General features: G+C 42.1%; 2 protein-coding genes across 14 annotated transcripts; one reads left to right on the forward strand and one right to left on the reverse strand.

Moving 5' to 3' along the window:
• Positions 1-23,419: 23,419 nt before the first annotated feature.
• Positions 23,420-26,767, forward strand: LOC147607373 (protein PHR1-LIKE 3-like). Of its 3 annotated transcripts, none has more exons than XM_086790451.1 (7): positions 23,420-23,654; positions 24,684-24,912; positions 25,311-25,387; positions 25,476-25,536; positions 25,624-25,672; positions 25,771-25,840; positions 25,959-26,767. In XM_086790451.1, the coding sequence occupies exons 2-7, from the start codon at positions 24,684-24,686 to the stop codon at positions 26,523-26,525; spliced, it is 1,053 nt and encodes a 350-aa protein (XP_086646577.1). In that variant the 5' UTR covers positions 23,420-23,654; the 3' UTR covers positions 26,526-26,767. The 3 variants fall into 3 exon arrangements, with proteins under 3 accessions (XP_086646577.1, XP_086646576.1, XP_086646575.1); XM_086790450.1 differs by having other exon boundaries at positions 23,421-23,628; XM_086790449.1 differs by lacking the exon at positions 23,420-23,654 and adding an exon at positions 23,682-23,834.
• Positions 26,768-34,733: 7,966 nt separating this feature from the next.
• On the reverse strand, positions 34,734-96,375 carry LOC147607374 (uncharacterized). 11 transcript variants are annotated; one of them, XM_086790283.1, is made up of 4 exons: positions 96,244-96,368; positions 96,018-96,076; positions 89,569-90,256; positions 34,734-36,836 (listed from the first exon to the last, which is right to left on the reverse strand). In XM_086790283.1, exons 3-4 carry the CDS (start codon positions 89,711-89,713, stop codon positions 35,071-35,073), a joined length of 1,911 nt encoding a protein of 636 aa, XP_086646409.1. In that variant the 5' UTR covers positions 89,714-90,256; positions 96,018-96,076; positions 96,244-96,368; the 3' UTR covers positions 34,734-35,070. The 11 variants fall into 11 exon arrangements, with proteins under 11 accessions (XP_086646409.1, XP_086646408.1, XP_086646418.1 ...); XM_086790282.1 differs by having other exon boundaries at positions 96,186-96,358; XM_086790292.1 differs by lacking the exon at positions 89,569-90,256 and having other exon boundaries at positions 34,734-36,830; positions 96,244-96,375.
• Positions 96,376-144,179: the final 47,804 nt, after the last annotated feature.

The raw sequence follows: 144,179 nt of genomic DNA on the forward strand, positions 1-144,179 counted from the left end.
ATTTCCATTTGATCCCTTGTTTCACAAAAAGAGTACCACTCTAGACTCTCCGTTGGGACCAGCTGGTCAGCAACGAGATCCAATAACAGATTACAATAATCATTTCGTCAACATTCATATATATATCTTCCAAAACATACGCATGGGTGTCCTAAGCACCGCGAGCCCGTGCATCGCCTAGTCAGAACCCTCCAGGATCCTCCTTAGGTGTCCTGGTACTTCACTCAGGGACCGCTTCGTCGGCCCTCGCCCATCGTACCGGAAGCACACCATTTTTCACCATACCCAAGCTGGTCAAGACCTAGGCAAGTTTTTGCCGCATGAGCTATCCCTTGAACACTCTCTGCCAGCTGTTGCAAACCAAACTTCCCTTAGATAAACACATATGCCAAATGCTCCCTCCACCAGCATTTTAGCGTAAGACAATCCTTTAAGAAAACAGGGTTTCTATGCAAGTTTTCAGTTTTGATTTTGTTTTTGAATACAATGGTTATATCTTAATTCCGTATCCCAATACTTCTAGATCACAGGTCTGGATTCCCAAGCAGAATTCCTCGAATTCTGTAATCTTAATCCTCATATCAAAATCAAAGGTCTCAACTTAGTTTCAGATTTGGTGGGTGATTTGACTGCCTTTTCCTAAACTGGGCACGTTATTGATCGAAACTGATGAAGGAATTAGGTCTTGGTCATCAAAAGTCTGAATCAGAGTTTGAGTCTAGAAAGGTTCTTCCTAAACTATCTTTCTCGAAAGGTAATATTTCAATTTCTCTTTTTCTAAATTTTGTTTATTGAATATTTGCTTACAGATTTCTAAACTAAACATGAATTCCTAGAAGGAATAAAATAATCATTTATCTCAATCTCTGACTTCGATAATTTATTTGAATTTTCTCATTCCCATCTTAATGAATATGAAACGGTAGAATTTTCTCTCACATATTATCTACTTATTCATTTTTCCAATTTTTATGGAAATTAACAGAGGATTAAAGAGAACCCTTATTTATATGCATCTAATTATGCATAAAATCCAATTCTGATGAAAGTCACACTTTTATCAACATAAAAATCATTTATGATGAAAATCACTCTTTTAACATAAAAGAATTTCTTTTATGCAACCATTTATGCATAAAAATCATTTATGATGAAAATCACACTTTTAATTAAAAAAATCTTTTATGCATACAAATCATTTATGATGAAAATCACTCTTTTAATATAAAAGAATTTCTTTTATGCATCCCTTTATGCATAAAAATCATTTATGATGAAATCACACTTTTAATATAAAAAAATCTTTTATGCATATATTTATGCATACAAAACATTTATGATGAAAATCACTCTTTTAATATAAAAGAATTTCTTTTATGCATCCATTTATGCATACAAATCATTTATGATGAAAATCACTCTTTTAATATAAAAGAATTTCTTTTATGCATCCCTTTATGCATAAAAATCATTTATGATGAAATCACACTTTTAATATAAAAAAATCTTTTATGCATACAAATCATTTATGATGAAAATCACTCTTTTAATATAAAAGAATTTCTTTTATGCATCCATTTATGCATAAAAATCATTTATGATGAAAATCACACTTTTAATATAAAAAAGATCTTTTATGCATATATTTATGCATACAAATCATTTATGATGAAAATCACTCTTTTAATATAAAAGAATTTCTTTTATGCGTCCATTTATGCATAAAAATCATTTATGATGAAAATCACACTTTTAATATAAAAAAAATCTTTTATGCATACAAATCATTTATGATGAAAATCACTCTTTTAATATAAAAAATTTTCTTTTATGCATCCCTTTATGATTAAAAATCATTTATGATGAAATCACACTTTTAATATAAAAAAATCTTTTATGCAAATCATTTATGATGAAAATCACTCTTTTAATATGAAAGAATTTCTTTTATGCATAAAAATCATTTATGATGAAAATAACACTTTTATAATCAAAATAAAAATTTTCAATATGCTTCCTTCTATGCATAGAATTTAATTCTAAGAAAGTAACACTTTTTTTAATAAAATATTTTTAGTATGCATTTTTCTATACCTAGGATGAAAAATAACACTTTAAGAGTACATATACGATGGAAATTACTCTTTTTGAATTTTTTTAAAAAAAGTAAATCTTATTTTACACAATTTTAGAAAATTTTTCCATAACCTCCTTTGTATGGCTGATCATTTTTCAATTTTTAACTCTCTAAAATTAATTAGAATTTCACCAAGAGTATTTAAATCATTCTAATGTAAACATTTTCTATTTATTTAAGAGAAATATTATGAAAAAAAACTTGATTTTATCCATTAATCATTCATCTAGGATAAAGAATGGTTGGATTTACTAAAGAAGAGAGGGGAATGCCTTTTTTCAATGAGGCAGAACATCATATTCATATTAGAGAAGACAAAAATCATAAAAAACCATAAAATGAAATAGAAAAGAGAAGAATCTCCATTTTACAACAAGGAGAATTTGAGAGCTTTCCTTTGGCTTGATGGTTTGAGGGATCTACTCTTGTTTGAACAAGAGTGGCCACCAATCATTAGAAGAGGGAAGGTCAAAAACTAATGAATTATGAGTAAAATTCATATTTTTTGGCTCTTGGGAGAAGTAGGGTAACAATGCAAAAACACTATTGAGCTTCAACAAAGGGGAAGGCTTCTATTTATAGGAAAAAGTGAGCTTCTAACCAAGCCAGCTGATTCTAGATATTTCCAGATCAGTTTGGTCAATTTTTGACCATTTTTGGGTCAATTAGTCCACTTTTTGGATCTAGTTGAAACATGAGAGAGGAGAGATAAAAATATCTTATTATTTGGGAGTTTAAAACTCTCCCACACATGTGAAATAGGCGCCTCTTTCATAAGGGGAATTCCCCCATACTGAGGTGTCAAAAATGCATCATTTCTTCTAAATATCTCTCTTTTTTAACTATTAACCTTGTCCTTAGTCACCTCTTCATCTTATGTGAGTATTTACTCATTTTTGGGAGATTTTCCTTTTATTCTTCCATTTATCTCCTCCCTTCATTTATTGGTCCATAGGAACCTTAATTTAAAATTTCAAAAAAATCTTGACCCTTAGGATAAGGCCTCGTGAACAGACTATACTTGATTTCTAATGCACCTTATGAAAATCTTTTGGAACTTCTGTTTCGGGGGAACTTATTTTAATAAGAAGAGATATTTTTCCATCCAAAAATATTTAAAAACTGAATTACCACTTTCTAGAAGATTTTCTCTCTCTAAGCCAAAACTGGTAGAAACAAGATCTTTTATATTTCTAAAGAGGGATTTGATTACAGGGGAAGATGCTGGACATCTTGAGAGGCTAGGGAGGAATCTTACATTTTGGAGAGAGTGGTTACTACTGAAGAAGCTTCTTGGATAGATTTTTTGGCTACAATCAAGTGTCAATAGCACCAGAAGACCAGCATAAGATAGCTTTCAATACTATGTGTGGGACATTTTCATACAAAGTCATTCCCTTCAGTCTCACCAATTCCCCCCAGCAACATTCCAATGATTGATGTGTGCACAGCCTTCAAAGACTACTTGCAGAAGTGATTGGAGGTATTCATTTTTTATGATCTGTGTGCACACACTCGATGGTGGGCGGACCATCTAGCTAGCTTAAGGAAGGTGTTTGAACGATGTTGATTATATCATATATCCCTAAACCCTTTAAAGTGACAATTTTGGGTCAAACATGGCGTTATATTAGGACACATTGTCTCAAAGAATGGTATATCCATGGATGATAGCAAGGTCAAGTTGATATTGGAGCTACCACCGCCAAATAATTACAAGGGTGTGCAAAGATTTATGGGCCACGTTGGGTATTATTTTCACTTTATAATTTTCTATGCAAAATTTTCAGGCCATTATATAAGCTACTCATTGTCTTTGAATGGACTAAGGAATGCCAGACAGCATATGATCGACTGAAGTAGGCATTGACTAGCGCGCCAATTCTAGGACCCCCCCAATTGGAATCTCATATTTCATGTGCATATTGATGCATCAAACTTTTCTATTGGATGTGTACTAGCCTAGCCCGGTGAGTTCAAATTATTGGACTATCCAGTCTACTCGCCAGCGCCAGTTGAATGATGCGGAGGTGAATTACACCACCACAAAGCGAGAAGGATTGGCCATGATTTACGCTATCAAGAAGTATCGACATTACCTATTGGCCAACAAATTCATATTCTTCATGGACCATCAAGCCTTATTATACTTGGTGAATAAACCTTGCACCATAGGAAGAATCACCGCTGGTTGCTATTACTATTGAAATTCAACTTTACAGTTTACGGTAAGGAAAGGGACATAGCATATGTTAGCCGATCATATGTCAAGAATTCCAAATAGGAAACTAGCAATGGGTGTTAACGAATGACCTCCTGGATGTTTGTTTTTGTTCAAAAACTGGACATGGTACCCGAATGGAGCGAGGAGATATCTAATTATCTAGCTTATGGTTTTCCACAGGAAACACCCTTGAACAAAGATAAAATGTGGCAGCTTATCAAGCTTGTTGCACCTTATCAATTGATTGTGGGAGAACTATATAAGCAAGGTAAAAATGTACTAAGAAGATGTGTGAGAGAAGATGAAGCTCATTTAGGGATAACAGGCGGGCACGTCATGATATTGAATGAAGCTCATTTAGGGATAATAGGAGGGCATTTTGCTAGAGAGATCATGGCTTGCAAGGTACTTCAAGAAGTAGGGTTATAGTGGCCTACGTTGTTCAGAGATGCTATAGAATTTGTCAAAAGTGTTAAAACCCTAAGATCTCTCTAGATAATTGTTATGCATAAACATGCATAAATCAGGCATAAACTCATCCACCCAACCACCCCCCGAGCCCAAGGGATGCACACATGAATTATAAATGAAATACATCATACCTCTACCGAATTATAAATGAAAATCATACCTCTACCTTGATGTCCCATACCATCAAGAGGTATAACTTCAATCCAATAGCATAAAGCTATAGTGTGAAATGGTAAGTGAGTAGATATGATCCTCTACACAAGAGAGCATAACGTAGCCTTGGCCTCACAAGCCCAAGCCTCCAAGCCTCCCTTGAGTGTGCCCCATGCCCCTATTATATAGGAGGGCCCTTAAGTGACTCTTGACTCTCCATTTCCCATGTATGACCCTTGGATGCCTGACCCTAACCTTACCCTTAAGGTTAGTCCTAACCCATGCTCCACTAGAGCTTATTCCCATGCTCCCATGCTCACAAGCCTAATGTGGGTTAGCCCCCTAGTATATGCACACATAATGTGCATATAACATAGCACACATAATGTACATATAACATACTTTCCCTCTCTCAAAACATTGCACTCTTGCAATGAAAAGAAGAAGAACTGCACTGAACAATATCAACCGACTCCCAAGTCAAATCCTCTATTTCCCTATCTTTTCACCTAAATTTAACCTCAGATCAACTACAAAGTTTCCTTTCCCTAAATTCAAGAACCTTATCAGGTTCATGTGGAACATAAGATAAATAATCGACTTCAACGAGTTCTTGAGGAGTAACTATGTTATCCTCCCTCCCAGTTTTTCCTTTCAATCTATTGATATGAAAGACTGGATGAACTCTAATACGTGGAGGTAGTTTTAAGTTCAAACGCAACCGTGCCAATCCGATGTATAACTCAAAAATGGACCACAATATCTAGGAGATAAATTCAAGCATTTTCCTATTGAGGACAAAGTCTAAGAATCTTTAGGAACATTAAAATAAACCAACGCTCCTGGTTCAAAAGACTGAGATGAGCATCCCCTATCAGCATAAAACCGTGGCCTATCTTGAGCACTCCTGATAGAATTCCGAGCTCGGCGGTCAGTATTTCCTACATATCACGCAAGAAATCCCTTGATGCATCAAGCTCGATGTCCTTAAGACTGATATCAATAGGTGCCCTGGGTTAATACCCATACATAAGTATGCATGGACTAAAAACAATAGCCGTATATTTTAAACTGTTATAGGCAAATTCCATCATTGGAAGATATTTTTCCCAATTTGATGCTTTTCCAGAGACATGCAGGAAGCATATCCTCTACAATCTGATTCATACACTCAATTTGCCCATCAGACTACGGATGATCAGAGAAATTCACATTCAAAGTAACTTCCTCGTTTTGTAAATCATTTGGAATAAAGTAGAAAAACATGGCATTATAACAGTAGAAACCAGGGATTCATCGGTGCCCCGACATACCCACATCTGCATATGGAATAATCGACATTTCGAGTTACCCATATCAACATAGAGAGTCATCAGCGTCTCAATGAGTCACATATGTTCATCCGTAAACAATTAGGTTGACTATATAAATCACCTAAAGTATGGAACTAGAGAAAGAAATGGCAACAAAGGAAGAATCCAAATTCCCTTATCCAAACACAACAAGATAAACTTGTTTGAACTCTAAAGAAAGAGATTTCAACAAGTAAAAATGCCAACAAGATTACCCTCATAAAACATGCAGGCTATAGATAAAAGAAGTTTATCTAGAGAATGCCCACACTATAACTTCTAGTGAATTTAGAAAATGAGATTGTCTTTGAACCTTCAGGTTAACATGCTAAGTGATGTAAGCAAAGCAACAATCTTGAGCCCAAATTATCCCATAAGATAATATATGTGAGGGATCACTAGCGTCCCATACCACTATGATACCACCTATACATATCTTAATAATTTGAAACTCCCTAGTATGCCATCTAGGAAATTATGGATAAAATCCTGTATAAAAGGAATAAGATGGCCTTAACCCAGACTTTCACATAATAAAACTTGTCTCGATATACCTGAGACTACATCAAGGAATAACCCTTATCGAGTACATCATTAGAAAAGAATTTTGAATTATTGGCACCTTTCTAATGATAACTACCCAAAACACAATAACATTAGGGTTAAAAAAATAACTCACCTAGATATATAAGAAACTAGGTATCTGAGTTGGAATATGTACAAAAGTACAAGCAATATACTCCAAAATTAAGTGCAAAAAACGAAGGCAAATGCTACCTTCAAAGCATATGAAATTATCCAAAAGATCAAAAGATCCTTATGAAACCATGGATAAAAGCATAGAAGCTTCTCAAATCCATGAAAACCATAGTTAATCATAAAAAAACAATGCATACCATCTAATGGATATTAATCATGCCAAAAGAAGCATTAAAATTGGTGGCCAACTCATCAATCCGGAGTATATGAACATTGTGTTGTTCAAATAAAACTCCAAAGTAAGAAAGTGAAACACATATGTGTAACACTCAATAAAAAACCCCTAGACACAAGTGATCTAGGTAAAACCTGATGAGTCCATATAAAACTTGAAAAACATCCAATAAAATCCACCAAAACAAATCGATCAACTGACCCATGATAGAATTTGTCTTAGGCTTTAAAAATCAAGCATAGACCACACTTAAATAAGTACAAAATAAATTATCATGTACAAGTGTCAAAGGTGAGACACACTTTGAACTCAAATTCTAGCCATCATTGAAGAAATTAAGGAACATGTCCAAAAAGAATGGCTAAATAAAGGTAAAAAATCATGAAAATATCATTTAGAATTAATCCAAACAAAAATATCCATTAATACGAGATATAATTGTATTAATAATATGCAAATAACCCGCATCTATCTAATGTCAGCACACGTGAAAACGTACTTCAACATTAAATAACCCTCGAAAATATTAAAGTCTCGAGAAAAAAAATTATCATGATTTTTTCCTAATTTTTTGGGGCCTCAAAGTATGATAATTTTGAATTCCACCAAATCTATCTTATGGCATTTCAAGCCTATATTTTTCCAAAAAAAAATAGCAATTTAATTTGCCAAAATACCATTGATATTTTAAAAATACCAATTTTTAAGATTTTTAAAAATAATTTCTAGAATATTTCTTATTTTTTCGGAGAATCCCATCATTCACGAAATTTCCAATTCCGCCCGACAATTCTCAAATCCAATGAAATTTATAATTTTAATGGATTTTTCTAATTTCTTGGATCAAAAAATATATTTTAAAAGAATTTGAATGGTCACAGTGCGCGAACGGACACACCACATGCCAAACACCAACCCCACATTTTCTCAAAATTTAAAAATAACCTGTCTAATTTTTCACTAATTTTTTAGGAATTTTTTAAAATTTTTAAATTACCCCGAATGCATTTAGAATACGAACGATCAAAAAATTTCGGAATTCCAACGGTTTTCCCAAAATACGGAAAGCCAAAAGTTTTGGGAAAATGAAAAGATTAAAAAAAATCAGAATGTGAAAGGTCAAAAGTTTCCGGAATACGGAAGGTCAAAAGATTTTCCAGAATTCGGAAAGCCAAAAGGTTTCACAACTGTATACAAGTGTAAATGCTATGCTGCATAACACTAGCATCATGTCACATAAGCTTTACATTCTATATCTCAACATGCATGCCGGATCTCTTGATAGGTGAGGTGTTGCTATAATAGTAAATGGATAGATTGGGAATTAACTCCAAAGTGTTGGAGCACGCCCATACGCTGAGGTAGTAGGGACAGCTATTACCGTGTGGACAAATGGTTTGCATGCTCTTGAAGCCCTCAAGTGATAGATAGTTTGAGAGAGATTTGTGCAGCTTTGTGGGTACATACACGCTGCATGTCCTACCCCATCTTATACTTATTTCGTTACTCACTTAGCTAAGGAGCATGTAACTCTAAATCTTGTTCTCTACCTTTGTCTAGGTGCATGTTTGACACACTTGATGATAAATTCCTATCACGCTATGACTTATCAAGTGAAAATAGGTAGGTTGGCATTTTTCAAGAGTGGAACTTTGTGTTCATCTTCAAACTTTTGATTCAAGTGAGTCTACCAGCTGAATCTTGATGTATCGACATAGGGATATCGAGATTCATGGGGTGGATAGAAGTGTGCTACTTGAAACCCTTGTGAATGCACTCCCATCCGGTACTGTTTGTTATGGCTCTCAAGTGAAGAAGATACACAATGTGGATGGAGGTTACACTTGAGTTGAGCTCACAAGTGGCTCTTCTATACAAACAAAGGCCTTTCTTTATCTCTCTCAAAACTCTCTCTCTCTCACACACACACACACACACACACACACACACACACACACAATGTATTGTAATGGCACATGCATGCATTGACATGTAATTGGATAATAAAGAGAGCAAGTGATGTCATACAAACACAAAATACAAATGTAGAAAATAAACTCACATGCAATGCTATGCAAATGCATGTGAAGATGAGGGGGAGAGAGAGAAAGAGAGATAGGGGGAAAAGGGAGGGAAGAAGAGATTATGCATAGGGAGGGTGGGACAAGCAGAGAGAGAGGGAAGAGGGTGGGAGAGGAGAGGGAGGGAGGGAGGGTGAGAGAGTGAAAAGAAAGGAGAGAGAGGAGAGAGAGGGAGGTCGGGAGAACGAGAGAGAGGGAGGGCGGGAGAGTGAAAGGGAGGGAAGGAGAGGGAAATGAAGGAGGGAGAGAGAGGGGGAGGATAGAGAGAGCTACCAAAGCGAGCGAAGGAGAAAGAGAGTTAGGAAAGAGAAGAATAGAGAGAGTGATACAGGGAGGATATAGAAAGTGAGAAAAGAGAAGGATAGAGAGAGTGATAGGGGGAGGATAGAGAGAGTTAGCAAAGACAGACAAGGATATAGAGAGTGAGAGAGGGAGGGTGGGAGAGTGAAAGGGAGGGAAGAGAGAGAGGGGGAGGGAAGAGGGTGGGAGAAGGAGAGAGAGGGTGGTGTGGGCTAGGCTGGTGGGCTGGGTGTGGGTGTGGGTGTGGGCTGGGCTAGGCTAGGGCTAGGGCTAGGTGTGTAGGTTGGGCTGTGGGCTGTGGGCAGTGGTGTGGGCTGGGCTAGGCTAGGCTGTGTGGGCTGGGCGGGCGGTGGTGGGCAGAGATGGTGGTGGCAATAGTTAGAGAGAGAGAGAGAGAGAGGGCAACCAAGAAAGAGAGATGGTGGTGGCAATCGTTAGAGAGAGAGAGGGCAACCAAGAAAGAGAGATGGTGGTGGCAATAGTTAGAGAGAGAGAGATTGTTCAAGTAGAGAGAGAGAGAGAGAGAGAGAGAGAGAGAGAGAGGGCAACCAAGAAAATCTCCCTCCACCAAACTCCCTCAAAAATCACACTCATCATCAAGTGGGTTCGACTTTCTTCCGCAGGGTGGACCGCGCCCACTAGGTTACCAGGTGTTAACCTATAATTTTATCCTTAATCATTTAATACTTATTCGCCAAATAGCTATGAGAGTCTAATTGACATACTAAATGTATGTGACACTTTGTACCACACCTATTAGCATCTTAAGGCACAAAGCGCATTGCTTATGTATTTAATCATTTAGTCATTTGGAGCAGTGATAATATATGCAGTCATTGATGGTCTATCAATTACCTGTTCTTTATTTACTTATTTGTAGTATTATCTTTTTTAATGTACTATATCTACTGTATGTTAACATGAGTAATTGTATACGTTGTCTTTCCACCAACACCCGTGACTAAATATAGGAGTTTTATAAGGGTCATAACAATAAGCCTTTTCCCACTAGGTCACTCGAGAGTAAGTGATGCAAGGAACCCATGAGTAAATATAGGACTTTTACAAGTTTTTAACCTTTCTAGGCGAATTTCGCATGTGTTATAACCATGATGTACATGACTTGGGAGAGGGCTTACAATGTCAATTGATAAGAGCTACAATATATGTTCATTATAAAAAGGTGTGTTCAGGTTATTATAGTGAAGACCAATGTTAACTAGAAGTGGTTAACACTGCCCCCTATGCTTAAAGGATGGTGAAGTCCAATGTTAACTAGAAGTGGTTAGCGCGGTGAAGACCGATGTTAACTAGAAGTGGTTAACACTATCCCCCATGCTTAAAGGAGTTGTTGGTGGTGAAGACCAATGTTAACTAGAAGTGGTTAACTCTAGCCCCATGCTTAAAGGAGTTGTTGGCGGTGAAGAAAAATGTTAACTAGATGTCGTTAACTCTAGCCCCATGGTAAAAGGAGTTGTCAATGGTGGAACTAATTTTAACAAGAAGACATCAAACGAAGACCAATGTTAACAAGAAGGCGTCAATGAAGACCAACATTAACTAGTCATTTAATAACATTGGCGGTGAAGACCAATGTTAACTAGAAGTGGTTGCTAAAATGAGTTGTCAATAGTGAAGACCAATGTCAACTAGAAGTGGTCAACTCTAGCCCCATGCTAAAAAGAGATGTCAATGGTGGAACCAATGTTAACTAGAAGGCATCCAACCAATGTTAACTAGTAGATTCTTAAAGGAGATCAAGAAGGATTTTGTATGCTACCTATTTCAAGCCTAATTGCAATAAAGTTATCAAGTGTAGCCATTTGGATTGTGTGTATTTTTTATACCTTTATGCAAGTGTATATGTGTGTGCGTTCACATGCATATGCATACTGCACCTGTGTGTATGCGTGCATGCGTGCATGAGTGCATGTATGTATGTGTACATGTGTGTGCGTGCGTGCGTGCGTGTGTGTGTGTGTGTGTGTGTGTGTGTGTGTGAGAGAGAGAGAGAGAGAGAGAGAGAGAGAGAGTAGTCAAGGAAGAGATAGCAACCCAACGAGAACCTTGTAGTGCTAAGGTAGGAGAGTTCATAGAGTAATAAGGTTCATACAAGAGGGCATAATAACTCATAGAGTAATGTGGTTCATACAAGGGGGCATAATTGACAAGGTTCACTCAAGCAATGTGGCTCATACATGAGAGAATAATCACTCAAATGTGGCTCATACTGAGGGCATAATTGGCTGGGATCACTCAAACAATGTGGCTTATACATGAGTGCATAATTACTCCAGTAACATTTTTTAAATCTTAAATCATTCTAGATGTACAAGCATCAAGTACTTCCTTATCAAGTTCAAGTAGTTCCTTTCCATATTCAATTTTCTTGAGGCACCAAGTTGTTGGTTTCCTTTTTGTAGTGCAACAGTAAGCTCCTCATCTTTAGCATCCTCCATTAAAGGATGTTCATCTCGCATCCCCACCTAGAGAGAAAGGTGGAGCTAACCATCCATTTGTGATGGGATTTGCAAGTAGATCCTCACCATTGGGGTCATTCATTATGGTTGGCCCATTCTAAGAGTGACAAGATCTATGAAACCAAAGACTTCCAAATTGGTAATGAGTTTGTCCTTCTAAAGCTAGTAATTTATATGAAGAGAATGAGAAAAATGTGGATCAAAATGGCTTTTATTTAGAAGCTAGAGTTTGTGTTTCCTTTTGATAATGGTCATATGCTAGAAAGAGCAGTAGATTATACTATGATGAGTGATATTGTGTAGAAAGAAAATAAATTTACCATTTTTATAGATACCTAAAGCCGAGTTTGTTTTGGAAACCACAAAAACTTAAACAATGGGTGACTACTAAGAGCCTAAAGCCTAGTTTGTTTTGGAAACCACAAAAAACCAAAACAATGAGTGATGGCTCTTTTCACACATCGATGGGGCCCAAGCTAAAAATGTAAAATGTGGTGAGGTTTTGCTATATTGAGCATAATTATGGTCTCATGTATTAACAACATGAGGTATACACCCATCTAACTTGGACATTCAAGCTTTAAAAAATGTAAAATGTGGTGAGGTTTTGATATATTGAGTATAATTATGGTCTCATATATTAACAACATGAGGTATACACCCATCGAAGTTGGACATTCAAGTTCAAAATACATATTTACATCTTTCTTTAGAGATTTTTTATACACCTAATTTTTTTATTGAAGAATTTAAAGTACATATTTAACTCTTTATTTAGACATCTCTACTAAGCCCAAATTTTTTATTAAAGAATTTTAAAGATCTTCATTGTTGTTTGGGCCCAAGTCTTGCTAGAGTTCCTCTCCCCCATTAATTTCCCTCCCTTGTACAACCTATTGAGCCTCTCTCTCTCTCTCTCTCTCTCTCTCTCTCTCTCTCTCTCTCTCTCAACTTGCAATCTATCTGTTCATGGTAAATTATACACAAGAAGCTATGTTTAATAAGGGGACTTTAAGTAGATTTTTAGACTTAATGCTCTCTCTCTCTCTCTCTCTCTCTCTCTCTCTCTCTCTCTCTCTCTCTCTCTCTCTCTCTCTCAACTTGCAATCTATCTGTTCATGGTAAATTATACACAAGAAGGTGCTATGTTTATAAAGGGGAATTTATTTAGATTGTTAGACTTAATGCATGTAAAGAAGTTATGTACTATTGGAAAGCTCATTGAGCATGTAAGAAGTTTTATATTATTAATAAGTTGGTTAGAAGATTTTATGTAAAGAATTCTTATATTCTTAATAAGTTGGTTAGAAGATTTTATGTAAAGAATTTTTATACATGTATCTATTGTTTGTTGTGCTAACAAGAAGTTATGAGCACCTTAGCCAAAGGAGGGTGCTCAATACTAAATATTATTGTGAATTTGTGGATTTTAGCCATTTTCTTGCAAAGGTGGTGAGATTGAATTAGGTCTTTAGTAGAGAGAAGAGATTGTATCCATTGTTGAGATATCGAGCTCATCTCGTGAGGCGGTGGACACTGATGACCCGCCTGGGGGATAGGCCCCACACTTACACCACTAGCATGGTTGGTGAGATCATGGGTGATATGCAGCCAGTGGGATGACAAGCTGTGTGACAGCCATTCGAGCTGGCATAGTTATAGTGCCAGCTCATTTAGTTGGGTTCCCATTATAGAGAACCCTAGTATGTATTTGGTTGAGTACCCTTTTATATTGTGTGTACTCTTATCTTTGTATATGGTGTACTCTTATCTTTGTATATGGTGTACTCGTATCTTTGTATATGGTGTGTTGAGTGTTGTGAAGAAGAAGATGAAGATTTTCAGCCTCTCACCTTGTGTGTTCTCTTTTAGGATTTTGTGAGTGTGTGTGTGCTGCTGCTTTGCAAGAGGTCAAGCTCTCTTCTCCCCTGTATCTTTTCATGGTATCAGAGCCTGGTTCATGCTAAGGGCTGAGCTGCAAGCAAGAGAAGCACAGGATGCGGTACGAGGGTAAGAGCTTCATCTACTCTTCCCTATTTGTATTGGCGACTACACCCTTGTCAGGAGCTCTACGGGAGGCATCGGCAAACGATCTCTGATTGAGGAGCTTTCTTCGCGGGAGTAAAGCTACAGGGCAACTATATTGTCCTATCGGACCCAGTTATTCAAGCTGAAAACGCGTTTTGGGCAGGTTAGGACCTCTATTTTTCATAAAGCAAGCGATTTCGAGCACTGTGGGTAAGTCATCGATTCTATGCACAACTCTGTTTTAAGAACTGCAGGAAGACAGATTGGTTGTGCAGATATTGTGTGTGCTGCAAGGAGGTCAACAGTTGCCATTGGGTGTATGTATGCACATTGAGGTCATTGGTTGTGACATTTGAGTGTAGTACAGTACCACTGCAGAAAATACAGCAGTTTGTGCAGGACAAACCAGAGTGCTATTTCTGGTAAATTTGTGTCTGGCAAGATGTCAAATGATGGCATAAACCAGATTGTTACTGAGAAGCTTGACAAGAATAACTTCCATGCTTGGAGGTTCAGGTTGATAAATTTCCTGATGGGAAAGGATTACTGCTGGGACTACATAGAAAGTGAGCGTATGAAGAGGCACCGGAGATACCGGAGATCAATCTAACTACTGCACATGTGAAAGGAGTTCAAGGATTGGAACCAAGGAGCCAAAAAAGTTATGTATTGGCACTCGATCAGTATACACACAGGACACCATGATTGGGCACATACAAGATGCCAAGTCCCCCAAGGAGGCATGGGACACCTTGGTAAAACTTTATGAAACGAATACCAAGGCACGAAAGATACAGTTGAAGAATGAACTTCATAATGTGGAGAAAAGGAGTATGTATGTGTGAATGATTGCATTGAAGATCAAGGGTATTGTGCAATCCCTTGCATCTATTGGCATTTTAGTAAATGATGATGATAAGGTGGAAGTCTGTCTACGTGGTCTCGGGCCACAATACAAGGCGTTCAAGACATCTATTCAGACTCGGGAAAACATTTCCAATTTCATAGATTTGGTGTCTATGTTGATTATAGAAGAAAAGAGCTTGGGTGAAGACTGTTGGTCTTCACAAAACAAAAACAGTTCAGAGCAACATGCCTTCTACACAAGTTCAGGAAGAGGACGAGGTAGAGGAGGCCGTGGACGTGGCCAAGGAGGTGGCCGTACAGGTAATCTGAATTATGGCCAGCAACAACAACAACAACAGTCCCAGAATTCACAACAACAACAACACACAGGTGGAAGAGGCCAATTTAGAGGTAGGGGGAGTCAAAGAGGTCGTGAAAATTGGCAAAGGCAATATAATGATACACGTGGATGCTTTTATTGTGGTAAGCCTCCTGGACATGTGCAGGGGCAGATTGTTATAAGAAGCAAGCTGACATGCAAAATGGGAAATTGCAGCAAAACAACTATGCAACAATGAGGATAATGAAAGGTTGTTTGCAGCATGTCGTTAATGCCATGTCTGAAAATGTTGAAGTAGCACATAAAGATTATGTATGGTACGTTGATTCAGATGCTTTGAACCACATGACAAATCATGGGGAGTGGTTCAAGGAGATGAAAAACCTTGAAAGACAAGGTTTTGTGGAAACAGGGGGGATGACAGTGCTCATCCAATTGCCCATGTTAGAGATGTGCCATTGTCTATGCAGGATGGCAAAGTGAAGTACCTTACAGATATACTTCATGTTTCGAACATAACAAAGAATCTGGTTTCAGTTGACCAGATGTTTGAGCAGGGTTTGCAGGTTTGGTTTAACCCTAATGGTTGTTATGTTGAAGACTTTAAAGACAAGTGCAGGTTGGTTGCAAAAGGCAACAAAGTGGGTAGAATGTTTACATTGAATGTAAACATGCCTGAAGTGAGTGCTGTGATGTTTGCAAATGGTTCAGGAATTGTTGCAAACATAGACATTTGGCATAAAAGAATTGGACATGTGAATGTGCAGAGAATGAAGTCTATGCAGACTAAAGGAATTGTGACAGGGCTGCCAAAGTTTAAAGTTGAAGGTATGCAGAAAATATGTAAAGCAAGCCAATTTGGAAAGCAAACAAAGCATGTATTTCCACGTGACAGAAATGTGAGCAGAAATGCACTAGATGTTGTGCATTCAGATGTATGGGGTCCTACAAAGACCATGTCTATGGGAGGCTGCAGGTATTATGTGACATTTATTGATGACCACACAAGGAAAGTGTGGGTATACTTCATGAAGAAGAAAAGTGAGGTGTTCACTCATTTTCAAAATTTTAGAGTTATGGTTGAAAAGCAAATAGGGAAACATGTAAAGTGCCTAAGGTCAGATGGAGGGGGAGAGTACGTTTCCAATGAGTTCTCTGAATTTTTGAAAGAAGAATGGTATTCAGAGACAGTTTACATGCAGATACACTCCAAAGCAAAATGGAGTTGCTGATGAGCGAAAAAACAGGTACATTGCTGAGATTGCGCAAGCATTGATGGGAGAGAAGAGTATGCCGCATAGCTATTGGGCTGAGGCTATTTTTACAACAGTTTACATCATGAACAGGACTCCAACTGCAGCCATACATGATGTAACTCCAGAGGAGAGGTTTACTCGCGCAGAAAACCTGATTTGTCTCATCTGAAAGTCTTTGGATACATTGCATATGTGCATGTGCCAGATGAGCTGAGAACTAAGCTAGATCCAAAAGCTAAAAAATGTGTGTTTATTGGATATTCCCTTGAGCAAAAGGGATACAGGTGTTATAACCTTGCTACACGGGGTAAGTAGGGATGTTGTTTTTGATGAGATGAGCAGCTGGTATGCTGCTAAAAAAGAAGCTGTTGGGGCTGATGTGAGTGGAAATGTGGTTGCACAGAATGCAAGTCAACAATCACAGTCTTTGAGTGGACCAGGAGAGTCCTCATCTAGTGGTTCAGTTGATAGACCATGGAGTGGCAGGCTACGTCATATTACCAGTCCTACAAATGTGATTAGTACATCACATAAAGGCAAAGAGAAAGTGGTTGAGCCCCTTATTAGTATGCCTGACATTTTCGACAGGGCATTCTCATGTTGATGGAGAGTCTAGTGACTCAGAGATGAGCCTTGATGAGGATCTTGGGATACCAGCTATGAGAACACGTGGTGTAAAGAAGGCTAAGCTGCGATCGAAGATCTGGGAGAGTGAAGAATCCTGTGCAGACGTTTACCTATGATGGTTATGTGGCACATCACTTTGCATACATGGCAAAAGTTGTACAGGTTGTAGAGCCCACATGCATTGATGAGGCTGTTGGAAATGTGTGTTGGGAGAAAGCTATGGATGAGGAGATGGATGCACTATATGGAAATGAGACTTGGGATTTAGTGCAATTGCCTGAAGGCAAGAAAGCCATTGGATGCAAGTGGGTGTACAAAGTAACAGTGATAGAAGCATAAGCAGGTACAAGGCTAGATTGGTAGCCAAAGGATATGCACAGACATATGGCATTGATTATGAGGAAACTTTCAGCCCAGTTGCCAAGATGGCAACAGTGAGAGTTGTGATAGCAGTGGCTGCGTCAAAGCAATGGTCTTTACATCAGATGGATGTAAAGAATGCATTCTTGCATGGGGATTTGCAGGAAGAGGTGTATATGTTACAGCCACCTAGTTATGAGGATGTGAGTCACCTCGAGCATGTTTGCAGGTTGAAGAAAGCCTTGTATGGCTTAAAATAAGCACCAAGAGCATGATCTGATAAGATTTTTGAATATCTTGTCACTATTGGCTTTCATGTAGCCAATGCAGATTTCTCACTGTATGTGAGACACAATGATAGAGGGGTTGTGCTTGTTGTCATCTATGTAGATGACCTGCTCATTAAAACGGGGGACCATGATGCAGAGATCTTTGATGTAAAGATCTTTCTTAGATAGAAGTTTGAGATGAAGGATCTGGGGAAGCTCGTATATTTCTTGGGCATTGAGGTGATTAGGTCACCACATGGTATTGGATTACTGCAGAGAGACAGTATGGCTTGGACATGTTGTCCAAGTATGGTATGACAGGTTGTAAGCCTATCTCAGTGCCATTGGATTAGAATGGCAAGTTGAGTGTAGATTCAAAGGAGAGATTTTGGAGGATCCTACTATGTATGGGCGCATAGTAGGAAGCTTAATCTACATGACGATCACCAGGCCAAATTTGAGCTATGCTGTTGGGTTGGTGAGTCAGTTTATGCAGGTTCCTTGGAAGCTGCATTTGGATGCATTGAGACACATACTGAGGTACGTAAGGTCTACTTTGCATTGTGGACTATGTTATGAAACTAGGATAGAGATATGTATACATGGGTACACATATGCTGATTTGGCTGGTAGTAGCTCAGATCGAAGATCTACTAGTGGCTTCATGTTTTCTTTGGGGAGTGCTGTTGTAACTTGGAGCAGCAAGAAGTAGCCTACGATTACTCTATCTAGTACGAGGCCGAGTACAGAGGTGCTATTATGGTGGCAGCATGTGAGGTAGCTTGGTTGAGAAAGCTACTTGCAGATTTGGGTCTATCAGTGGATAGACAAGTTGTCATTTCCTGTGACAACATTAGCAGTATACACTTGGCCAGGAACCCAGTTTTTCATGCTCGCACGAAGCATATAGAGGTCCACTACCATTTTGTTAGAGAGAAGGTTTTGGCAGGAGACATTGACCTTGTTTATGTCAGCATTGATGGGAGACAAGTAAACAAGGTATAGTGTGCATGGGTTAAAAGGAGTCTTGTATTAAAAAAGGAAAGAGATCACAAAAAGATGGATAGGTTTTTAACACTATTATGTACAAGGCACAAAGTTACATGTGAACCACCATACATGAGTCATCTTGCACAATGTGGGCATGCTAGGTGGGGAAGAATAGTATGCTAGCTTGGCATTGGCTTGCATAAGCACAAGAAGTAGGTGATGTGTAAGTGGAGGTTACATTCCCAAAGTAACAATGGATAGCTAAGCACACCTAACTCCAAAGGGAAAAGGGACTAAGGGATTATGACATTGTTTTTTAATGGCATGGCTTGCAACACAGCTTGAGGTTTAGCTTGGAGAATAAAATAAAGCCCTTGGGAAGAATTTCAAAAGCTCAAAGATAACACACATATTTTATTAAATGGATTTGATTTTCAAGTGAAGATGATACATAGTAGTACATGTCTAATAATACACTCCAATTTTAAATGATACTAAGATTATTAGTTCCTTTGGATAGGATATTGTTCCATATATGATATGACTATATTGATTGCCACTTTAGTATTTTATTTCACAAACAGCATCAAATGAATTGTTTTAAGATCAATCAAGTGGGGTGATGAACTCAACCGAGTCCTCATTCCAATTTTTAATTTAAAGAGTCAACGACCTATAACTCTTCATGTATTTAAACTCATGAGTGTGTACATTGAGCAATTGTACATGGAGTGTTCACTCATCATACTAAAAAGTGAAAATGCAACACGTGCTTAGAATATGGTTGAAATTTGTTCAAAAAAATTGTACTTGACTATAATTATCGGCTTTTCCATGGGTCTCTAGACACTTGTACTTCATATCCATAATAATTCATCATCATGGTTGAAATTTATGTGTCCTTGGCTACAATTACCATGGGTCTCCATACTTATTATTATCATGGAAATAGAGATGGAAATAAAGAGAACCCATGTGATCTAACCTGTAGATTACGTAAGTTTCCATGTGGGTCACATGGATGGGTAAGTTGTCTAGTTGTGAGTGATTTGTGATGTACGGTGGTTAGAATCGAATTAAGGAGAAGGGAAAACCTTATTATAAAGGGAAAATATAGGATAGGAAAATTATACATTTTAGGTTATACAAGGTTAAGCTTCAATAAGGTAGCTTATAGTTTGTAGGACAGGGATAATATTCCAAAATAAAAGCTAAGATAGCAGGTAGTCATACCATTACAACTTGGGGTTTGATGTGTGTAAGGTAGTCATAAATATGGTATAAAATAGGTATATATATATATATATATATATTTGTAAGGTATGGATAAAAATCCAATGTAAGGTTTAGGTTAGGTAGATGGTTACCATGTTTGAATAAAGTAATGAGTAACATAGAGCATAATTAATAAAAGCTAAAGCACTACATAGTAAATATAGTAGCTAGATTATATTTAAATGCATCAAGAGGAGTAAGCTCCAATTTATTTATGGGGCATTTGTTACACTTGGGGTTTTAGGTTATGTAGGGTAGACATAAATAGGGTATCTTATATTTTTTTTAAAGGTAAAAATTCAATGTAAGGTTTAAGTTAGGTAGATAGTTACCATGTTTGAATAAAGTGTAATGAGTAATGACCATAACAAAACAAAGCATAATTAGCAGTGTATATAGAAATACAAAATAAATTTTATAAAATCAAGTTACCCATATTCAAAAAGTATTTAAAAATTAGCATAAATAAGGTGTATAAATTCATATCGATATTAATTTATAACTTAATTTCAAAGAAAAAATGTACATTTTTTATTTTTAAAACTAAATCAATAATATATATAATTCATAATAGTTCAAAATTTAACGGCTTTATAGATCATATAGTAAATGATATATATATATATATATATATATATATATATATATATATATATATATATATATATATTGTGTGTGTGTGTGTGCACGAGCGCACGCACACACACACACACACACACAATATATATGTATATATATATATATATATTGTGTGTGTGTGTGTGTGTGTGTGTTTTTGCATCACACACACAATATATATATATATATATATATATATATATATATATATATATTGTGTGTGTGTGTGTGTGTGTGTGTTTTTGCATGTGTGTACGTGTGTGTGTGTGTGTGTGTGTATATATATATATATTGTGTGTGTGTGTGTGTGTGTGTGTGTGTGTGTGTGTGTGTGTGTGTGTTTGCATGTGTGTACGTGTGTGTGTGTGTGTGTGTGTGCGCGCGCACGCGCACGTGCAAATAATTAGCACGTTATAGAGTAAATTAACATCTAGAAATAGTAATATGAAAAATTGTAGAAAATGAGTTGTAAGGTCTACACAACCTATACTTATAGTAAACTCTTTTTGCTCAAAATTTCTCTTAATAGAATTCTCCATGTGTATCAAAACCCGCTTTGTTTGTGTCATCGACAAGACTCTGAAAGAGACCGTTTTTTGTAAGTATGTATCTATGGGTGATGACATAGCTACTCCATTTTGCACATTTGACAGTATGGTGGAAATTGTTTGAGAAATCTTTGTTTTTTAAACTATGTATCTATATTTGAAATATTTTATTTGAGAAACATACCCTACATATAGATCTCTATGGCACTCCAAGAAAAAGATCTCTATAATATTTTATTAAGACTATATCTACTTTGAAAAGTTAGATAGCTAAACAAGAGCTTGCAAATATTGTTTTCAAAATCTTTTGATATGAACCAATAAAAAAGATCAGACCTACTTGGTTTTCTTATTCTAAACTCATTTCATATCCAAAATCAATTTAAGGGCTTAAATTATCGTGTGGCTTCAACATGACTTTAGTGAATGGCACCAATGAATGTGATAGTGACAATAGCTAGATTGTTGTCATACTTTCCATGCTAATGTTTTATCACATGCAAGTGGATCCCATATAAAGTGTCGTGAAATTTTGGTAAGCAAGAATTTAGGTTGGTAAACAAGAAGTTAGGTTGGGCTAGACATAAAAAGGCAAGAGTTGACATTGGTAATGGGAGCAAGCGGGAGGTACAACATGTAAAGAAAGATGAATGGACAAGGACATGTTATAGAATGTCAAGCTCGATGGGATTGTGTGTTCATATATTAGCAACTCTCTCTCTCTCTCTCTCTCTCTCTCACACACACACACACACACACATGTGTGTGTGTGTGTGCATGCGTGCGTGTGCAACACGTGTGTGTGTGTGCGTGCGTGCGTGCGTGCGTGTGTGTGTGTGTGTGTGTGCTCGTTCACGTATACATTATGGTAAGACAACAATATATGTGGAGTCCTTGGCAGTTTTGACACATTTTTTTCATACATCCTAACTATTTCTATCAAGAAGATATTTTCATTTTCATGATCAAAGTCCATGATTAGTTTCATTATGAAGGATTGGATTAAGTTTGCCTTGCTTCATATATACAATTTTCTTATCATAAATGTGTGTCCTTGGCAAGATGCCTCAATGTTCTCCTTTTCTTATCAAGTAGATATTCAAGCGCTTACTAAAGCTTGAATAATGCAACACTAAAGTGAGCGTGAAATTATTGTTCAGGCCCATAAGAGGAATGTGCATGAATATGGAGCTCTCTTGGTTCATGCACAAGTCCCCCTTCCTCTCCTTTGTGCTTGTAGTTACACTCCTTATCATGCTCCTTTTCATAATGGGGCTCGCCCCTTGCATGCATGATCACTTCACGATAATCTTCTTACTTATACTTCATATGTTCTCTTTATATTGCACCCATATAAAATAATTATCAATGGGTTGGATGCCCCTCTATACAATAGAGACAACCCCATGGAATGGTGTGGTAGTTTGTGCAAAGTTCTCCCCTTCTATCCTTGTATGGCGTGCATGTGAGCACATAGACATGCATGCGTACTCATGCATGTGCACATACACACACATGTGCAAACATGCATGCATGCAAGCATGCATACACACTTGTGTGTGAGCACACACGCACATAGATACTTATAATAAGATTGCCTTTGTGTAAGGTCTAAACTTTAAGTCATATTGTCATGAAACAGAAGGAGTGGCATGGTGGCTAATGCAGATATCTCTCCATTTGTTTACCTAGCTTTATGTCCATCCGTTCATGTATCAATCAAGGGGGCCAAGAAAATGATGTTACTCTAAAGGCCCGAGGGTCTCATCTCATCTCATATGAGAACTTTGTGGTGGCCTAAGGAAATGATGTTGCTCTGAAGGCCCGAGTGTCTCATCTCATTTCATATGAGAACTTTATGGTGTGCACGCGTGGTCTTGGACCTATGAGAGAATGCCACAAGGAGGCCATATACACACACAAGAATGGCACTTGTCCATCTATCTTTTTCTTACAAATTCTTTTGCTAGTAGTACTTTTTCACAAATATAAGGTGAAGACCTTAGGTACATATGTTGAACCTTCTAAGCAAATGAAAAGGGGAATTTTTATTTTTTTTTAAAGGGGCCTTTTGACTCTCTCATGAACCTTTTTGCAAAGCTATTTAATAATTGAATGTTTTTGCAATCAAGCAAGCAAACAAACCACCACCATAGAGTAGTAGTAGACTAGTAGAAGTAGTGCTCACCATCACAATCAATCCATTCTTTGTGCTTCCTAACACAGGGACATCTCTTGAGGTACACACAGTAGATATATGGGCTCTGCAAGCTTTCCTGTATTACTCAACAACCCGCAGGGCTCATTTCTCCCTGTCAACTGAGAACCCCTCTGACAAGGTTTGCTTTTAGCTTTCTTTCCCCTTGTAAGCTTCTTCTAATCTCCCTTTCAATCGCTAGCGCTTGTTAATCGATGTTGATTAAGCGCTAGAACGTTAATCTTACCTGTGTTATCTGTTCTGATTTCATAAGAACCCTTAGTTTGGTCATAATGGATGGCAATGTGATCTGTTCTGGTTTCATTGGAACTCATAATGGATGGCAATGTCAACATTTCCATTTCTTTCTTATCTTCCGCAAAACCCTAATTTTATGGAAATCATGGCAATCGGTCTTACTTAATATGTGTATTAATCAGTTGTAATTCCATCGAAACCCTAATTATGTGGTCATTATATAGCTAATGTATGTGTTAATCTGTTTGCGCTTCCGCAGAATCCTAATTTTACAGTCATGATGGCAATGGGTCCTAGCTAATATGTATGTTAATCTGTTTCTGCTTCGGCAAAACCCTAATTCTATGATCGTAATGGAATTGGGTCCTAGCTAATATACTTCTGCAAAACCCTAATCGTATTTAATTGGTTCTAACTTCTTTTAGAACTCTAATTTTATGGTCATAATGGCAATGAGATTTATGCTTTGTAGTGACTTTTTTCTGGCTTCATCTTGCCCCTTGTGATTTAGTGTAGCCTTTGCTAAACCCTAATTTTGACTCGTATGCTAATGCTTGTCTTTTCCTGCCCTTGCCAAATCTCCTGAACCCTAAATTTAATATGTTTGGTTCATGATTGCTCTTGCAGTTACTTGTTCTACATTCGATGCATGGTGTCATACTGTCCAGCTTTCGATAAACCCTAATTTTGATACATAGGGCTATCCGAAACCCTAATTGGTCTTTGTGGAGTTTATCGAAACCTTAATTTTCCTATGCGAATTTCTAAACCTCACTTTGAAACCCTAATATTTCATCATCTCGAAATCCTAATTTTTTGTGTAAACATCATTTTGCAACCCTAGTTTTTCTTCATCTGGAAGTCCTAATTTTCTACAGAAGTGTTGTATTGAAACCCTAGTTTATCTGTGTTTAAAACCCTAAATTTTGTTATGTGAAGATGTACCGGCCACAGTATGGAAACCCTAGCATGGCACTGCCATCAGATGGATCAAACTCTAATTCTCAGCAGCAGCAGCAGCAGCAGAAACAGTTATCTTTGTCTGGGACTAATCTTCCAGGAGACCTCAGTATAGTGGCCTCCACCGATCCAAAACCACGCCTTCGCTGGACTCCAGAGCTTCATGACCGCTTTGTTGACGCAGTAACACAGCTTGGCGGCGCAGACAGTAAGCCATGCGTTCTTGCTTCAATTTTAAGAAGTTTTCTTTTCAAGGTTTAACCTCAACAGTAAACCTTTGTTTTCTGATGCATTTATAGCATTTAACTCTACATGGCATTTGAAGACCATTAGTATAAGCATCTTAACTTGATCATTGAGTGTTTAATCTCAATGGAAAGTACACGGAACACACCTTTTAATCTAACCATTCAGGGCTTCATCAGATTAGTTTTTCAGAGTATAGCCTTTGTTGTACAGATAATGTCATATGACCTACTCTGGTAACTCCATGCTTTCTCAGCATATCATTTGGCGTTTCACCTGATAACTTAATAAGGTTTAGCATCAACCCTATCTGGAATGAAAGCCTTTCTTTGATGCAGTGCGGTGGCTTTCTTTTTGCAGAAGCAACTCCGAAGTCATTGATGAAGGTCATGAATGTGCAAGGGCTTACTTTGTACCATTTAAAAAGTCATCTGCAGGCAAGTATTTTCACCAAGCACTCTAGTCCTTTTTGAAAAGGGTTTTGTCGCATTTTGATGTGTTTTTAAGTTGATTATGCCTTTCCAGAAATACAGGCTTGGGAAACAACCCCAGCGGGATGCAAACACAGTCAATGGATGCAAAGAGCGTAAGTTCGCCATTTTTCTCCTGGCTTTTTATTTGGTATGTGTATACGGCAAATCCCATTGACATGGCATGGCTGCACTCTCTTCAGATGAACAGTCATCAACAGATGATATCGCAGCCTCAAAGAATCAAAAGGAGTGAGTATAGGTTTCTTACATACGTCAGGGCACTCTGCTCATGTGTGTTACCTTCAGACAGTGTTGGCATCATGAAAAGAGGTTGCCGTGATATGCAGGTCTATAGAGATTGCAGATGCTTTACGACAACAGATGGAGGTTGAGAAAAAGCTGCATGAACAGCTAGAGGTATATCCAGGTCTCTACATTATCGTGTGAAGGTGTCACAGCAATCATCTATAGTGTATACACTGCAGTTTGAACTAAGTCTTTGCTTTCTTCTGAAACAGCTGTTTGGGTGGCACAGGTACAAACACGCCTTCACATGCGCATGGAGGCACAGGAACGGTACCTTCAGTCCGCTCTGGAGAAAGCCCGAGAGCTTCTGGCTTCACAATCTCTTGGGTGGGTAGAAGCTACTGGAGATGAGCTTGCAGATCTGGCCTCAGATGCTAATGCACATTACATGAGCTCTCCACTCCATTCTCTGCCCATGCTTTCTCTCCCTCCTTGGGTGGGCGGCCACTCTGCCGCAGAGCTGCTCCAAACAACCAATGGTGACAAAGCAGCAGTAGCACGAGACCTGCAGTCAGTGTATCATCCTGTCTCAGAGAAACTCAGTCCAAGCTTCTCGCTCTCTCAAGATTTAGCCTGGGTCGGGGCAAGATCCAGACCAGACAGTACTGAAGGCGCCCATACAGAACCATGCCTACTAACTGATGGATTTTTTGTGAATGACGCTGCCACTACACATGGAAGCGGACTGATAGATGATGAAGTAAGGCACTCTTTTTGCACAAACTCAAAAGGCGAGATCAGTTGGGAGCACTTTCTGGCCAATACTTATGAGAGTATGCCATATTCAATGTGGTGACATGATCGTGTACGCTTTATTTGCAGCCTAGTGTCATTTTAGATGGAAAGTCATGTAGGTTGGGGATGGGCTCTTGTTGGGTGGGAACTCCACCAGCTTGATGACATTTGGAGCACAGCCTAGTGTAGCAAAGATTTTGAGGCTTTGTAATATATGTAGAGTGAGGGGCAAAACAGCTTACATTATTTCCTATTTCGTACAATTCATACATCAATTAAATAAACAATTTAAATTCTAGGGAAGCTTAATGGCAATGCTCGTAGCTATTAGATTTCTCAAAGAATCGCATATGACACTTGCGTTACAGGTCTTTGTTCCAGGAGTATTGACAGTGCATGTGTGCATAAAACTTTGAATGGTGCTTCACTTTCAATGGCTAGATGCTGATTTTAAAATATGTGGTAACACAGTAGGCACATGGGCTTGTTGCTTTGAACAATGCGAGCCGTTGAGTAGGCACGTAGGCCTCTTGCTTTGAACGACGACATCCAATGGCTTTGGATCAAAGTACACATCTAATGGCTATGGAGGTTTTTTACATGAAGACAAATGTAGAGCAGCTTTGTTTGCTTGCTTACATCTAAAACCTTTGTGCCCTGTCGCCCCTTTTTTTACGCAGATATTGTAGTACTTATATCACCCACATCTTAGAGACTTGCAGCATTCCACACTTCGGGGGCTTGTCTGGAGACATCTTAGGGACTTGCAGCATCAGGCAGACCCAAGGTTTCTGGAGCCATATTTCGAACCCGAGAGATCACAAAGAGTCTATACGACATAGAAATCAGATGGAGGGTTCATCATACATGCCCTATACAGATGAGATTCTCCTCTAGCTTTGTAACCCTTTTTCTTTGACACTGTGAGCGTTCAATCTTTGCAGAGGCATGTAACCCACTAGGAAATTACATTTTTTTTTCTAGCATCTGCTAAGCTACCAGTCAAACTTCCCTTGTCGTGGCAGAAGCAGATTCAGTACGCTTTTCTAAGTGGCAGCATATGAGCTCTGACATCAAAAGACTAGTCCTAAGAGTAGCAGCATGAAGCCAATCTTGATCATAATGCCAACTTCGCCCTAGTTGTCTCTATCTATTTATCTATCCGGCCTGCGTACATGAAAACATTGTCTATCTATCTATATGTAGCAGCCCTGCATACACAAAGTGGAGAGCCAAATTATATGTATTATGTAAATAGAATGGGGATGTACAAATATCACTTCCATAAACCCTAATTAGCTCTCACTCAACCATAGACAAGAACAGTAGAAGCCATTGTTTCGTTCCATTCTCCTTCACACTCTCCATCTTCAAAATCCACACACACACACAATGATAAGTTCACACCATACTAATATGTAACACCAAATGTCGACACACTTGGCCTTTGGGCACAGTCGATTATTGTCCACACACTCCTACCACTAATGCACACCACACGTGTTACATCGACACTATACGCATAAACTTGCGATCTCAACCCTCCCTGTCAAGTTCATCATATCCATTTCTAGTACTCCAAGTTCATTTCTGAAGTACTCATACTTCTCTGTTGTGAAGATGTCGACAAACGTGTTCTTCAGTCTTCAAATATGCTAGATCAATCTGTCCATCCAACACCTTCCTATAATGAAATAATAATGGACCTCTATATATTTGGTCCTTGCATGATATACCAGATTACTAGCCAATTGAATATTGATCATGTTGTCACAACGTATGACAGCCCGCATCAGCCCCCCCTTGTGTACATCAAATTTTTCCCTCTTCTATGCATCATGGTGGCTACTCCTGCAGAGGTGCTTGCCTCGATGTTGTTGGTTGCTCACTATTGCACTGGTTCATGCCTATGGGCTACTCCATATTGACCGGTTCTCACTGCTATCATGATGATGTCCCAAATCATGAAGTAGTTTTCACAGCCAAATCACTTCACATGCAGCCATAGCGACTCCTCTATACTCTGCCTCTATGCAGAATGCAATTGTGGGTTGCTTCTTGCTACTCCAACTCACAGCAACACCTCCCAAGCTAAGTGCAGACCCACTAGTAGAGTCTTCTATCTCATAAAAGCACTTCTTACCCAATCTGCATCCATATAACCATAAACCATCACATCCTTTTCATGCTCATCTTTGCACCAACAAGATGCCATGTGGTGTCCTCACCACCTCAATGCCAAGAAGAATCTCAACTCCCCCAAGTCTTTCATGTCAAACTGGCTATCCAATTATGCTTTCACTTTAGCAATATAATTCCCACAATCACATGTGACTATCAAGTCATCCACATAATCACAACCACCACCAAACCATTATTTGTCTTCTTCACACTAAATTTCCAACATGAAAGTCAATGCTTATGAGATACCTACTAATCCAAGCTCATGGTGCTTGCTTCAAACCATACAATGTCTTCTTCAATCCACATACATGCGTGGAAAACTCTGGATGTATATATCCTTGTGGCTACTCCATAAACACTTCTTCTTACAACTCTCCATTCAAGAATGTGTTCTTCACATCCATTTAGCATAACTCCCACAGACCTCATGGTAGCCATCTTAGCCACTAGACTAAATGTCTCATTATAATCAAGTCAATGAGTTTATGCATTACCCTTGGACCAACCTTGCCTTATGTCTTTCCACAGAACTTGTAAACCCATTTGCAAACTAATAACATTCTTGCCATTTGATAACTCAACCAAATCCCATGTATCATCACGTGCTAATGCAGCCATCTCTTCATCCATAGCTTTGTCCCAAACTTCTTTTCCAATGGCCTCATCAAAACAAGTAGACTCCACATGTTTGACCATAGATGTCATATGTATAATGCATAGCATATCCTCCGTATGTCAACCTCTGTACTAGATATCTCAGTCTTTGTAATCTCCTCAATGGATGTCAACTCCTTGAGATACTTCTCTTGCTTTAACACCAGAATTCCCAACTCATCAAGACTTTCTGAACTAAATGACTCAAATCTTGCATTTCCAATACCAACACCTTCAACTTTCTTCTTTCCTTTGTCCAATGCACTACTCTCAATGCTCACCATATCATGTCTTAATCTTCCGACCATGGACTCACATTGGCAATATTTGAAGTCTCATGTGGCCCAAGCTCTATAATTTGCTTCCGATTTCCACTCCGATGGTACTTCGCATTTTCAATGGTGACCTTCACAGCTTCAACCTCCAACCACTTGAAGTTTAGAGTTTCCACTCAATGAAAGAGCAACCTATGCTCTAATACCATGTAAATAGAATGGGGAGATACAAATAACACTTGCATAAACCCTAATTAGCTCTCATCCAATCATAGACAAGAATAGGAAAAGACGTTATTTTCTTTTCTTTTCTTTCACACACTCTCCATCTTCTAAATCCACACACACATAATGATAAGTTCACACCATACTAATGTAACACCAAATGTCCACACACGGCCATTGGGCACGGCCGATTATTGTCCACACTCCTACCGCTAATGTACACCACACGTCACACCGACACTATCTGGATGAACTTGCTATCGCAACAAATTCATGGTCTACATTACTGGTCCCATAAGCAATTTTTGCGTCCTCAACTTCAAAATTTATGTGGACCAGTGGACTCTAGCCCACATGGTAATGCCCTAAATCTATGAACATATAGGTCTTGGGTTTGAACCTCATCACTAATATAGTATAATAATTAAACTCAAAAAAATTTGTTGTGTGTGCATCTCTCTCTGAGCAGACCTAGCCATAACCTAGGGCTAGAGTCTACTTGAAATGTGCTCTATTTATCTATGCATAACTATTTATCATGTCCACCATTGCCACTCAAAGATTTATTAACCTAACAACACAATGGGTGAATGGTGCTTCAACCATACGAGTTTTTTAGTAAAGAGCCAATCTAGTTCATCACCCTCAACCTAAAAAAGTAAAGCCAAAAGTATGGTTATCTGTAGGAATTTGTCAGCATTATTCTTTTGCATTTGAACCATGGGGATTTCGGAGATTTGTATGAGTTGCCAAATTAATGGAATTTCCTGTCTATTTCATGGTCATTTGACAACATCCCTATATGATCAAGAATCAATGTGTTTAGTTTGTTAGATCTCTATTGTCATGATTAAATCTCAAAACATTTACAACAATGTTTTTATGATGATGCACTTTTTTTATCTTAATAATAGGAGCCATATCTGTAAATACATTAAACACATCTAAGCAAGTTTTGAACGCTGAATATGATGAGAAAAAGCTATGGTAATGTAACAATCATCTAAGAAGTCAAGTGGTGTAAGCATCTTTGCACATGTATAAGTAAATAATAAAAAGCCATTTATTGACACATACTGCAAGTTCCAAGTGGGCATCCCTTACAAGAGAGGAATGTAATGTACTCTCCTTTAAAAAACTAGGATGTATATATATATATATATATATATATATATATATATATATACATATATATGCATGTATGTATGTATAGAACTCAAATATTAAATGGTATGTTATATGCATGAGAGAGTCTCTCATGCATATAACATACCCTTTAATATATATATATATATATACATATATATATATATATATATATAGAACTCATATTATATATATAACATACCCTTTAATATATATATAATATGAGTTCTATATATATTAAATATATATATATATATATAGAACTCATATTATATATATATATATTAAAGGGTATGTTATATATAATATGAGTTCTATATATATATATATATATATATATATATATATATATATATAAAATGGTATGTTATATGCATGAGAGAAAAAATTAATTACACATATACAGATTTACTGCCTAAGCAAATTAATATTATGTTTATGTCGTGTATGTATGCTGATTAAGTTACTGGATCAGGCACAACATCATGAAGTGAACAAACATTTAGCATTTTGTAATCAAATTAAAGCATAACCAAAATCTTCATTCCAATATTATGAGGCCCAAATTGTTAATATGATTGTTTTATCTTATAGAAAAAATCATTAAACATGAGTAAGCGATAGAGGCATATTAAACGAACCACTAAAGCACAACATAATGCCATATGATTATAAATAATCCATAAAACCCTTAACCTATGGTCAAGAGAACTAATCATATGACGGCTCCAAATGATTAATAATAGAATTACCAAGTGATTAATTAGCAAAGCAAAATAACAGAATAATTCAACAGTGAATTGAAGGTGGCGTAAAATTAACGAAATTCATAACAGCCCACCACACACAAAGAAAAAAAAAAAGCTTAACAGCAGAAGCAAATGAGTATAATTGTGGTAATTAGAGGCGGCGAGAGCAAGAAGGGAGGCCATCACAGCAAGGAAAATACACAGAAAATCAATTCTTAATGAACAAAAAGAAGAGGGTAATGTGATATTTTATACTGTATCGATTCTGGAGATTATTGTGAACGCCATTGCCAAGCTCGCCACCCTTCCTGCAAATAATTAAAAGCGTAGCAGTAGCCCATTAAGTGAAGACGTGGTTGGTAGAAATATGCAAAGATAACCTCGCTATGATCAAGGTAGACAGACCTTAATGTGAAAATAAGGTGTAATAATGTCAAACACAATATTTTCCATTGTAAAATGAAGGGCTCCTTAGATAAGGTTCATACCATGAGATATCAGATTGCTGTATACCAAGGCAGGCATAAGCCACAGGGGTTTGGTTCAAAATTACCCACGCGTACAGTGAATGTGTGTGTGTCTGTGTGTGTGTGTGTGTGTGTGTGTGACAGAGAGAATTTGATCACTTATACCGCCACATAATCACTCTTGATCTCTCATCACCACATCCATCATGCACACATTCTTTGCTCCATAGCTAGAAAACCACCGGATTCACAACTTCAGAGCAGGTGGTATGATGATGAGTGCAAAGTCATGCAGGTTCATGACCTCCTTTGAAAAAAGATCCGGATCTCTGCATGTGAAATGCAACGAGCATACTCGGCAAAGGGTGAATTGGAATTATACCAACTCTTCTTCAGTGTGAAAGATCAGAGGCATGATGAGTTCACAATGGTAGAGCCAAGTTCCATGAGGACCACCACACATGGATCCTATACTTGCATGGACTTCCAACAGGACCATGTGTAAAGGTTTTTTCCCTTCTTGGACTACACAGACCGTAGTTATTCCTATTCATAAAGCAGAAGACTCTACAGATCCCAACAACTATCGAAACATACTTTGGCCAAGGTTTATGGGGCAATGTTGAAAGCAGAGATTTGCATTGGCAGAGGTGCAAGGATAGAAATTGCCTAGCCAGGTAGGCTTCAAAAGGAACTACTTGACATTGGGGAGACTCGAGCACACCACCCACAGATCTAAGATTGTTTTTTGTAGATTTTTAGAAATCCTATGACTTGGTCCCTAGAGCACAACTTCTTGGCCACCTACAAGAGCTCCGTTTCCCACCCGAGATGATATTTCAAGTGATCCCACTATATGAGTCAGTCACGAGAGAGGTCTGAGCACCAGGAGGGCTTTAAAGAGAGGTTACTAGAACCATTGAACAGGGATGCCCACTTTCTCTGACACTTTTTGGACTCTACATAGATGAGATATCATGATTTTTTGTTTTGAATACACCTTGGCAAATATACCAGGGCACTTGCAAGTGAAGGCAAATATACTAGGGTACTTGCAAATGAAGGCAAATTTCCTGCAAAGATTTTGCCGTATCAAGCTCATAGCTGTGATACCCATCCTCCTATATGCAGATTAATAGTCCTCATTTCAGACTCAATTGAGGGGTTACAACAACATATTGACACTGCAGGCATTTTGTCATGAGAGGGCCCTCGCAGAAAATCTTGGGAAACCAAGATGATGCTCTATGATACTTCTTACCAAGTGTTTCACAAGCGTTTCTTGACCCAATCTTTCTTATGACTCATGCCCACTATCTTGCCCAACCGACATACATTTTACTCATGGATCACTAATCTTCTGGTCTAGTATACTATTCGAGCCTTTTTTTTTAAGGAAATTCTGAAGTGCAATTGCATTTCAAAACAGGCACATACACACCACCTCATATATTTATGCTTTACAAGATATCTCGACACAATGCTGCCAACAGGGTTTGAACCTACAACTCCTTGCTAGATTACCAAACACCCTTACCAACTAGCACTTATTGGCGAGTCTACTGTATAAGTTACTACAACCTTTCTTTCTCTCTCTCTCGGATCTTGACCTTCCACCCACCAATTCCAAATTTAGGACATAAATAAGCTCCACAGGAAGGCCCACAAGAGAATACAGACATGGATGCTTTGTACTCATTCATGACGAGGGTGACAAGAGAAGAGTTCTGCCCATTTCATTGTTTATACAAGGCCCATGTAGCATGGGCCCTGTATCCTTTGGTAAATGGATTGATTCACCTTATTTGAACATCCATTTTACTCTTGGATTACATGTATCATTTTCTGGTCTCAAAGCCCCCTCAAAAGTCTACCGTAAACATTATTACAATCTCTGTTTCCCCCTCCTTACTATCACATTCTCCTTTGGTGAGTGGGTTGATTCACCTTATTTGGAGGTCTACTTTACTCGTGGATTACATGTATCGTTTTCTGGACTCATAGCCCCTCCAGGTCTCTCGTATAGACATACATTATTACAATCTCTCTTTCCCCCTCTCCTTAATACCACATTCTCCTTAATATAGTTTTTTTTTTTAAAATTGACAATTCATCACATCATTGTGTTAATAGATCGTCAATTTACACGAGTAAGCATTGAATTCAAATAGACACCTGTAATTTTAGAGCTCTCTTTTTTAAACCCAGCCAAAAACTCGCTTTCACCTTCATCTTGACGGCCTACTAAAGGTCAGCCAAAAACCATTACTGCAAGCAATTCTTAAAATTGAATGGAGCAAGGCTTCCGTACACCAAATGCATCTTCAGAAAGCTTGACATTTGTAGTTAAAGAGATCAACGCATGATGCCTTGCACACCCAAATTGAGTGCACAACACCCTCAGAATCGAGAAAATCTCCTGTGAGCATGATGATCGAGAAACAAAATCATGGAAAAGAATGGAGAAAATGCAACTCGTTCTTGATGATAACACCGTGTGCAAGCAAAAGAATGAAGCAGCTGAGATGAAGAGTAAGGGTGCAAGAGATGTACTATTGCAACCATGAGCTTAAAGGTGATTTATGCACCTTGACAATGAGCAAGTACTCTGCTACGTGTTAGGAAGCTTCCAAACAGCAAAGATGCTGGAATGGACCAGCCAAAATGGCCAACCTGCATTCATTCTTTGAACATAATGATTGAAAAGGTACCCCAAACTTCATCCAATTATTCAGAATAGTAATGCAAAGCCCAACGACAGAAGCAAAAAAAAAGGTGATGGTCTCATAATACACCTAAGCAGAACTACTCATGATTCCAACATGAGCTGTCTCATGAATATTTAAAGCAGAGCCAGAACGACCCTTTCAAGTGCTGCTGCGGCATTACTGAATAAATGATTTGGATTAGTGTGGCAAGCTGCTTCTCTTTTTCTTCATTTTTCTCTGTGCCGCGGGCTTTCTAGGTGTTCCCTTCCTCTGATTCACTGCAGAGATCCCTTCTGCAGAAAAAACCGGCCCAGGTGGCACCCCTTTCTTCAAAGCACTCCCCCTAGGAGTTGCTGAGGGGGGTACTCTCACATTCTCCGGAGGGAGTGGTGAGAACGGCTTCCAAACCACATTATTTTTCAGTGAAAACCTTACTCTCTTGACCTTCCTCCCCAGGCTGTGTCCACTGTTCAAACCACCAGTGACAGGAGTGCCAGCAGTCATATCCCTGCCATCGAGTTTCGGTGATACGCTGTTTCTTCTACTGACCCTTTCAGGACCCACAGCAGTCGTAATATTCATCACCCTTTTCCTTTTCTTCCTGCCAGTGTCTTCTGGAGAGGCGGCAACAGAGATTACCGCAGTACTAGGTGATTGATACAAGTCTTCTTCGAAAGACCCTTCAGCTGCAAGCGAGTCAAATTGCTCTTTTAGATTTGAAACCACGGGATCGCTCATGCTAAGGCCATTTACATCACTTGGCAATCCCACTTGGGTGCCTTCGGCAACAAAATTAAGCTCCTGTTTCACACCAGTACTTTTCCCCTCAATGAAAGCCATGTTTTTACCTTTCTCCATACTCTTTTTTTTTGCCTTTTTCATCTTTACTTCAGTGGCACCACCTGATGCATCTTGCTCTTTACTTTGAGAAACTGCCAGATTGCTTTGACCCCCCTCAGGTGCTCTTCTTTTGCTACCCTTGGCTTTCCCTTTCCCCAGCTTTTCTGAGAAATAGAAATCTTCTAGAAGCATAGATGGATGGCCCAAAGCTTTCTTCTTCTTCTTCTTTTTCCCCATACTATCCAAAGAGATTTTGACACCGGAGGTATTCAATAGCTTCTCCAACTTCTCAAACTCTTTATGCAGCTCATATAAACCCTTACGATTTGCCTGTGAAGTGCATGGCAAAGATGCAAGCTGGAAAGCTTCCAGACCTAATGGCAAGCTGAGAGCCATGGATCCAAGTGATTCAACAGTAGAATCCAGAGTCTTCCCTTCCTGTTTGGCTGATATAACTAAGTGTCCGTGATCAAGAAGGGGGCCAAAAACATTCTCCCTTATTCTTTGAAGCAAAGACTTGTCAGAAGCATGTGTAAAAACCACCAAAAACGGTTCCACCAAAAGCCTACATGTGTCGGCTCTCAACGGAAGGAGCTTCTCTAGCTCCGGGATAAATATATCAGCATAATGAAGGTTTATCCCCAGCGCAGCGTACTCATCCTTTGCCAAGAAGGCCCTCTCCAGAAGTATGCTCATAAACTCCTTGGTCACATTTGCGTCCCATCCAGAGCTTTCCAGAACTGCAAACATGTGAATCAGATACTTTCTCAGTAAAAGGTAGAACTTATCCAGCCGCAGCCTGTCTATGCCGGCCCATTCCCGCCTCATAGTTGACAGAAACACTCTAAAGAACTGCAATGAGAGTGCTATATCAAGCTTCTCAGCAAGAGACGCCAATCTTTCAATGAGATCTGCTTGCACTGGCAACTTATCAGAATGCCACACACAATAGAATAGCCCTTTCCAGATTTTCTTGAGCTCGTCCTCCTTGACCTGCTTTTGCGAGGTGAGCCACAAAACCAGAAGTGAAATCGCCTTCTCCCGTGTCCTCTTGTTTGAAGATGCCAGCTTCCTTGCAAATCTCATCTTGCTCTCTTCAAGTACTTCCATGTCGTGCCCTGTACCTGTCAATGTTTTCTCTTAGATCTAGGCTAAGCCAAACCAAAGCGAAGAAAAAAGTGAAATAGTGTTAAATAAAGAAAAAGAAAGTTGATGCACCTTTAAAATGCTCAGTTTGTCTAGAGGTGAAACATTAAACCAGTAAAAAGACAAGCATATTGAAGAAAAGAGTTTGGTACAGCTTAGCATCCGTGCTGCCCCCTCACCCCACCACCTCCCCCTGTGCCCTCCAGTAGAAATGTTATATTCACTACCACTCTTGAGCACCAGAAAAAGTTGCAGATAAAACTCAGGTGCACAAGTCATGTACATGGTCATGGTCTGGTGTGCATGTCCCGCACATGGAAGTAGTGCATGTCCTGCACACAGGGTCACCATCTGGAATGTTGTGCTTTAGAAGCCTGGCCTACAAGGTGGGCAGCCCTTGGAGGCTACCCTAGGGGCCATGGAGGCCCCCATGCCCAAGCAACCAGCCATAGGAGGGCTGGGCAGCTATTGGGGGCACACCAACTTGGCCAGCAGCAGGGCCTGTCGGCCAGCCCATGAGCCACACGTGTGAAAACGTGCCTGTTTTATTGGTGTTTGTTCAAGTCGTGGATCAGCAGAAACAGGCTGACTGCTATTGGAGCAAACTGACCAGCAGTTGTGTGTACTATATAAGAAATAGGCAGCCCAAGGCATTGTTATCTTATTCTTCTCCAGGCCAGGACACCCAAGGGTTTGCTCTTTGCACGGTAGTTGAAGTAGGTCATGGGGAGAGGTGACACTCATCGAAGATCATCTCATTTTAGAAGATCACTCCAGTCCGGGTATTTCCAGCCCAAGTCAGTTTTTCCTACACATTTAATAAAGCAAATACACCATCCTTAGTGGGGGCCCTTCAAAGGGTATTTGGGACCCAATCCTGTGTATTTGTCTCCTCTCTCTCTCTCTCTCTCTCTCTCTCTCTCTCTCTCTCTCTACATTGTGCTATCGTCAAGAACCAAGGGCTGAAAGTATTAATCAAAGTATAATGCTCGTGTGTAAGCTTCCACATGTTATATGGTATCAGAGCTTTGCCTTTTGGTGAAGAAATTCAGCCAAGAAAAAAAGAAAGAAAGAAAAGTCCGCTTGTGTGATTAGTTTATAGTTGTCGGTAGCACTCCCCATTCCAGTGTGACTCCTATCCCTCTAAGGACGGTTGGTTTATAGCCTCCAGAAGCAACTGGAAACCTCTCCCACACATAGTGGATGGTTCCTTTACGGTCAAGGAAAAACTTGGCCACTTCCACTATGGCAAACTCTGATGATGAGAGAGAACACCAGACCCCTGGAGAAACGGTTACTTCTACATCAACTCCATCAAGAAGCCAAGCTAATGCAAGCCATGTTCTGTGAATTTATGCATGTTATAACGCAACAGGGGGACAAATGCTCGAGTACAAGGCTATGATTCAGGCCTTGGAGAAGCGGCTACCTCATCAGGATACCTCATCACCCATTCCTCCCACCCTCCCCTCGCCAATTCTCACCGAGATCCCTTCCCAGATCTCTACCTCAACTAGCTCCATTGCAGAGGTAACACAACATTCCGTGCTTTACATGATCTACAGATACGGGACTTCGAGCTTCGGACGCAGGCGATAGCTTGGGCTGCCGCACAAGAGGAACAAAGATGACAGGTGAAGCACGAGTGTTTTCTTGTAGCTCTCAACACAAGGGCAATATCGGGTATTTCTTCGACTCACCTCCACGAGAAGGTGAATTTTAGTAAGTACAATGGTAAACTGGATCCCACATCTTTGTAGTCATGAATTCATCAGTTTGAGGCTCCTTTTGTTGTTGGTAGGAAGTCCAATGTGGAAAAAGTTGTGTTAGCTAGCTGCTACATAGAAGGGGAAGCTATATCTTGGTGGACACATTGGGCCCAAGCAAAGTTCCAATTTGGGGTTGCTTTTAGACACGCAAATCTAGTGGTATGTGTGCATTGTGTATGTTTGAACCACTTACCTTCAAACGCACACTAGCGCGCAAGTACCGAGATAAAGTACAACGAAGACTTCCCAGCCTACAGCACCCAAGGCAATTAACTCCTACCGGCAACAAGGCTAGAATCAAACGGGGTCTTCCTCAAGACAGAGTATGGGAGCCTCTGACTCCAAGAACTCAACTAATGCCTCAAAACTTACTCCCGACCAAAAAGCGCAAGCAAGCAAGACAGGTGATAAGTTCACCCAAGATGAGCAGAACCAATACAAGAAGAAGGGGCGATGCTTTATTGTCACACAAAAGGACATACTTCTAGGGCGTGCCCAAAGAAAACCCTTGCCCAAACCACACCACAAACCTCGATCACGCCCATGGTGAGCCATGCTCCCACATAGACCCCCCAAGATGCCTCAAAGTCCTTCAAATCCCACAGTTGGCACCATTGTCAATCGGAAGCTCGAAGATAAGCAAAAGGGTGCCCAAAACCGGGGGTATGAGTGCAATGAGTTGCTCAAGACATTTGGCCACATAGGTGGCCAGAGAGTCGTCTTGTTTAACAACAGCGGTAGCTCAGAGGATGTGATCACAAAACACGCCGCTCAGAGCGGGCCCACTTCCCACTAACTTCAGTAGACAAACACGTTGAGGGACTTAGCACAAAAATGACCACTAGCATCAAGCCTGAGGCTCATAGTGATAAGTTAGTCATCCAAGGCACAGTCTTTGTGTGAGATTGTATGGTTGTCCCTTTTATAGGAGTAGACATAATCTTAGGGATTCAGTGGTTTCACAAATTTCACCCTGATATTGACTGGGAACAACACACTTTTCAGCTTTTTCGTAACGCATCAAAGCCAGGTTCGTCATCAAGTGTGAACCACGCATTCCCCACTTTCTTCTCATCAGCCATATGCAGGCTAAACAAGAACTATGGAAAGGCACACATGGCACATTGATCTATGTTTAGACCGTCACTAGGGCTTCAAAGAAGTACCAAGCCCTCCATGACCAATTCCATAAGATTTTCCTTCATCCTTTTTGTCAAGAAAAAAATCTTCCAAAACAAGTTGACAGTTAAGAGCAAGCTCCCAATGTCTTGGATTGACCATTTCCTAGAGAGGCTAAATGGAGCCACGATGTTTTCAAAGCTTGACCTGGAAAGTGGACTATGCAGCTTCTATCAAGTTAAGCAAAAGGAGATGTCACATGCATCCCGCACTTGGATGCCACATGGCCATGTCTGTCTAGTAGATGCAAGACCAAGAGTGGTAATTGGCCCCTTGTGAGCCCTAGTATAGGACAAGTTAGCCAAGGATCTAGTTTAGAGTCCATGGTCAAGTGTAGAAGTCCTGTACATGGTCATGGTGTGGCGCTCAGGATCACCCTCTGAAATGTTGTAGAGGTGTAATGGGCTTTGCCTCGGACACCAAATCTAGGAGTCAAAGTCTTGTTGCATGTATGAGGGCATCTAGGCAAGAGGGGCAGCCCTATGGGCCACCCATAAGGCTTTAGAAGCTTGTCCTACAAGGTACCCTATGGGCCATGGAGGCCCCCATGCCCAAGCAACCAGCCCATAGGAGGGCTGGGCAGCAAGTCGGCAGCCTGTTGGGGGCACACACACCCAGTCGGCCGAGGCACACATGTGAAGATGCACCTGTTTTATTGGTGTTTATTCAAGTCATGGAGCAACAGAAACAGGCCAACAGCTATTGGAGCAAACCGACCCACAGTTGTGTGTGCTATATAAGCAATAGGCAGTCCAAGGCAGTGTTATCTTATTCTTCAACAAGTGCTAGAGTCTCCAGACCAGGACATCCAAGGGTTTCCTCTTTGCAAGGTGGTCGACGAGTAGCTTCAATCTTATTGGATAGACACACATGCAGCTATCATATGGCAATCCGGGTTTTGGCACCATATTTTCTGCACAACAGCCTGCAAAAAATAATGTTTATCCAAACGATGCTAAATTGCTCAAAGGACTCCAAAAGAAGCAAGGAATCTATGTAGTAAATCTTAACCGAGCAAGGAAGGTCTTGTACAGTACGAGTTGACTGTTAGCAATTTTTTATCCTTCCAAATTGAAAATGTCTAAGTTTGTAAGTGTTTAAAAAAACCGTATTTTATCGTAGGGTATCCCAAATTTTCATAGCGTACCAAAACTTCCCGTACGATACCGTACCGTACTTTATTGTATTTTCATACCATGAAAACTATGATGCAAATGTGTTCCCAGAGGAATTAACAAAGATGCCTCCAGTTTGTGAAGTAGATCATGAAATAGAATTGGTTCCTGCAGCCCAACCCGTAACAAAGCAAGCCTACAAAATTGAACTCAAGAAACAATTAAGACAATTAGCAGACCAAGGGTTTATTCAGCCCGATGTTTCACCGTAGGGAGCTCCTGTACTTTTTCAGAAGAAGAAGGATAGAACTCTTAGACTATGCATAGATTATCAAGGTTTAAACCAACTTACCATCAAGGACAAGTACCCAATCCCTAGGATAGATGAGCTTTTGGACTACTTGCATGTATTTACAAAAATTGATATAAGATCAGGATATTAACATATTAGAATCAAGGAGAAAGATGTACCTAAGACAGTCTTTAACACCCGATATATGGACATTATGAGTTCACCGTAATGCCCTTTGGGTTAACTAATGCCCCGGCAACCTTCAATTGAATAATGAAAGACATTTTTAGAGAACACCTGGATGACTTTGTCCGTATTCTTCGATGATAGTTTAGCCTACTCAAAGGATGTTGCTAGTCATGAAGAACATGTGCACGAGGCTTTAATGATACTTAGAAAGCATATGTCCTGTTTCCATGAGAGATCCACAGATACACCATTCAATCACGGTGCTAAAATCAAGTTGTTTTCCATCGCAATACCCTGCGCTTTTTCCATAACCCAGAGAGAGAAAGATAGAAGACATGTCTCAGAAAGAGAGCACTTCAAACCAGCCAAGTACACAGGAACTCAAGACAAAGAGAAAAAGTGCCGCGCTCACTAGCACGAACAAGACCACAGCCCGTCTCTTCCATGAGCCCATCCACATGTCCCCAAAGGCTCAGCCTCATGCCCACGTTCTTAGCCAAATAGCTCAGCTGTCACATGATGAAAACTTTCTGCAAAATACAATGCTTTCAACCTGTTTCCAAACTGTTCCATAAGCTAAGCAGCTCTCAGCCATCAACAAGAAGTTCACATGTCCTCTTTCTTGCTCAGCGGTTGCACCAAGAGCCATGCCTCACACAAGAGTCCCTATAGTTTCCACTATCTCTTGATCAGGCTGACATTCATACCGACGATGGAGAAGTTAGCACATAGAGCGAACTTGATAGCACATAGAGCGAACTTGAGCGCTGAATGTAACTGAGCCAGCGAAGAGCAAAAGTCATAAGTGTCGTCATGCCAAAGTGAAACCCTGTCAATGTGGTGGCGAAACTGAAGCCATGGACAGCCATGAGCTGCTTGTTGACCATGATGATGCCCACGGAAGTGCTTACGTTAAACATCCATGCCGCCACATCCAGAGCGGCCTTGCAGTCAGCTTTGCTGTTGCCCAAGGCCATCGCCACACACACGAAGAGAGACACAAATTTGGAAAAGCGCGGCCTCACGCGAGCCACATCTCGCCTCATCAATCACAGCTTTCGTGCCGTCCAGCTTGCCTCATGTCCTGTAGCCCAATAGTCTCCACAGAGAGAGAGAGAGAGAGAGAGAGAGAAAAGCACATGTTGCTGCCAGTCCAGCCCGCATACATCCAAGCGAGAGAGAGAGAGAGAGAGAGAGAGAGAGAGAGAGCCTGTGATCGCCATGGTGATGCGCCAAACCACACCACACCACGTCTCACGAATTCTACCACCCTTCGCCTTATATCAAAGATGCGATTCCAATCGCTTTTCTCCAAAAAGCCAAAAGTAAATAAAAAAAACGTATCCTTACAAAAATAATATTATTTTAAGCCTTCAAAGGTTACAAAACCTTATAAACTCAAAATCCTTTTGTCCCCTTCACACTTGGGCTAGCCACACATGGGTTCCCTTCTCAATTTCAGACAAATGCCATTCACATTGTCCATCTCGTGCCCGTGCCCACCTGCTTGTTGTCCAGAGAAAAACACAAGGTCGCAAAATACCCCCCTCTTGAAAAATAGCAAGCGTCCTCGATTGCACTCAATAACACACTAAGGCATCATATGAGCAAAGATTCCCCATATGACAAAAGCAATGCCCCTCCAGTGCATCTAGGTGATGAAACAATCATCCTGGACAATAAGGCCACACTGTCACGTCAAAGTGACAAACAACTCTTGCTTGTTCCTTCAGAGCATGCAACAAAAGTCTAAAACCAAGTGGAAACACGTAACCTGTGTTAGCCATAAACAAAACCATGCATCATTCTACATATGACACACATATTGTCACGACCCTGTGTTTTTCTCTGGACAGTATGCAGGTGTGCACGGGGACATGGTGGACAGTGTGAATGGCATCAGGTTGGAGTCAAAAAGGGAGCCCATGTGTGGACAACCCCAAGTGTGAAGGGGGGCCAAGTGATTAAAGTCTTCTCTCATAACCCATGGGGACAAAGGGTTTTGGAGGGGAACAAAGGTTTAAAAAGCCTTTAAAAATAAAAGAACCCTATGTTAGGGGAAATCGTGGCCTTTATGTTGATCTTAGAGGGAGTCGAGCTAGAGTTCTCAGCCGTGTGTGCTTTTTTCGCTGAGGAGGGGCTGTTCGGCAGGGTACGTTGTACTCTTTCTCTCTCCCAGGTGTCTGTGAAGGGCAGGGCAGGAGACAGAGGCATGCTGGCAGTTACAGGGCTGCGGGAGGCGGACAGTGCTGGTGCAGGCTGCAAGGTCCCTTTGTGCGTAGGCAGCTACAGGGCTGCTGGAGGTGGAAAGAGCTGGCGGCTGGACTGCATGCAGATCCTGGGGATCGTGGAAAAGCAGTGAGCTAGACGGGCCGCGACGCTGGCTGATTCTCTCTCTCCAAGCGCACAGTTGGGCAGCAACGCTGGCTGGTTCTCTCTCTGGGCACACAGTCGGGCTGCAGCACACAGCACACAAAGGCTTTTCCCTCTTTGCAACAGGCTGGCAGGTTGGTACGACAGCACGCACAGTCTCTCTCTTTCTCTCTCTCTCTCTTTCTTTTGGAAGGAGGTGGGCAGTAGGAGGCGCATAGTCGGGACTGTTTTGAGGACAGTTTATGGGCTGTTTTTGTTTGGCTGCAAATTCAGCTATGTGCTTGGGTTTTTGGCTGCAAGTACAAGGTCATTTGGTTATGTTTCTTGGCATGGGAGTGATGCAAGCTCGCATGGCTACGTGCTCATGGAGCAGATTGTTTTCTTCCTGCTAGAAAGGAACAGTGGGACCTACAGTTATGGGCATCTCTATGTTGCCAGATGTTTCATGAGGGACCAGGTAACTAGATGTATGGAAACAGGACAGAAGTTTCAAAGGGAAACAGGCCTAAGGGTTTCATGTGGAAACAGGTCGTAGGTTTCTCGAGGAAACATGTATTTGGGTTTCTCCAGGAGACTGGTCACATGCAGGCAGAAGGTACAAGAATGGACACATGTTTGGTACAGCCTTGCTATTGATTGGGCAGGGGACAGGGAATCCATGACAGAGATGGATATACCCTTGAAAGATAGAGAGGGTTGGTACAGGTGTCCCGACTGTATGGTATGCTGTGCTGTGATGCGAGTTCTCTTTTGAGAGACGGTTTGGGAGTTTGTGTTGTGATGCAGAAGCACTGGATGTGTCAGGGTGTGATGCTGTTCATAGTGTGAGAGGCTATGGATGGTTGTGGCAGCCTTGATCATGGGAGAAAGCTTCTGTATGCAGACTCAATGTGAGAGACTCTTTCGATGTGAACAATGGCTGGATTTGTTTGTGGATGCCGAGTGGACAAGAAGCCAGATGCAGGTTTCTTTGCAGGCTTCACAAGTTCTACTGTGTCGGCTGAGTTCCTAGCCTTATATTGTAATCAAAGCTCTTATAATCAATTAAAGAAATACCGCAAGGGGCGCCACTGTGATTTGGGGCCAATCGGTGTCCGTGTACTGTTTGCAGGAGCACTCTAGCTCCCCCTGTTTGTTTTCCTTTTCTAGGTCCTCAATGGCGTTGAAGTGTTTTATGTGCGAGTGTTTGTTTCACCGCCCGTCAGGCCGGTTTACAAGGTTCCGTTGCCGGGACATCGTCGACTTTTTCAAGTGGGCGAGCCCAGGGTTGCTTTGGTCGGGACAATCGCCAACTTTCCTAAGGGGGCGAGCTCGTGGTTGTCTCATGAGAGTCACATTAAAAGCTTCAACATGAGGAAAGTGAAAAGGAAGTGCAGGACACAGTACAGGATTTTGTCTTTGCCTATATGAGGTGAAGAGCAAGAGTTGAAGATGAAGCTCACGAGAAAAGACACCAAGGACAAGAAGTAGTCGGCCAGGAACAAGAAGCAGTTGAAGTGTTATGGTGCAGGAGATGCGTTGAAGGCTATGGCTTTCGACAGTTTGTCACCGGTGGTATCTTCACGGAGGCTTCATGGGTTCGGAAGACAGTTTCTTTCTATGTTAGTGGTGCTCTACTATGCTTCATCGAGGACTTGTGCTTATCACTTGGGTGGAGTGCAAGCAGGTTATGTGTGCCTGAGGATGTATCAGATGAGGCTCAGATGGAAGTGGAGGAACTTGACGAGGTTCTTATTCCTGAGCATACACTGGCACATAAGGAAAGAAAGGTACAGGGTAAGGTTTCCCGTCGCTATCCTTTGAAGTTCAAGAGCTGTTCATTGATGGATACGAAGTGGATGGAGGAGGTTCACTGATGTATGCGAAGTGGATGGAGGAGGGTGACTTAGCAGATTCACCTCAGGAGTTGCAGCTTTATCTTGATGCCTATGAGTTGGGGTCGACTCTTGTTACAGCTCATTCAGGTTCAGCACAGCATAGGTCTGGAGCATTGCCTGATGCTCAAGAGGGGGGTAGCACCTCAATTCCCTTGTTACAGACAGGCTCATTTGTTATCTAGGAGTCGCTTGGTGACATCTTTGTATTCACCCGAAGGTACTAAGGCTGACAGTATATCTGCTTATGGGACTTCTATGATCTTGTGTTCTAGACACATGAGATGGTAAAGTTGGGTATGGTTCACAGTCGGCCGCACCTTGAACTATAACTGCAACTATGGATAACTCTATGGAGGGCATAAGTCTTGCGAGCAGTCCTAGAGTTGGTTTGGTTCATGGATATATGGATCGAACTCTGTTTGTGCATGTATACATTTACTTTTTGAGGTAGAGGTATTTTTGTATTCTGGTGCCATTGGATCCTGGTACCATTGAGAATACATTGGGAAATACTTTGCATTGTGTCGTGTGCTGCATGTATGTTGGTATGATACATCAAGTGCTTTATTATGTTCATGGATGCACCACTGGGTGTGTGACTCCTGCGGGATGGCCATGAAACATATGTGGGAAAGTACTTAGTGGATGTAGTGTTTGGATGCATTGAGTGCTTTCATATGCTCATGTTGTACCTTCAGTCGTGGGTCTTGCAGGATGTCCATGGGCATAAGGCTTGCGAGCAGCCCTTAGACTGTTACTTTGGAGTAGGTAGAGCATTTTGAGGAGCATATTGTTTGCGAATGTATATATGTGTCATGCATATGTTTGTCATATGTAGAATGATGCATGGTTTTGTTTTTGGCTAACACAGTTAACGTGTTTCCATTTGGTTTTAGACTTTTGCTGTAGGTTCTGAAGGAACAAGCAAGAGGTGATTGTCACTTTGGTGTGACAGTATGGCTTATTGTGCAGGATGATTATATTATCACCCAGATGCATTGGAGGGCCATTGCTTTTGTCATATGGGGAGTCTTTGCTCAAAAGATGCCTTACTGTGCCATTGAGTGCAATCGAGAACGCTTGCCATTTTTCAAGAGGAGGGTATGTCACGACCCTGTGTTTTTCTCTGGGCAGTATGCAGGTGTGCACGGGGACATGGTGGACAGTGTGAATGGCATCAGGTTGGAGTCAAAAAGGGAGCCCATGTGTGGACAACCCCAAGTGTGAAGGGGGGCCAAGTGATTAAAGTCTTCTCTCATAACCCATGGGGACAAAGGGTTTTGGAGGGGAACAAAGGTTTAAAAAGCCTTTAAAAATAAAAGAACCCTATGTTAAGGGAAATCGTGGCCTTTATGCTGATCTTAGAGGGAGTCGAGCTAGAGTTCTCAGCCGTGTGTGCTTTTTCGCTGAGGAGGGGCTGTTCGGCAGGGTACACAAGAGAGCACGTTGTACTCTCTCTCTCCCAGGTGTTTGTGAAGGGCAGGGCAGGAGACAGAGGCATGCTGGCAGTTACAGGGCCGCGGGAGGCGGACAGTGCTGGTGCAGGCTGCAAGGTCCCTTTGTGCGCAGGCAGCTACAGGGCTGCTGGAGGTGGAAAGAGCTGGCGGCTGGACTGCATGCAGGTCCTGGGGATCGTGGAAAAGCAGTGAGCTGGACGGGCAGCGACGCTGGCTGATTCTCTCTCTCCAAGCGCACAGTTGGGCAGCAACGCTGGCTGGTTCTCTCTCTGGGCACACAGTCGGGCTGCAGCACACAGCACACAAAGGCTTTTCCCTCTTTGCAACAGGCTGGCAGGTTGGTACCGCAGCACGCACAGTCTCTCTCTTTCTCTCTCTCTCTCTTTCTTTTGGAAGGAGGTGGGCAGAAGGAGGCGCATAGTCGGGACTGTTTTGAGGACAGTTTATGGGCTGTTTTTGTTTGGCTGCAAATTCAGCTATGTGCTTGGGTTTTTGGCTGCAAGTACAAGGTCATTTGGTTATGTTTCTTGGCATGGGAGTGATGCAAGCTCGCAAGGCTGCGTGCTCATGGAGCATATTGTTTTCTTCCTGCTAGAAAGGAACAGTGGGACCTACAGTTAAGGGCATCTCTATGTTGCCAGATGTTTCATGAGGGAACAGGTAACTAGATGTATGGAAACAGGACAGAAGTTTCAAAGGGAAACAGGCCTAAGGGTTTCATGTGGAAACAGGTCGTAGGTTTCTCGAGGAAACATGTATTTGGGTTTCTCCAAGAGACTGGTCACATGCAGGCAGAAGGTACAGGAATGGACACATGTTTGGTACAGCCTTGCTATTGATTGGGCAGGGGACAGGGAATCCATGACAGAGATGGATATACCCTTGAAAGGTAGAGAGGGTTGGTACAGGTGTCCCGACTGTATGGTATGCTGTGCTGTAATGCGAGTTCTCTTTTGAGAGACAGTTTGGGAGTTTGTGTTGTGATGCAGAAGCACTGGATGTGTCAGGGTGTGATGCTGTTCATAGTGTGAGAGGCTATGGATGGTTGTGGCAGCCTTGATCATGGGAGAAAGCTTCTGTATGCAGACTCAATGTGAGAGACTCTTTCGATGTGAACAATGGCTGGATTTGTTTGTGGATGCCGAGTGGACAAGAAGCCAGATGCAAGTTCCTTTGCAGGCTTCACGAGTTCTACTGTGTCGGCTGAGTTTCCAGCCTTATATTGTAATCAAAGCTCTTATAATCAATTAAAGAAATACCGCAAGGGGCGCCACTGTGATTTGGGGCTAATCGGTATCCGTGTACTGTTTGCAGGAGCACTCTAGCTCCCCCTGTTTGTTTTCCTTTTCTAGGTCCTCAATGGCGTTGAAGTGTTTTATGTGCGAGTGTTTGTTTCACCGCCCGTCAGGCCGGTTTACACATATGCATGATACATATATGCATTCGCAAACAATATGCTCCTAAAGATGCTCTACCTACTCTAAAGTAACAGTCTAAGGGCTGCTCGCAAGCCTTACGCCCATGGCATCCCGCAGGACCCACGATTGATGGTACAACATGAGCATATGAAAGCACTCAATGCATCCAAACAATACATCCACTAAGTACTTCCCACATATGTCTCATGGCTATCCTGCAAGAGTCACACTCAGTGATGCATCCATGAACATAATAAAGTACTTGATGTATCATACCAATATACATGCATCACACGACACAATCCAGAGTATTACCCAATGTATTTTCAATGGTACCAGAGGATCCAATGGCACCAAAATACAATAATACCTCAAAAAGTGTATGCATACATGCACAAAAAAAGTTCGATCCATATATCCATAAACCAAACCAACTCTAGGACTGCTCGCAAGACTTATGTCCTTCATAGAGTCTCGAAGTGTTTAGCTTAGGTTGTTGCGGACTTTGAGCTCAACCAAACCATGCCATTCCAAAGGAGACTAACTCCACAAATAGCATCATCTCAATATCCAATTGACCGATCCTGCGGTCAAGAACAGCCAGAACCATATGACAAAGATCAATGTCCCAATCTTCCTCAATCATATCTTAGTTCCAAAGGCAAAAACCATCCATAGTTGCAATTATAGTTCATGGTGCGGTCGACTGTGAACCATACTCAACTTTACCGTCTCATGTGACTAGTACACAATATCATAGAAGTCCCATAAGCAAATGTACTGTGAGCCTCAGTACCTTTGGGTGAATACAAAGATGTCACCCACCAAGCGACTCCTAGATGAAAACTCAGCGTGTCTGTAACAAGGGAGTGGAGGTGCTACCCCCCTCTTGAGCATCGGGCAATGCTCCAAACCCCAGCTTTGCTGAACCTGAATGAGCCGTAGCAAGAGTCGGCTCCAACTCAAAGGCATCAAGATAAAGCTACAATACCTGAGGGGAATCTCCTAAGTCACCCTCCATCCACTTCGCATCCATCGGTGAATAGTTCTTGAACTTCACAAGATAGCGACAGGAAACGTTACCCTATACCTTTTTTTCCTTGTGTGCCAGTATCTGCTCGGGAATAAGAACCTCATCAAGTTCCTCCGCTTCCGACTGAGCCTCATCTGATACATCCACAGGCACTAAAACCTGCTTGCACTCCACCCAAGGGGTAAGCACAAGTCCCTAATGAAGCATAGTAGATCACCACTGCTAAACATAGAAAGAAGCTGCCTTCCGAACCCCATGAAACCTCTGTGAAGATACCACTGGTGACAAAGTGTCAAAAGCCATAGCCTTCAACCCATCTCTTGCATCATAACACTTCAATTGCTTCTTGTTCCTAGCTGACTACTTCCTGTCCTTGGTGTCTTTTCTCCTGAGCTTCATCTTTAGCTTTTGCTCTTCACCTCATATAGGCAAAGACATACAATCCTGCACTGTCTCTTGCACTTCCTTTTCACTTTCCTCATGTAGAAGCTTTTGATGTGACCACCACGGGCTCGCCTCCTTAAGAAAGTCAACGATATCCCGACGATGGAACCATGAAACCGGCCTTAAGAAATTTGACAAGCGGTGAAACAAACACTCGCACACAATACACTTCATCACCCATGGGGACCTGGAAAAGGAAAATAAGCAGGGGCAGCTAGAGTGCTCCTACAAACAATACACGGACACCGATTGGCCCCAAAACGCAGTGGCGCCTCTTGCGGTATTTCTTTACTTCATCAAATTTGAGTACAAAGTTCAACTTGTAGAATCCTCCACCAATAGGATCCCTTATAGTTTCACCCAAGACTTCCAAAAGAGAACTCTCGTTATTACAGCACAACATACCATAGAGAAGACACACCTGTACAACACCTCCCTACTAAAAGGTCTTCTCCATCTCTTCCATGGATCCCTCAAACCCTTTCCCAAACCGCAGTAGGGTTGTACCAAACCATATGTCCTTCCCTATAGTCACAGCTTGCATGTAACCTCGAGAAAACTACAACCTGTTCACATGAATCCAGAGACATGCTTTCCACATGAAACCAAAGACATGTATCCCATAAACCATAGGCCTGTTTCCTCGATACCAAAGTCCTGTTTCATGCTCACGTTCTTAGCCAAATAGCTCAGCTGTCACATGATGAAAACTTTCTGGAAAATACAATGCTTTCTTCCTGTTTCCAAACTGTTCCATAAGCTAAGCAGCTCTCAGCCATCAACAAGAAGTTCACATGTCCTCTTTCTTGCTCAGTGGTTGCACCAAGAGCCAGGCCTCAACCTCTCACACATAAGAGTCCCTATAGTTTCCACTATCTCTTGATCAGGCTGACATTCATACCGACGATGGAGAAATTAGCACATAAAGCGAACTTGAGCGCTGAACGTAACTGAGCCAGTGAAGAGCAAAAGTCATAAGTGTCGTCATGCCAAAGTGAAACCCTATCAATGTGGTGGCGAAACTGAAGCCATGGACAGCCATGAGCTGCTTGTTGAACATCATGATGCCCACGGAAGTGCTTACGTTAAACAACCATGCCGCCACATCCAGAGAGCGGCCTTGCGGTCGGCTTTGCTGTTGCCCGGGACCATCGCCACACACACGTAGAGAGACAGATTTGGAAAAGCGCGGCCTCATGCGAGCCACATCTCGCCTCCTCAATCACAGCTTTCATGCCGTACAGCTTGCCTCCTGTCCTGTAGCCCAACAGTCGCCAGACAAAGAGAGAGAGAAAAGCACATGTTGCTGCCAGTCCAGCCCGCATTCATCCAAGCAAAAGAGAGAGAGAGAGAGAGAGAGAGAGAGAGAGAGAGAGAGAGAGAGAGAGAGAGAGTCAGCCTGTGATCGCCATGGTGATGCGCCACACCACACGACACCACGTCTCACGAATTCTGCCACCCTTCGCCTTATATCAAAGATGTGATTCCAATCACTTTTCTCCAAAAAGCCAAAAGCAAATAACAAAAACGCATCCTTACAAAAATAATATTATTTTAAGCTTTCAAAGGTTATAAAACCTTATAAACTCAAAATCCTTTTGTCCCCTTCACACTTGGGCTAGCCACACATGGGTTCCCTTCTCAATTTCAGACCAATGCCATTCACACTGTCCATCCCGTGCCCGTGCCCGTGCCCGTGTCCACCTACTTGTTGTCCAGAGAAAAACGCAGGGTCGTAACACATACCAAGTAAGGCTCTCAGGAAAACGGTTCAAAAGGGGTTGGAACACAAATGCCAGAGTTGAAGTGGAGTCAGAGACATGGCAAGGTTTTCAGTGAGAAGATTGCCAGGAGGAAAGGATGATAGGTTTGGGAGTCCATGAAGAGACAAAGGGATGATGACAGTCATTCAAGGTCAAAGGTTGGAATCCCGTCATCAAGTTTCGCAAAAGGGGATGTCATGTGCACACATGGACATGGCTAAAGTATGTATGCTTGCTCAATAAGGAGCAATTGGTAACGTCAAGATATGGCAACGATAGAGGGATTCTGTGGATCCATATGAAAATTAAACCCAATGGTGGCTGAAATCTTTGAGCCATTGAGATCCATGCCCCAAATGCACCTCCCAATACCATTTGCTATGCCGACAACAAGCATGTCATCCTCCTATTACATCAATCCCTCCGGGATTTGGTCCCTTGCCTAGTATACTAAAAATACAGCTCTCTCTCTCTCTTCTCTCTGTCTTTGTTGGTGACTTGCATCAAGGTTCCTATTCAATCACTAAGAAGACACACAAAGCTTCCGCGCATGTGACAATCAAGTACTTGGCATCAACATACACTACATGTGGTGGTGACTCTGTGTTGTAAAAGCAAGTCCCAAATCTGAAGCTAGCAGGTGGAGAGTCTGGGTCTCCGAGAGGCGGGACATGTCTAGCTCCTCGGAGGACACGCGCTCTCTCGAAGGACTCCACAAGTGCATGGTAACAACATGTTGTGGGTTTTAAGTGTGCTCACTGAGTGGGTTGTCCCCACGGATCTCTTATGCGGTATCCCGTCTCTTAGGTTGTTGCTTCAGTAGTCTGTCTTTTGTTGGTCATGTCCACCCAGCCACTCCCATCTAGTTCAGGTGTGAACCGAGCTTACTTAAGGGCACTTTTTCCTTGTGGCTGGACACAGGTTTTTTCCCGTGTGAAAACACTCTTGTTTGTCGAGCACTTAGCCCTAGGCTTTTTACTACTCATTTGTACTTTCATTTCATTCATACAAGTATATCTTTCCAACTCCCTCAAGTTTCTTGGTGTGCTTGGGCTTGTGTGTGTGTGTGTGTGTGCAAGCTAGCTACCCTCCTACCCAACATTGGTATCAGTGCCAAGTTAAAGTTAGGGTTACACATCAGAGCTAGGGTTTGCCCTTCTTGCTCTAGCTTGAGCCTACTGCACTGAACACTGCCCGAACTGCTGTGCGCCGCCCCTTTGAAGCACGTCGATTGTACCTACTGCTGCCCTGCGCCGCCTGTTCCCGTCGAGTGTAAAAGGCTTACTAAAAAGCCTTTTAATAAGGCTTTCGTAAGGTTTTAAAAACCTTAAAATCGCTGACTTCGAAGCTGCCGCGAGCAATCCCGTTCCAACAGGAACAACATGATGTCTCCTGAGGCAACAATGGCTGCTCCCTCTCATGAGAATCAATCTGGGCCTAAACCTAGCCCATCGGATCCTCCCAAATCGCTTGAAAAGAAAAAGCGCTATAATTATTGCAGGAAAACACGGCACACCATAGAGGGAATGCAAGAAGCGTATTGAGAGTGAAAAAAAGAAGAAGCCAGCATCTTCTTCCACACGTGCAGATCAAGCCAATTCGGCTACACATGTATCAACCTTGACCATTACATCTTCATCACCTACAAAGATGTCTTTTGATGCCGTTGCTTTTGATGACTATGCTCTATAGTCAATACTTCTTGGTATGCATTGTCTAGCAGATGCATTTCACGGGGGTTTTACTTGCCCACATGTAGTTGTTGATGCCTCATGGTCACTTATGCTTGTTGACCCTTATGCTTGTCTATGCTAGACACTTTCTCTTATGTGATGTCTACTGGAGATGCCTTTTATGTTATTTTCCCTTGCAGCGGGATTGTTTCTAGAGTGTTGACATTGTCACTTTCTCACATGTGATGTTTACTTCTACACACTTGGCCAGTGTTGGCTTTCCCTCATGGTTTTGACATGTCACATGTATATCATTCATTGTGGGATTATGCATCTTTACACTTGCCATACATGCCATTGATCATGGCATCGCTAAGAGTTTACCCATCCTCTCATAGCATTGGCTGATGCTCGCCCCGAGCCACAACTTTTTCTCCCGATTTTCAGCTTTCCCCATTGCTGAATTTTTTCTTTTATGAGCCCTACCATTGATGATTTTTCCTCATCAGACCCTCCATTGATGAGTTTCTCTCTTGCAACTTACATTGCATGTCTCACAGGCATGACTTCTGGATCCTTTTCCCTTTACACATGCGTATATCTGCTACGTCTTTGTATGCTTATCATTGGTGTAGTTACAGAGCTATGCTTTGCTCTCTTGTTGTCATTGATGTGGATTACATGCAGTTCAGTTTGGCATTTGGATGTTTGCCTTCAGGGGGGTATTATGCAATGCCTCTTGATTTAATGCAGTTGATGTCCACATGATCTTTGACATGCATTTCAGGTGATGCGTTTATGTACTACTATGCTCTACCATTAGCAGTAAGACATTGGGGTTTCTCATTTTCCCCGTCATATAGTGCTTGCTTTTCCCATTGGCACTGGAGTTCATCTTTGCCATCGTGATCTCTCTTGATCACTCTTACTGTGGAGCATAGTGCAGGGCAGCATTGACAGCTTTATCACCCTGCTACCCGTTCACACCGTTCACTTGAGGGAGGTTTGTTGGTCATGTCCACCCAACCACTCCCAACTAGTTTAGGTGTGAACCCAGCTTACTCACGAGCACTTTTTCCCTATGGCTGGACACAAGTTTTTTCCACGTGTGAACACACTCTTGTGTGTGGGGCACTTAGCCCTAGGCTTTTTAGTACTCATTTGTACTTTCATTATTCAACGAGTACATCTTTCCAGCTCCCTCACGTTTCTTGGTGTGCTTGAGCTTGTGTGTGTGTGTGTGTGTGTGTGTGTGTGCAGGCTAGCTGTCTTGTGCAAGTTTATTTTCAGCTTTGTTTATTCTTTCATGCTGTGCCATTTAAATAAGTGTTTAAGTGATATTATACTACGAGACGCGTCCAACAGTGTCCACATCCGTACGGTGTGAGCATCGGTATCAGAGTGTGGTTGTTTACCTCTTCTCAATGGGGAATCGAACTCGTGGAGTTGGACACTCCGTGTGTAAACACTTCACACTATGGCCAGCCAAGAAAAGGGAACCGAAGTTGCTAACTCAAGGGGCTACTCTAGTTGTGCCCATGACTCTGATGATGTGCAGGAAAGGCACAAGCCATTGGAACGGAAGCTGGGTTATGTGGGACAATCATCCCGTGGAAAGGTTATAATGCAGGATGATGATACCAATGTATCGAAAGCTGAAATTCAGCGGATGCAAGAGCTCCTTAAAGTTAAGGAGGATGAGCTCAAATTTTTACATGATTATCCACATGTGCAGAGTTACATAGAAGCTAAGAAAGCAGATGCCATGGTTGATATGATGTTTGAGTCTATGGCCTGTGAGGTGGCCAAGAAGCCAAGGGAATTGGCTCTCTCATATCTCATCCGGAAGGGTCACATCAAAGAGGGTGATGCAGGTGGGCTGAGTTTCAAAAATCCTCCTTGTTTGAAGCCAAGAGATCCACCCTCTTAAAGGTTGAGGTCTTTCATCCAAAAGCAAGAAAAGACAATGACTTCTCGCATTGCATCTACTCCGAATGATATGAAAGATGATAGATATGTCGTGGAAGGTGCTAGTGGTCAATATGGTGGCCGTACTCACAGTATGCATGCATCTCCTGGTGACTGTGCTTGATGGGCAAGCTGAAGAACTTTGCCTTCAGAATTGACTCATGAGTCTACACACCATGGGACAACAGTGTTGCACCATGCAAGAAGGCCACATATTTCCCGGTCATTGATTCATAGAGTGCATGCCATCGTCCCCCCTGAATCTCTCCATGATGTGCAAGATGCCCATGTTGCACGGGCTGCCCCGTTGGAAGGGGAAAAAGAAAAAGAAAGGAGTATGAGCCTCATGAAAGAAGGCTTGGAGACTTTAAGGTAGGTGACGAATCTGTCAAATTTGAAGCTTATCATGGAGAATATGATGCATCAAAGGTTACCTCATTTGTTGCACAGTCTGGCATTGCATTCAGTGATGAGGCTTTCTCTAAAAAGTCTTAAGATACGGTATGTGAGCATGTTCTTTAAGGGTACAGCTGCTCATTGGTGGATTTCGGAAAAGCTCTCTGGAGCTCCCATTGCTGCTTGGAAAGAGTTCAAGGAGAAATTTTATGCTCAATTTTTGCCTCCTAATGCAATGAGGCAAATCACTAAGAAGTGGGACAAGCTTGAGCAAAAGGATAATGAGTCAGTCAAATCTTATGTATCCAAATTTTGGAAGTTTCTCTTGGAAGTCTCACCATTTATGCATATTGGAGAAACCGAGAAGAAGCGAAGTTTGAGTCCGGTCTCCATCTAGTGTCGCAATCAGGGTTGGAATTGCATCCAAACCACACTCTACAACAGCTTATAGCACCTGCATTCGGCACCGAGCAATCGTGTTGAAGATCAAACAATCACAGAGGGATATCCGTGGTTTCAAGACCAAAGAGAGAGCTGTCCCAAACCTGCAAAAAGGTGGACAGCCACCTAAAAAGAACTTTAAAATGGCCCAAAATGCAGGAAAAGCTAAGAATCCGTCAACCAAAGATGGCTCCAGCAAGAGGAACAAGTTTGGGATCACTCGGGAGCAATATTTGAAAGAGGGAAAGTGCCTCACCTGTGGAAGCAAGGATCACATGTTTAAAGGGTGCCCGCAACACAAAAGGAAAGAGAACGACAAGCAAAAACATGTAGATGACCCTGCAGTTCCCAATGTACAAGGCAATTTGGAACATGAGAGCAAAGAGAGAGGATTGTATGCAAAGCTTGGGGGCAAATCAAGGATCAGCCCGCTCTCTTTATGTTTGATGATTGTGCTACGGGAAATTTCATTTCCACACAAATGGCTACAGCTTTGGGCATTGAAGTTGGGGACTTGGGACCTCCAATTGAAGCAGAATCTGCCTTTCTGGGAAAGGACGTGCAGGTTAGATGCATGTGCATATTCATGGATATCTTGTGAATAAATTCCTGAAAGGGGGCGCGGCATGTTCCCACTCAATGTGGTGTACTGTGCAAGATCCCTATTCTCTTCTATCTCTCCCCTCTCTCTCTCTCTCTATCTTTATCTCTTGGACACGTGGTTGAGTCTGTCACTGCACGCCCCATTGGGCTTACACAAGAACTCAGCACATTGAGGCTTGGACAAGCCCCCTTCATTTGCTGCAACCGACTCAGATCAGTCTCCATAAATGCTGCCCCTTGGGTTCCTCCAAGTGTCTTCCCTGACCACACCTAGCTGCTGCAGTTCTTGAATCTAGTCCAAAATTGGTTTTATTCTTGTTCTTTATATGTTTCCTTTCAAGGATCAGCATGTACATGTGCATGCACATGACATCCCCCTCTACTAAACTTGATGACAAGATTCCAACTTCTATTCTTGGATGACTCTCATCATCTCTTTGTCTCTTCCTATAGTCCCAAACCTGTCATCCTTCCCTTAGTGGCAACCTTTTCACTCAAAAACCTTGCCCGGTCTCCAAATCCACTCCAAATCTGATGAAGATCTATGAATCTCTTCCATCCTATCACCTATCCCTTAATGCCCTTTCCCTAAACACTTTCTCTAGTCTCCTTTTCCTGAGTATTGAAATTTGAGTCTAGCACTCGCACTCCACCCCTCGAAGGATCATCCTCCCTTGGAACCACTGCCTAAAAGCCTTTCCTGGTGTTCCCCAAGTGGCACCCAACTCACAAGTCTGCCATTCCCCTTGGGTCTTGTGGAACACCACCAACCAACCTGCTTGGAACATCTTCCATGTCTTGTTTTTCTTTCCTTGGGTTATGCACCTTCATCTGGGACTGAATCAATGTTTACCCTTGCTAAGCCTAATATTGAAACAATGTTGCCTTGTCACCACACCACCAAAAGATCAAGACACAGGCGATGGCTTCATCCATGCGCGATGCAATAAGGGTGAGTGGGACATGGGCAGCAACAATATCTCAAAATTAGCTTGAAGCTCTGATACCAATATCACATGCAGAAGCTCTCAGAGTCTTCTTTCAGCCCTAAACGCCATCCTGGAACAACGTGATGCAAAACGCAAGCAAGAGAGATGGAGAGAAGAGAGAAAGATAGTTGAGTTTCAGTATACTCTATAGTACAAAAACGTGTACAAATCTTGCACGCCATAGGCTGCCATCAAAAGGTTGAAACACCTAATCTACATCCTATTCTGTGTCCCTACTCCCTAGAGGAGTGAGTGAATGACAAGAACTCAGCACAATGTCATTTAGAGCCTTGGAAAACCAATATGGACCGGCCGACTTGCTGTTGGCCAAGTCCCTGGACAGCCAACTCAAATCAGTCTCCATAAATGCTGGCCGACAGCCCCTTGGGTTCCTCCAATGTCTTCCCTGCCCACACCTAGCTACTGCAGTTCCTAAATCTAGTCTAGAACTGGTTCTATTCTTGTTCTTTATCTGTTGCCCTTCAAGGATCAGCCCTAGGATCAACATGTACATGTGCATGCGCATGACATTAACGCTTTTTTTTTTGCGACATCCCTATTTTTTGTATTCTGTCCGTGCTCCAACCTTTGGCAGCACCGTGCAATTGCTCTATTAGCCTCTCCCTCCCTTACTTCATCGCACATTAGGTCAGCTCCTGTCTTCACCCGTCTGTCTTGATCTCCAAAGACTACAGTCATACATCTTTCTTTCCCCTCACCAAGCATCTAGGGAGGAGTGGGCAGCCCCCAAGTACCTACTTGCATCCTTTCCGCTATAAATTCAAGAGGAGGATTCCATACACCGACTTGTTGACAAATGCCTAGAGTGCAAACACACACCTAGTGGGGAGAAGAGAGAGAGAGAGAGAGAGATGACAACCAACAAGATATTCAGCACAAGCCCAAGGGATACCCGAAGGCTTGCCATATTTCATCATGGATGGTTGGACAAATGGGAAGTGTTGGATCAAACAAAAGTTGGTCATCCCCAGGTTTCTTCGCAGATTTTTTTGCTCATGAGGCGAGAATGGAATGTGAGCCTTCACCCTGGACACACACTGGTCTCACAATGTTTGCAATCTTGGGTACCTTGGATGAGATTTGCTTGGGGGAAAACGTGACACACCTCTGTATGTTTAGGGCACTCATGGCAATCATCCATTGCAAACACAAGAGGTCAGACAGCCTTGTAGATAGCCAAGCAAGCGACCAGCAGCACAGGCAACAACAAGCAAGAAGGGGAAGACGCCTCCCACATGGCAAGTCGGACAAGCATAAGAGCAGTCCGCCAAGGCAGCATGGGTAACTAATCCAAGGGCTCATACATCACTATTAATGCATTTAAACGCTTACAATAAAGGCATACAATCCATCCACTTAAAAACAATGACTGGCACGCTTAAATATATTGGACATCACACTAGGGGCGGGAATGGTGGGCCGACCCTCCCCTCTTGAAGATTTATATTCCAAAAGGAGTTTGCTTCCAATACAACATCACGAGTGCTCGAAATTCCTCCCAAGTCTACTCCTGATTATTCCAAGTACAACAAATGAATGCGAATCAAGTAAGCAAGCCTCTATGATTCCCAATCACCTAACCTGGCAGGTTCCTTGTCACATGCGGAAGCTCTGGGACTCTTCTTTCGGCCCTAAACACCTTCCTGGAACTGTTCAGACATCATCTCCTTGTTGTTGGCTTCATGTTTGGTGTCCTATTTTAGCCTCTAGGGCTGATCATGTTAGCTTGAGGGACTGGTCACCCTTCACTTATTTTACCCATATTTTATGGCGTCGTAGGACACTTTTCCCTAGTCGTCGAGGATCTTTTCCCTAGTCGGTTGCCTTCATGTTGGCATATATATAGTTGGCTTGTCTCCCTCATTCTTCACTGCTTGTTTAGCATTGTTTGCGGCAGTTCCTCACATAGGAGGTTTTCTCCCCTCTTGCTCGGGACACGTATTCCTTTGGATGATGATATTGAGAGCATGTTCTCACCTGTGTTTCCTCTCCATCACTCTCTCTCACTCACTCTCCTGTGTTTCCACTTTCCCTTCTTCCGCTACACATTCTATCAAGAACAACCTAATCCAAAACGCATACAGAAGAGAGTGAAGAGAGAGATTGCTGAGTATTCAGTATATTCATAAGGTATGAAAAGGATGTACAATCTTACCTTCATGAAAAGTTAAAACCCTAATCTTAGCCTATTCTAGTGACTCTATCTCCCCTAGTAGGAGTGAGTGACTCTAAACAATGAGCATAGCCCCTTTGTATAGCACTTCTTGGTGCATCATGGATTCACACCTCACCGACCTGCTATCGGCCAGCATCAACTTGAACCCGACCTGAATATCATGTCGGCCAGCCCCTGTACCTGCATCCGATAGGCTCTTGTTCCAATTCGGGGTTCTCCTGCACACCATAACGCCTGGCTCATGCCCAAAACCTGTGTCTTTTCCTGTTGCCTATCAAAGATTAGCTTTTAGAATGAGCATGCACATGACATTCCTATCCCATAAGAATCACCTCTAGATCCTCCCACGCTGGCCAGTCAAAGCCTCAGAACCTCCTCCCTGTGGAGGGTTCAAAAACCGCTCCTCTTGGTCCAAGACCATCGGCGCAAGCTCCTCCCAAGTAATGGTGCTGAGCCTCCTGCTGGTAATCAAAGAGGAATAGAAAGCTGAGTACTAAGAGAACAAATGAGACAGTAGAGTGATGGCCATGTTCTCTGATGATATCTCCTTCCCAGCCTGAGAACCTCTTGCTAAAGAGCCTGGAGTTTGTTGATGTGCTCCCACATAGTCGAAGACTTTGCAGGATTCAGCACTCACATCTGCACTTCCAAGGAAACTCTCTTCATGGGTGATACCCGATTGTCCAGAGAGGCCAAGTACTGCCAAATCCCTCGAGCCAGCATCATGTGTTTGATACGATTGATCACTTGGGGTGTGCAATTGAGGAAGATGAAAGAGCGTGCAGGGGCATTGACACGATCCCACAACTATGCCTGGGTTGTCAGAATGCACAGCAGAAATGAAGACAACTGCTATAGAGCAAGACAAATGAAAGAGAGAGAAAAGCTGTGTAACTCTGCCATATACACCAAAGAAAATCCCGAAGAGTACAATGGGAAGTGTGAGGCAAGGGGCCATTTTATATAGCTCCAAGCTGCTGGTCGACCGGCCTTAAACAGGCCGTCAACAGCACGACCCCAGCCATGGGCAACCCCCAACCAAAAAAAGCCAGTCGGCCAGGTCACTTGGACAGGTCGGGTACCTGAGCAAGCAGTCGGCCAGAATCTGGGGACAGCCGACAGCCCTGCCACACCTCCGAAAAATGGGAAAAATACATGGAGAGTGAGGAAAAATGGAAAAACGCTAAAACGGGCGGGCACGCCCTGGTATAGTGTACAAACAGGAGATGACTGCTAGCACCCCCTCTCAACTCCTGGATGTGGAACCAACCCAGTGAGCTGGAGTGTCACCGCCAGCATAGCCTCAGGTAAAGACTTCGTGAAGAGGTCCGCCGCATTGTCCTCCGTCGAACAATCAAGAAGCTAGATGTCACCAGCCAAGATCTTCTCACGAACAAAGTGATATTGTATCTCTATGTGCTTGGTTTGGGCATGGAAGACCGGGTTTTGAGCAATAGCAATATAGTTCTGGTTATCGCACTGGATGACCATGGGCTCCTTCTGTGGAAACCCAATCTCGCCAAGCAACCTGCGCAGCCACACCACCTCGCAAGCAGCACCGCAAGTGGCCCGATACTCTGCCTCTGTAGAAGACAAGGCAATAGTTGGTTGCCTCTTGCTGCTCCATGAAACAGCTCCTGAGCCGAGGGTAAAACTGTAGCCTGATGTAGATCTTCTCGTGTCTGGATCTCCTCCCCAATCTAAGTCAATCCAACCTTGGAGTCGAACTCGGTCCTTCGTTTCACCTCCAGTGTCGTAGAAGAGTCCAAGATCCTTCGTACCCTACAGATACCGCAAGATCCGCAATCCTACGTCCCAGTGAGACTTCAACAACATCTACATAAACGAGCTCAACAGCCCCACAGGAAAGCTCAAGTCCAATCTAGTGTTCAGCAACCAGATCAACGAACCAACCACCTTCCGATACAGAGAGGCATCAACTAGCTCACAAGGATCATTCACTGTAAGCTTCGTGTTTGGGTCCATCGGTGACGTGATAGGCTTGCAGTTCTCCATCCCAAAGGCCTCAAGCAACTCATGAACATACCGCTGCTGAGAGATAAAGAACCCCTCTGGGTCTGCGAGATCTCCAATCCCAAGAAGAAGTGGAGTAAACCTAAATCGATCATCTCAAAACTTCTTTGACAAGACAGCCTTCGTCACTGCAATGTGCTCCACATGACCGCCAGTGAGAATGAGGTCATCCACACACAGGATGATCAACGTGACCATGCCGCATTACCGAAAGAGATACAAGTTAAGATCTGCAACCGATCTTTGAAAGCCAGTCCGTAGAAAGAAGGAATCAATCTTCTGATTTCAAGCCCTAGGGGCCTCCTTAAGACCATACAAGGCCTTCCACAACTTGTAAACCATCCCTTTTGATCCTGGAACCTCAAAACCTGGAGGCTGCTCAACATACACCTTCTCTTGCAGGTCACCATTAAGGAACGCAGATTTCACATCCATCTGAAATACAGACCACCGCTGAGAAGAAGCAAGGGCAAGAATGGTCCGAATCGTGGTCATCCTCGCTGTCAGTTTGAAGGTATCCTCATAGTCGATGCCAGGCCGCTGAGCATAACCCTTAGCCACAAGTCTGGCATTGTGTTTGTCCACCGACCCATCTGACGTATACTTGGTCTTAAAGACCCACTTGACACCAATGATAGACCATTTCGACGGCCTCGGAACCAACTCCCAAGTTTTATTCTTCTCTATGGCATCCAGTTCCACCTGCATGGCTTTCCTCCAAGTATCCTGTGCAAGGGCTTCCTTGACGGAAGTGGGCTCTTCCCGCATGATATGAGACATCAAAGCACAGTTTACCTCTAAGAGCTCCGCTGAATGACTTTTGTCACGAACTCTATGCGATCTTCGAGGTACGTCCTCTATGGTCCATTCGGAGGGAAGCTCCATAGCACCTAACTCCCGAATAGCACCTAACTCCCGAAGGATGTCTAACAACCACTTGGGTACTCGAACAGAACGCAGAGCCTCCTGTTGCTGCAAGGGCTCATCTCTAGCCGCAGGCTCAACCTCCTCAACTGATTGAGGTTATCAAGCTCGAACAATCGATTGGAAATTATCATCAAAATTATTTGGGTCTCCAAGAAGTGGTGGCTCATCAATAGTGGAAACTGAAACATGTTCATCAAAAACCACATTTCTGCTGACGACGACCTCGTTCCTCTCCGTCTCATACAACCTGTATCCCTTGGAAAGAGAGTTATATCCCACAAAAACAAGCTTTTGGGACTTTGAGTCAAGCTTCTCCCTCTGCTTCTTTGGAATGTGAACATATGCATCACTCCCAAACACACGAACATCTGGCTTCCTACCAAAATACGCCTCAAAGGGAGTCGTGTTCGGTACTGAAGTTGTCCAAGAACGGTTGAGGATATGGATAGCCATACGTAGCCACAGCCTCTCCCCAAAGTGGACAAGGAAGATCACGATGCTCCAACATCGTCCTCGCCATCTCCACCACAGTCCTGTTCTTACATCAACTACTCCATTCTCTGAAGGCGAGTCTGTATTGGCCAGCTCCCGCTTGATGCCATGTTCCGCACAAAACCGCACAAATGCATTGGAAGAAAACTCTCCTCCTTTGTCACCCCTAAGAGTCTTTATCTACAAGCCAGACTCTTTCTCCACCATCACATGCCACTCCTTGAACCGAGCAAAAGCTTGGTCCTTCTGAGAAAGGAAATAAACCCAAGTGAATCTACTCCAATCATCAAGCAACAGCATAAAATACAAAGAACCTCCCAAGGATGGCGTCTGCATAGCTCCACACAAGTCAGTGAGTACCAACTCCAAAGGTTTTGAAGCCCGCCTGGAAGCATGCTTTGGAAAAGATTCCCTGAGCTGCGTACCACGAATGCAAGAACTACAACGTCCTTGCCTACTGTCAACAATTGGCAAGCCAACCACCATCTGGTCGCAAAAAGCTCGCCGCAACGCATCCACATTCAAGTGACCAAACTGAAAGTGCCACAAGTCACCAATCTGAGAGCCTGTAAGAGAGGAAAGTGCTGATAGTTTGTATATACCGTTCTCCACTCCGCCTTCTCAAACAACCTGGCCTATCTCTCTATCCCGTAGAGCAACAGAATGCTCCTCAAACTCCACCCGAAAGCCAGCCTTGCAAACCTATAGATGAAAACCAAGTGCGGGGATGTAAAGAACACGAGAGGAATGCTTCCCCCCTCTGCCATCGAGAATGATCTCCATCCAACCCTCACTGTGAATCGGTATGGTGGAATTGTCGCCAATGAAAATGCGACCTGACTGTCGTTTAAGATCATGTAAGAAATCACGGGAAGGAGTCATGTGCCTGGAAGCACCACTATCAAGAATCCATTCCCGAGTATCCCTGGCGATGAAGCCAACTGCCTCCTCGCTCGAAGAAGATGAAGCATTGGTGTCCAAAATCTCCAAGTGCACAAAGGCTAGAGTCTTTGCAACTAAAGCTGAAGACCACTTCCTCCAATGGTGGCCTTTCTTGCCACAATTGTTATAGGTCCGCTTGGCCTTCAGTTTCTCATGGTCTGAATAGGGCTTCTTCTCAGAAGACTTCTCCGATGAAGACTTCCCTTTGCCCTTGTTGTTATTGTTACGGCCTTTCGACCACTGGCTAGTCAAGGCCTCAGATCCTCCGCCCCGTGGAGGGTTTGTGAATTGCTCTTCTTGGTCCAAGACCATAAGTACAAGCTCCTCCCACATGATGGTGCTGAGCTTGCAACTGGTGATCAAAGAGGAGTAAAATGCTGAGTACTGAGAGGGCAAATGGGACAATAACGTGATAGCCATATCCTCTGATGATATCTCTTTCCCTGCCTGCAGAACCTCTTGCTGAAGAGTCTGCAACTTGTTGATGTGCTCCCGCATCATTAACGAATTTGCAGGATTCATCACCCGCATCTAAACTTCCAAGGAGCCTCTTCATGGGTGATACCCTTTTGTACAAAGAAACCAAATGCTGCCAAATCCCTTTGGCCAGCGTCATATGCTTTATGTGATTGCTCACCGGTGGTGTGCAATTCACAAAGATGAAAGAACGGACACGGGCATTGACACGATCCCATAACTGTGCCTGAGCCTCCCGTTCCTTCCGTATAGAGGATAACTCCCTGTCTTCCAACTCCGGCCGTGGAACCCCAACAACAATGAAATCAACCAAGTCATACAACTCCAAAACGAACTCCATCATTACCTTCCATATGCCGTAGTTGTTCCCGTCCAACTGTCGGTCCACCAGGAATGTGGGGAGTGTTGGGATCTTCACGTGCTTCTCAGCCATCTCGAGCAAGTTTGCCATCTCAAGGATTCACAAGGTCTTGTGAAGGGAGGGTGGGTGAGAAAAAAGAAGAAGAAGAGACTGCAAATAATATGCAAGGTGGCTGTCCAATGGTGATGGACGCCTTCTACCCGATCTCCAAGTCCCGTACAGCCCAAACAATCTCCAATCAGCAAACCCTCAACGTCCCACTGTCTCCGAGCTTCAAGCAACCTGGGGCTCTGATACCATGTCAAAATGCACAGCGGAAATGAAGACAATTGCTATAGAGAGCAAGACACAGATGAAAGAGAGAGAGAGAGAAGCTGTGTAACTCTACTATATACACCAAAAAAAATCCCGGAGAGTACAATGGGAAGTGTGGGAGCAAGGGGCCATTTTACATGGCCCCAGTCTGCTACTCGGTCAGCCTTAAACAGGCTGTCAGCAGCATTTGCCGTCTCAGGGGTTCACATGATCTTGTGAAGGGAGGGTGGGTGGGAGAAAAAATTTGAAGAGGAGACTGCACTTTGTTGCAAGGTGGCTGTCCAGCAATGGCGCTCGCCTTCTACCCGCTTCTCCACGTTCCGTACGACCCAATCACTCTCCAATCAACACCAAACTTACCTATAGTACCCATGCCATGTCACAGTGAGGATGCACTCAGACCATTACCTAGTAACCAAAGTACACATATATAAGCATGCATGGATCTTCACATCTCATTTTGTTACATGGGTGTTTGCAGAAGGGTGTTTATGATTGATTGATTGCGATTAACACCCAATCAAAGACTAAAACGCATGCAACAAACCGCTTCTTCTTCATGCTCAATACACAATAGAGAGAGAGAGATGACCTAATCTACCATGTATTACTAACATGAAGTTGTTGGAATGCACAGCGAAAAAATAAGACAAGTGCTATAGAGAACTAAGCGCAAAAGTGTAGAGAGAGAGAAGCTGTATAAACTCTACTATATACACATGAAACCGATACAAAACTGGTGTGGGGGCAAGGGTGGTATAAATACCACCCTACAATGCTGGTTGGCCAGGTCTAAAACAGCCAACAGGCAGCCTAGGTGTCCACAACTGGAAAAAGAGCAATCGGCCAACACATCATCAGTCAGCCAGGACAAAACATCAATCGGCCAGCACCCACAATAGTCGGCCATAATAGGACAGCCTCCCACGACCCAAAAAAAATAGGGAAAAAACATGGAAAAATGGAAAAAAATGAGAAAAGCTCTAGGCGGCCACACCCACAACAATGGCCCTAACTGTACAAACAGGAGATGATTGCTAACACCCCCTCTCAACTCCTGGATGTGGAACCAACCCCAATGAGGAGTGCTGTTGGAGCATAGCCTGAGGTAGAGATTTCATGAAGAGGTTTGCCGCATTGTCCTTCGTCGAACAATAAACAAGCAACATGTCACCAGCCAAAATCAAACAAAGTGATATTGTATCTCTATGTGCTTGGTCCAAGCATGGAAGACCGGGTTCTGAGCAATAGCTATATAGCTCTGGTTATCACACTGCATGACCATGGGTTCCTTCTATGGAAACCCAATCTCGCCAAGCAACCTCCGCAGCCACAACCTCGCAAGCACCTCGATACTCTGCCTCTGTAGACGACAAGGCAATAGTTGGCTTCCTCTTACTGATCCATGAAATAGCTCCTGAGCCAAGGGCAAATCCGTAGCCTGATGTAGATCTCCTCGTGTCTGGATCTCCTCCCCAATCCGAGTCACTCCAACCTTGGAGTCTGACTCCATCCGTCATTCCACCTCTAGTGTCATAGAAGAGTCCAAGATCCTTCGTACCCTGCAAATACCACAAGATCCGCAATCCTGCGTCCCAATGAGTCTTCAAAGGCGTTTGCATGAATCAGCTCAACATCCCCACAGGAAAGCTCAAGTCCAATCTGGTGTTCAACAACCAAATCAATGAACCAACGAGGTTCCGATACAGAGAGGCATCAACCTACTCACAAGGATCATTCATTGTAAGTTTAGTGTTCGGGTCCATCGGTGAAGAAATAGGCCTGCAGTTCTCCATCCCAAAGGTCTCCAGCAACCATAGTCACAGGGAACGGAGGGGACGGACCCTTGGAACGGGGGGATGCCGTCCCGGGAACACTATGGGACGGGGACGGACGAACGTCCCCAATTGCGCGTCCCTTACAAGGAACGGCGTTCCGGGGACGGATCCAAGAGGGGACGGTTGTGGGGGACGGCTGCATGGGAATGCCTGCAGGTTACTGTTTGGGCAATGGTCACATTTTTGACCTTTTTTTTTGGCCGTTTGGGAGGGGCTTTTCAAGCCTTGGCCCATAGGCCTTGAGACTTTTGAGGCTTTGGGCCTTGGCCTCTCTCTTGCCTCCCTCCCTATAAGAAGACACACACACACACTCCCTCTCACACTTCAAGCTTTAGCTTCACACACACACACTCTCTCTCTCCGTCAAGCGGCAAACCTCAAGGGCCAAGGTCTCAAGTTTCAAGCTCTCACACAAGCAAGCTGTAGCCTCTCAAGACACTCTCCCTCACACACTCTCTCTCAAGCTTCACACACACACACACACCCCCCCACCCATCCTCACACTCAAGTTCTCCCTCACAGAGAGCAGAGGAATTGAGAGCCAGGAGGAGACCTAGACAGACTGGACATAGAGCACCCCAACTCCGTCACCGAGAGATAGTAGCTATCCGAATGAGACACCAGATGGAGACACAAGAGAGGCTAGCTCGCTTTCATTCAGACTCAGGGTACATGTTCATGCCATTCACAGCCTCAGCATCAGCGATGTATGATATCTTATATCCCTCTTATGGCACTGGATGGAGTTAGACATAGATCTGCATAGCATGCTTGTACTACCCCTTCAGCATATAGAGATGCATCTTGCCTCAGCACTCCATCCACATCCCCACCCCCCTTATATTGTTTGTATATGGGCTCTACCGATCCATGATGATTCACAGTTGTATCCAGACACATGCACACTTTTTCTTTTATTTCTTTTCTTCCGATGACCGGAAGAACACAGTTGTATTATTTTTTGTCTCATAGGCCGACTTTGGCCTCTCGTAGACGTTAATATATCTTTCTTTCTTTCTTCTTTCTCTCTCTCTCTCTCTCTCTCTCTCTCAAGCTATCAAGTGACAAGGAGGCATCCATCATCCATGGCATCCTCCTCGTGGCAGTGGCTCTTCAAGTTCCAACTACCCGTAGAAGGACGACGGGATGGACATGGTGGGATGAGGTCAATCACACCCCATCCCCTCATGGAGGTGGTGCACAGCCATGGACATGCAAGCTTTGCCCGTATAGGCGAGTGGGTGGTACTGACAAAGTAATTTTTAAGTGTCGTTCCTACCCTCGTCCCCGTTCCCTACATATGGCCGTCCCCCATCCCCGTCCCCCGTCCCCGTCCCCCGTTATCGTCCCCCGTCCCTTGTGACTATGCCAGCAACTCATGAACATACCGCTGCTAAGAAACAAAGAACCCCCTCTGGGTCTGCCAGATCTCCAATCCCAAGAAGAAATGGAGTAAGCCTAAGTCGGTCATCTTAAACTCCTTTGACAAGGCAGCCTTCGTCACTGCTATGTGCTCCACTTGACCGCTAGTGAGAATGAGATCATCCACATAAAGGATAATCAACGTGACCAAACTGCGTTCCCGAAAGGGATACAAGTTAGGATGCAACTGATCTCTGAAATCCTGTCCGTAGAAAGAAGGAATCAATCTTCTCATTCCAAGCCCTAGGAACCTGCTTAAGACCATACAAGGCCTTCCGCAACCTGTAAACCATCCCCTTTGATCCCGGAACCTCAAAGCCTAGAGACTGCTCAACATACACCTCCTCCTGCAAGTCACCATTAAGGAACGCAGATTTTATATCCATCTGATATATGGACCACCGCTGAGAAGAGGCAAGAGCAAGAACTGTTCGAATCATGGTCATCCTCCCTGCCGGTGCAAAGGTATCCTCATAGTCGATGCGAGGCCGCTGAGCATAGCCCTTAGCCACAAGTCCGGCCTTGTGCTTGTCCACCGACCCACCTGACGTATACTTGGTCTTAACGACCCACTTGACACCAATGACGGACCGTTTCGACGGCCTCAGAACTAACTCCCAAGTTTTATTCTTCTCTATGGCATCCAATTCCACTTGCATGGCTTTCCTCCAAGTCTCCTAAGAAAGAGCTTCCTTCACGAAAGTGGGCTCTTTGTCCCGAATGATACGAGACATCAAAGTATAGTTACCTGTAACAGCTCCGTTGAATTACTGTCACGAACTCTGTGCGATCTTCAAGGTCTATCCTCTGTGGTCCACTCGGAGGGAAGCTCCGTAACACCTGACTCCCGAATGGTGTCTAACAACCACTTTGATACTCCAACAGAACGCAGAGCCTCCTGCTGTTGCTGGGGCTCATCTCCAGCCTTGGGCTCAACCTCCACAACTGACTAAGGCTGTCTAGCTGGAACATTAGACTGGGAATCATCCTCAGACTCATCTAGTTCTCCAAGAAGTGGCAGCTCATCCACAGTGGAAGCTGGAACATGCTCAACAACCTCGTTCCACTCTAGGTCATACAACCTATAGCCTTTGGAAAGTGAATTATATCCCACAAATACAAGCTTCTGGGACTTCGAGTCAAGCTTCCCCCTCTGCTTCTTTGGAATGTGAACATAGGCATCACTCCCAAACACATGGAAATGGGAGACATCTGGTTTCCTGCCAAAATAAGCCTCAAATGGAGTCATCTTTGGTGCTGAAGTCATCGGAGATCGGTTGAGGATATGGTCAGTCATAGCCACGGCCTCTCCCCAAAGTGGACGAGGAAGATCACGATGCTCCAAAATCGTCCTTGCCATCTCCACCACAATCCAATTCTTTCGCTCAACTACTCCATTCTCGAAAGGCGAACCTATATTGGCCAGCTCCCGCTTGATGCCATGTTCCGCACAAAAGCACTGGAAGAGAATTCTCCTCCTTTGTCAGCCCGAAGAATCTTCACCTGCAATCCAGACTCCTTCTCCACCATAACATGCCACTCCTTGAACCGAGCAAAAGCTTGGTCCTTCTAGGAAAGGAAATAAACCCATGTAAATCTGCTACAAGCAGCATATAGTACAAAGAACCTCCCAAGAATGGGGTCTACATAGGTCCACACAAGTCAATTTGTACCAACTCCAAAGGTTTCGAAGCCCACCTAGTAGCCTGCTTCGGAAAAGATTCCATGTGCTGCTTACCACGAATGCAAGAACTACAGCGTCCCTGCCTGCTGCCAACATATGGCAAGCCATCCACCATTTGGTCCCAGAAAGCCCGCCACAACCATAATCGCAAAAAACAAGAAACAGGAACAGAAACGTTGGAGGGGTGAAAACAATATCACTTGGAAAACGAGAAACGGCCATGGAAACAGATGGGATCCTAAAACGGAGAAACGCGTTTCTAGGACCGAAACGGTTGCTTCCTGTGACTATGGCCACAACGCATCCACATTCAAATGGCCAAAATGGAAATGCCACAAGTCACCAATCTGAGTATCCGTCAAAGAAGAGAAAACTGAGAGTTTGTAGATACCATTCTCCACTCCGCCTTCCCATACAACCGGGTTGTTTCTTTGTCTCGTAGAGCAACAAAATGCCCCTCAAACTCCACCCAGAAGCCAATCTTGCAAACCTCATGCACTGACAAAAGATGAAAACCAAGTGCTAGGACGTAAAGAACACGAGAGGAATGCTTCCCCCCTTTGCCATCGGGAATAATCTCCATCCTACCCTCATTGTGAATTTGAAAGAATGGGTACTATGCTGAGATACCCACTCAAAAATGCCACAAGAACTGTACAACACTATATATGGACAGCAAGCATAAAGGAGAAAAGAAGATCACTGCTGTCACCAGAAAAGGTAGTACATCATGTGGAGCAGCATGAGGGCGGTCCCGTAGATGCTGCCCATCACTGCAGATGCTGAAAAATGAGAGAGAGATGAGGGAAAAGGGAGCCAGTCCTTTTATAGTACCTCAGTATGCTGGTCAGCCAGTTGTAGCAAGCCGACAACAAAGCTGTAGCAAAAAATGCTATAAAATGCCTTAAAAATACCCCCAAAAAAATGGTAGAAAAAATGCTGAAAAATCTTTGCTAAGATATGCCAATGCAGGGCTTCATATGGAGCCAGATACAAGCATGAATATGCATGGGAAAGTCCATCTGGGGATGAAATAATTTCCAACAAAATCAGTATAGTGAAATTGTCGCCAATTAAAATGTCGTTTTAGATCCTGTAATAATTCTCGAAAAGGAGTCATGTGCCTGGAAGCACCACTATCGAGAATCCACTCCCGAGTATCCCTGGTGGTGAAACCAACTACCTCCCTGCTCGAAGAAGATGAAGCATCTTTGTCCATAATCTCCAAGTGCACAAAAGCTAGAGTCTCGACACCTACAACGGAAGAGTCCGCACTCTTCTCGCTACTCTGCATAGGACATTTCTCCAATAATGGCCTTTCTTGCCACAATTGTTACAGGTCCGCTCAGCCTTCAGAGTATCACGCTCTGAATCGGGCTTTTTCTCAGGAGACTTCTCCAATGAAAACTTCCCTTTACCCTTATGATTGTTATGTTACGGCCTTTCGACCGCTGGCCACTCAAGGCCTCAGAACCTCCGTCCTATGGAGGGTTCATAAAACGCTCTTCCTGGTCAAACACCACAGGCACAAGCTCCTCCCATGTGATGGTGCTAAGCCTTCCACTGGTGATCAAAGAGGAGAAAAAGCTGAATAGTGAGAGGTCAGATGAGATAGCAAAGTGATGGCCATGTCCTCTGAAGATATCTCCTTCCCAGCCTGAAGAACCTCCTGCTGAAGAGCCTACAACTTGTTGATGTGCTCCCGCATCGTCGAAGACTTTGCAAGATTCATCACCCGCATCTGCACTTCCAAGGAAATCCGCTTCATAGGTGATACCCTGTTATACACATAAGCCAAATGCTGCCAAATCCCTCTGGCCAGCGTCATATATTTGATATGATTAATCACCCGTGGTGTGCAATTGAGGAAGATGAAAGAACGCACTCGAGCAATGACACAATCCCACAACAGTGCCTAAGCCTCCCATTCTTTCCGAGTAGAGGGTAAAAGCTCCCCATTCTACAACTCCGGCCATGGAACACCAATCAGCCAAGTCATAAGACTCCAAGACAGACTCCATGTAACACGCGGAAGCTCTGGGGAGTCTTCTTTCAGCCCTAAACACTCTTGGAAACCATCAGATGCAAAACGCAGATATACAAAGAGAGTAGAGAGAGAGAGAGAGAGAAGTGCTGGAAATTCAGTATATTGATATGGTACAAAAAGGTACTTCTACTACAGCCCTAGGCTGCCTTGTACAAAAGGTGGTGAACACCCAAAATCCTCTACTATTGGGACCCACTCCCTAGTGGAGTGAATGGTCACAACAATGAGCACACTGGCTATTTATATGTGTCTCGTACACTTGGTATGCTGGCCGACTGCTGGTCGGCCAGCCATAAATGCAGTAAATGCTCTTTAATACAGTCGACTGGTCCTCCTCCTTGCGCCTGCTGCTGCCCCTGTCCTCTGGTTCAGCCGACCACTTCAGTGAGCAGCCGACAGCCTTGTGTGCAGCCAGCAACACCTATCCTGCAGCCGACAACCATCTAACCTTCAGCTTGCTCTCCACGCGCCTGTCTCCAGTCTACACTGCCAAAAGTGCTCTTTGCTCTATCATCCTGGTTCTACCTGGTTCATACTCTTTATCTGGCTGCCTCTTCTAGATCAGCACCTGAGATTTAGCCTTGAAAATGTCCATGGCATCTATGATGCACATGACATCCCCCTCTGCTAAACTTGATGACAGGAATCCAACCTGCTCTTGGATGACTGTCATCATCCCAATCTTTTCCCAAAGTCCCTCTGTCATCGTCCATCCCTGGCAACCCTTTTTCTCTGAAAACCCGGCCTGTTCTCCACACTACTCTATCACCGACTAAGATCTATGCATCTGGTTCCATCAAGTCCACAATCCATTCCTGCCCCGACTCTGAACACCGTCTTGGTCTTCATTCCTGAGAAATGAGTCTGGCACTCTCACATCACCCTTGGAGGATAACCCTCCCTTGGGACCGTTGCCCGGGAACCTATCTGGCTCACAGGACTGCCATCCCCTTTGGCACTGTGAAACACCACCAACCAACCTCCTGGGAGTTCTTCCCGCTTCTGTGCTCCTCGCCTTGGGCTTCGTATCCGTGTACTTTCCTGTACCTTGGACCTGTACACCATCATATGGGACTGGATCAGTGTTTAGCTTTGCTGAGCCTAATGCTCTGATACAAATGTAACACGCGGAAGCTCTGGGAGTCTTCTTTCAGCCCTAAACACTCTTGGAAACCATCTGATGCAAAACGCAGATATAGAGAGAGAGAGTAGAGAGAGAGAGAGAAGTGCTGGAAATTCAGTATATTGATATGGTACAAAAAGGTACTTCTACTACAGCCCTAGGCTACCTTGTACAAAAGGTGGTGAACACCCAAAATCCTCTACTATTGGGACCCACTCCCTAGTGGAGTGAATGGTCACAACAATGAGCACACTGGCTATTTATATGTGTCTTGGACACTTGGTATGCTGGCCGACTGCTGGTCGGCCAGCCATAAATGCAGTAAATGCTCTATAATACAGCCGACTGGTCCTCCTCCTTGCGCCTGCTGCTGCCCCCGTCCTTTGGTTCAGCCGACCACTCAGTGAGCAGCCGACAGCCTTGTGTGCAGCCAGCAACACCTGTCCTGCAGCCGACAGCCATCTGACCTTCAGCTTGCTCTCCACGCCTATCTCCACTCTACACTGCCAAAAGTGCTCTGTGCTCTATCATCCTGGTTCTACCTGGTTCATACTCTTTATCTGGCTGCCTCTTCTGGATCAGCACCTGAGATTTAGCCCTGAAAATGTCCATGGCATCTATGATGCACATGACACTCCATCATTACCTTCCAAATGCCGTAGTTGGTCCCGTCCAACTGTCGATCCACCGGGAATGTGGGGAGAGTAGGGATCTTCATGTGCTTCTCAACCATCTCAAGCAAATTTGCCATCTCAAGGGTTCACAAGGTCTTGTGAAGGGAGGGAGGGTGGGTTGGAAAAAAATGAAGAAGAGGCTGCAAATAATGTGCAAGGTAGCCAGCGGTGATGGCCGCCTTGTGAGGGCAAAAAGACGGAAGGACCAAATATACGAGAGATAAGAGTAAAACCACACAGCATGAAATATGTGAGTGAATATATATAAAAAGGTGAGTGCAGATATGTACAAGAGTCCTCATATGAGAGGTAACTCTGAGCAAAAAGAAGACCAGTGCAGAGGCAGAGAAGGACGTCGGAGCTGAAGCACGGTTGATGACGAAGGCTCGCGTCGATGTGAGCAAAAGCACTCCGAGGTGATAGGGGCAACGGAAAAAGATAACGTCAATACGATGATGGTGGTGCAGTCTCTGATGACACGGGTGCTGCGTACCTAAAGCAGAGAGGGCTGCCGTCCCAAGTGGTGCAAGCTCTGGTGACACGGGTGCTGCGTACCTGAAGCAGAGAGGGCTGCCGTCCCGAGTGGTGCAGGGGCTGTGTCCCGATGTAGCAGAGAGGGCTGCGTCCCGAGGTAGCAGAGAGGGCTGCTGTCCCGATGTAGGGCTGATGTCAGCCCAGATGTAAGCACTGAAAACAGGCTGAAGTGAGGCTGATGTCAGCCCAGATATAGACTCTGAGGTGGTGCCTGATTAAACGCAGATGTAAGCCTGAGGACAGGCTGATGTAAGCAATGTAAGGCTCAGATGATAAACGCTGATGTACACCTGATGTAAACGCAGATGTAAAACGGAGGACAGGCTGATGACAAGCGCTGATGTGAGCTGCAGCAAAACGCAGGTGTTTGCTGGAGTAAAACGCTGGTGTGAGCTGATGTATAAACGCTGATAAGTGCTCTGAAGTAGGCGCTAGCATATGCTGAGATGTAACGCTGATGTGTGCTGATGTAGGCCTGATGCAAACGCCAAAAAACAGCCGAACGTTGGCTCATATGAGTCCTCCAGATGGCGGCCTGGACCAGCAGAGGAAAATGCACAGTGAACCCCTAGTGGAGGCGGCCAGGTGGTACCTAATATGGCAATGAAGTGGTACACAAAAGATGAGGTATGAGGCTGTGCTATTTATAGCATAGAGGGGTGCTGGTCAGTCACCATACAAGAGTCGGCCAGCAGCCAAGACAAAAAAATACCTCAAAAATATAAAATATAAATATTCCAGAAAATCCCTTTTTAGGGCTGGAAAAGTGTTGTTTCTTCACACCTTCTACCCGATCTCCAAGTCCCAAACAGCCCAAGAAATCTCCAATCAGCACCACAAATCAGCAAACCCTCAAGCTAAGCGCAGAAGTGTAGACAGAGAGTTGTATAAACTCTGCTATATACACATGAAACCGATACAAAACTTGTGTTGGGGCAAGGGTGGTATTTATACCACCCTACAATGCTGGTCGGCCAAGTCTAAAACAGCCAACAGGCAGCCTGGGTATCCACGACTGGAAAAAGAGCAGTCGATCAATACATCATCAGTCAGTCAGGACAAAACATCAGTCGGCCAGCACCCACAATAGTCGGCCAACATAGGATAGCCTCCCACGACCCAGAAAAAATAAGGGAAAAACATGGAAAAATGGGAAAAAATGAGAAAAGCTCTGGGCGGGCAGTGGGCACACCCACAACAATGGCCCTAACTGTACAGACACGAGATGACTGCTAACAGAAGTACATACAATGCCCCTAAGCTCTCGATCACTCAATGATGACTCACTATCAATGAATAGAATGAATATGACAAAAGGCCTAGACTCCTATTTATAGTGTCTAATGTTAATGAGTTGACCACCAACCATACTGTTAGAGGGGTATCTCCGCTATTCTTCCCTGCTGTTTCTGCACCTTTGGAGGACCTCCCCCAACCTAGGAAATTTTCCCATATTTTTCTAGATTTTTTTCACATTTTTGGCACCTTTATCTGGCATGTTCCATTTTATGCTCTAGTCGGCCTGCTTTATGCTGGCCGACTGGACTCTCTAGGTGCTATATAAGCATAGGCTTTGCCCTCAATTGTATCATCTCATTTTCAGCATATTTAGGGATCTTGGCTGCACCTTTGGTGTGCCTCATGCTGCCTACTCCAGCTTTGTAACCACTGTTTGGTGTAAATGATGTTCCTTCAGTTCCTATGTAACTGTATTTGTGAACTTCAATTCTCTTTCATTGTTTGGCAATTTGTCAATACCAACCCTAATAATAATGTCCAACTAAGAGTGTTTACACAATAACCCAATAACTCTGTCCACACTTGGTTGCTCATTGGGCACTTGGGCAATGTTACAATGGACTCATAGCAGCTATAAAACGCGTATTTTATAAAAAATACTCGACGGGACGTTTTTTTTTTTAATTAAAAAATTTGCCAGGCTAACGTTTAACGTTATGCCTGGGCTTTTTTGTGATCCGCGTGCGCTCTGGTCGCTCTGCTGCTTCCCGAACCTGCACGCCCAAGTTCACGTTCGCTTCCTCGCTGCCGCCCCCCTTTCTCCGGTACGGTACCCGGTACGTAACTCTCTCTCTCTCTCTCTCTCATATTCATCTCCGCTCGTTCGCCCCTGGTCGCCGCTCCCCCCTCTCTCCCTTCGTTCGCCGCTCGATGTGCTGACCGCTGGTACGGTACTCTCTCCCATACGTGTTCGCAGCCCGTTCCCCACCCAACCTTGCTCAGGCCCCCAAGGCAGCAACATAACTCTCTCTCTCTCTCTCTCTCTCTCTCTCATACGTGTTCGCCCCTTCCCCACCCAACCTTGCTCAGGCCCCCAAGGCAGCAACATAACTCTCTCTCTCTCTCTCTCTCTCTCTCTCTCATACGTGTTCGCCCCATTTCCCCACCCAGCCTTGCTCAGGCCCCCAAGGCAGCAACATAACTCTCTCTCTCTCTCTCTCTCTCTCTCTCTCTCTCTCTCGTCTCAATACATATTACATACTATCTACAGTGTACACACACACTCACACACGCATATTGCATACTTATTACTACCTACAGGCTACGCAAGCGGCGGCACTCGTGTGAGACGCAACATGGGGAGAAAGAAATTAGCGGTATGGGATGAAGTGATACTCACCTTCTCCACATTACTGGCCAGGGAGTTGATGTGTGTCCCAGCGACATTCCCGATGATGTCATTCAGAAATTGGGTGAAGATCCAAGTGTTGTTCGTGCCAGAAAGAGAGCCCGAGTTGAGGTTCAAGGTACGGCACCTTCCATCATAGATTCCTCCCAGACTTCACCACAACAGGATGTTCCCGATCATCAGTTGCCGGTTCTTCTCAAGCTCTAGCCTCTTTTCATCCACATAGCGGTGGTGCACATCCATCTTTCACCCCAAGCCCTAAACCTCCAAATGTGCCAAAGAAGTCTCTTCAACAAAGTTGGGCCAAAATCAAGCATGAGAATGCAAGACGAAGAGTTCGGCAATACTTCTTCGAGTGCAATGTGCCCTTTGACCATGCTCGCAAGCCGGCTTTTCTACACATGCTTAGTGCGGTGGCGGATGCGGGGCCCACATTTAAGCCTCCATCATATGAGATTCTTCGCACCAAAGAATTGAAGGCAGAGGTCATGGACATTGAGAAGGAGCTAGCACCAATACGGGCGGCATGGGCAAGGTATGGGTGTACTATTATGTGTGACGGGTGGTCGGACACCAAACGCCGCCCTCTCTTAAATATCCTTGTCTCTTGTTGTCTCGGCACCATGTTCTTGACTGTCATAGATGGCTCCGGGGAGGCACATACAGCTGAATTTATCTATGGGCATCTAAAGGCAGCAATAGAACAAGTGGGAAGCGAGAATGTGGTTGCGGTAGTCACAGATAATGCATCCAATTGCAAGGCTGCCGGCGCACTAGTGAGAGAGACTATCCACAAATCAGTTGGGTTCCTTGTGCTTCGCATTCGATTGATCTTCTAATTGAAGATGTGGGAGCCATACCATGGGTGGCGGATGTGGTGAAGAAGGCTGAGTTTATGGTAAACTATGTGACAAGAAAGCAACGAGCTCTTGGTATCTATCGGGCAAATTGTGAGACGGAGCTCGCAAAGCCTTCAAGTACCCGCTTTGCCTACCTCTTCATTGTCCTCCAAAAATTGGTAAAATGTCGACATGGTTTGCGGCGTATGATTACGGATGACAGATGGATTTCATGGGATGGTAGCCGCACCGAAAAGGGCAAAAGATTTGAGGATCTCATCTATGAGGCAGTCTTTTGGCATGATGCGGAGTGCATTGTAGCATTCATGGAGCCATTGATCGCAGCACTACGCCTTAGCGACTCGGAGGGATGCACCATGGGCCTCATCTACAAGTTCATGGAGAAGGTGGGCGCGGCCTTCAATGCAAGCAACCTCTTTGATGATAATAGGTATGCTACTTGCAAGTTGTAGGATGTAAGTCATTCTTTGCTTTTGACTCTTCAGTCTTTTTTCTTATAATGTATTCTAGATTCTAATTTATTGTCTTTTGTTCTAAACTTCTATGTCAAAAGGATGGATGAAATCAAGGAGATATGGCAAACACGATGGGATTGGTTTCATCGTCCAATTCATGCTGTTAGCCACATCTTGCATCCACTTTGGAGACAAGATGCTCATAGACATGATCGCGAGCTAAATGTGGGATGGAGAGAGTACACCACCAAAGTGGAGATAGACCCAATAACGCAAGATCTTCTCGAGACCCAGCTTCTTCGGTTTCGCGACATGACGTGATTTGTGATATCATCATATCTTACATGTATTCTGTTTTTATTGAAATGAATTCAATGTGGTCTCTTATAAGTTATGTCAATAGTTTTTTCTTTTGTATATTTCAAGTAAAAAATATACATGTTTTTTCTGTTTTGTATGAAACCTTTTTTTACCCGTTTCTTACCTTTTATGAAACGTTTCAAAACGTATGAAACCCGTTTCATACTTGCCGTTTCTGAAACGCCTGGCAACTATGAATGGAACTCACTCTCTGCTCCGCATATTGGTACGAAATTCAATAGCATGGCTATAGGACCTGCTGCCAATGATGTCTCCGCCACACTGCCTCCTCAAAAACTGTGGACACTAGAACTAGCCCATCTACCTCTAGATCCTCAACTCAACTAGCATGGTAGACACACCTGCGGAATCACTCATCTCATCCTCCTTGTCAATAGCTTTGGATAGAAAAGTTTGAAACTCACTTAATGACTCCTCCCTTACTTGATGGGACTCTCGAATGGGTTGTCCTCCATCTGTCTAGATCACCTCCAAGCCTATTAGTGTCTGCTCCTTGGCCTCATCCTCCAAAATCTGCTCCTTACTTGGGAACTCTGTCACACCAATACCACTTCCTCTCTTGAAAGCTTTCTGGCATCCTTGAACACTCCCTCCTGTCGAGGTTCATCGATATATTGTGATGCCTTTCTTGCTTAGATCTCTTGTCGGCAAGTTGCCAATTAGTTCTCCAACCTGGATATTCTCCTCAACCCTTTTCTATCCTACATGTTTTCACTATGCTCTTGTAGAGATTAACATTGGTGGACCATGTTTCCTCCCAAAAAACCAAAGAGCTCTTTGGCATCTGCCAAAACTCCATGTTCTATGTACGTGTAATTGCCATATATGTACTTAAAGAAACACACACGACCCTTTGTGGTCAAGAACTTGGCAAAGGTTTCATCCTTGTGCGATGGAGGAAGGGTGGGTGTACCCTATTCACTCGAACAAGGAAGCTGGTTATACTCAAATATATAGATATATGAACCCTATAGTTATCCCCTTCCTCCCCAAACCAGTCGTCTTGTAGCACCCACTAGGAGACACCCTTATGATGTGTTTTACTCCTGTTGATGGCCCCCTACTATATGTTGTCCTACAACCTGAATAGGGCTGCGTTTTTGCTCCAACCTTGCTGAATCTAGCCAACCTTAAGATCTCCCAAATCAAGCCTTTAATTGCCCACCACTAGACCCCCCTTGATGCACCTTCTTCCACTCCTGTCTAGCCGTGTTTGAAGCACCAACAAGCCACCTTGCTTGCTTTCACTATTCGCCCTCTACTTGGTGTGTTTGGCTCTCTTTCTTGCCCTTTGGTTGAGCGCCCCTTGCACACACAAGAGCTATCTGTTATTACAGAATTTACGCAACCCAGATGCAAAACGCAAACCTAAGTGGAAACACTAATGATGATGAGGTTCTTCACAATGGATCTCCATGCCCTTATGAGAGAAAAAAATTGCAGCCTTCTTCCGTCAAAAGCTAATGCTCTAATACCAAAGTAACATGGGTGGTTGCAGAAGCATGTTTATGATTGATTGATTGTGATTAGCGCCTAATCAAAGACTTAAACCCATGCAACAAACCGCTTCTTCTTCATGCTCAATACATAGTAGAGAGAGATGACCTAATCTACCATGTATTACTAACATGAAGTATATCCAATGCTAAATATAGATACTTAATGGTAGCACAGCTCTTGAGCTCTCAATGACTCGATGAAGATTGACCGATCAATGAATGCACATATCTAAGGCCTAGACTCCGATTTATAGTGTCCTATGTTGGTGAGTTGGCTTACCAAACCTAATAATAATGTCCAACTAAGTGTGTTTACACAATAATCCAATAGCTCTATCCACACTTACTACTCGTTGGATGCCTGGAATATATTACAATTAACTAGCACAACAGCCCTTACATACACATGAACCTCGCCACGTACTCAACCTGTGAGCTGGCCAATGGGTAGAAACATGTCCACAGGTCACACTCGAGAAAGTGTGCACATGAAAATTTTCTATCAAGCGATTCAGCCTTTATGGAGCATTTCTATGACGTGAGGCTAGTCCATAGTCACAAGGGACGGGGGACGGTAACGGGGGACGGGACAGGGGACGGCTATATGTAGGGAACGGGGACGGGGGTAGGAACGGCACTTAAAAATTACTTTGTCAGGACCACCCACTCGCCTATACGGGCAAAGCTTGCATGTCCATGGCTGTGCACCACCTCCATGAGGGGATGGGGTGTGATTGACCTCATCCCACCATGTCCATCCCGTCGTCCTTCTACGGGTAGTTGGAACTTGAAGAGCCACTGCCACGAGGAGGATGCCATGGATGATGGATGCCTCCTTGTCACTTGATAGCTTGAGAGAGAGAGAGAGAGAGAGAGTGAGTGAGTGAGGCTTGAGCCTTGAAAGTTGAGGGAGAACTTGAGTGTGAGGATGGGTGGGGGGGGGGTGTGTGTGTGTGTGAAGCTTGAGAGAGAGTGTGTGTGAGGGAGAGTGTGTGTCTTGAGAGGCTACAGCTTGCTTGTGTGAGAGCTTGAAACTTGAGACCTTGGCCCTTGAGGCTTGCCGCTTGAGGGAGAGAGAGTGTGTGTGTGTGTGAAGATAAAGCTTGAAGTGTGAGAGGGCTCAGGGAGGCAAGAGAGAGGCCAAGGCCCAAAGCCTCAAAGGCTCAAGGCCTATGGGCCAAGGCTAAAGGCCCATGACTAGAATGGCTCCCTGCCGTCCCCGTTCCTACTGCCATCCCTCACAACCGTCCCCGTTCCTATTGCCGTCCCCTTCACCGTCCCTTGTGAGGGACGCCTCCAAGGGGACGTCCGACCGTCCCCTGCCGTCCCCGTTCCTGAACCGTCCCGACTCGGCGTCCCTCCGTTCCAACAGTTCGTCCCTTCCGTCCCCTGTGACTATGGGCTAGTCAAGTGAGATCTACATCCCCTGTGTTGAGCTGAAGATCAAGGATCAACATTTTCGTTATTATTTCGTACTTGAAATTCAGTTGTAAACATTTTCATTGTACATAATACAAACATTTGTGACAATGGGCAATGTCTGCCTTGTGACATTTTTTGAGAGCTATGTCACCGCCTTGTTATAGCGGGGCCATTATTCCGCTAATCAGCAGCAGCATTCGTACCATGTTATTAGCTCCAAATAGATTTGAGCCTAGTGACAACATTTAGAGATCAATCAACTAGCCATATGCAGCCTTCTTCAACTCAACAATTACGTTAGGTATATATATACCTGTAGAATCATGCAATAGTGGCTTAAATAATAGAAACCTCCATCAAAGTAAAGTAAATCTCCCTTTGCATTGTTGACCCTTAGTAAAGATAAGAGCTGTGTAAAAAGCCTTAAGACTCTAGGGCTTAGAAACTAAGAGTGTTTATAAGATTTTGCTAGCTATAAATATTTGAATGCATTGTATTAACACAAAAGCTACCAACCTATTTAAGGTGTGATTAAGAGGTATAGCTACATGGTGTTAACATTATCAACATGCTCTTTATCAGTATACATAAGATCACCATCTTGTGGAACGACGTGGCCTCCCGCAGAGATTTTTTCCCCCCTGACAAGAAGAGAGAATCTTTGTACTTGAAATAATTTTGATCATTTTGCACTCGAAGCTATGAGTGTCTTTCCCTCACATTTGTTGTAAAACGGATGTGAAAATCCTGAGTAATTGTGTCTCTCAGTGAGTCAAGAGAGTCATTGGCTTGGCTGAATGGGAGAGAGAAATAGGGTTAGAGTTTCATGTGGGAGACATACACACAGAGAAGCAAGGGAGAGAGAGAGAGAGAGAGAGTTGTGGGGATAAGTAACTCATCAAGAATGTGAGTGTGTGGCTCCCCTATCACACATGTATATTGCACTAGTACACATAGTGCACTTAGTACATTAAAAGTACTAAGTGTACTATGTACTATAACTTATGGGCTTGTACACACTATAAGGGTGGGCATTATGCCTTTACCCCAACAACCTCCCACTTAAAGGCAAAGTGCCCCTTAAGTAAAGGAAAAGAAAAATCAGCATGTACATGATAATATACAAGGCCATATCAAGGCTGAAACTGGCCTCATCCAATGCCCATCAAGTGTCTGCAATGAGCAAACCGCTCCGAAGGCAAACTCTTTGTCAACAGATCAGCTGGGTTGTCATCCGTATGAATCTTAACAAGCTGAATTTGCTTGTTCTCTATCACCTCTCTGATGAAGTGATACTTCACATCCACATGCTTCGTCTTTGCATGAAAGACAGGGTTCTTTGCCAACTGGATGGCACTCTGACTATCACAATGCAACAATGGAATATCCCCTGTATAGCCCAAATCAACCACTAACCGAGATAGCCATAATGCCTCCTTGCAAGCCTTTGTGGCTGCAATATACTCGGCCTCTGTAGTAGATAAGGCTGTGCACTTCTGCATCCTGGATATCCATGACACAGCACCTCCTGTGAATGTAAGCACATAACCGGTAGTAGACTTCCGGTTATCTGGATGACCGGCATAATCCGAATCCGTATAACCATGCACTAATGCATCCTGTTTGCCAAAACATATGCACATATCCTGTGTGCCCTTCAGGTATCTCATGACACCTTTCACTGCTTCCCAATGCTTCTTGCCAGGGTTGGCCATGTATCTAGAAACCACTCCCACTGCAAATGCAATGTCCGGCCTAGTAGCAACCATGGCATACATGAGACTGCCACAAGCTGAAGCATACGGAATCTTGGCCATATCAGCCCTGCACTATCTGAATGTGGGCTGTCCATAGCACTGAGTTTCACATATGGAGGCAAAGGAGTACTAGTCTTCTTCTCCCCGTCCATATTGAACCTCTGCAAAACTTTGCCAATGTATTCCTTCTGAGACAAATACAACACATGCTGATTTCTGTCCCGAAGTATCCGCATACCCAAGATGTGATTTGCATCACCCAAATCCTTCATATCAAAGGTCTGATGCAGCCTCTTCTTCAAGGCATCCATCTCTTTACGAGATTTCCCGGCAATCAACATATCATCAACATACAAGATGAGGATCAATAGACTGCCATCCAAAGCTTTCTTGGTGTATAAGCAATGATCAATGTCACTTCTCCTGAAATCCTGGGATTTCATGAATGTATCAAATTTATGATACCATTCCCTTGGTGCCTGTTTGAGCCCATAAAGACTCTTTTTCAGCTTGCATACAAGCTTCTCCTTTCCACTTACTGCATAACCCTCTGGCTGTTGCATATATATCTCCTCATGGAGATCACCGTGAAGAAAAGCAGTCTTCACATCCATCTGAATTAAGTCCAGATCATCATGTGCAACCAAAGCTAACACAGCTCTAAGTGTGGTCATTTTGACCACTGGAGAGAAGATCTCCTCAAAGTCCACACCATAGTCCTGCTTGAAGCCCTTAGCCACTAACCTGGCTTTGTATCTTGGCTTTGCATCAGGTGCAACTTTGAGCCTATAAACCCACTTGCATGGCAAAACCTTCTTGCCTGCAGGCAAATGCACCAACTTCCATGTTCCATTTTTGTGCAGAGAATCCATCTCTGACTTCATGGCACGCTCCCAAAGAGCCTTGTCTGCCCTCTGTAAAGCCTCTTTGTAACATGAGGGCTCCCCACAGTCAGTGAGCATCAAGTAGTCAACCCCTGGAACAAACCTGTCAGGGGCTCTGGAGGGTCTTGTGGACCTCCGTACCCAATGACCATCATTTGCAGGTTGCTGTCCAGCCTGCATATCACCCATTGGTGGCTCCTGTTCCATGCCATAAGGCTGAAATATCATGCCCGGTATTTCCTCTAACTGTGGCATATCCATAGGGATATCTTCTGCCATCTCTGGCTGTCCATTTGGACCATTTTCAGCACCATTTAAGGGCTGGTTTTCCTGCTGTAATGGCTGATTTACAGCCCTTGGTTGTTGTCCATGATGTCCATCATCATCAAAGATGACTCTGCCAGGCTCCTGTTGCCTTGCAGGCTCCTTATACATGCATGTTTCATCAAAAATGACATCATTGCTGCGTATAATCTTTCTATTCACGGGATCCCAAAGTCTATACCCCATTTCACCTCTGTCACCATATCCTAGGAATATGCATTTGTGAGACTTAGGATCAAGTTTGGTGCGCATTTCCCTGCGTATGTGCACGTACGCAACGCAACCAAACACTCTCAAGTGCTTGTATGACGGAGGCTTCCCTGTCCATACTTCTTCTGGCACTTTCCCACCAAGCCTCATGTTAGGTGACCTGTTTATAGGATGAACGGCTGTCATAACAGCTTCAGCCCAAAAACCATGAGGTAATGCAGCATGTGACAACATAGAACGGACCTTCTCCTGAATGGTCCTGTTCATCCTCTCTGCTGTCCCGTTTTGTGGAGGATCATAAGGAGTAGAGAGCTCCCTCTTGATGCCTTTAGCATCACAAAAGTCCTGAAACTGTTTGGACATATACTCTCCACCATTGTCGGAACGCAAAGCCTTCAGTGTTTTGCCTGTTTGATTCTCAACATGAGCAACAAACTTCTGAAACACTGAGAATGTATCACTCTTCAAACGAAGAGGATAGACCCACACCTTGCGTGTGGCATCATCTATAAAAGACACAAAATATTTTGCCCCTCCCAAAGAAAGCTGAGGCATCTCACATACATCTGTATACACAAGCTCTAACTGAGCATCTTTCTGTCCAAGAGCTTTCTTGTGGGGGCACTGTAGTTGCCTACCATATATACAATGCTCACAAAACTGAAAACTTGAGAACTTTAGAGAAGGCAAGTAACCCAAACGAGACAATTGCTCCATTCCTTTGACACTCGTGTGTCCCAACCAGCTATGCCACATAGAGATTTCCGGCAGCTCGGTTGCATTTACATTAGCATGGTGACAAACACCTGCATGCATGAAGTAAAGAGTGTCCACCTTAGAGCCTCTGGCAACAACCAGTGAGCCCTTACTAATTTTCCACTTTCCACGACCAAATGTGGTAACATAATCAGCATCATCAAGCTGTCCAGTAGAAAGCAGATTCTTCTTGATCTCAGGCACATGCCTGACATCATGGAGCATAAGCTGTGAGCCATCTGAAAACACAAGCCTCACATCACCTCTACCAAGAATCTTGCATGCATGGTTATCACCCAAATAAACCACTCCTTCATTGCCAGCAGTATACCTGACAAACAAGTCTCTGCAACCTGTGACATGAAAGGAGGCACCTGAATCAATGATCCATGAGTGCATACCATGACCACCTGTAAGAAGTGAATGGGCATCAAGTGAAGACGTAAATAGGACCTCATCCTCACTGTCACCTGCATGTGACACATTGATTTCTTCAATCTTGACTCCACTTTTGCCCTTTGGCTTTACATCTTTGGCTTCATCTTTGTCTTTGTCTTTGCCTTTTCCCTTTTCCTTTTGATCATTTTTCCATTTGTAGCATTGCTTTTTAATGTGTCCCTTCTTGCCACAATAATGGCATTCCAAGTCCTTTTTAGAGCGGGACTTGCTCCTTCCCCGTTCTTGGCTTTTACCCCTTTGCTGGGATCTCCCACATGCATTCATTGCATTGGACTTTCCAACAGAGTTGTTTTTCTTGTTCATCTCTTCTTGAAGAAGAGCACCCTCAACATCTGCATATGACAGCATAGCATTCGAATTGCTAGTGGCTGTCCTGAATGTGTCCCAACTCTCTGGCAAAGTGCATAAAAGAAAGGTGGCTTTGAACTCATCGTCCATTGCCAACTTTTGATTTATAACTTGGCTGACAATACCATTAAACTCATTGAGGTGGCTGCCATAGACGCCCCTTCCTTCATCTGAAGACCTATGAGTTTCTTCAACCAATACACTTTGCTTGAGGCACTTTGCGGGGCATACAAGTCCTGCAATCTCTGCCACATTCCCCAAGCTGTCTTCTCTTCACGAATGCTGAAAAGTAAAGAGTCTGACACAGACAACATGATAGTAGATCTTGCCAGCTCATCCATGTCTTCCCACTCTTCAGCAGTAAGAGAAGCGGGCTTTACACCCCTTTCTTTGATAGGCTTGTGTTGCTTCTTCTGGAGCAACACATTATAGCACTGGGTTTGCCAAATAAGCCTTCAAGCTTCTTGATGTGAAGCAATGAAGAGCTCTCACCTGTGGTTGCCATAGCAATATGCAACCTGTCAATGCCTGACTCCCTGCAAAATGTGCAAACACTGCACCAAAAGCACACAAAGTGCTCACAGTTATTCTCCCAAGCTTTATCTCCCACTGCGGAAGCACAAATGCAACTTTTCTCCCACTGTATGTGATGAAATCACCAAAATCTGGTTGCTGCAGATTTAGGACAGCACCTTAAATGTGCTCTGTTGCCCTTCCAAAGTACTATACAGCAGTACTAAGTGCTCACCAATGATGTACCAAACCTGTACCGACAAGTACAACAGCTGAAATTGAACCTTTTCCTCACTCAAATCAATGTACAGCCATGCCAAAACTTGTACAAAGCTGTACCAAATCTGTACCAGCAGGTACAGTAGCAATAAATGCTCTCCTGGCTGTCCAAATGAGTGAAAATCAGACTTTTACAGTCCCGAACACTGCATACAACAGTTCCGAATAACAATTGGGCAAAAGCCCCTTGACTGCAAGCTGATTTCTGAGGATTCAAGGCATAAATGTCTTGCCTGCTGCTTTGCCAAGCTCAACAAGCATACGATCTTGAAAAACCCCTTGATTTAAGATCAATTGCTGATCATACATGGTACATTGACGCACATGAAGGCATCCAGAGTCTTCACGGTGCTTCCCCCTGGCCACATATACATCCAATACATGAAAGCCCCTTGATTTACAGGCACATTGAGTGCTTGACAGGCATCAACACATTGCCCAAAGCATCAAATGCAATTGCCTGCATGCAAATCAATCCAATCGGCACAAAAGCCCCTTGATTTGCACTGCAATTTGCTGCAATTTTGCCCAAATGTGCGATTTCTCACATCATACAGCATGTATGACTGCTTAATTGCACAATTACATCAAAAACCCCAAATTTCGACATCCAATTTCCTGCAAATTGATCCTGATTGTGACCAATGTCACCCAATTTTGCCAATTTCGCTCAAAAATTGAGCAATTCGGCACCTGTACCTGCTCAATTGATTGAATTGATAAGAAATTCCCAAAATTGAAGACAAATACCTCTTAATTTTTTTTGATTTTTTGTTGCAGGAAAGGGGGTTTGCTGATGCTGCTGCAGAAAGGGTGCTGCACGTGTGTTGATGCTGGAAGAGGAAAGAAGACCTGAATCCCTCTTTCGCCTTGTCTCTCACTGTGGGGTTGGCGATGGGCAAATGCAGCATTTTGCTGAAAAGCTCTCAAAAATCTCACGCAAAGGAGTGGTGGAGCTTTTCTCCCACGTGCGGGCCTTCTGGATGTGGATGGTGGCGTCCGTGTCAACTTGGGTTCCCACGAAGGCGAAAGAGCGCGTGAAGCGATGCAGAGCTGGGGCTGCCCGGCGGATGGATAGCGCGTACTTCATGCTGCCCTTCCTTTCGCACTAATGGTTCGCTACGGGTACTCGCTCACGCCTGCTTGCTGCCTTCGCCTATCCGCCTAGTAGCCAGTTGAACGCCCAACGCTCACGTATTGCTGCTCTTCCTACTCGCTCGCCTGCCTCCGTGCCCTTGGCTTACGTGTCCGCCTGGCTGCTGTAGGCACCTGGCTGCGCCTGGTTGGCTGGGCAACTTGCTTAGCTACCTTTTGCCACGACCTGCTTGCTAGCGGAATTTAGCTCCTCACCTGCTGCGAGCTCTGCTGCAATTGTCACACTGCCTACGACAGGGTTACAAGGCAGCTTCACATGTGCTTTAGCACCTACAAGAGATTCTGCCCACGCAGCACACACAGGCGAGCAGTTCTGATGCAGCACGCAGGTCCGTACAGTACATGCAGGCTCTGATACCAGTTGAATGGGAGAGAGAAATAGGGTTAGAGTTTCATGTGGGAGACATACACACAGAGAAGCAAGGGAGAGAGAGAGAGAGAGAGTTGTGGGGATAAGTCAACTCATCAAGAATGTGAGTGTGTGACTCCCCTATCACACATGTATATTGCACTAGTACACATAGTGCACTTAGTACATTAAAAGTACTAAGTGTACTATGTACTATAACTTATGGGCTTGTACACACTATAAGGGTGGGCATTATGCCTTTACCCCAACATTGGCTATGGCGCGAAAAGATCTCGCTCAGACATACACACACGTAAATCAATGTAATGGCTCTCTCTCTCTCTCTCAGCCAGAAGAAGCACATACCTTGGATGATTGTGGAAGTATTCCTGGAGGCTCTCGGGGCTGCAATGGCGGATATAATAGAAGTTACAGAGCACCCGCTGAAGCAGGCAGCTCTCCGGACTAGAATATGGCACAACAGCCGGGCGAGGCTTTCGCAATTTTGCATCGGTGTAGTATATGTACTAAGGGTGTTTCCACCATAGCGTTTACACACTATGGTGCAAGCCCACGAAAATGTGAATCCCAACCAATCATTAGATTTAAATCACCCGCCCGTCCGAAAATGTTTCACATTGTGACCACGCCCATGCACAGGCAGCACTCACATGTGTGCTGACTGGAGCCAACAAACCCCTTTCCATTTCCGGGTGTTACAGGCTGCCCACGAACCAAACCTCCATCAAAACATGCCACGTGGCGATGCCCTTCATTTCTCCCGCCGCCATGCTGAAAGGTTGCAACCATCGATATATATAGCAACCTGCTCTCCTTCGCACCTTCACACAGCTCGGGATCTGCTAGAGGCTTTAGGTCTTGCTACTGGGGATGGAGTCATTGAGCCTCCATGGCTCAATGAAAAAGAGGGTGGAGCCCAAGAGTGTTGTGAAGATTGGGTATCCATGACATTGGGTTGTTGGGATTGGAACATTTCATCATACTCTTCAAAGGGCTGAGAAGATTGGTAGGAGTCCATTAGCGTTTTGGATTCCTAAGCATACACACCGAAGCAAGAATGCAATAGATAAATTAAGGCACTGTAAAATATTATGAAACAGACCAGCTCATGAATGTTGACCATGTATTAGCAAGTATATCAACAAATGCAGGGAGGAAGATAGTGAAAGAGTGCACAGAGCGGAAGCAGAGTGGCACTAGAATGTGCTGAACAGAGAGTGCAAGAGAGAGAGAGATATGGAGCAAACTATGCTGAATATACTGAACCAAAACAGTCCCAAGCAAGAGACAGTGATAGTCTCATAAGTGAGGGAGCAAATAACTACAAGACTCTATGAAAAATGAGAGGCCAGCACCCACTATTTATAGTGGGGAAGAGCTGGCCGACTGGAGCATGGAAACAGGCCGACTGGAGCTGTTGGACATGGCTCCCTAGAAAAATGCCAGAAAGGCTGGGAAAAATCCCAGAAAAATACTAAAAAAGGGGTGGCCAGCCCACAAACAAGGGCCATGCAAAAGGGGACCAAATGGGCACCATACAGAGCAGAAACTGGGGATGAAAGTGCTAACACCCCCTCTCAGCACCAGATGCTGAACAAACTCCGAGAATCCGAAGATGAGGAGCCAAGGAAGCCTGAGAAACCGGCTTGGTGAACAAATCTGCAGCATTCTCCGCGGAAGGACAATACTCCAAACGCAAATCTCCAGCAAGAACCCGTTCACGAACATAGTGATACTGAATCTCAATGTGTTTCGTACGAGCATGAAACACAGGGTTCTTGGCGATGGCGATGCAACTCTGATTGTCACACCAAAGAAGAGTAGATCCGGTAGGAGGACAGCCAAGCTCCTCCAATAATCTCCGCAACCATATCGCCTCACATGCAGCATAGCAAACTGCACGGTACTCCGCCTCGGTAGAGGAAAGCGCCACAGTAGGCTGCTTTTTACTGCTCCAAGAAATGGCTCCAGACCCAAGTGAAAAAACACAACCAGTGGTCGAACGCCGTGTATCTGGATCTCCAGCCCAGTCTGAGTCAGACCATCCAACAAGAGTGCGTCCTTGGCCATAAAAGATGCCAAAATCCAGAGTGCCACGTAAGTACCGAAGAACTCTGAGAGCACACCGCCAATGCTGCTGACGGGGTTTGGATGAGAAGGAACTCAATAAACTGACTGCGAAGCATATGTCCAATCGGGAGTAGGTCAACCATACCAAACAACCGACGAGAACCCGATACTGTCCCTGATCAGTCCCTGGAGAAGCATCAAGTGAAGAAAGCTTCTCACCAATATCCAAAGGAGAAGATACTGGTTTGCACCCAGTCATCTGAAATCTGTCGAGAATCTCCCGAGTGTACTTCTGCTGAGAGAAGAAAATGCCCTTCGAGGTCTGCCAAATCTCAAAGCCAAGAAAATAGTGCAAGAGGCCCAGATCCGTCATCTCAAACTCTGTCTCCAAAGCATCCATAACAGAACGGATCCGCACAGAATAAGAACCTGTAAAGATGAGGTCATCAACATAGACCACAATGATAACAATCAACCCCCTCTCAAGGAGGATATAAAGGTTCGAATCTGCATGAGAACGGCGCAGGCCGAGCTTCTGAAAGAACTCATCAATCCGCTGGTACCAAGCCCGCGGAGCCTGCTTTAGACCATATAAAGCCTTCTTCAGCCGGTACACATGATCCTGTTTGCCCGGAACAACAAATCCTGGCGGCTGATCAACATAAACCTCCTGTGTAAGCTCTCCATTCAAGAAAGCCGACTTGACGTCCATCTGGAAAACGGGCCATCTATGATGTCCTGCAAGTGCAAGAACGGTACGAATGGTAGTCATCCGGGCCGTTGGAGCGAAAGTCTCATCGAAGTCGACACCAGGGCGCTGAGCATAACCCTTGGCAACCAACCTCGCCTTGTGCTTGTCCAAGCTGCCATCAGCTCGGAACTTTGATTTGAAAATCCAACGCACACCAATCACCTTACGCTGCAGAGGCCGAGGCACCAAAATCCAAGTGCCATTCCGTTCAATAGCATCCAGCTCTGTCTGCATAGCATGACGCCAAGACTCATGTGAAAGAGCCTCGTCTACAGAAGTGGGATCAGAAGGACCATTAATGATTGTAGACATAAGAGCATAATTAACAAACATGTTGCCCTCATGAATTTGTTTCCCTGTAACTCTGGAAGAACGCCGAAGAGAACCAGGCGGAGGAGCAGAAGGAAGCTCACGTAACCCAGAGTCACGAACTGTCTGATAATACCAACCAGGTACAGATCTGCTCGAACTCGCCGGAGGAGGAGCAGGGTCATCATCATCTGACTGAGAATCCTCAGCTGGAGGTGTGACAGTAACAGCGGGAGCAGGAGGATGAGTAGGAGGAGGAGAAGGAGGTGCAGGAAGAAGAAGCTCACCAAGCTCACCACCCCCCTCTGAAGATGTAGGAGTCTCGTCGAACACCACATCACGGCTCACAATAACTTTACCGGCTTGAGGATCATAAAGACGATATGCCTTGGACACAGTGCTGTATCCGAGAAAAGTCATGCGCTGAGACTTCGAGTCCAACTTGGAGCGGTGCTCCTTAGGCACATGAACATACGCAGTACATCCAAATATCCGGAAATGAACAACAGAGGGCTTCTCACCATGGAAAGCCTCATATGGAGTTTTGTCGGGAAGAGCAGCAGTAGGAGACCTATTCTGAATGTAGACAGCAGTGGAAGCCGCCTCAGCCCAGAAACGTCGAGGTAATGAAGAATGCTCAAGCATAGCACGGGCCATCTCCATAATGGTCCTATTCTTCCTCTCGGCAACTCCATTCTGAGATGGAGTATATGCTGTAGTAAGCTGTCTCCGAATGCCATGTGTCTTGCAATATTGCTTAAACTCCTGGGATGTAAACTCACCCCCTCCATCGGTCCTGAGAGCCTTGACCGAGTGACCGGTCTCTTTTTCCACCTCGGCTTTCCAATCACAGAAGTGATGAAAAGTCTCATCCTTGGTCTTCAGAAAGAAAACCCAAGTATATCTGGTAAAATCATCCACCATCACGAGCATGTACAACGCCTTACTCAAAGACGCGGTACTCATAGGACCACATAAGTCTGCATGAATGAGAGCAAGTGATGTCGAAGATCTGTGTGTCGCCTCCTTCGGAAAGGCGGCTCGGTGCTGCTTCCCCTGTAAACAAGAGGAACAAGGAGAAGACGGAGCCTTGATGGTTGGTAATCCATCAACCAACCCATCCTTCGAAGCTCGCTGTAGAAGCTGATAGCTCAAATGGCCAAACCGAGCATGCCAAAGAGCAGAAGAAGCACCAGAAGAAAGCAGAGCGGTCAGTTTGTAGAGACCACTATCTTGGACTCCCTGAGCCAAGATGCTACCAGTCGCTTTATCACGAATGGTAATCTCATAACGAGAAAAGATCACCTCCGCACCCTGAGCTGTAAGAGCACTCACTGACAAAAGGTTAAAAGCCAAATCTGGAATATACAGAACGTCAGAGAAGTACCTCTTGTCCTCTTCAGAACGGAAGATGGGGATAGTGCCATGACCATGCACTGGCACAGAAGAAGAATCACCCAGAGTGATCTCGCCTGATCTGGCAGTGAAGTCCTCGAACCAATCTCGATGGGGTGTCATATGAGCAGTAGCACCGCTATCAACAATCCAAGACCGTGACTGAGAAGTCACAAGAGCAAGTATACGCCGAGTACCTGCTAAGAGAAGTATTCCATCATCCTTCTTGGGTTGAGACACCGCCGTTGAGGAAGAGTTCTTTGCTGCTTCATCACGCTTCTTCTTGTGACATTGGGGTGACTTGTGACCCTTCTTGCCACAATAGTGACATTCAATGTCTTTATTCTTTGAAGATTTGTTGTCTTTATCCTTATCGGAATCCTTGGAGTTCTTGTCAGAACCCCCTTTACCTTTCTTTTGTTGAGACTTCCCTTTATCTCGTGCTGCCAAAGCTCCATCAGGGCCACCGGAGGTGCCAGTCCGCTCCTCAAAGCGAGACTCTATCTGCATAATGGAGGGGAGAACATCCTCCCAAGTAACTGGAACAGGACGAGGAGAAGAAACCAGAGACTGAAAGTATGCATCAAACCTCTCTGGAAGTTTGGAGAGCAGCCGAATAGCCATATCCTCTGTGGAGATGTCCTTGCCACAAACAGCAAGCTCGTCCCGGAGATCTTTCATCTTCGAGATGAAAGCAGATAAAGATGGAAACGCAGAAACTGATAAGTTCATAAGTTGCTTTTCCAATGCCAAAATCCGACCCGGAGACTTAATCTCATAGAGATCTGCAAAAGCCTTCCAAACTTCATGTGCAGCATCAGCTGTACGCACATGAGAGAGAACAGCATCCTGACAGTTCAACATCAGAAAGGAAAAAACATGTCGATCATTCGACTGCCAAATATCAATATGTGCCTGAGTCACACCACCGGAAGCAAGGGTGGGAGGGGTGGCATTGGCTGGTGTAACAAGCCAATCCCAGAGATCCACGCCACGCAAGGCCGATTTCACCTTCACCTTCCATAGGGTGTAGTTGGAACCATCCAACTTGGCAGACTCTGCAAACATATGAAGAGAAGTGGGAGCAGCCATCACAAGAGCTTGGGCTCAATCTCAAGAAATGCACAATCTCTGAAAAAGGTGTCCTCCACAGGTACCAAGTGTGCCACCAAAGCCTGCAACACCACAAGCCCCCTCTGCAAAGGGAAAGAACCACTGGAGAGGAAAACGCAGCAATGAAGAAGTGCTGTCCTGTAGAAAACAGGCCGCCTGCAGTCCAATCTCCAAGTGGGCAAAGAAACGCTGATCTCCAAGAGCCAGATGGCTGAATCGGTGAAGCCAATCTGAAGAGGAACCGACCAGCAGAGTGCTGTCCAGAAAACGCAGCAGCAAAAAGCTATGGATCTGGAAGAAAACGCAGAGGAGAAGTGCTGAAAACAGGGCTGAATCTGGGGCAGCAGAAAGGTTGCTAAACCTAGAGCGATGATACCATGAAAGAGTGCACAGAGCGGAAGCAGAGTGGCACTAGAATGTGCTGAACAGAGAGTGCAAGAGAGAGAGAGATATGGAGCAAACTATGCTGAATATACTGAACCAAAACAGTCCCAAGCAAGAGACAGTGATAGTCTCATAAGTGAGGGAGCAAATAACTACAAGACTCTATGAAAAATGAGAGGCCAGCACCCACTATTTATAGTGGGGAAGAGCTGGCCGACTGGAGCATGGAAACAGGCCGACTGGAGCTGTTGGACATGGCTCCCTAGAAAAATGCCAGAAAGGCTGGGAAAAATCCCAGAAAAATACTAAAAAAGGGGTGGCCAGCCCACAAACAAGGGCCATGCAAAAGGGGACCAAATGGGCACCATACAGAGCAGAAACTGGGGATGAAAGTGCTAACAGATAGATAGATAGATAGATATATATATATATATATATATATATATATATATATATATATATATATATATATATAGAGAGAGAGAGAGAGAGAGAGAGAGATAACTATTTAAAAAGACAAAAAAAAAAGCAGCAAATCAGCAGGATAGATACACCAAATCAGCAAGGATAGATACACCAAATCAGCAGAATAAATACACCAAAAAGAACTTATTAATGGCCTGCAGCAAGACCTCCACCAGTGATGAACTAGTGGGCCAGCTGCATCAAGAATAATAAGTGATGATGGCCAAAGAGGCTGAATAATAATTAAAAATTTATTAAAATACACAACAGCCAGAGAGTACCCTTCGAATACATAGCCACATAATACCTTTTATGAGCAGAGAGTCCTTCGATCCAAGACCCTTGTTTTGTGTGAAGATATGGAACCTGTGCGAAGGATAGATACACCGAATCAACAAGGATAGATACACCAAATCACCATGGCATGCCTTACACTAAAGCAGGACAGACACACCAACTTAGCAAGGATAGATACACTAAATCAGCAGGATAGATACACCGAAAAGAACTTAATTAATGGCCTGCAGCAAGACCTCCACCAGTGACGAACGACACCACATTACAGATAGCTTATTCGTAAACTGTATACAACTAGTATGCTATAGATGTGTATGAGGGTTCGGGAAAACAATTTTAGGGAAAAGGAACTAAATCCTTTTCACCACTAAATGAGAAGGAAATTGTTATTTTTGAGATGGTATTTTCTATGTGAACTTAGAAAATATAACTAAAACTTGTAAAATTTGAAAGGGTTTTATTTCCTTCTCTCATAAGAATTTGAGAAGGATTTTCCCGAAGTTGAACAAGTTCTAGGCTAAAGCGAACCCGTCTTTTCCCGAACCCTGCCATACACAATGCATAGTGGAGTGCATATAGGAAATGTGCCTCTATGCATAGTGTATAGAGGACGTGCATAGAGGAAATACAATGCATAGAAAAGAACCTAAAATGTCCTTTGTCTAGGTATTTCATATAATATCCCAGCATACCTTTAAAGGTATACATAGGGCCCTTGCACGAGGCCCCATGCAAGTCCTTTGTGTTGGTCTTTCATATAGTATCCCAATATACCTTCATAACCTACGTAGATAAAAAAATCAATAGAAGATCATGCTTTCAGTAATAATAATAAACAAAAATCAAACAAAAAAGCACTAATAATCTGTGCAGACAGAAAACTCACCAAAAGATTGTGCTTTGTTTTTGTTGAAAACCCTTGAGTTGTACTCACCTCCTCTGTTCGTTCTTAAAGTCCCCCTTGCATTGCCCATTAAGAAGACACCACGATGAGGGAGGAAAGGGGGGCTCTTGTTCACCACTCGATTGTGGATAAGAATCCACACGATCAAGCTTATGTAGTGGCATGCCTTCCCACACTTGCCCGATTGCCTACAGTGTCGATTACAAGCTAAGGGACATTACCTCCCCCTTAGGAAGAGTTTTCATCTGCACAAACAAACTGAGGATAGTTTTTGGTAAGCATACTGAAGCGTTCCCAAGTGGACACTTCCTCGTCTCTGTCCTTCCACTTGAATAGTGCCTCTCGGTACACACAAGTATGCCTCGTGTTCCGATCCCTAAATCCAAGAATCCTCTCAAATTCATGTGGAAGAGACGGTGGTTCAATAAGTTCCACTAAAATATCAGGAATAGTTTTTGGTAAGCATACTCGAGTGTTCCCAAGTGGACACTTCCTCGTCTCTGTCCTTCCACTTGAATAGTGCCTCTCGATACACAAATATGCCTCATGTTCTGATCCCTAAATCCAAGAATCCTCTCAGATTCATGTGGAAGAGATGGTGGTGGTTCAATAAGTTCCACTAAAATATCATGAATAACTACGTTATCTTAATGATCCACTGTTTTTCGTATTCTATTGACATGAAAAAATAGGATGTACTCGAGGATTCTCCAGCAACTCAAGTTCATGTGGAAGAGACACTGGTTCAATAAGTTCCACCAAAATATCAGGAGTAATTACATTATCCTAATGATCCACTGTTTTTTGTATTCTACTAACATGAAAAACAGGATGTATTTGAGAGCTCTCCAGCAAGTCAAGTTTATATGCTACGCTACCAATCTTCTTAAGGATTTTAAATGGACTACAATATCTAGGAGAAAGCTTTTGACACTTTCACGTCTTGAGAGTCTTTGACTTCGCAGGGACTTTCAAGAAAACAGTCACCCTCTTCAAAGGTCACTTCTATGCGACTCTTGTAAACATAGGTTTTTGCATAATCTCTTGATGCTTTTAGTATATCTTGCATGTTCTCAAGGAAATCCTTGACAGACTGAATTTCATCCTTCTCTAGCCCTACGGTTATAGGAGATCTCGGCTGGAAACCATACATCAACATGAATGGGCTAAATCTAATCACCAAATGTTTTGAACTATTATAAGCAATTTCTAAAAGTGGCAGATACTCTTTCCAATTCGATTGCTTTTTACTGACTTACACTCGATGCATGTCTTCTAGCACTTCATTTACTCTTTCTGTTTGACCATCATATTGTGGGATGGTCGACCGTACTCATACTCAGTAGTATCCAACTTTTTAAAGACTTCCCTCCAAACGTGGCTATCAAACTTCCTATCTCTATTAGAAACTATATTTGCGAGCAAGCCATATACTTGTAGAGATGGGCAAGTTTAGCTAGCTTAGGAGTTTTTACCTTCTTTCTAGTAGGAATAAACTTGGCCATTTTTGTCAACCTATCTACCAGCACCCAAAGTGAATCATATCCTCGACTTGTTTTAGGTAACCCAGTGATAAAATCCATGGAAATACTATCCCATTTTCCTTTGGGAATATCTAATAGATGGAGCAAGCCTCCTACTTTGAGATACTCATGCTTATTGACCTGGCACTTCTTGCATTTCAGCACAAAGTCTTGGATGTCCTTGAACAAACCAGGCTAACAGAATTGTCTTTTAACTAGTGCACATGTCTTTTGTACTTCAAGGTGACCAGCACTTGGACTATTGTCGTGACTTTCAATAATAATTTGACACTGAAAGTCACCAATAGATGGTAGACAAACTCTACCTTTGTAAAGCAAGTACTCATCGTCGATAGAGAAACCTTTCCCCCTGATGAACCTTATCACCCCCATTTGAAACAATGTTGAATGGTTGTGAAGGGTCTCATCTTGATACATAACCCAAGAGACCAATTTAGTCTCTCTGGACTAGAACTCCCTCTTCTTCTTTTGCAGCAGAAGCCTCGGCTAATCACTCTGGATTAGCACTCCTTTTTTACACGAAAGGATAGCTGCTAGCAAGTGCGCACATGTATAGCAAGCCAAACCTTTGAATAAGATGGATCATACTCACATAAACCACGTACTGAATACAAGAACTTGTTCTTGAATATGGTGAAGCTCAACTCATTCACCATTGGCATGCAACTCAGCGTATCCGCTACTACGTTAAATTTACCTCTTTGGTAACGAAGATATAAATAATGTCGCCACTTTTTAAGAGCATGAACTGCTACAAACTCTCACTCATAGGCTGAGTAGTTACATTGGGCATGGTTAAGCTTTTTGCTTTCAAATGCAACTGGGTGCCCCCTTGCATTAAAATTGCCTTGACAATGGCATTAGGATCCACAATAATGTAGGTGCAGCTACGATTGCAACCTTGAGTTTCTCAAAACTACTTCGTTTTGTGGATCCTCCCAACAGATAGTTTTGCCTTTAGTTCTTAGCTGATCTGTTAATGGGACTATGATCTTTGCGAAGTCATTTACATAATGCAGCTAAAACCCTGACAAACCTATAAAAATTTGTAGTTCTTATAAGTTTTTTGGCTCATGCCATTTAAGAATAGCATCCACTTTCTCAAGATCCATCTACATTCGCTCAGCATATATAATATGGCCTAGATAATGAGTTTTCTCATCAAACATTTCACATTTGCTCTCCTTCGCAAATAACCTATTCTTTCTAAGTAATTCAAACACTAAGCATAAATGCTATACATGTTCCTTTAGTATGTCGTCTAGGAAAACCACTATGAATTTTCCTAAGTATGGATGTAAAACGTTGTCCATCAGCATCATAAATGTCACTAGTGTGTTAGTCAAACCACATAGCATGATCAAAAACTCATAATTCCCAAATCGGACCAGTTGCAAGGATTAGTATTCCTTCCTCAAGCCCATGGGCAGTGGGCAAGAATGATGCAAATGTAGCAACACATGAGAGATATGGGCATCAATAGTGTGGCATATGACCAGTTGATCCCTTAAGCTTGTGGCAATGGGTAGTAACGATGCAAAGTGCCCAATCAAAGGTTTATGTACTATTTCACTTATGTATAAAGAAGGTTTTACATACAAAAAGAAGGTTTATGTACTACTTCTAAAGAAGGTTGTACATACAAAAAGAATTTTGAATGTTCTTTGGGTTCCAAAAATGAAGAGGCCCTCCTTTCTTTCTTGGCCACAAAGAAACTAGGCAAAACAGCACACGTTAGCAAAACGAAAGGAAAGAAAGGGGGACTTGAAGAGGTGTCGCCAGGGGCCCAAAAGCAAGGCAAAAAGGTGGGCGTGCAAGGGGACATCAGAGAAGCAACCAAAAGAGTGACGAGAAGGGGTGCACGTGGGAGGCCACAGAGCCTCAAGGCAAGGAGGCAAGGCTAGTTCAAGCAGGAGGCCACCCTTGGAGGGAGGCCTCAAGGAAAGGAGGCCACCCTTGGAGGGAGCCTCAAGGAAAGGAGGCAAGGCTGGTGCACGAGTTCATGTTCCATAAACATTGGGTGGAAAGCCCAAATACACCATCCTCACTAACGTAAAGCTAACCAAGTAAAGAGTACTCACCTTTCGTGTGTGATGGTGGGGAACTTAGTAGCTTACCCACCATCTCATGAAAGAGACAACCACACAAATGCAAGCTAGCACTTAAGTAGACCACCTCTGGCTCTCACCAAGAGAGTTGTCTATGTAGAGCTTGGCACTCCCCATTGTTGCAAGACCGTGCTCCATCGCGCAAAGACAATAGCTCACTCTCACTCTCTCACTAGCAAGACATGGCAAGACCAAGAGGGCAAGAGGGTAGAACTCTCTCACACACACACACACTCACTCACACATAAGCACTAACTACCAAGAGAATAAGAGGATAAGGTAGAGAGATAGTGCACAAAGGAGCAAGAGCACACTCTCAATAAACACTCAAGGGAATGTCCCTTTCTCATTAGAGAATGTCCCTTTCTCATTAGAGAAATTCACTTATATAGAAAGGGAATGTCCCTTTCTCATTAGAGAAATTCACTTATATAGAAGGGAATAATAAGTTTGGGCATCCACACCCAATAACTCATTGGGCGCCCATTTATTGTCTAACCCTCTCTAGGCTAGTCTAAGCACACATTGAGTGGATGCCGGCTCTTTCACTTGGCTCCATCATCCCTTGAGTACATTATTAAGCACAATTATGTAGTTATTAATTCTCACTTAAGTGGACAACACATAAGTGAGGGTGGACAAGGATCTTTTATAGGCGGTGCCTAATCTGTGTGTACATCCTTTAGTACCAACATCTATACCCTCAACATTGATTCTCCAATCTAACACCACGACTAGCCTCGCCATCTGACATGTCTTGTAACTTTGCCACTAAAAACCTCTTGAATTACTTTCCTCTCAAGCCTTGCACCACAAACATTTGTTCCCTAGGTCCAAGGATGAACCTAGAACCGGTAGGGGGAATGTTAACTCAAAAATAACACAGACCACCAACATGCATCAACAGTGTACACCTGTATCTATGACAAGCTTAAAGGAAGTGTGCATTGGTTAGAATTGGAGATGAGCCATCTACAACAATCCAAGTGCATCGCACAGGCAGTGCAAAGTCAAATGTATGTGCAGGAGAAAATACAAAGTAAGGGTGAAAAATGCATGTGCTTGAATGTTGCAAGCACCTACCTGCTTATAGGCTTTACATGACTAGAGAGTCAATGTTGAGGGTATAGATGTCGGTGCAAATGCAAGTGCATGGGAAAATACAAGTAAGGGTGCTTAATGCATGTGCTTGAATATTGTAAGTGAAAGATCCATGTCCCCTCAGCGCAACGAATTCTGGGGTGCTAGCAGCGGAAGTAGCACTTCTTGCACGGGGCAGGGTCCCTCACTCGGGGCCTCGCCCACGTATATCCGGACAAGAGACTAATCCCTCGGTTCTTCCAAAACCGAACCCGGAAAAACTTCCCTCGCTTGGAAAGCACGGGCGATTCTTCCATGGATATTTTTACTCTAACGTAGTCAAGAGCCTTAACTAACTGAACTGATCTGATCGAACCCGTAAGTCCCATAGTCAGATCAAGGAAAAGACTTGCACTTGGATCATAGAGACCAACGCTTTTTTTCTCATTGAGAGGCACAGTCGTTGATTCTTTTCCATAGAATAATTTTTATCCAGGATTTACTTCATCTATCGTACTTACCATAATAGAAATTGAGTCTCTTTTTAGGGATCCATCAGTCCAGCCTAACCCCATCCAGTCCCGTGGGTTAGCCAACCGCCCAACCACTGTAGTGATGGGATCCATTTAAGAATTTGGTTAGGTTTTGTCCCGGGTACCAGGGATAAGAGTTCCCAGGCCCCCTAGCCGGATATTGCAAGAAAGAGTTAATGGGAAGGGCTATCGATATCGATGGTCATTGAATTGGTCAAGGTGCATAGTGTGTGAGTGTTGGTGGTCCCAACTCTGAGAGAATGATATATATATATCCTTCACACTTTTCCCAAAAACCTAGCCAAAAACAATGAGTTAACATTGATGCTTATCCCCATCATGTGTGAGACAAGCGACTTTGACATAGACTCTTATGCTTGTCTCTCTAGCACATGCACGAAACGGCCAGAAAAATAAAGTATGTGAGATAGTGGGACCCGTAGCTTTAGTCTTGTAAACTATTGTGGTAGGAAAGATTTTGGATTGTTAACAAAACTTTACAATTGATGATGACTAAGGATAGGAGTATGTCGATGATATGCAGGTGCTAGGGTTCTCCAAAAGTGTGTCTGGATCATATCTTCAAATGTGACATGATAGTGCCTGGGTAGGTACTGCAAAAGGATAGAGTAGTAAAAGGTGATATGATCCATGTCTAGGCCTTCATTGAGATTGAAATGACGTGGGAATTTCCCCATGCAACAAAATACGGATATGGGATATCTTTCCATAGAAGAAGCAGTGGCAAGATGTAGGCTTAAAAATCCTTGAAAGATGACTGGTGGGCTGGCTGGAAGCAAGGGAAGTAGTAAAGGTGGTTGGGATCCTACTTTTGTAAGTTGTAGAACTCCAAATTAGACCATCTTCTTTCATATGGCATATAAGTTGGTTTAATTCTGCAGAAAAGAGGTGTATTAACATATAAATATTAGGAATGTGGTTTGGTCAACCACTTAATCCTCCATTTAGGTTGTTCCCCATACCATCCTTCACTTTGGGCCACTCTATCTTGCTCAATGATTTTGTACCCTCCTTTGTTCTCAGGGTAGTGTTCTCTTCTCCATCTTTTATGGGATCTTTGAATAATGAAAGTTACCATCCATATCTTCAGAAGATCTGCAAGATGAGGGTTGGAGAGATTAGCATCACGTGCTACTGTGTCCCAAAGTGCCTTTGCTCTTGATGATGACCTTAATTTCATCGTCACTTTCTTACTCACTTGATGATGACCTTGATGATGACCTTAATTTCATCGTCACTTTCTTACTCAAGTGTGGGGTGCATATGCCAAGAGAATCCATTAGACATCATCCTTTGGGAGGATTGGTTTGCTTAGAGGATCATATGGAAGAATCTACCTTACCTCCTTGTACAAAAGATCTCACCTTGATGGATTTCTCCTTTGATGATGAAGTCGTTCGTATTCCCACGAGTAAATGCTATTAAAGATATCTACATTATTGTGGCAAAACATTGCTTTGCATTCACGACATATGTCTTTGTGGCTTGTGAAATTTGACTCAATTTCTACTAACGGTTCATCTGGTAGTAGGTGGTGGAACATCTTGAGTATTCTTCCAAGTATCCTGACTCAGTTTCTACTAACAGTTCATTTGGTAGCATAGACAGAGGTGGTGGAACATTGTGAGTATTCTTCCAAGTATCATCATCAATTGCATCATCTTCTTCTAGATATTCTTCTTCATCTTCTAGCTTGTGTTTTAGATCCTCCACATCCTTATCCACCACTCTCCTATGAAACTGGGAAAGGCAAGAGTGATGAGGAGGATAAGTTAGTTGGTGTAATCTACTTTCTGATTCTGTCAAGTTCCACTCTTTTGGCCATTTATGTGGCTATCAAAAAAGAAAGGTTCTCCATTGTGATTTTTCTTCCTTTGGGACTTGTGGGTAATTGACATAGTCTTCAGTGAAGTGTCCTTTGGAGCCTGAGCGTTGTATTAGTTGGAGGAGATGCTGAGTAGTAATGCAGTGAAGCTTTAAAATTCATAGTGATGGATACAATAATGGTGACTCCCCTTAATCAAGGTAATAGTATGTATTCCACGGATTCCTTCAATACATGTGGCACTGTAAGTTCATGAATCTCCTCATCATTTGAGAATACATCCAATTTCATAAGCATAAGAGCCTATGCTCAGAAATTCAACACTATCGGATGTAGGTCAAGAGTTGCCACCAAATCTTGTGGTTTTTCCAAGAATATATCATCATGGAATACACCACCATCACCTCACCAAGTTAGCACTTGGGTTAGCCGTGCAAGTTGGTGGAATGTTACTGTATTCTAGAGATCAACCTTCCATTGGATGAGTGAGAGCTGCAGAGCTTGGGGAATGCAGGCTAGAGATCAACTCAGGAAGAGAAGCTGCATGATTCGTGGTTGTAGATATGGCTAAATCTCCCATCTCCCTATTTTGTATCTGTTCTTTTGTTTCTGTAGGCCACCCTTGCTTGAGCTCCCTATTTTCTTGTGCCAATGTGCCACATGCTGTTTTGTATTGATCCCTCTCCTCTATCGATAAAGTGGCATATGGAGTCTTGCATTTCCTATTGTGCTTTGAGGGATTTACCTTCCAACTCTTGATACTTGGCCTCTCCTTTTTGTAGTGTTGTTTTAGTCTCTTCTATCACCTTTTTTATTTTATCTAAGTAGAGCTTCTCCGTTTCCTCTAGAGTCTTTTGAGTCTTCACTAGTTCATCCCCCCTCAAGTAATTCCTTTTGATTCCCATGTGAGTGAGCGAACCATCTTGATCTAAGAGGTGATTTTTAAGAGATTCTTCCTTTTGTTTGTGATCCTATGTCATAGTATCCATCTTTTTCACACTCTCTCCATTTTAGTTGCTTTGTCAGCTTCTTTTTATAGAGTGGTTTCCCTACTGTTGGCCTAATGGAGCTTCTATATCGATCCCTCATTTTGCCTTGAAAATCTGCTTGGATTTGATTTTGGACCTTAGAGAGGCTATACCCCATCAAGATATATGACAATGCCACACTCTCCTCCACAAGTAGTGAATCATCTAGTTCAAGAGTTAAAGTGGATTTGTCACACCGAGAAGATTTTTCTGTATAAGGTATGGGAGAATCCAGCTTGTGGAACTTAAGTATTGGCATGCCCAGCTGAAGTTCTTGCACGATAGAGTTGAATCTGGGGGGCCACCTTCTCTTTCGGATATGTAGGACTCCATGGTGGGATCCATGGTAGTAGAGGAATTGGCAGAAGAGGTGAGTTGTGTGGAATGAGTGGTAGGAGATGTGGGTAAGGGAGACATAGTAGAAAGGGATGGTGGTGAAGTGGATAGTGGGGTGGAAAATGTGGGTAGGGATTTAGGGAGAAGAGGCAGGTGTGAGGTTGACAATAGGGAATGGTAGGGCTACCATTCCCTATTGACAATGTGGGTGGGGATTTAGGGAGAAGAGGCAGGTGTGAGGTTGACAATAGGGAATGGTAGGGCTACCAAGGATGGAGTCTCTAGCACCAAGCTTGGATCCACATTTTGTTGATGGGTGGAATCAAGGAGAGAGATTACTGTGATTAACAAGGTGTTGAGGATGTAGGGGTTGTGAATGACTTAACTATGGTTTTTTGTGTAAGAGTCAATATTCTTGCTAATGATATGTGACCAATAATTAACTTTGCCATTTAAAATGACCCAAAAGAGCTTTTTTAGGGATCTTATTCTACCTTTCAAACCCCCCTCGTACTTGGATGAGGAGGGAGATGGATCTATAGCTAATGCAAAGTTTATCATCAACAAAATGGCATCACATTATTGTTGAGAGCAGCTACACCATCAGATGAGGGACGAAAGATGTCAAATCCATAAGCTTGAGGGTTTGGTAGTGGATCTACCCCAGGAGCTAAAATATGTAGGAGATTAATGCTTTGGTGAGGCGAATGTGGTAAGTGTAATACTTCCATTGAATCATAGAGACCCTAATGGCTTGAGATACATGGTGGAAGAAATTATACAATGAGCTTGCCATGGAAGTCAGCTCCCAAAATATGTGCCATGCTTCAAGAAACAAGTACAAGGGTTGACTTAGTTAGGACTTTTTTCCCTTTGTCATGGATTGTAAGAGGTGTGGATTGAGGTAATGTAACTTTTATTACAGGATGTTGACTCCAATTTCTAAGATTGACCTTCATATAACAACCTTTTTTTTGTGGAGATATATGTGGTCGCTTCCCTAGTTATGGACCATTCGAAGCTGTCTCATAAATGGCCTTCCTAATATCACATCATATGTCATAGGTTTTTAAAGTCCATGCATAAGAATTTTTATATTAAAAGAGGAAGTCTCACCATATTTTTATGTAATTATGATTGTGCATAAATTTGATAATGCAAAAAGAGGAATTTTCATCATATTCTATGCAAAAATATTTTAATGCAAAAAGAAAGATTTACACATTTTTCATAGTATGTGCATGCATAAAAATCTAGATGCAAAGAGGAATTTTCACAATTTTCTATGCACAAACATTTTAAATATTAAAAGAGGAATTTTTGTCATATTTTAAATAGGTATATACATGGGTATTTTTATTCATCAAAAGAGGAATTTTCATTGTATCTTTAAATAGGGAAATGCATAAATTAATTTTAGTATCAAAAAGAGAATGTTTCATCATATTTCTATGTAGATAATTATGGCATGTTGTATATCAATATTTTAAATAAAATGATGTATGCTTATTTTAAAGGATCATTTAGAAAAAGAAATATCCTTATTAAATTCCATTATTCACGAATAGAATTATTTATAGTTCTATTATGCCCAAGGAAGAATGAATTTTCATATTTTTGGATATTTACACTTACGATTAGAAATCACATTTATTTTATCAGATAAATGGAGAATTATCTTTAGGAAATATCTTTAGGAATAAATTCAAGTAATTCGTACTAGACCATGACCACGTGAGAAAGGTGGGTCAGTAAGATGCCTGCCCATCTCTTGAATCAGAAATTAAGCCAAATCTTGTGACCATTCCCATTTCTTCAGGTACGAAGAAATGAATAATCGGCTGATTTAGAGAAGTTTTTCCTATTAGTAAGATTTCCATTAGCTAGTTTGATTTTTAGAATAGTGGAAGCCAAATTTGTCGACCCCCATTTCTCCTATTATTTTTTTGTGGCTATGTTGATGCTAGCTCACTTATTTAGGATTTTTGTAGATATTTTGTTTTAAAGTTTCAATGGCAAGGTGGCATTAAGCTCCTTTAACCCTCAATGTACTTGTCAAACTTGTTGACAAGAATGTTTTTACAGATGATACTGGGATTATCAGGTACTCTCTTTAGACTTTGTGTCTGACCCATTTGTAGGTTTTTGGTCAAATTTCTCATCCATCTACTCTCGTATATCTTTCTAAAGGCCTGGGTATCTTAACGAGAATTCACCCAATGTGAGTGATAGGAGAAGACATTACTGTGCTCATTCCCATCTCATCTTTTTGTCTCCTTGTCCATCCAAAGACAGGCACTCTCATTGAAGTGATTGATCCTTCTCGAACCCAAATAAGAGGAGAGAGTGTTCAAAGAGTTTGGTCTAGATTCGTTTAATTACATGGATGGCAAAGCAACATAAGGTCTTGCTTGATCCTTGAGAGGTAGTCATTCAGATGATATTCATTTGAGTTTGTGGAACCTTGATCTTTCCTCCTCTTGGCTAGGAAGAAGTCTTTATATCCCCATCATCACTCTCAATGATCACACTACCCTCTTTCTTAGCTTTAGAAATTTGTTCTACCAAGGGTTTAGAATTCTTATGCTGTTTCCTTTCTCGCTTCTTTTGTCATTTGGAACACTTCATAGAAGCATGCAAGATTTTGTCACTCTCTCTATCTTTTGAGCTATGAAGAACTGTGGCTTTGGCTTGGGCTCGTATGAGGATGAGTGCATCAGTGATCACATCGAAGAGCTTTTTTCTCTTAGGGAACTCAACATGTTCAATTGGGTTGTGGATCCTTGGTCACTTATTGGGGGAGGTTTATTGGGGAAATATTGAATGATGTGAGTTATGCCACAACTCAGACACCATTGTGACAATGCTGATATGCTTTTAGCAGCTTCTACTGAAACTCAGTAGGGGCACTCCCTTTTGAGGTGTGCTCCTCCACATGTATAGTAGTCTAAGGGTTGGCTAGGGTTTATGGAGTTCATTTCTCATGCCTTATAACCCATTGGTTGCCCACAACCATAAGTGCCAAAGGTTAACAGTATGTAAATGGGAGCCAAGGTATTGTTAGGCATCCTTACAAACTCTATATTTGAGGTGTGAGTTCTCTATCTTTGGACTTTTGGTTTTGTGTGAGCCTCATATCTCCCAGCCTCCTTAGTGTTTCCCTTGATGTGTGTTCCTCATGCCTTCAAATCCATAGTGATTTGTTGGGTGGATCCCGGGTGGATTCTTAGTAAGGTGGACACATGGTAAGTGGACTCAAAATCTATGTCCTAGACGTGTCTTTTAAACTAGTTTTTAGACATTTGAAAAAGCCATTTTCCTTCATTTTCTCCCACATTTGTGCATTTGAAAAGCCCGAAAATTTGATGATCTGTCATCAAGGTGAATCTTTGTCCCAAAAGATAATGCCTCCACAACTTCAAAGCATAAACTACTGAGAGTAACTCCAAGTCATGGACATCATAATTTCTCTCATGTGTTCTGAGATTTTTGGTGGATTCATAGGCTACTGCATGACCTTCCTACATAAGAGCACCGCCTAAGGCAAAACCACTGGTAGTAACTACCTCAAAAGGTTTAGAAAAATCTAGAAATTTAAGGATAGGGTTGGTTACTAAGTCAGTCTTCAGCTTATCAAAGGCACTCTGACACATAGCACTCCACTGAAATAGGGTACTCTTCTTGAGAAGGTTAGTTAAAGGGGATGCTATCTAAGCATATCTGGGTATAAAGTTTCTATACCATCCGGTTAATCCCAAGAATCCTCTGACTTCTTTCACTACCTTGGGCTCTAACCAATCTACGACTGCTTGGATTTGCGGGGTCAGGAGAAATCCCATCTTTAGACAACACTATGAGAGCCGTCACTATAGTTGAGGAAGTGGAGGAAGAAAAAGGACAGATCTATGCCGCAATTGAGCATCAGGGGAATAAGCGTCAATTTTCAGTCCTCCAGACTCCAGTAGAGTACTAGGGTAAGCAATTCAAGCTTTTGATTGATGCACGCAGTACTCATTCTTTTATTTCCCCAGGATGTCTGCGTAAGTTAGTGCTAAATCAAAAATTAGGGAACCCTATGCAAGTGGAATTGGCCAGTGGAAAGATTCTTTTCACACACCTTGAGACATACCTTATTTCCCCAGGATGTCTGCGTAAGTTAGTGCTAAATCAAAAATTAGGGAACCCTATGTAAGTGGAATTGGCCAGTGGAAAGATTCTTTTCACACCTTGAGACATACCTTATTCGGTTTAATCTAGATGGGAACGTAACAGAGTGCCAGTTCAGAGTCCTATCCTTGGGAATCTATGATGGAATCCTTGGAATGGATTGGCTCCATAAGAATCAGGCTGACATTCATTGTCACAATGAAACCATCAAGTTTCCTTGACCTTCACGGGAATAAAGTTCAAGGAATTGGAATTTTCGGATCTCCAGTGCTGCAATTAGTCAAGGCTTCTAAATTGTTAAAAGGACTCAGAAAGAGGCAAGCTATTTATGTCGTTTAAGATGAATCCAATAGATATAAAATGCAAGGCTAAAGAACCAGAGTGGTTGAGTATGCAGATGTGTTCCTTGAAGAGCTGACTGAGATGCCTCTGACTCACGAAGTAGATCATGAGATCGAGTTAACCCTCCGAGCTTAGCCACCAATAGCCCACCGTGCATACAAAATGCCAATCCCTGAAGCCATAGAACTTAAGGAGCAGTTAAGACATCTGTTAGAGCAAGGATTCGTCAGACTCAGTGCCTCACCTTGGGGTGCGCCCGTTCTCTTTCAAAAGAAGAAAGATGGAATGTTAAGACTCTGTATTGATTACAGAGGATTGATTACAGAGGATTGAATCAATTAACAATTAAAAGTAAGTATCCTATCTCAAGAATTGATGAACTTTTGGATCGGTTAAGTGGGACCCAAATGTTCACAAATATAGATCTCAAATCCGGGTACTACCAGATCAGAATCAAGGAACAAGCCATCCTGAAGACAGCATTCAATACTTGCTATGGGCATTACTGCAGTTTGAGGAGGTGGAACTCTCTCTCTTTGGTTTCCTCAATTCTGGGAGGGTGTTTAGAGATTTCTTTGCATGGAGGCTGTAGGCTAAGCTGGCACTCTTCTAGGGTTGCCCTGATTTTGGCGCGGGGGGACCCTGATTGGACTAATATGAAGGAGTCTGTCTCAAAACTCTGGGACCCTAGCTTCCTTGGCCCATCGAAGGAGATGGGCAATCCTTGAGCTGGTGCCCAAACGCCTGACATCTGAAGCACCTGTTCTCACTTCGAAGATCTTCTCTCAGCATTCTTGAAAGAATCAAAGTTGTTGAAAGTGCTTCGAGGAAAAGTTCTTCCTTTATTCCTGAAACTTCCTAACTCCAAATTCTGGTTGGGACCTTGGTGTGTCTTTGGAGGAGGAAGGTTGGAAGAACTTCCCGATGTCTAGAATCTCTTGAGGATAAGGGAGCTGGCTTTGGCGAGACTTTAACGAGAATGAAGAATTTGGCAAAGTCCTTCATCATTCTTGTTGAAAAATAGGTAGAGGGAGAGAAGACACACACACAGGAGCAAACCCTAATGTATATTACAAACCCTAACCATAGAGGGAAGCCATCTCCCTTCTCACACAATGCATAAAGCCATAATCCATAATACACACTACACACTATGAGTTGTGTCCACACACATCTAACCCTAGCTAATGTCCACACACTATGACCAGCTGGACGCGGTCATTTATGTCTCACACATGAATGCTGTTACCTAACATGCCAGCACATAGCATAGCTGGCTCACACTGACATCGAGCTTGAATCTCAACAGCCCCTCTCAAGCTCATGATGTACTGCCATAGATGAAGATGTAGATGAGCTTGGGATATCAAGGCTCTCAACACTCCCCCTCAAGCTTATCCCATGTACTCCCAACATAGTACGGAAGTACTCAAACTTCTCCCTGCTAAGTGGCTTTGTAAAGATATCTGCCACCACCTGCTCTTTAGTCCTCACATACTGTAGATTGACTGTACCATCCAGTACCTTCTCTCTGACAAAGTGATAATGGACCTCTATGTGTTTGGTCCGCGCATGAAACACTGGATTCTTTGCCAATTGTATATTGCTCATGTTGTCACAATGAATGACAACTTTGCCATCAATAGGCTCACCCAAATATGCCAAGAGACTCTTTAACCAAATTCCTTCACAAGTAGTAATGGCTGCACCTCTGTATTCAGCCTCTGTACTAGATAAAGCACCTGTAGGTTGCTTCTTGCTACTCCAACTCACCACGGCACTTCCAAGTGTAAAGGCATAACCACTAGTAGACCTCCTGTCATATGAGCTACCTGCCTAATCAGCATCTGTGTAGCCATGTATATCCAAGCGTTTACCACTCTCATAAAGAAGACCATAATGTGCAGTGGTCTTTACATATCGCATAATGCATCTCACTGCATCCAAATGAGGTTTTCTGGGGCTCTGCATAAATTGGCTTACTAGCCCCACAGCATAACTCAAATCTGGGCGTGTGATAGACATGTAAATGAGACTACCAACCATCTTTCTATACATAGATTGATCATCCAACTCCTCACCAAAATCAGCCCGCAACTTCACATTCTGCTCCAAAAGGTGTACTCATAGGCTTGCACCCTGTCATCCCATATTTTGCCAACATATCCAATGCATATTGGCGTTGCACTAACCATGTACCTGCATGGTCTTTGATCACTTCAATTCCAAGAAAGTATCTCAACTCACCCAAATCTTTCATGTCAAATTGTCCACTCAATGCTTTCTTGACATGCATCACATCTGTACCATGATCACCTGTGATAATCAAGTCATCCACATAGATGACAAGTAAAACAATCCCATGATCTGTTTTCTTCACATAGAGTGAAGAATCTGCTGTAGAAACCTGAAATCCAAGGGAGATAAGATATCTTCTCATCTTATCACTCCAAGCACGAGGTGCTTGCTTCAAACCATATAATGCCTTTTTCAATCTGCATACATGAGTGGGATACTTTGGGTGTACATAACCTTCTAGCTGTGCCATATACACTTCCTCTTGTAGATCAGAGACCTACAAAGGACGGATGGGGGAATGCCATTGCATGAGGTTATTTTATTTTTAAAGGGTTCTTCTATGCACTTAAAGAGATGAGCAAACCTATGAGTTGTGGGATGACAAGCCAGAGGCCTAGCGATGCTTCTTGTATATGAGCAATTAAACTTCCAATGGATACTTGTTAGATACAAAGCTGTGTAAAACTCTATGCCATCCAATTGTTAGCATACTTGTTAATACAAAGCTGTGTAAAATAGTATGCCATCCAATTGTTAGTAGACTTGAAATGTTTCTAATGAAAAAAAAGAGACAACAATATTCAATATCTTGTGAATTTCAGCTGATGTATTCATATATTTTAGAAAATATATATGTGTGTTGCTCTATGTATACATGGAAGACATTCATGGGTTGAATGTAAACACGAGGATATTTTAGATTTTAGCCTCTGACATATAGAATACAAAATGTAAAAGATGGTTAGAAAAGTGTTGCATCTCTAAATATGAAACCCTATATAAGGGATCTTTACATAAAGTAGAAACACCTAGGGTTCTAGGGATGGTGATATTGATGACAACACGACCACCCCTTTTCCAAAATCTGTCAAGCCTCTCTTGCCAATACTGGGTCACTCTCTTTGTTGTTGCAGAAATCCATGCAGTCAGCAGAGCAGCCATGAGACACATGGCCAGCCAATGAAGCATCATGCTCTTCAAGAAACTGTTGTGGCATCTGCATCTCTAGCTTTGGGAACACAACATAGTTCCCTAACCTGTTCCACACCTTGTATATGCACTGTCATCACACAACAAGATGTTTACAGGGTCCACATGAGATGTTAGCTCAGGCATCATATGTCGCAACAAACAAATCCAGCTTCTTGTGGAAGATAGGTTTTTGACCGATAAACATGTCAGTGAGACTGTAAACATGTTTTGCCCAATAATGCACTTAAACTTCCCTGCATGTTTTGGAAAACATACAACCAAAGTCTTGCGCACCTTTTCTAAGCATGCATAGATCCAATCCACACTTTGAACCACCAAAGTAGAAATCCAAGAATTCTGTAGTATCAAAGGTGAATAAGAATATCACCTAGCATGTCGTCATACATGTACGTTGATGTGTCGGGGGAGACTTGCCTCTATAGCTCATCCAAACACACCACCACAGGGAGGGCTCTATAAATTGGCACCACAACACCGGCACACAACACATATCGAGAGCACCAATTAACTCAGAGCTGATATCCTAAGTCCTTCTCCTTGGACACCTTAAAACCCCTCAAACAGATTCAACTGACTCCTCTAGCTCTTTACTCATAAGTCCTCAACTCACCTTAGGTGACACCCAACTGACCAAACAGCTCTTAGATGACACTTAGCGTATCATTTGCTGACTATAACCTGAATCAGATGCCTGTTGTGCTGACCCTAGTCAAAAAATATCCTCCAAGACTCAACTCCACACACTTAAGGTTGATAACAACTGACTGTCTGCTGCTGACTTTGGAACACTTTCCCCTTCAATGCTGCAAATATGAGTGATTTGCTGACTGACTAAAAATCTGATAGTCAGAAAAAAAACCCTATATCAATTCCTTTCAACCCAAAAACACCAGATCTACCCTTGTATACCCTCAACTGACTCCTATTGATATGCAACTGACCCTAGCTAACACCTTGCTTACCTGAATCAGCCCTCAACTGACCTAGACCACCACCATCTAGCCCACAATCATTCCAATTGACTTTCGACTACTCTTTGATGGCTAGCCTAGACTTCATGGACTTAAAACCATACAAAATCTGCTCTTTTACAACATCATCTGACTAAACCAAACACACAACTAACTCTGTCAGACCCTGCTAACTCAAAATTAGAGCTTTTAGACTCAGACCTGATTCAGCAAACTTCAGATATTCATTCCCATAGGTATTCTCTCAGCAATATCAAACCAAACAACATACATCAATGCATAAACAACTCATTAATCAAAACCATAGGAAGCCCACTTGTACCCTAACCTGCACACTTCCTGTATGCAAAGTCCCCGAACACTAAATTTCATGAGCAACATAATACACATAGACATGGATAAAAGAAGGAAACAACACACAAAAAAGGATGAATAGAATCATAGAAGAGTAGAGAGGATAATAAAAGAGGAATGTGGAGGAATGTGGAGGGATACTAGCGAAATGAAACTTGAAATATATTAATCTCAAGGAGCAAAAAAGAGGCGTGTTCTATAGATGGCTACAAGAATAGCTTGCCCCCCTAGGGTTTTGAGGTTTGACAAACTATATCATTAGCTTCCTTCAACCCAAAAGTACCTTCATTCTCATTCTCACATGATTCTTACTTATCTCTAACTCTAGATTCTCTTTTGTCACCCTCTACAGACCCAGATGCTGTAGTTGTGCTGATTTCTTGGGTGCACTATCTTCTTTCTCTTGCACATGCCTTGAGGGAAGCAGAACATTAGACTTTCTCTTATTCTTCTTTGTCTTTGCTAGTTACTGCTGCTGCAAGGTCACATATCTTTGGTGAAGTTTCTTCAACTACAAGAACAAGAAAATATAAGTGGCCTAGCACTAGGGACAATGGTTAGGGTCTTTTCAAATGACTCAGAAATAACGCTCACCTTGATCAATCAGAACTCTTCCTTTTTGGTGTCCTAGAATGCATCACACAATTAGTACAAGCTTGCACATTTGGAGGGCTTCCTTCTTCCTCACGGGTGACAATTAAACATTTAGCTCACCCTGATCATCACAACCCTTCCTCTTTGGCATCCTAGAACGAGTCATGCGATTTGTACATGTTTGCCCTGGTTCTGCACTTGCAGTGTGATTGTGCCCACTTGGGGAGCTTCCATCAAGCCTCATGTGGGTGACGGCTCTCCCTGCACTCACCTTAGTTCTCAGAGTGGTTCTCTTTGGTTCCTTGTTGACGCTGCCCTCCCTTTCTTCCAATCCAACAATGATAACACTTATTGAATCAATAGTGTGGTCTCATCATGTGAAAGCATGATGATGGAGATTGAGAAACACTCATCAGGCATTCTTCCCACATGAGACATTTGGTCTGGGGCTTCCTCTGCATCATCTGAAAAATTAAGCCTATTCTCCACAATGTAACTCAGATCAACATGTTCATGTCCTACTTCTGCCCCTGCTTGCCTACTAAAAGATAGTGCTGAAGTGTAGCTTGCACATTTTGAAATTCATTAGTAGCTGCACATCTTTAAATGATTAGAAGAAGACATACACAAATTGCTTCAACACATGGTAATTCATGAATCAATTTTCAACCATTGGTTTGAACCTGGTAATTAGCCTATTTCGAGGTTGGGAGAAAAGCAGGTAATTTTCAATAGAGAGCTTTGAAATCAGTTGATAAACGGTTCATGGTTTGTCCAACTGGTTAAAAAGCCATTTATAAGTTGGGGCACCTCTAAGGGTTTTTTACCACAGGTTTCCAACTGGTCGTTGATAACCATATATAATAGATTGTAAAGGTTTAGAACCACTTGTTAGCCTATTTCAAGGTTAGGAGGAAAGCGAATGATCTTTGCAACTAGTTGATAACCGGTTCATGGTTTGTCCAACTAGTTGATAACCGGTTCATGGTTTGTCCAACTAGTTGATAACCGGTTCATGGTTTGTCCAACTACAGTTTATAAGTTTGGACACCTCTAAGGGTTTTTGACCACATGTTTCCAACTCGTTGATAACCATATAATAGGTTGTAAGTGTTTAGAACTAGTAGCTGACAAGATAAGGATACTATAAGGCTTGTGGGAGCAATGGTTTCCAATTGGTAGCCAACCAATTTATAAGAAGGGGCACTTTAAAGCATTTTTTAGCTCTGTTGTCAAACCAGTTTGAAGCCAAGTTATGGGTTGGAAGGGTTTACAACCTATTGGTTAAAATCAGTTTTATAAGTTGACAACTAGTTATAAACACGAGCTCTTAACTTATAAACTAGTTTAAATATAGTTTATAAATTGTGTAAGATTCCTCCCTCTAGCTTTTGAGGTGTTAAGGTGTAAGAACCTCCCCTTCTGTTCTTGAAATTATTCCCCTCTCTGAAATAGAAGAAAGATCTTGATTTACCCTGTTTTGACCTAGAGAGAGAGAATCTAAAATTGAGATATCTTTGGATATAAAAATCCTCCTAGTGTCTAAAATGGATTCCCCTAAAACAGAAGTTCAAACTGAATTTTTCAATGTGCATTAGGAATTAATTGAAAATGTGTATAAGGGACCTTTGCCTAAAGATCTACATTTTCAAAAAAATTTGGATTATGGTCCAATTAAGGTTCCAATGGACCAATTAAGGTTCCAATGGACCAATTGGATTAATCCAAGTGTTGGGATGAGATAAATCCAAAAGAATAAAAGAAAATACCCAAAAATGAGTAAATGCTCACATAAGATGAAGAGTTGACTGAGTACAAGGTTTATTAGTTAAAAATTATGAGATATTACTAAAAAAATGAGATATTTTAGAATAATGATGCATTTTTGACACCTTGGTAAGGAAAGGGGGACTCTTGAGGTAGGCACCTTTTTCACATGTATGGAAGGGTTTTTAATTCAAAAACGTTGTGATATTTTTATCTCTCCTCTCTCCTGGATCAAACCAAATAAAAAGGGATCTAAACTGGTCTAAATCTTGTCCAAATTGAGTCAAACTAAACCTGGAAAATTCTAGAACCTAGTTGGACTCAATTAGTGGCCTCCCTCACCTATAAATAGACCCTTAGTCTTTTGTAAAAAATATGGGAGCTATATTATGCCAGTATTATATATTAAAATCATATTTTCTATTATCCCTTAAATTTTTCTCTCTCTTGGGAGCTTGGAGCTCTCTCTCTCTACAACAACTCTTGGAGTTGCTCTTCTCCTCTTGGTGGACCAATTGATTAGTCGAGGGCTTTACTGCTAATAGAGAATCAAGCCAAACTTGGAGGTAAAATCAAAATTTATGGTTTTTTCTAATTTATCTCAATGACTTTCTTCTTCTTAACCCCTCTTAAGCTTAAGAAGCTTTCTAAATAATTGTTTTAATATAAAGCAAGCCTTCCCTTAAATTTTTAATGCTTAATTAAGAGAAAGTTAATCTTTATGCTTATTTATAATGCTTTTTTAAAGTAAATTTCTATCTCTAGAAGAATAGCCATATTTATGGCTAAATCCCTTGAAAAAGGATGCTTCTCAATGATAGTCTCTTAATTAAAAGCTAAACTCTAGGCTTGATAAGCTAGAGATTCAATGGTATTTTTATGATTTTGTGTTAACAAAATAATGGTTATTTCTTTTAGATTATTTATAAGTAGTTAAAAACTACTTTGATTGATTCTAAATGAGAAATAGATTATCCTATCAATTTGGAAAAAGAGAAATAATGGAATTAGCTTAATCTAGTCGGATATATAATTAAGTTTATGATTATGGATAAAATTATAATTTAAATTCATAATTTGATTTTAAGCATAAAAGAGGAACTACTATCATATTTTCATTACAAGCTTTTATTCTTTAGAAAAAATTGAGAATTATCAGTAATAGCAGCGAAGCTATGGTAAAATTTTTAAAAAATAATACATATCTTATTTTTATGCATAATGCTAAAAGAGGACTTCCTACCATATTCTAAGATTGGACATCCTATGCAAAAAGAATGATTTTCATCATAATCATGAGAAATATTTTTTTATAATTATGCATAATTAATTGATTATGAGAAAAGAGTAAATTTTGGTAAATTTATTTTTATACAAAAAAAGGAATTCCCATGATATTTGAGATCCAAGTAATTAAATGGTAAAAGAGGAATTTTTGGTAAATTTTTTTAATGCAAAAATAGGAATTCCCATGATAATTGAGATCCAAGAAATTAAATGGTAAAATAGGAATTTTTGGCTTAATTCAATTGATGAGTATTTATCAAAAGTAAAATTTTGAGTATTATTATTTTTATTGGGAAATATGGGTAGAATTGATTTTTGTAAATCCCATGAATCTTGAATATATTTTAATTGAGAAATTTGAGAAAGAATATGAAAATATCCATCGAGAAAACTTGGATATTTCTTATTCAGAAAAGGGAATCTAGAATCCCTGGAAGGATCAAGGATCCAATGAGTAAACGGAAGTTTAGAATTCGTTCGCATTAATGAAGCTTAAGGAATGTAAGTGAATGTGATAAGATGTGAATGTGATGTGAAGAGATGTGAGTGGATGTGATGAGACATGAGTGGATGTGATGAGACGTGGATGAGATGTGATGTGATGTAAATGGATGTGAATGTGATAAGATGTGAGGAGATGTGATGAGATGTGATGCGATGTAAATGGATGTGGATGTGAATGTGATAAGATGTGAGGAGATGTGAGTGGATGTGATGAGATATGGATGAGATGTGATGCGATGTAAATGGATGTTGATGTGAATGTGATGATATGTGAATGGGTGTGATGTGATATAAATGGATGAGAATGAGATGTGAAGTGATATATGTGCATGAGAATGAATGGATGGATGTGGATAGATGTGAATGTGAATGAATGGATGGATGTGGATGAATGTGATGAGATGTGAATGGTTGTGATGAGATATGGATAGATGTGGATGTGATGTAATGTGGATGGAATGAATGAGATGTGATGTGGATGTGATGTAATGTGGATGGAATGAATGTGATGTGATATGGATGTAATTGAGTTGAAATTGTCTGTGCCAGGCCTCATGGGCCTGGGGACCCACACATGTAATCTAGCATGCATCGGGGCCCTTGAAGCATGCCAGCCGAAGGCAAGGTTGGTTATGATTCTACAAAATCAGGGCCATCCTCGCTAGCCTTCGGCTGGCATGCCTGGAGGGCCGTGATGCATGCCAGATTACATGTGTGGGGTCCCTAGGCCCCTGAGGCACCGCAGAATCAGGGCCATCCTCGCCAACCTTAGGCTGGCATTCCTGGCGGGCCTCAATGCATGCCAGATTACATGTGTGGGGTCACCAAAATTTTCAAGAAGATTTAAACAAAATTACATACCCTTCTCAGCCTCATCATTCTGTTTCCCGACCGGTGCATCTAGGTCTGCCCCAGTGATCGCTCTATCACCATGTAGAGGGTCCAAGAGGTCAATGCGTGGTCGAGGTCCAAAGAGCTCCTCCTGCAACCTCTCAAATTCTGCATCTGTGATATCATAGTTAGGAGCAGCTTCTGTAGCACTTCTTTGGATGTGGATGATTGCAGAGACATCATCCATGCTCATGCCATTGTATCGGCCAATCTCAGTTATTTGTGGAGGGATATCCACAGTGTCAAAGCCAATTAGGTCTTCATCAACATCCCGGACAAGGTGGAAGTACAACTCTTCCTTCCTCAAATCCAAGACCTTAAGGACTTCCTGCAGGAGCAAGTACTCAACATCATCTATAATGATGTCACTCAATGATGCAAGATTTGCATTCTCAGTAGGATGGGCTGCCTCTTGGTGGATAGTCTACAAGTCCAAAGACAAGCTGTGTGCCTCCTTCTCTTGGTTTTCGAGGACTTTCTCCTCTGGCTCCTTCTCTTCATAGGTGAGAAGAGGCACCACTGGCTCCTCATCATTCTCCTCTTCAAATCAGAGCATAATATACAAATAGCAAAGGCAACATCCCGCTCAATGAGATCGATCGGGTCTGCCTCCTCAAAAGTGAGGGGAACAGAGGTAGATCGGAAGGGGGGGAACATGTGCAAGTGCTCTTTGCACAACCTTTATATGGTTGTCACCACTCTTCATGGAGAAGAGGAACTCTAGTGGTATCCACTGAGCAGTGGAGTTATGGATAAAAAATGTGATATCATCACATCCCACGCAAAAATATGCAAGCACTGAGCTATCGGTCTCTAAAGTCCTAAAATATATTCTCTAGCTCAACACTATAACAAAACCTAGGGTAAATATGGTCCCACATTTGATCGTAAAACGGCTTTCACTCATCCACTGTGTGAACGCATCATGGATGAGAAGCCATGGTGAAGGCATAAAGGGAGCAACAAGCAAGGTGGATAGAAAGTGAGAGATAGATAATGTAAAATAAGTGAATGAAAATAACTCCTACTTATACTTATAAATATAAATTTATATATTATTTCATTAAAACTTTAATAAAGTAATATATATTTTATTAAAATTTTAATGGAGTAATATTTATTTCATTAAAACTCCAAGAGCACCAACACATCCTGCATGAAAAAGGTACTCCACCCTTGCAATGGTGATGGCATTCACTGAAGCTAGTGGTGGGTCATGACTTTGGGTTTTGTTAGGCTCGATGGATGCAATTTATACTTATGTTTATTATTGTACTTAAAATATCTATAAACTTGATATTTATTTTAATACCTTATGTTTATACTTTAGTAAATAAAGGACACTTCAATAAAATATAATAAATAATAAATCATACTTCTATTTCTTGTTACATATTATTATTATTATTATTATATTATATTATTTATAAAGTTAGTTATATTATTATTTGCACTTAAATATATACTTAAAGTTATATTTATTTTTATACTTATATCCATACACTTAAAATTAATGACACTTTATTAAAATATAAGAAATCATAAATCATATTTATATTTCTATGATAATTAATTATATTATCATTTACACTTAAATATATATTTATACTTATATTTACAATTGTACTTACTTATACTTATCTTTATTTTCTTACATATTAATGGGTTTGAAACACAATAGACTTAAAAAAAACCACTACAATTTATGAAAATGAAATAAAATTAAATTTACAACACTTTTAGAGAAATAATTTTTAATATTTACTTGGAAGAATAAGAATTACATGGACTCTACAATTTTAAGGATGTGTGGAGCAACACACTTCTTGCATGTTTTGCAATGTTCACTTCGACTCTCTCCCAACCTTCCTACCATCCAACTTGAAATAAAAATTACAAGGGGGATCATTGGACATGAGTTGGATTTCTTGCCTTAGAAAACTAAGGGGCCAATGACTTTCTACATTAATGCTAAAAGGGTCATGACCCTCCCAAAGAATATTCACATCAATGAGTATTGAATGCATGCCATCTCACATGTCTTGGTCCAAGCTGAGCCACTCTCCTCTCGTAGAAGTCGCCACCTCCTATACTTGAAGCGAATGTACAAAGTTTGTCTTGCAAATGAAGTACCTATCATAAAAAACAAACAACCAACATAAAAACATAAAAACAACAATCAACAACAAACATAAAAACATAAAAACATAAAAACAACAACAACAACAATCAACAACGACGACGACAATTGGTGTCTTACATTGAAGTACTTATGAATAAAAACTATAAACAATCAACAGCAATGTAATCTTACCTAAAGGTAATATCTGACATAGTGATTCTGCACTCAATGATATCATCATGGTGAGTTCTATTGAGATACCATGACTCACCTAGTAATTGAGTCATCCAGTCCTCAGATGGGCACTTGCATTGATACGTAATCTTAGTTTTCTTTACTACTTCATAGGATCTAAACAAATGTGTAAACAAACTAATTGGAACAAACCAACTTAGATGCACATCTCTAGAGCCCGTGGTGGAGGGTTTCATGGCAGCATGAACATCAGTTTTTATCTTTACTTTACATGCTTTTGACATGTCTAGGCTAGGATTATACCATTCCTGGCTAGACAACGGTGGTAGTGGAATGTACTCCAAACTATGTCTCTCCACAACATATGTGGTATCATAAAAGTAAACATTCTGAGATGCCAATTCGCTTGCACTCTTGTTTTCATAGATCAAGGCACCTATCTCTGCATGTAAAACATTTAGATTTCCACTTAAGCACTCTACATTTTGCCATTTATCAGAGTTGATGGATATAAAGCTGTAAGTAACAAATATGCTTGTATTAAAACTCTATCTAATAACCATGGGCTCAAAGCACAAGAACACAAAGCACAGAGATATAAACTTACTATTAGTCTTATGTCTCGCACTAAAGTTATCATGATGCACTCGAATCTCTTTGTGCATATAAACATGTTGAATGAAAGCCTCTGTTATTGTACCATTGGTGCGTCTCCTGAACTCTATGATTCTATCTTTCCATTGTTTGTTGGGGTCTATTGCATCTTTGAGCTTGACCTTGAAACTCCCATGAGTACTTGGACTCATTAAAATCCAATTTAACTTACTGTATTGATCAGGGATCCAATTACCTTCATCATCTCTCCTATTATACATCTCCATTGTGTGAATATTAATGATATTCTTACTCCTTGAAGATATCTACAATAAAAGACAAAGCACCAAATTAACAAAGGTAGACTGCATGATTAATAAATATCTATGTTAAGATTGTAAGCAACAAATAAACATTATAACAAGAAGAAATAAATAGCAACCTATTGCTTTGATTCACACAACTTTGTTGCTTACAACCTATGAAAATGAACATAATCACATCAAGACAAAACATAAACAAACCCTAAACCTTTGATCATTACTCCACAAGTATTTTATGCCACTTAAAATCAAGATAGTTATCTGTGGTGTAGAAAATATTATAAGCAAGATTAAAATAATACGAAATAAACAACAACTTACTGCTTTGATTTGCACAATCTTATTGCTCACAAACTTGCTCCTGTGAGAATAAACAATAACACACCAAGACAAAACATAAACAAACCTATCTTACATAAAGACAAAACATAGACAAACCCTGAACATATGATCATTACTCCCTAAACATAAGAATTTGATGCCACTTGAGATCAAGATAGCTATTTGTGGTGCAAAGAAGTGAAAGTTCATGTGAGAAAACGTACATAAATCATAGAGGTTTTGTCTAAATGAGATGAAATTTTATGGGGATAGAGCTATGGTGGAGAACAACATACCTGTAAAATTTCGTGAAGAAAGAACTAGAGTAGCAGAAGATATGGGAAAATTGAATTCTGCTAAAAAAGGGGGGAAATGAAAAGGTAGTGCAATGCAAAAGGAGGGAACATAAAAAGTTAAACATAAAAAAGAGAAAAATAAAATTTGGTTTTCAAACTTCCATGTGGTGACCACAAGGTACATCTGACATGAAAGAATAGTTTATGACATGAAATCTAACATTTCTCTATTTTTTAAAGTTATGGGCTCTATTATTTTTTTGTCCTAAGAGATTTGGATAAAGATATGACAAAAAGATCCATGTTACATGGATCTAGAATCCCAGCTCTCTCATCATTGGTCAGTCCAATCTTTTTTTATTCACTCCTTAAGGGGCAAAATGGAGAGTCCATATTTCTCGTAGTGAGAGTGATCATCTTGCACTTGTTTCTTTACATTCCTTAATTCAGAGAATGAGAGAACACAACCAAAGGCTTCTTTTAGTTCACATTTAGGTGGATGTCTATCACACTTTTTCCATACTGATAAATATACGTAATATTTTTTCCTTATTTTTTGCCCCTATAATTTCAATATCAGAATCAAGGTCTATGTCATTACCGTCACTAATTTCTTTTTACCATAGAAAAGTCTTACGAGCTTCACATCAAATCCCCAAATGCCCTCAATATTAATCTTTGGAATAACATAAGAAACTAAGCCACTCATTATTGTGGTAGATATCTTCTAGAGAAACACTTCCTCTCATAATTAAATCTCACACAAGAATTTCTTATCTAGAAAAGACAACTTGTCACCCACAAGGACATAAGTCCTCACTGTTGAGATATCGAGCTCATCTAGTGAGGCGGTGGACACTGATGACCCGCCTGGGGGATAGGCCCCACACTTACACCACTAGCATGGTTGGTGAGATCATGGGTGATATGCGGCCAATGGGATGACAGGCTGTGTGATAGCCATTCTAGAGACTGGCATAGTTATAGTGCCAGCTCATTTAGTTAGGTTCACACTATAGAGAACCCAAGTATGTATTTGGTAGAGTACCTTTTCATATGTGAGTACTCTTATCTTTGTATATAGTGTGTTGAGTGTTGTGTGAAGAAGAAGAAGATTTTCAGCCTCTCACCTTGTGTGTTCTCTATTAGGGTTTTGTGAGTGCGTGTGTGCTTGCAAGAGCTCAAGCTCTCTTCTCCCCTGCATCTTTCATGGTATCAGTGCGTGGTTCATGATAAGGGCTGAGCTACAAGCAAGAGAAGCACAGGAAGCGGTACAAGGGTAAGAGCTTCAACTACTCTTTCCTATTTGTGTTGGTGACTACACCCTTGTCGGGAGCTCTACGGGAGGCACTGGCAAATGATCTCTAATTAAGGAGCTTTCTTCGCGGGAGTAAAGCTATAGGAGGGCAACCTATACAGTCCTATATTGGACAAAACTTTTTGGGCCAAAAACGCGTTTTGGGCGTGTTACAACCTCCGTTTTTCAGAAAGCAGACGATTTCGAGCACTGTGGATAAGTATTCGATTCTCTGCAGAACTCTATTTTAAGAACTGTAGGAAGACAGATTGGCTGTGCAGATACTGTGTGTGCTGCAAGGAGGTCAACAGTTGCCATTTGGTGTATGTATGCACATTGAGGTCACTGGTTGTGATATTTGAGTATACTGCAGTACCACTGTGCAGAAAATATAGCAGTTTGTGCAGGACACAAACCAGAGTGCTGTTTCTGGTAAATTTGTGTGTCTGGCAAGATGTCAAATGATGGCATAAACCAGATTGTTGCTGAGAAGCTTGATAAGAACAACTTCCATGCTTGGAGGTTCAGGGCTAACAAATTTCCTGATGGGAAAGGGCTACTGGGACTATATAGAAGGTGAGCATGAAGAGGCACCAGAGATACCGGACTGCCTGCAGATGAAAGAGTTCAAGGATTGGAACTAAGGAGCCAGAAAAGTTATGTATTGGCTCTCTATCAGTATACAGGACACCATGATTGGGTACATACAGGATGCCAAGTCCCCCAAGGAGGCGTGGGACACCTTGGTAAAACTCTATGAAACAAATACTAAGGCACGAAAGATACAGTTGAAGAATGAACTTCATACTGTGGAGAAAAGAGTATGTCTGTGAATGACTATGCATTGAAGATAAAGGGTATTGTGGAATCCCTTGCATCTATTGGTGTCTCAATAGATGATGATGATAAGGTGGAAGTTTGTCTACGTGGTCTCGGGCCACAATACAAGGCGTTCAAGACGTCTATTCAGACTCGGAAAAATATTCCCAATTTTACAGATTTGGTGTCTATGTTGATTATAGAAGAGAAGAGCTTGACAAAACAAAAACAGTTCAGACCAACAAGCCTTCTACACAAGTTTAGGAAGAGGACGAGGTAGAGGAGGCCATGGAGTCGGTCAAGGAGGTGGCCGAACAGGTAATCAGAATTATGGTCAGCAGAGCAGCAACAATAATAGTCCTAGAATTCACACAACAACAACACGCAGGTGGAAGAGGCCAATTCAGAGACAGAGGGAGTCAAAGAGGTAATGAAAATTAGCAAAGACATCATAATGATACACGTGGATGCTTTTATTGTGGTAAGCCTAGACATGTGCAGGCAGATTGTAATAAGAAGAAGGCTGACATGCAAAATGGGAAATTGCAGCAAAACAACTATGCATCCTCCAGCAGAAACAATGAGGATAATGAAAGGTTGTTTGCTATGCAGCATGTCGTTAATGCCATGTTTGAAAATGTTAAAGCAGCACATAAAGATGATGTATGGTATGTTGATTCAGGTGTTTCGAACCACATGACAAATCATGGGGAGTGGTTCAAGGAGATGAAAAACTTTGAAAGACCAAGTTTTGTGGAAACAGGGGATGACACTACTCATCCAATTGCCCATGTTGGAGATGTGCCATTGTCTATGCAGGATGGCAAAGTGAAGTATCTTGCAGATGTACTTCATGTTCCGAATATAACAAAGAATCTGGTTTCAGTTAGCCAGATGATTGAGCAGGGTTTGCAGGTTTGGTTTAACCCTGATGGTTGTTATGTTGAAGACTTTAAAGACAAGTGCTGGTTGGTTGCAAAAGGCAATAGAATGGGCATAATGTTTACGTTAAATGTAAACATGCTTGAAGTGAGTGCTACAATGTTTGCAAATGGTTCAGGAACTGTTACAGGCATAGACATTTGGCATAAAAGAATCGGACATGTGAATGTGCAGAGAATGAAGTCTATGCAGACTAAAGGAATTGTGATAGGGCTGCCAAAATTTAAAGTTGAAACTTGAAGGTATGCAGAGAATATGTGAAGCATGCCAATTTGGAAAGCAAACAAAGCATGTATTTCCATGTAACAGATATGTGAGCAGAAATGCACCAGATATTGTGCATTAAGATGTATGGGGTCCTACGGCTGCAGGTATTATATGACATTTATTGATGACCACACAAGGAAAGTGTGGGTATACTTCATGAAGGAGAAGAGTGAGGTGTTCACTCACTTTCAGAATTTCAGAGTTATGGTTGAAAAGCAAACAGGGAAATATATAAAGTGCCTAAGGTCAGATGGAGGGGGAGAGTACTTCTCCAATGAGTTCTCTAAATTTCTGAAGAAAAATGGTATTCGGAGACAGTTTACATGCAGATACACTCCGCAGCAAAATGGAGTTGCTGAGTGAAAAAATAGGCACATTGCTGAGATTGCACGAGCATTGATGGAAGAGAAGAATATGCCGCATAGCTATTGGGCTGAGGCTGTTTCTATATTAGTATCATGAACAGGACTCCAACTGCAGCCATACATGATGTAACTCCAGAGGAGAGGTTTACTGGCAGAAAACCTGATTTGTCTCATCTAAAAGTCTTTGGATGCATTGCATATGTGCATATGCCAGATGAGCTGAGAACTAAGCTGGATCTAAAAGAAGCTGAAAAATGTGTGTGTATTGGATATTTCCTTGAGCAAAAGGGATACAAGTGTGCTACTATACATGAGTTGAGGGTAAGCAGGGATGTTGTCTTTGATGAGATGAGTAGCCGGTATGCTGCTGAAAAAGAAGCTGTTGGGGCTGATGTGAGTGGAAATGTGGTTTCATAGAATGCAAGTCAGCAATCACAATCTTTGAGTGGACCAGGAGAGTCCTCATCTAGTGGTTCAGTTGATAGACCATGGAGTGGCAGGCTGCGTCAGTCCTGCAAATATGATTAGTACATCACATAAAGACAAAGCGAAAGTGGTTGAGTCCCTTAGTATGCCTGACATTTCTGCAGGGCATTCTCATGTTGATGGAGAGTCTAGTGGCTCAGAGATTTGGCTGGAGACGTTGACCTTGTTTATGTCAGCACACAGGATCAGGTAGCTGACATCTTTACCAAAGCATTGGGTATAGAGAAGCTTCGTAGATTCAGGGCTTCGCTTGATATACATGAGATGGAGTTGAGCTTGAGGGGGAGTGTTGAGATATCGGGCCCCACAGTTACACCACTAGCATGGTTGGTGAGATCATGGGTGATATACGGCCAGTGGGATGACAGGCTGTGTGACAGCCATTCTAGAGACTGGCATAGTTATAGCACCAGCTCATTTAGTTGGGTTCACACTATAGAGAACCCAAGTATGTATTTGGTTGAGTTACTCTTATCTTTGTATATGGTGTGTTGAGTGTTGTGTGAAGAAGAAGAAGATTTTCAGCCTCTCACCTTGTGTGTTCTCTATTAGGGTTTTGTGAGTGTGTGTGTGCTTGCAAGAGCTCAAGCTCTCTTCTCCCTTGCATCTTTTCACTCACCTACACTTGATGTAAAGAATAATACATTACAAGCCCTCACCTACACTTGATCAGAAGAACACTTGATCAGAAGAATAATATATTACAAGCCCTCACCTACACTTGATCAGAAGAACACAGAGAAAGTTGTTATAACTAGAAACTCTTATGCTTACATCAAAAACCTCATGCTCTTACCATATGCTATTCATGCTCTTAGGATAGGCTATTGGTAATTGTTTCTCTAGAGCTTATTTATTAATGATACATATGAGTGGCTTTAGGCTATCTTTTCAAATAATACTCTTCTTTCACTCTTCTCTTAATAGAAAAGACCATCAATTATAAAATCATCTCAAAGACTTTGACACACCATCTTACCAAATAATATAATTCATCAAAGCAGCCAAAAGTATTTAAATTGTTTTTCCCAAATCATACAAAAACAGATAAAAACAAAACACACACACACACAAACCACACGAGTGGATCCGTTTGTTTTAATAGGAAGAACGCTTGCTTTTACACCTTATTTCTGCCGGACCGACGGGTGTCGTAAAATACAAGCGTAGCGTGGCCAGCCACCAGCCAGGTGCGGCGGCCGCAGGTGCCCTCTTGAAGATTAGGCGGTCGCAGATGCCCCCTCATAATTGCCACTGAACACGAGGCAAGCCCGAAGGCCGGGGGCCAGGAAGTTGAAGCAGCCCTCCTCAAGGACGAGGACGTCGAAGCGCTGGCATGCCTGCACCTTGTCTCGAGTGGGGAAGACGACGTCGTAGGCAACGTAGTTGCGAAGGCGTGCAACGTAGGGGGCCGTCTGGGGCACCACTACGCAGTTGTACTGCGGCAAGGGAGCCAGAATAAAGCAGAGCAGGCCCTCTGCTGCGTGGCGCACATCATCGGAGAAGAGGCCGGAGGGCAAGCGCCCGATGTAGGAGTCCAGGTTCTGCCCCACGGCCTTGCCCAGCGCTGCGCGGTCGTGCCGGTCGATGGCTTGGGTGCTGGCCCAGCAGATAACGGCCTCGCCCGCAAAAACGGCTCGTTTAATGTGGCCATGACTATCAAAGACGAGAGACGCGATTGAAGATGATGAGTGAGAGCGCAGCGATGATGCCAACAAGACGACTCCCAATCCATCACGTTTCAGCTCTCTCTCTAGTGTGTGCACAGTGTGAATGTGTGTGTGCGAGAGAGAGGAGCTACAGGCAACAACAAAATTGAGCACGTCGACGAGTCATGCTAATATCAATCACCGGACATGACTACTGCGGTGCCTACCGGACTCCCTTATCCTAAATAGGGGACTAACAAGACGACTCCCAATCCATCACGTTTCAGCTCTCTCTAGTGTGTGCATAGTGTGAGTGTGCATGTGAGAGCTACATGCAACAACAAAATTGAGCACGTCGATGAGTCATGCTAATATCAATCACCAAACATACTACTACACGTCCATAACATATCGAATCAATCCGCTGATAATGCCCAATGGTATTGGCCACTAGGCAAGCATCAACAATCTCATAATCCTTTCAAGAAACCTACGTAATGCACTCATGTTGTGCTTTACGTTATCAAATGGGGAGTCTCGTTTCCAGCATGTGCCTCCACAATAAGGACACCATGTTCCCTCTCTCCTTGGGTATGCTCCACAATCTCTAGGATCTCCTTCATTTTCTTGAGCACTACAGTAGCCATGTCCTCGACACTCATTTTATCTGACCTCTTGTTGGAGGTTGTTCTATGGGGGACTTCGGATGGTGTACTAGATTTGTCAAACCCTTTCATGTGAGACATGTTATAATCAAAGTCCAGAGCATCGATGATCAGCATCAATACAACACTCATTAAAGGCTGTCCACCTTTGCAAATAAAGGTAATTTTACAAGTTCTAATCTTTCAAGCCTTCAAAAAACAACGAAATCAATTGTCGTTAACTCGGTTTCTCATTAATTGAGCAACATGAATGATAATATCTTATACATCGAATGTATTCTTGTATTGGCTGACTCTCTTGTTGCTTGACATTGTTTAGCTGGTGTACATGACTCCATTTGGGTCTAGTCTTTGAGAACTCTACCCTAAAAGCATTCTTTAGGTTAATGCCAGTGGCCTTATCAAGAGACTCTAGGGTTTAGAACCATTGTCCGGTTTCTCCATTTAGAGTCAGTCCAAAAGCTAATATTTGAGTAAGCTTGTCTTAGTGACACCTTCTCCCTCGCACATTTGCTCAAAGACCTCTAAACGAGTCTCTAAACGATTCAGAGCGTCTTGTGTACCATCGAGGCTTGCCATTGTACTTGTCCATGAGTCTTTAAACTTGCTAGGCCTTGAATCAAAATTGTTTGCGAGGTCCTCTAGAAACAACAGGTGTCATTCCCATCCTTAACCCTCTTTCCATAGCTTGGGCAAAGGCCAACATCTGTGGAGATATCCCCATTGGTCTAAGAGGAGCCATTAAAGGTTCTTGTAGAACTAGAGGTGTAGATACTACCATAGGTATGAATGGCATACCAGGTGGTGGTCTTGGTTGAGGCATGACAATCATCCTTGGTAAAGGGACAGCCATACTACTTCTTGCCATAAATCGCGGTATTGCAGGTCTCTCTGGAGTCCAAAGTGAGGGTAAGTGCCCAACGATACTCTCCAAGGTTTGGTTCTTGAAAACTAGAGGTGTAGATACTACCATAGGTATGAATGGCATACCAAGTGGTGGTCATGGTGGTTGAGACATGACAATTGTCCTTGGTGAAGGGACAACCATACTATTTCTTGACATAAATGGTGGTATTGCAGGTCTCTCTTCTTGAGTCCAAATTGAGGGTAAGTGCCCAATAATGCTCTCAAAGATTTTGTCCTTATGAATGGGATCTTGATGTGATGAAGTCTTAGCTAAGTTTCTCAAGAGGTCTAGATGCTCATTATTCAATTAAGACATATGAGGTAGTCCCCAACTAGATAAAATGGTCGCATGCTATGGTAATGTGGTGTGAATAGGAACTTGCACATGAGAGTAATCTTTGACCAAGGGTGGATAGCTTGAGGCAATAGGATTAAGCTTTTCTAATAGAGTTTTCTCAAAAGGGTCTATGGTTGGCAACCTGCCCGTCGACACCGAGAAGAGGACTCTCTTTCTAAGAAGTGAGCATTTTCATGGTTAAAAGGGGTTTCTCCTATAAGAATATTAGGGTACTCGACGCCGCCAAAAGTGTCTATGTACACTCTTCACCCTTCCTTGTTTGCGAATCTCCTAACCTTAGGGTTCAAAGGTTCAACTACATTTTCTTAGTTTACCCCTTTAGGTTGCAAGATCTCATAGATATAATGGTGGCCATCAACATATTCGACTTTATGTGTGATTGGATTGATCATTTGTTTAAGCATGCCAATACATCACCCATCAATGGATATTGAGGTTCCATGAGATTCCTTCAATTCACTAGAAGGCATAATATCTATGTTAAAGGTCACCATTTTCCCACTTGAGAGTGGGTTTGTTCCTCTAGACATAGGGGGTAAGTCAGCTAGACCACTAATGGCTAAGTAGAACTCATCGATAGGCTGGTTCGTAGCCATTGAAAGTTCTATGAAATCCTTGCTTACTGATGATAAACTATCAAGGTCAAAGCAAGGGTTTCTGAGGAGATGTGGCATTAGGAATTACTCAACTATCGCTCCACTTCTGGTTGTGGGAGCACACGAGGTAACCTCACTCTCATTGTCTTTGTATATTGAGTTAGCAATGACTGACACCACCACTTTTCCATGATCGCATGTGTATATGGTCAACCTCCTCACAAAGATATCTCCTCATTGTCAAGAATTATTATTCTTCCAAGGTAAGGTCAAGGGGAACAGGAGTGAGGCTCCATGTCCTACATTACAAAGGTCTAGTTTACTCTTCTCCCCTTCGTGTTCCAAGTGTCTCTCTTGTTGTTTTGTTTTCATTTTTGCTTTTGCTTTTGTTTTATTTTTTTTTATGTTTTTTAATTTGAGTTTGTGCTTTTTGTACTTAAAGTGCAATTAATCTATCCGAATATACAAGTGTGTTTCCTTCGGGGTAGAGTTTTATGCCAGCATCAAGAGTCACAACTTTTTAATACATATTTCATCACTTCAATCAATATCACAACACAAAGTGTAAAGCTGAAAATAATGGTACCAAGTTGAGAATACCAAGTTGAGAATAAATGAATAATGAGACCAAGGCATCATGCAACTTCTTCCATGAGGTTTGATTATTAATGGTGGATGTGTGTGTGTATGTGTAGATGCAAGAAAAGTAGAAAGTAGATGCAAAAAGTATGCACAAAGGATAATTATCCTAAAGGTTTCACTGTTTCCTAGATCCATAATGTGTAGATTAGTCACCACATTCAATAGTGGATGTGAGTGTTGTGAAGGTGGGTCTATTTTTGTGAATCATCTATGAATATATTGTGCACTTGTTTGGCAATCTCCACGAAGCTTCATGCTCGTGAGGCCCATTCTTGTGTTGTGAGGTTCATGCCTATGAGGCTCATGCTTATCAGGCTCATACTCGTGAGATTCACTCATGAGGTTCATGCCCGTGTGATTGTCATACCCTTGAGGCTCATGCTTGATCAACCCAATGAATGATTGTGGATCTAAAAGCATGAGGGAACACACCCTAGGGGCAACACTAAGGAGGCCAAGAGATCGGAGGGTCACAAAAAACCGAAAGTCCAAGGATAGAGAACTCACACCTCAAAAGTAACACAAAAGAGACCGGGAGGCATGAGGCTCACATTCGCTAGGTTCACAGCCGTGAAGAGACCTGTGTAAAGCTAGGTAGGACCTTCTTATTACTACCACCCAACCCTTAGCACTCCTTGTACCACACAGAGTTGGTAGTGGAGATCCTATGCCCCTTATTGGGACTAACCCCTTGCTTAGAGGAATTCTTAAGTTGCCTGAGACCCTTCCCCCTATTCTAGGAACTCAACCTATAGCTCCTAGAGTGACACCCATGAGATAAATTGAGGTATGACCACTCATTAAGAATGTCACCACTTGCATGTCAGAACTAGATCTTACGAAGGACCACTGGGATACAACTCCTACCTAATGAATGAGTATATACTCTAATATAGAGTTTGTAAGGATTCCCAATAATACCTGATGATACCTTGGCTCCCATTAATACAAAACTCAACCTTTGGCACTTATGACTGTGGGAAACCAATGGGTTATAAGGCACAAGAAATGAATTCCACAAACCCTGACCAACCCTTAGCCTGCTATACATGTGGATTAGCACACCTCAAAAGGAGTCCCCCTACCGAGTTTCAGGAGAAGATCCCAATAGCATATCAACATTGTCACGATGGTGTCTAAGTTGTGGCATTACTCACATCATTCAGTATGGCCGCAATAAACCTCCACCAAGAATTGATCAAGGACCCACAACCTAATTGAACATGTTGAGTGCCTTGAGAGAAAAAAGCTCTTTGATGATCACTAATGCACTCATCCTTACACAAGCCCAGGCCAAGGCCACGGTTCTTCATAGCTCAAAAGACAGGCAGAGTGACAAAATCTCGCATGCTTTTATGAAGTGTTTCAAGAGACAAAAGAAGTGAGAAAGGAAATAATGTAAGAAGTATAAACCCTTGGTTGAATGAATTTCTAGAGCTAAGAAAGAGGGTAGTGTGATCATTGAGAGTGATGATGGGGTTACAAAGACTTCTTCTTCCTTAGAAGATGTGCCTAGAGATGAAATTTTGGGCATGTCTCAAAGAGATATAGCTATAAGACTTGAATGAAATGGGACCCAAACCTTCCAAAGAAACTAATGCAATATCCCAACCTCTTTAGGGAAAGAACTAGGTTCACAGCTTCACAAGAATTGGTGATGGAAACTCAATACCAATTAGAGGGGCACCTAGGCCTAGTTACTACTACATACCCTTATAAATTTGTGCCTAAGGTAACCCTTGAACCTATACTAGAAGGATCCAAAGAAGAGAATGTGTTGTCTCCCCTAGAAATTCGTTGGTAAAAAATTAGAATTTGTGACCAAGACAACAAAAGAAGAAGCCAAGATGGGGAAAGCTCGAGGTTCCACAAACTTAAATGAATATCATCTGAATGACTACCTCAAGGAGAAAGCAAAGCCTTATGATGCTTCGCTATCCATGCAACAAATCTAGACCAAACTCAAGCAGCACCCCCGCCCCCTCCACGGTGCCCCCTCCGAGGGCACTGGCGGCGGAGCTGTTTATTGTTGCCTGAGCAGAGTTGTTTTTCCTCCATTCCTAGGTCTGACATTTCACAATGACACTCACTCTGACAAACCAACATAGTTTCATCTTACTCCTAATTTCACTACAACTCTACACACATGTCTCACACAACAGTGCTGCACTTGCACCACTCTCAATACATAGAATACAGAATGAAATGACTAGAAGAGATGAAGCACAAAATCTGTCAACTGTATTGTCATTACAGAATCCGCCATAGCTACACATAAAATCCGCCAAGAACCATATTCGTGTACCACTGAACAAAACGGCTCCAACTATATAGACTTCCCATGACTCTCTACCTTCCAAGATCCCAAAGCTTACCAACTTCTAAAAATATTAAAAATCCATACATATAACTTAAAAAATAATCCGCCTAAGGTCTACCCCAAATACCTAGCATAGCTCGGTGGCTTGAGCCAAAGGCTGACATCGGACCCACAATCCCTTGATCCGTAAACTAGACAAGCAAAGAATCTTGCAAAGATAAAACAAAATCAGCATAAATGCCATCAGAACATCCTCCTCTTTGAAATTTTGCATATCCGCTGACTTTCCATTTGAAATATAATGCTCTACTGATTTCTAACTAATCTGCTGCACTACTGACTTTTTGCTGATCTGACTTCCTATCCGTTCATTGAAATATTGCTTCCTCCACATTTTGAAAATCGGACCATATTCCCTTGTCAAGCTGAATGAAAGAAACTTGATTGGAAAATTAGACAACACTTCTGGAACACTTGAAAATTTCACCACATAATTCTGCCTTGAATCCGATCTAATCTTCTACGCCTGTTGTGACATAGTCAGATTTGTAAAACTTGCTTCACATCCATTAAATATCTGCACTTGACATCCTCCAAGTTGAATGCTATCAAAAAAACCTTTGTCAAATAAATCTGAACCCAAATCTGCCAAATAGTCAATTTGATCACCAACTTTCTTCACAATGAAAACATATTTAAGATTAGATTGAACCTTTGACAGCAAAATCAGAGATTGAGACACTTCAAAACCAAAACTTTGACCCTCAACAACTTTTGCAGCTTCCCATTAATGAATTTGGCATTCCGCTTGAATCCTCCAACCATCAAAATCAGCCTCAATCAGCTCCTATAGGTTTATTTGGCCATTTGCTATGAAAATGTGACACCATTATGCAAGAAACCTACCGAGATGCATACAAACCAAGTTTGCTCTAAAATCTGAAAATTCCATAAAAAACAGGAAAATAATTCGCATATAAGCCTCTGGAGTCCTCTGAACCTGTTTAGATGTGATATGATCCACAAACCATAAAAACTGATCACTATGCATCCTATAATGCATTCTTTGTTGCCCAATCAGCAACTTCAAAGTCTGCAACACATGAAAATCTGAATTCTGAATCCTCCTCCCTGCACTTCTCAGTCTTTGATCTGAATCTCCTTGAAAAGAAGAAGTTTCTAAATACTTCCAAAACATGGGGTGGAATTTTCTGAACACCTGAACACCTGGCAGAATTTTTATCGAATCATTTGGTAAAATCTTTTTCTGAAAATCCGATTTAACACTTTTGCATGAGCTAAGATTGGATTAGCAATCCTCAGACTATCCTCCACCTTTGAAATAGCATATTTCAGCTGTTTTGTCCTTTGCAAAACTAGTTACAAGTCCGCCTTGACAATCAAAAAATCCTCCAAGATCTGTTTTTTCTAACTGAAATGATCTGACATTAGTTCTGAACTATACAAAGTGTCATCTACATATTTCATACCTTTGTGCAATTTTTCTGAACCTGACGAAATTTCCTCCTCAACATCCTTTGAAATTTGACTCTGAAACAGTGAAATCTGATTTGAAAACAGTGAATTCTGATCACATTGCACCTTGTAATGCATTCTTTTAAACCCAACTTGCAACCACAAAATTGGAAACATATGAAAATCTAAATTCTGACAACCCGTCTTCCACATCTGACAACCCATTCTGTAAGAATCCACTTCTATTGGCTCATCAGCTTTAAAACACACATCCTCTGACAAAAGTATGTTTGGGTTGACAACAACCTGTCCCACATCTCGTTCAGAATGCACATCCATCGAGCTAAAGCTTGAAATTGCATCATCCTACATGTCAAACATCATATGCTGATCCTTCAAACTTGTCAAACCTGCTTTATACTCTTCAATGACTTGCTCTTGACAATCCCCCTACTCAATCTGATCGATAAGACTTTTATCAGATTCAGCCCAATTCAGTCCAAAACAAAAAGCAATCTGCTTGTTCAAATTCTCTGCAATTGAAACATCTCCTTATTGAATATCAACCTGTGACATCAAAATATGTCCTTCAAAACATTCAAAATCAAAAATCTAATTTTCATGATCATCAGCAACATCAAACACAATGGTCTGACTTTTTGCTTGAATTCACAAACCATCACAATCAGCATGTGTAAACTCTTGTAAGGTTTGTTCAGCACATTGGGTTTCTAAGTTCAAAATCTATTTATGGGATTCATGTATCGATCTCGCAGCAACATCTTCCAACTGCAAATTCTCTTGTGTAGATATGTTTGATAGAAATTCCACAGTCACTGATTAGTGGTATCTAAGGGCTCTTTGAGGCTCTCTTGGCCAAGCTCCTTTTGCACCTCCTTCTCCACCATCTTTGGTACTCCCACTTGATGACTTTCAAACTCCATGCCAATCCAAATGTCATCATCATCACTTGACTCCCTTTCAAACTCATCCGCATATGTATCTCTCAACTTCTCACATGCTTTTTGTAACTTCCCAATGCTTTTCCTACTGGAACATGACTTTAGCCTGTCTCCTTTGTGATCAGCTAACCATTCATATGCACTCTTCAAGACATCCTCAAAGTCATCTAACCTTCCCAATGCATTCTTCATTTCCTCCCAAGTTGATGCTGTATGCACTTTATGGATGAAACTTTGTGCATAGGTCAACCATACACCATTTCCTACATGCATCTCCCTTTGAGCACTCATCAATTACACATGGACAATCCTCTACCACCTCATGCTTCCGACTCATGCAAACCTCACATTTTTTCTTCTTCTTCTTACCCCCCATGACACACTCACATAATTAAAATACAACAATCATATTCAGCCCCCTCAAGAAAGATGCACCACACCAATCCGAGACCCATTAAATTTGCTAAACGGAGAGCCACGGATGCTGTACCGGGATCCGCAAAGTTCATTTAATTGGCTGCTTAAAATTGATTGAAATATATTAATATGATAATATTATGATTTCTCCTTGAAAAAATTACCATAAAAAGTTACCTTCTGGCTGCAAAGCAGATTCAGTCTGCAAATCAAATGTCATCTATGATTCAGATATTGTTTTTGAATTTTGACTACAGAACTGACTACAAATTCTGACTTCTGTCTGCAAATCAGATTTGTCGACCCTCTGACTCCAAATTTTTCACCTCGTTCTTGATTCCAATCATCTTCTACTTGTTGCTCCAAACATTGCCGCCTCGCTGCCCACCTTGTGAAATACGAATGAAGAAATGGCTGTGAATTCTCCAGCATGAACTACCATTTAGCATCAAGCTCCCAAGAAACCATAACCACCTCTGCAACTGTCGCTCTAACTGCTGCTCAGCATCTTCTTGGCACCCATCCTTCTCATAGAAGAGAGCAAACTCGACCATGAACACCCGTCAAAGCACCGTGATCGCCAGTGTTTATTGTTGCCTGAGCAGAGCAGTTTTTCCTCCATTCCTAGGTCTAACATTTCACAAAATGACACTCACTCTGACAAACCAACACAGTTTCATCTTACTCCTAATTTCACTACAACTCTACACACGTCTCACACAACACTGCTACACTTGCACCACTCTCAATACACAGAATACAGAATGAAATGACTAGAAGAGATGAAGCACAAAATCTGTCTTCTATATTGTCATTACAAAATCCGCCATAGCTACACATAAAATCTACCAAGAACCATATTCGTGTACCATTGAAAAAAACGGCTCCAACTATATAGACTTCTCACGACTCTCTACCTTCCAAGATCCCAAAGCTTACCAACTTCCAAAAATACCAAAAATCCATACATATAACTTAAAAATAATCCGCCTAAGGTCTATCCCAAACAGGAACCAACGTCAGCCTCTTGCGCGGGGTGGGGTTCCACACTCGAGGCCTCACCCACCATGAATGTCCGGACAAGAGACTAGCCCGTCAGTTCCTCCAAAACCGAGCCCGAAAAAACTTCCCTCGCCCGGGCGATTCCTCCAAGAAAATCTTCTAACGAGAGAAATAATCTAACGAGTCAAAGTCTTAATTATTCAAACTGATCTGACCGAACCTGAAGTCACATGGTCTGATCAAAGAAGAGACTTGCACTTGGTCCATAGAATCACCGCTTTTTTCCTCCTTTAACGAGGCACATCCCATTGATTCCCTCCCACAAAACAAGGGTCTTCCTAGGACTTAATCTAGCTAACGTAATTATTTGTAACTTATTTTATCACAGGAATCCCCCAATCTAGCCTAACCCCACCAACCGTCCCATGGGTTAGCCAACCGCCCACCAACCATTGTATTGGTGGGATTTCTTTATAAAAGTTTGGTTATGTTTTTGCCTGGGTACCAAGGAAAAGAGTTCCCATGCCCCCTGGCGTTTCAAGCAAAATTTAAAGTAGGCATACTACGTACACACCCAATATGAAATTGCCATTTATAACAGATTATTCGGTTGTCTTTAAAACAATATTTCGATGAAAATCATAGTATTGCTGATCATAATCCTCCAAAATATGTCCATTGTATTATAAAATATATTATCTGGACTCTCCGTTGAAGACCAGCTGGTCAACCAACGAGCTCCAATATTAGAATTCGATTCACAAAAGTCATCCATTTCAGTCCATCCGAATCTTCCTCAACGCACGCATGGGTGTCCTAGCAACTGCGAGCTCAGGCATGGGTGTCCTAGCAACTGCGAGCTCCAGCATCACCTAGTCAGAACCCTCTAGGATCCTACTGAGGTGTCCTAGCACTTCACTCAACGCACGCATGGGTGTCCTAGCAACTGCGAGCTCAGGCATCACCTAGTCAGAACCCTCTAGGATCCTACTGAGGTGTCCTAGCACTTCACTCAGGGACGCTTCGTCAATCCTCGCCCATCGTACCGGAAGCGCACCATTTTAACCATACCGAGGCTGGTCAAGACCTCGGCAGGCTTTGCCGCATGCAACGTCCCTTGAAGACTCCCCGCCAGCTGCTGCAATGAACCTCTTCTTAGTTAAACACATACCAAATGCTTTCTCTAGCATTTTGGCGTAAAACAGTCCTTTAAAAGAAAACAGAGGTTCTATGCAAGTAAAGTTCTCGATTTGAGATTGGTTCCACAAAACCCTTTTTCCTTAATCCATAATTTCATAAAATGAGAATCATTGATCTCTCATCAGGGTAATCTACCCATCATTTGACTGAATGTCCAACTAGATGCTTGGTGATTTCGATCAAGGGAAAACTAGGTTAATTCAACGGTAGTCTATTCTTTGTATTAAGAACTGGAATTGGTCACCACAAAGTTTTTGTTTGATTCAGATCGAGAGATGGACAAGTAGTTTAATGATCGTCCCTCTCGTAGTCGTGGTCTAACCAAAATCATTCGGTTTAGTTCTAGCTTTGATTCTAAGGATTTTCTTCAGATAACATCTACTGAACTTCTAACCGTAAGAAAATTCTAACTTTATGAATTTTATTCCTTCTTAACCGTAATAGATTAAGAAATGGTTTTATATGAGTATATCGGATTTTTATGAAAATACTCTTCTTCCATTTAATCTAATTTTGGGTGAATATCACTTTGGTGATTTATCCACGTAGAATATCTAAAGATATTCTTTCTACCACTTTAATTTATCAACTCTAATTCTCTAGGTGGAATTATGGTGAAAATTCCTCTTTTGCCTCACCAAAAATTAATTCAAATCTTTCTCATAAAAATTCTTCTTTTAACTAAATACAAATATCCATTTTTTTGAACAAGCTTAAAATTCCTCTTTTTCTCACGGGAATTCCTCTTTTATCATTTAAATTTTCTCATGCATAAAATGAATTTATCTAAAATTTATCTTTAAATTTAAATAAAAATATCCATTAATTTAATTATGCCAAGAATTCCACTTTTACCATTTAAATGATTGAATTCCAAATGTCATGGGAATTCCTCTTTTATCATTTAAATTTTCTCATGCATAAAATAAATTTATCTAAAATTTCTCTTTAAATTTAAATAAAAATATTTATTATTTTAATATATCAAATTTTCTCTTTTTCCATTTAATTACATGAAGCTCCATTATCATGGGAATTTCTCTTTTTGCATAAAAATAAAAATACCAAAAATTTCTCTTTTCTCTAATTAATTATTTATGCATAAATACTAAAAATTAGTTTTCCATGAATGCGATGAAAATCATTCTTTTAGCATAGGATGACTAATCCTAGAATATGGTAGGAAGTCCTCTTTTCACATTATGCATAAAAATGAGTTATGTATTAATTTCTAAAAATTTTACCATAGCTTCGCTGCTGCTGCTATTACTAAATAATTTTCAATATTTCTAGAAAGAATAAGACTTTGTAATACAATTTTGATAGAATAACTATCCTTAGACCTAAATCCAATTTATGGAATTAAATCATAAGTTTACCATAATTTTATTAGCATTAAAAAGCCATTTTCTTAACCTCTAGTTTAACTAGCATAGAGTTTGATTTTTGAATTGTGAATTTATCAATGAGAAGCATCTTGCACCTTTCTATGCGTAGAAATTAAATTCAATGAAAATAACACTTTTATAATAAAAAAATTTCCATTATGCATCTTTTAATGCATATAAATTAAATTCAATGAAAATAACACTTTTATAATTAAAAAAATTCCAATATGCATCTTTCTATGCATAGAATTTAAATTCAATAAAAATAACACTTTTTTAATAAAAAGATTTCCAATATGCATCTTTCTATGCATAGAAATTCATTTCAATAATTAATATCAATGATATCCATGCATATTCATAGGTGAATATGTACATGGAGTAAATAAAAATATTTCTTTTAGAATGCACAAACGGTGGGAATTACTCTCTTTTAGAATAACATAAAAATAAACTTTTTTTCCATAAAATTTAAGAAAATTTTGCCATAACCTCCTTTGTATGGCTGACCATTTCTCAATTTTTAACATTCTATTTTCAATTTAAAATTAACCCCAATTTGAAAGTACTCTAATCTACTCAATTTTCACTTTCTAGAGTGTAAACAAGAAGAAAAGTTTAATCAATTTATTTGTTACTTATTTTAGGATAAAGAAAGGCTGAATTCTTAAGGAAGAGAAGGGGGGTAGCTTTTTCATCAAGGCATAACATCAAGATTCACTTTAATCAACTATAAAAAAACAAGGAAATCAGAAAACCATAGATTTGAAATTAAAAAGTAGAAATTTTAGCTTACATGGAGTTTTGTAAGCTTTCCTTTGACTTGAGGGATTGAGGGTTCTACTCTTGTTTGGATCAAGAGTGGCCACCAATTTCTTTGGAGAGGATTTAGTAAAAAACAATTGAATTATCAAGTGAATTCAATGTAATTGTTTCTGGGTAGGAGTAGAGTAATTGGCTCTGGGTAGGAGTAGAGTAACAATGCATAAACACTATTAACCTTTCACAAAGGGAGAGGCTTCTATTTATAGGAGAAAATGAGCCTCTAACCAAGCAAACTGATTCTAGAATTTTCTAGATCAGTTTGGTCAATTTTTGATCATTTTTGGGTCAGTTTAGCTTACTTTTTGGATCTAGTTGTGAAACATGAGAGAGGAGAGATGAAAATACTCCTCCACACGTGAAATAGGTGCCTCCTTCATGAGGGGAGATCCCCACACATTGAGGTGTCAAAAATGCATCATTTCCTCTAAGTATCTTTTCTTTTTTAACTAATAAACCTTGTCCTTAGTCAACTCTTCATCTTATGTGAGCATTTACTCATTTTTGGGAGATTTTCTTTTATTCTTAAATTTATCTCCTCACTACATTTGGATTAATCTTATTGGTCCATAGGAACCTTAATTGGAGCATAATTCAAAAATTTCTGAAAATCTAGACCCTTAGGCTAAGGTCCTTTATACCTATTTTTAATTAATTCCAATTGCACATTGAAAAGTTCTTTTTGAATTTCTGTTTCAGGGAAAACCATTTTAGACACTAGGAGGATCTTTATATCCAAAAATATCTCAATTTTGAATTACCTTCCCCTAGACATTTTCTCTCTCTAAGCCAAAATAGAGTAAAACAAGATCTTTCTTTTATTTCAGTGAGGGGAATAATTATAAGATTAGAAGGGGAGGTTCTTACACCTGCACACCTCAAAATCCAAAGGGAGGAATCTTACAAGAGGAGTTAGTTGAATTTGTTTTTGAGGGGTTTTATCGTGTCTAAGCTGAAGGACTTAGGATATTAGATAAGTTGATTGGTGCTCTAAATTTGTGTTGTGTTGGTGTTGAGGTGCTAGTTTATAGAGCCCTTCCTACAGTAGTTTGTTCGAACATGCTATAGAGGCAAGTCTCCCCCGACACATCAACGCACATGTATGACAAACAGGCTTGGTGATATTCTTATTCGCCTTTGATGCTACAAAATTCTGTACAATCACTGACATGTTTATCGATCAAAAACATGTCTTCCACAAGAAGCTAGATTTGTTACTACATATGATGCCTGAGCTAACGTCTCATGTGGACCCTGTAAATATCTTGTTATGTGATGACAGTGCATACAAGGTGTGGAACAGGTTAGGTAACTATGTTGTGTTCCGAAAGCTAGAGATGCAGATGCGAGAAGAGCACAACAATTGCCTAAAGTACATGATGCTTCATTTGGTGGGCCATGTGTCTCATGGCCTGCTGACCATATGGATTTACGGGAGTGGCGGTGTGTGAAAAAGCAGATTACAAGAACAGAACTGTGTCGACCCTATATGGTTAAGAGAGGGTTTGGTTAGTTAAGACTTTGACTCGATAGATTAATTCTCCCGTTAGATGATTTTCCTAGTGGAATCGCTCGTGCCTTCCGGGCGAGGGAAGTTTTTCTCCAGGTTCGGTTTACAGAGGAACCGCTGGGCTAGTCTCTTGTCCGGACATCCATGGGCGAGGCCCAAAGTGTGAATCCCTGCCCCACGTGAGATGCTGATGCTACTTTCGTTGCCCACCAGCGCCCCCGGAGGGGGCATCACGGAGGGGAGGCGGGGGTCTCACAGTTGGTATCAGAGCATTCTTGTTGGAAGTTAGGAAGGAAAAACAAATTATATCAAAAATTTATAATAAAAACTCAGAAAGAGCATTTACGTATTGTGTTTTCATTCCTTAAGCTTCATTAATGAAGACTTTTAATCCATGAATTTGGTTTTATAGATGGAAGTTCCATGTTTATTTGGTATTCCCGATTTCACTCAGTCTCAGGATATGACTGCTTTCGCCTTTGAGCATATCCTCTCCTTCGCTACGTCTCGAACATGCAGAGCAAGACTCGCAAATCATTTCGAGGAATTATATTTCCCAGACCCGGCTAAGAAGACGGCAGCATAAGTGGCATGTAGGGCAATATGTCCACATCTCTTGCAAACCAGTGCCTGATGTTGAGGAAGAATATCTCTTTAGCCATGGTCCTATTGAAGCTAAAAGTGG

This window comes from Cibotium barometz, chromosome 55, assembly GCF_041138505.1.
Source record: "Cibotium barometz isolate CiBa-2024 chromosome 55, ASM4113850v1, whole genome shotgun sequence".
Taxonomy (NCBI): Eukaryota; Viridiplantae; Streptophyta; class Polypodiopsida; order Cyatheales; family Cibotiaceae; genus Cibotium; species Cibotium barometz.

Excerpts from the sequence above, each read along its gene's own strand:
- LOC147607373 (XM_086790449.1), top strand. Across the intron at positions 24,913-25,310 it reads ACAGCTTGGCGGCGCAGACA|AAGCAACTCCGAAGTCATTG; the intron begins GTAAGCCATGCG and ends TTCTTTTTGCAG. Across the intron at positions 25,841-25,958 it reads AGCTGCATGAACAGCTAGAG|GTACAAACACGCCTTCACAT; the intron begins GTATATCCAGGT and ends TGGGTGGCACAG.
- LOC147607374 (XM_086790283.1), bottom strand. The coding sequence starts at position 89,713 with ATGCAAAATTGCGAAAGCCTCGCCCGGCTGTTGTGCCATATTCTAGTC. Across the intron at positions 36,837-89,568 it reads TACTTCCACAATCATCCAAG|GTACAGGGCACGACATGGAA; the intron begins GTATGTGCTTCT and ends AAACATTGACAG.